The sequence below is a fragment of the Durio zibethinus genome, chromosome 11 (genome assembly GCF_047325235.1).
Source record: "Durio zibethinus cultivar Kanyao isolate XHJ-2024 chromosome 11, ASM4732523v1, whole genome shotgun sequence".
Taxonomy (NCBI): Eukaryota; Viridiplantae; Streptophyta; class Magnoliopsida; order Malvales; family Malvaceae; genus Durio; species Durio zibethinus.
In genome coordinates, this window is record NC_143172.1 from 21,036,121 (window position 1) to 21,180,299 (window position 144,179).

General features: G+C 30.4%; 3 protein-coding genes across 9 annotated transcripts; all 3 read right to left on the reverse strand.

Moving 5' to 3' along the window:
- Window positions 1-20,865: 20,865 nt before the first annotated feature.
- Window positions 20,866-24,288, reverse strand: LOC111289623 (calmodulin). 2 transcript variants are annotated; one of them, XM_022880822.2, is made up of 4 exons: window positions 24,093-24,288; window positions 22,298-22,455; window positions 21,393-21,473; window positions 20,866-21,193 (listed from the first exon to the last, which is right to left on the reverse strand). In XM_022880822.2, the coding sequence occupies exons 1-4, from the start codon at window positions 24,166-24,168 to the stop codon at window positions 21,059-21,061; spliced, it is 450 nt and encodes a 149-aa protein (XP_022736557.1). In that variant the 5' UTR covers window positions 24,169-24,288; the 3' UTR covers window positions 20,866-21,058. The 2 variants fall into 2 exon arrangements, with proteins under 2 accessions (XP_022736557.1, XP_089624407.1); XM_089768281.1 differs by lacking the exon at window positions 24,093-24,288 and adding an exon at window positions 23,493-23,639.
- A 4,289-nt stretch (window positions 24,289-28,577) lies between these two features.
- On the reverse strand, window positions 28,578-33,291 carry LOC111291077 (proteasome subunit beta type-1-like). 5 transcript variants are annotated; one of them, XR_016346487.1, is made up of 6 exons: window positions 31,661-33,283; window positions 30,495-30,816; window positions 30,097-30,168; window positions 29,734-29,823; window positions 29,189-29,636; window positions 28,578-28,932 (listed from the first exon to the last, which is right to left on the reverse strand). XR_016346487.1 is itself a non-coding variant. In XM_089768284.1 (6 exons), exons 2-5 carry the CDS (start codon window positions 30,728-30,730, stop codon window positions 29,622-29,624), a joined length of 249 nt encoding a protein of 82 aa, XP_089624410.1. In that variant the 5' UTR covers window positions 30,731-30,816; window positions 31,661-33,291; the 3' UTR covers window positions 28,578-28,932; window positions 29,189-29,621. The 5 variants fall into 5 exon arrangements, 3 of the variants coding, with proteins under 3 accessions (XP_089624410.1, XP_089624409.1, XP_089624408.1); XM_089768284.1 differs by lacking the exon at window positions 30,097-30,168 and having other exon boundaries at window positions 30,495-30,581; window positions 30,674-30,816; window positions 31,661-33,291; XM_089768283.1 differs by lacking the exon at window positions 30,097-30,168 and having other exon boundaries at window positions 31,661-31,859; window positions 32,937-33,286.
- A 10,366-nt stretch (window positions 33,292-43,657) lies between these two features.
- LOC111289750 (putative 3,4-dihydroxy-2-butanone kinase) lies at window positions 43,658-80,214 on the reverse strand. 2 transcript variants are annotated; one of them, XM_022881029.2, is made up of 20 exons: window positions 80,025-80,214; window positions 79,715-79,788; window positions 79,568-79,631; window positions 78,857-78,969; window positions 78,701-78,748; window positions 78,284-78,355; window positions 78,078-78,167; window positions 77,680-77,853; window positions 77,402-77,485; window positions 76,255-76,310; window positions 49,649-49,779; window positions 49,481-49,573; window positions 49,149-49,213; window positions 48,205-48,348; window positions 48,071-48,114; window positions 47,221-47,304; window positions 47,060-47,133; window positions 46,877-46,989; window positions 46,701-46,796; window positions 43,658-44,128 (listed from the first exon to the last, which is right to left on the reverse strand). In XM_022881029.2, exons 1-20 carry the CDS (start codon window positions 80,062-80,064, stop codon window positions 44,003-44,005), a joined length of 1,785 nt encoding a protein of 594 aa, XP_022736764.2. In that variant the 5' UTR covers window positions 80,065-80,214; the 3' UTR covers window positions 43,658-44,002. The 2 variants fall into 2 exon arrangements, with proteins under 2 accessions (XP_022736764.2, XP_022736765.2); XM_022881030.2 differs by lacking the exon at window positions 77,402-77,485.
- Window positions 80,215-144,179: the final 63,965 nt, after the last annotated feature.

Here is a 144,179-nt window from a genome sequence, read left to right on the forward strand (position 1 = left end):
CTTTACATTAAAAGTACATGACCCAATCTGTAAGGGCATCTCGATATCTTCTAACACTTCACGCCTAGTCTAATTAAAAGTTCGAACAATCATGTGGTTGCTCTTTATGTGAAACATATCAATGGGTAACCTTGCTAGGGTAAACATAGGCATGATGTTGATGGTATAGCTATTGCCAATAAGGCCTTTGGCTATGGTGTGACTCTTATATTTGATAGTGATATGTGGAGCCTTTATACTCCATTTTCTTTCGAAAGGGATTTCATCATTGCTAATGGCTATATAGTGTGGCACCATCAAATTGTGCACCATATAAACCTGGTTTAACACATTTAATAAGGCGTTGCGACATGATTTAGAATTTAATAACAATGATAACAAAGATATTCTAGCTGGCATTTTATTTAACTACTTTCCAATAGAATACTCACTGTGCTTTAGCAATTTCAAAAATTCACATGCTTTTTTCTTAGACACTGACTTTTGACTATCTTTTTCAGGAATTAATCTTAGCCCACCTTATTTTTCCATAACTATTGCTTTCTCTCTTTTTGCTCTCTCTAGCATCTTTGAAGTATAATATCTTTCACTTTGTGTTATACATCCCACACCCGCTATATTGGTAGCATCTGACTTAGGTGTGGTTTCCTTTTGTCCTTGGACTATGACTTCACAAACATATCTCTATGGCACAGCTTTCTCATCTTTATAAGGTTAAGGGCTAAAGACCTTAAAAGTTATTGATTTGAGGATGAGCTTGTTCATGATCGACTTCAGTTTCTCACCACAATAGATTATTACTAGCTTTAGCACCCATTTTTATGGTTTATCAATCGTCGACACCTCAACACCTTTTAAAGTTTTTCTCTTTTTACAAAGTTTAATATGATAAGAATCCATGAACTTTTGTACTTTTTTATGGAACTACTTGTAAGTTTTAATAAAATGGCTCAAAGCCCCATTATGGTACTTATACCTTTGATTTGGGACACATCTCTTACAATAAGTACGTAGGTCCATTAGTTGTACCATACCAACCTTATATAGGTATCAAATAGTTGATTGAACGAAACCTTGATCTCCTTTACCCTTTTCTTCACATGACGTTCCCTATTTTTTTCATATGACATTCCCTGTCCTCATTCAAAATATTTATTATATGATTGAGTAACAAATTGCCATTAACATTAAGTGTTGTTCTCCCATTAGTATCAAAATTAACCAACCCATCTTTTATCAAACCTTACAACTTATGTTTCAAGGTGGTGTGGTACTCAATGGAATGGTCAACAATTTTGAAATGATAATCATAATGAATAATAAGGTCGTATCACTTGGGATAATGAGGCTTAAGTGGCTCTATACGAATAGAAGCTTTTAGATGATTTTTGTAGAGTTTTTAGTATAGCTAAGTATAGGTCATGAGAATAGGATTGAAAGTGGATTTTTCTCAATTGTTTCATGTTTTTCGTAGACCACTTGTTAGGTTAATTGGGCATATAGGGGGTTTTGTAGTAGGTGGATTATTAGGATGGTACATGTTGGTGGGTGGTCTAAATGTTGGTTGATAAATGTATGGGTAAGATGGTTGGGGAGTTGGTTGATAAAGAAGAGATGTGGTAATATTTATAGTGGGTTAGTATATAGAGTAGTTGGGTTATGGATAAAGAGTATAGTTCTTAAATTGTTACACTTTAAAACTCACAACTTGAGTTTCAATGTCCTTCTTATTAGGCATTCTATTAGCAGCGAAGAATCTCTTTCCTCAAGTTTGATATTTTTTATGGTGCTTTTAATAATCTTGCTTGAAATCACCATATCAGTAAAATTTTTAGTCACATTTCCTATTATCTTCTCATAATAGGGTGACTTTAGAATATTCACAATTAAAATAGTTGTTTCCTTTTCAATCAAGAGTGGTTAGACTTGAGCAACTTGATTGTTCGACCTTTGGGCATAATCTTTAAATGATTTTGTTGCCTTTTTCTTCATACTTTACAAAGAAAGGCACTCAAAAGCCAGATTTATGATATGGCAATACTAATTGATAAAAGTTTTCTATGAATGGATGCGGGTTCTGTCTAATTAAATATACCACCTTACAACAAATCCAATCAAGCTACCTTGAAACACATGAATGAGCAGTTTTCATTACTGGCATAAACTGCCATCTTTCGACATGTCATTGTAACATGTGTGATGTGACATTTCATACCACATAATTTTCAAACTTTAGCACATTAAATTTTGATGGTATAATCACATCTAGAACTAAACAAAGCCCAACTATATTTATGCAACCATAGAAGTCAATTTCTTCTACAATTTATATTCTCTTTTTAAGCATATTCATCTTTTGATTAGCTTTTGAGTATTCCAACTATTCAACCACTTTCAATTTCAACTTCTCTTTTGGATCATCTAAATTATGAACTTGGACTAGTTATACTACCTTTTCAATAAAGACATGGTTGATATAGCTTTGGATATTCTTTTGGCTTGGTGTAAATGGCATCATGAGTTATTATACCCTACAAGAAATGTGAACTATTGTGGTGGAATATTTTGAAAGGACTGGGCTTGAAATGGGCCATAATCAAAAGTATATAAAGGGTCAACAACTTCTTATAAATGATGGTTTTTAAAGCCAACATCTTCTTCTACTAACTTCCATTTGTTCAATTTGCCCAATGCTTCAAGGATTTTGTTCAACTCCCCTTTTCTAATTTCTTAATGTAGCTTGCATTATCTTGCTTCATTCTTCTGGCTTGAGCTCAAGTATTATACTAATGTTGTGTTGGTCTAGCTATCCTTGAATCTTGTATACCACAATCTCAAATTAATGAACTTATTTATGAACTAACATGATCAAAAATTAATTATGAATGCAATGCATGAAGAAAGAAAATAAAATATTTGCCCTTAAAGATTCTCAACAAAAATGAACTTTCATTTATTCCACAAAAGTCTATTTGGCATTAAGTTTAATATTTTCCACTTGTAAAAATGTTTAATCTACGCATACTGATCTTTAGCTTCCTCAATGAAGTTTAACAGCTGCTGCCTATGCTCCCCTGTTGGTATGACCAACATTCTCAGCACCTAAGTTGCTTTAACCATTTCTCCTGCTTTGATCACTACCTTACTTATCTAAGTCATAAATTACTCTATGTGCCTTTGCCTTCCCTAATTTTCTCTTTTGCCAAACTATGCTTGGTAGGATAGCTCCCTATGTTCTCTTATAAGTGTGACAATGTGATCCCCTTATTCATTCAACTTTTACTTCAACGTTTGAATATACTCTCTAAGCATTTGTTCTCCATTTAGGTTTCAACACATTCATCCTCCATCTAGGAATATTCTCTCTTTAACTTTTCATTCTCACAAGTCAAATCAATGATATTTATTTCTTTGGCCTATACTTGGATACATACCCTCTTATGCTTTTGACATAGCTCCATCAACTTATTATGGACAATGACACATTTTTTAGCAATCTTTTAGGCCTTGCTCTTAGTTTCTAACTTTTTGTAGTGTTGATGTAGTCTAGCTAAATCATTAACCACTACATCACGTTCCTTAGAAATCTTATGAATTTTAACTTCTAACTTTTTTGCTTTGTCTTGCTATTATTCTCTCTCTTCTTAAAGTCTTTGAATCTCTTGCTTCATCTGATCTTTCTTAGCTTTAAATTCTTTCCTTGAAAATTCTAACTTTGAGGGTATTTCATTCAACTCTTGGTTCACTGACTAGCAATGGTCTCTAAGAGTAAACATAACCTTTTTTTCCTTTTTTACTTTCCACACCAAATATCCATTAGTGACTTTGTTAGTAAACAATCCATGACTCACTCTCTTAGGCTTCTTCCATGCCTTGATTGCATTATCCATCTTTAGCAGCATTTTTGGCTAAATATATAAAAAATTTGATTGAGTGAACTTGTGTGTCATAAGAAGAATTGCTCAACCCCAAATTCTCTTCTTACCAAAAGTGTTTGCATAAGTTGTTGCTTCTCATAAACCTAGAAGTGGGACCCCAATCTCATCTTTATATTGATATAACATCGGTTCATATTTATCCATGAAACTAACCATTTTACTTGGGTGTAAGTAAGACCTTGTAGCAAGACCATCCATTCCTCCTTAGATTTGGGCTTTGACCATTCACTCTCATAAAACTCCTTAATTGGGACTTAACTACAAGAGTAAAGTTTTAAAAATGCATTCTTCTTGACCTCAAAGTAACTCTTAATTCATAAATATAGCAAGGGCACACATCCAAAAAAATGCCTTTTCCTGTTCTTATAACAATAGTTCAGGGATCTAATTATTTTAGCTAAGATTGTAGGCAAGAGATTGCAACCTTTTCTTCACATGCCAGAAAAAGTCAATCATTTCTATCTCAATATGACCCAAGATTCTATGAAAGACCATTATGCCATATATATAGCCAAAGCAAATATATCCAACATTTGGTCATCATTCAAGTGTTTTACAATAAAATTATGAAAAAATTCCCAAAGTAGACAAATATGATCATTTCTTTCTTAAACTTGTACATTCACGTCTTCCTTTTATACTCCCATGAGATTGGCTAATTTTTTATGAAATACTGGTTTCTGCCTTTTAACATATATCTTATCTGGCTATTAGAGATGCAAACCCATCAATGTAGGTACTCCTCTATAGTTGGTGTTATGTCAACCTCATTGAAGATGAAGCATCTTTATAAAGGATCTTAGAATTGCACAGCAGCTTTGATGAGAGAATTTTCAACTACTACAGAAAAGAGATGCACAATATGGCTATATTTTTAACAAAAGGCTGACTATCTGGATTGACCCATATTCTTCCATATATCTGACAAGTCTTTCAAATCATTTTATTTAAAAAGCACACGAACTTCTTTAGGCAGGTAGAGACATAGCTAGGTGGTAGACAATCCAACTTTTCTTATTGCCTTTTTTCTTGCTCCACCTTTATATCATTAGGTGACTCACACTTAAAGAACAGAGATAAAGTGCAAACTAGACATTTAATGGATTCCATAAAAGCTTTTGTTAAAAATATCTTTGGGTAGGTATGCTATGCAATTTGTATATATGTTTTATGAATATGCAAGACAAGAAAAAAATAAACAAAGAAATTGGTTAATTATTTCAATATAAAAATAAGTATATTAGCAAAACAAATAAAATACAATAACAACATGATTCCAAACTCAAGGTCAATTCTAAAAAGGTAAAGGGAACATGGCTCTACCTTTAGGTTAGGCCCATAAGGCTAACTATATATGGTTCGAGTTATTTATAAAGATTCCCAAATTGTTCATCGCATCATTGTCCATCACAAACTAGTAAGGCATGTCAATCCTTGCTTATGATAGGCTATATACGAAATGGATTTAATGTGAGTAGGAGTTTTTTGCTAGCCTATTCAGAGATATGAAATCTCATGAAGGCATAGATACTTGACTCGCTCCTAAGGGACGAAACTCAGTTCTAGAACTTATGTTATTCATATGCAAATGAATGACAACTATGATTTAAAAATATAAATAAGTAAACCACAAACAAAGGAGAAAATTTCTTAAATTTATTAAGTTAAACTTGGATAACAAGAAATCATTTACTAGCTTGAATCTCAATTGTCCCCAATGGAGTCACCAAACTGTAATAAAGTACAGATCTGTAAAACTATTACTAAACATAGATTTAAGAAGTTGCCATTAATCTTTTTTATATAAATACGATTGGCCATCTAATTGAATCTTTCGTATTTTAAAAAGAAGTCTCAAGTGTAACTTAGGTATCTTTAAATAGTAGATTCTAGTCTATAAAATCAGATTTTAGGTTCAAAAGTGTGGTTACATATGCAAAAAGGTTATAGCACCCGCATAGTGTCCATACAGAGGATGGTACCAATTTCATTTCAAGTTATTCAAGACTTAAAACATATTTGTAATTTACTAAATAATTTAATATTGAAAAATTTTCTTAAATTACTCCAATATGTTGGTAATAATTTAAGAATATTTTTTCATCTCAAAAATATTCAAGGAGACTATTTATCATGCTTTGAAGAAGCTCTGTCGTTGGATTTATTTAACTTTTGTGAAAAAGCTTTTATTTGTAATAACGAGATTTAAAACCTTGGTATCGAAAAATCTTATCTAAATTCTCCAATATGTTAGTAAAATTTAGAAAAGATTTTCTCACATAAGAATTTTCATAGAGATTATTATTTGCAACGCTTTTAGTAATTCCATCGTTGGTGATTCAAAATCTAATAAAACTATTTATCTTTATAAATATCTTCTAATATGTTGGTAAGATTTTCTATCAAAAATTATCATCTAGTATATTTGTAGGATTTTATGAAAACTATTTTTCTTTTTCTTTTTAAACTTGATTTTTATTATAAATCATATGATTCCCCATATGTTAGTAAAATCTTATTTTTCTAAAACCACAAGCTCTCCTATATGTTGGTGGTAAAGCCTTTTGAAAATTATTTTTTTCTTAAAATTTAATTTTTAAAAATTCAGAAGGTTTTCCAATATGTTGGTAAAGCCTTTTCAAAACTATTTTTTTCTTAAAACCTAATTTTCAAAAATTCATAAGGTTTTCCAATATATTGGTAAAAACTTAATTTCAAAAATAAAATTATAAGCCTTCCAATATGTTGGTAAGGCTGTTTATATTTAAAAATATTTTTTTATAAAATATATATACTTACAAATGAAAAATAAATAAATAAACAAATAAAAACATAAAAATACACATGAATAAATAAAGAAATAATCAAATAAATGAATAAAATAAAAAAAAAACTAAAATTTGACTAGGCTTGGAGGCTTTGGAGGTGCAATTGTAGGCATAAAGAAGCAACTTGAATGGCTGGAGATCAGCTCAACTCAACTCACCAACAATTAAAGAAAAACGGGTTGAAAGCTAGGTTGTACAATAGATTGAGTTGGAAAATGGTAAAACATGCGGACTTTGGATATTTTATGAAGTTCAAAACAACACCGTTTTCTTAGACCATAAAAGCTCCAAATCCCTTTTTTCCCTTCTTAGATTTCTCTTCTCCCTTTCTTTCCTCTTTCCCTTTTCTCCACTTCTCTCTCTAGTCAATAAGAACATCGATTACATCTTTGTCAATTTCTAGAAAAACACGTCGAAAATTGGCCGAAATTGGGAATTAGTGTAAGATTCTAGAAAATTTCACCATTAACTAGGTTTTTCACAGGAAAGGTTGCAAGAAAGTTTGAATTTTTTACCGAAAAATTCGACAAAATCTAAAAATTTCAAAAAAAAATTCAAAAAAAATCACAAAAAAAGACCAAATCAATCTTTTTGGGCTCGTGGAATCTTTCAAAAACTCTATTTAAACTAGAACAAATTCCAACAACTCTCAAATTCCCAAAAAATTCTTTAAGAACCTTATTGCCAAAAACAATTTCTCTCAATTATTGCAAGATTTTTTTTTTTACTTTTGCCTATTCTTTATTTTTTTTTTTGTGGCTTAACCAATTGAAGTTTATATGAGAATTCAATTCCCTATAATTTTGGAAGAATTAATTCAATCGAATCACTAATTTGATCTTTTGTGATTGATTTGATTTGTGACTTTCCTCTTTTCATTAAAATCCATAAAATCATTCAATTTTCCATTAATTTCTCTTTGTTAAAATCTCATGATTTAATCTAAGATTAATGCCTAGATTTTCATGATTTTCCAAATTTCAAACACAATTTTTCTTTTCTTTTTTTTTTTTTAAATAGAATAAGATAAAAATGATATACTTGGACTGAAAGCCTAATCAATAATTGAATTGATCAATTCAAAGCCTAATAGGCAAAAATCAAATTTAAAGATCCAATAATCGACCCTGAAACAATTTAATCGAAACACTCGAATGAAATTGGGTGCTATAATTAATATCAATTGCCATGCTTATAATATATTTTTGAGAATTGAAAAAAAAAAGTAAAAATATTATTTTATATTTAAAAAAAATTTACTCTTTTCTTTTCCTAAACTTTTGCCCCTAATTTAGGGTAATTAAAAAAGCTTTTAAATTTTGAGAGAAAAAGAGAGGGGCTCAATCTCTTTTCCTTTTCTTTATTTTAAATTACACTATGTTTGAATAAATATTAATAAAAAAAAAAAGAAAGGAAAGTTTTTTAGAGTAAAGGAAAAGATAAATATATATATTTGTTTTGGATAACTAAAATTAATTAAAAAAAACTGTAAATACCCTATTTTATTTGAGAATTTTTTGAGAATTGAAAATAGGCTTCAACTATATATTAGACTCAATTGAAAAAATATATTTTTTTTAATTTAATTTTTTATTTAATTTCACTTTTGTCTAAAAAAAAAAAAGGAAAGGTTTTAACGAAATTTGGAGAAAATGATGTTGACAGATTCAATTCCAGAATCAATTCACATTAAAATTAAATCAAATAAAATTATAGATTTAAGGAGAATTGATTTTATCATGAATTTCTTTATAAATCTAGAGGCCAAGCAGAGAAGAAAGGGGTAAATAAGCAAAATTGAAGAAGCAATCAAGAACAATTTAACGCAAGGAGATTTTTGGCATTCAAGCTTAATTCTCTACAGCAGTGGCAATTCTATAGGCAACAATTAAGAAAGAGCCTGCAATTAGGCAATTAGAAAAAAAAGCAGAGAAACAATTGTGGAATCAATTCGATAGAATAGGGGATCATTTAGCAGCAAAATTTTTTTTGGGTAGTAAGCTTTCAAGCAATTCGGCAATGCAATGATTCAACACCCATTTAACCGTGCAAATTAAAAAGAGTATCAAGCAGCTACAACAAATCGAAATAGAAAAATCGCATTCGCCCCTAAGTTCATCAATCAAATTCAACAAGAAGAAAATCCAGAACCTAGCAATTCATCACCATCCCAGCCAACCTGCAAATAAAAGCGAGATCAGACAACCTCAAATAGGGGCAAAAAATGAAAGCAACAAGCAATCGGATAAACCATACATGGAACATCAGCAATTATATGAAACATTAGGAATTATGCAAGAAAAAGGAAAGTTCCAAAAGGTTCTTCACTAAGGCTTGAGGAAAAAAAAAAGGAAAGGTGACAGGAAGTGGAGAACAATGGCGAATGGTGATGGCAGTAAACAGGATCTCGCTGGTTGTTAGGTTGTTCTGCGAATGTTTTAGCTTTTAGGTTTCTTGAGAAAATTTAAAGAGGGGATTGCAAGGAGTTTAAAAAATGATTTTGCTTTGGACTATCATCACTGCTAACCGACGATGAATAGTAGAAGAGGTTGGTCCTCTAGTTAGTAGAAAAAAAAGAAAGAGAGCAAGAACTTGATATCAGTTTTGGGTTTTAACTAAGGCAAGCAAGCTGAATATTTGGCTTCAACAATTTTAAGTGCTGAAGAGGGTGAAGATAGTCAAAACGGTAACGTTTTGAACTCCAGCCAAAAAGGACCCACGTGAGACGCATAGTGACCCAACCCGATTAGATTTTTTTTTTATGTTTTATTTTCTATGTATTATTTAATTTCTTTCTTCTTCTTTTATGATATTTTTGCATATTTTTATTATTTATTTATTTTTGCATCATTTTTATTTGCATTGTTTATTTGTATATTTTAAATTTATTTGTGTGTAATATTTATAATTTGCATGATTCATTACACATTATTGCATGATAATTTATATTAATTGTATGATATATCATTGTATGATATTTACATTATTTGCATGATATTTTTTTTTACATGATAATTTTTGTCTACTTTAATTGATTTTTTTTCTCTATCAAATTAAAAAAAAGGCTCTCAAAAAAATATTTTGAATTTTATTCTACCAAACTATTGGAGGATTTGCATTTTAAATTAAATCTTGCCAAATTATTGAAAGATTTAATACATTTTTTAAAAAATAATCTTATAATAAAATCTCACCAAAACTATTAGGAAATCTACATCAAAGTAAATCTTACGAAACTATTTGGCGATTTTATTAATGATTTCTTTAACTAAATTTTAAATGAATCTGACGATAAAACCTTTTCAAGGTAGGATACTAGTCTCTATGAATACTCTGGAGTTGAAAAAATTATCTTAAATTGCTACCAAACTATTGGAGTAATCTTAATATCAATTTCCAATAGTAAATATTTTGATAAATTACAAATATGGTTAAGGCTTGGATAATTTGAAATCAAACTGGTACCATTATTTAGACAGGTGCTGTGAGGATGCTATAACATTTTTTACGTGTAATCGTACTCCCAAATCTGAAATCTGATTTCGTGAATTAAAATCTACTATTTAAAAATACCTAAGTCAATCTTGAGATTCTTCTTTAAATAGGACAAATTCAATCAGGTGGTCAGTTATACCTAAATAAAAAAGATTTGTAGCGATTTCTTTAATCCATGTCTAGCGATAAGTCTATGGATTTATACGTTGTAATAGTTTAGCGACTCTGCTTGGGAAGTCAAGAGTCAGGTGGGTAAATGATTTCTTATTATCCAAGCCTAACCTAATAAATTTAAAGATTTTTTTTCTTCTTTCTTTCTTTTTCCTTGCTTATATTTGTTTAGTTATTCATTTATTCATTTTTATATATCTGTCATTCATTTGCATATGCATAACATGAGTTCTACATCCAAGTTCTGTCCTTTATGAGGAAGTAAAGTACCTATGCCTTCATGAAATTTCATATCTCTATATGGGCTAACGAAATACTCTCACTCAAATTGAACCTTTTCTACTTGTAGCTTATAATGGGCAAGGATCGGGTTACCTTATTAGTCTATAACGGATAATGATATAAAAAATAATTTGAGAACCCTCAGATTGTCAAACCTTTGAACCTAGCATGTAAATAAACCCTAAGGGTCTGAACCTAGGTTAAAGCCATGCCTTCCCGAAGTTGAAAAATCCCAAATAGGACATATGATGGGACATTTATTTTGCTTGTAAATTTATATATTTTCTTTGCATTTGTGTACTAACCTTTTATGTTGTTATTTGTATATATTATTCTTTGTATACATCATTTTTTACTAACCCTTTTCTTTTATTGTATATATATGCATTGATATCATTAAATTCTTCTTATTGCATTCATGAATTTTTTTTTTTTTTTTTTTGCATTCATTCTCATGCACAATCTAATGGTTCCATAAATATTGTTCTAAATTTACACCAATATTATACCCGAGCTCAAGTTAGAAGAATAGAACAAATAGTGACAGTCGTGTCGAGAAATTAAAAAAAGCTCAGGATGAAATTAAAAGAGAACTAAGCAAGATCTTTAAAGCTTTGGGAAAGCTAAATAAGGGAAAGACAGTAGAGGAAAATATTTTGTATGAAGTTATTGATCCATTTTATCCTCTAGGTTATGGCCTGTATCAAGCCCAATCTATTCAAAACTTCTTGTCACAATAACTTACATTTCCAAGCTATACTTATTCAGGGATACCACTTATGCCTAGCCAAAAGAATGTTCAAAACTGCATCAATTATGCCTTCACTAAAAAAGCAATTGAACTGATCAAAATGCCTAATTCCCAATTTGGATTATCCAAAAAAGAAATCGGTATTGAAGGCAAATGAGTCTTTAGAGGACTCTAAAATTGATCACATAATGAACATGGTCGATGAAAGATTACGGGCTATGAAAGGCATAGATTTTTACAATTCTATGGATGTCGCTGGATTTTGTTTGGTACCAGATGTAGTGATACCCTAAAAGTTTAAGGTACAAAATATCTCATCACTCATGTCACCATGTATTATCAAAAGATGGTAGTCTATGCCAGTAATAAGAAGTTACTTATGCAAGTATTTTAAGATAGTTTAATTGGTTCTACTGTAAGATAGTATGTTCAGTTGGACAGGACTCGCATCTGATCATGAAAGGTTTTGACATGTTTCTTTATCAATTAATACCATTATATTATAGACATGGCTCTTGATCGCCTTTCTTTACAAAGCATGGAAAAAAAAACAACAAAGCCCTTCAAAAAATATGCCCAATGGTAAATGGATATGGCTACCCAAGTTCAACCTCTTTTGATTGAGAAAGAAACAACAGTCTTATTCGTAAACATCTTAAAAGCATCCTATTATGAAAAAATGATAGGAAACGCATCAAAGAGCTTTGTTAATATGGTGATCTCAAGGGAGACTATTGAAAATGCTATCAAGAATGGCAAGCTTAAGGAATGAGAGGCCAGCATTGCCAAGAAAGGTGGTATGCCTAAGAAGAAAGAAGTTAAAGCCCAAGCGGTAAGTTTTAAGGGGTAACAATTCAAAAGTAATGCTCTATACCCACCATATGTTCATCATACTTACTATTCGATAGTCAATAATGTTGCACAAGTTTTTTACTGGCCTTATTTCCTAACTATGAAGAACATTGCTCGAAGTCCTCCTCAACTAGCTTTTTAAGCACCTACATATGGACCTAATCTTGTTACTGCACTAGTTCCAAGGCCTAACAATCAGGAGAGTGGTTTGGAAAGATCCAAAGGCAATCAAAAGAGAGCTCATATTGATCATATCCTCATAACTTATATAATCTATTTCCAGAATTGATCAAGAATGACCTAGTTTTTCCAGTCTTTTTGAAACTATTGAAGCCATTCTATCCTAACTGGTACAATGTTTATGCCACATATGACTACCATAATAAAAATGTGGGTTACTACATAAAAACCTTCCCTACTTTCAAACATAAAATGCAAAGTTTAATTCAAGTAGGCTCGATAAACTTCAATGAATTAGGAGAGCTGAATATCCACAAACGCTGTTTACCTAATCACCTAGGGGCATGATTTTGGGGAGGCTAATTGGAACTACTTATAATCTTAAGATATCTTGAGAATATGGATCTTTTTTATGTATTTGAATTTCATCTTATTTTTTACCATTTTAATAAAAGTGATAGATTTAATGCATTTTCATTTCATTTCCTCTTTTGTGTGAATCACTATTACATACTTTTACCTTTTCACATTTTTTTACTATATCCATTCTTTGATTCCAAATAATGAATATTCAGACAGTCATAACAATAATTCTTGATTCAATTTTGAAAACATCATTCATGATAATCTGATTAATAAGTTGAGATTATTGATTCATTGGGACTGTTGAATAAAAAGAAAATAAATCTAGTAAAGAATTTTGAAAGTGATGTAACACATGATCTTTGCAATTGTTCATTTACAAGTTTACTCTCGATTAATAAATATTCTTCATTAAGAGTATTCATGTTCAAGATGAGAAATGATCATCTTTTTTTTATCTTTTAAAAAAAGTAAAATTATCTTTTACTACCTCATATGAGCCTTTTAAAATTTTTTTTGAGGAACCCTAACCAAAGATCACCTCCACACTTGGGGTAAAGTTTGAAAAGCTTGTTTATCCTTGGGGCAAAGCACTGTGGTGTTCAAAGTTTTCTCAAAAAATGATGAAAAAAAAAGAGAAAAGAAAAAAAATGAAAAAAAAATTGATGGGGCAAAATATTAAAGTACTCTATATAAAGAAATGATTATTGGTTTAATTACCTTTCAAATACAATTTGAGCATGTTTCATCCATTTCTTTCATAACCTTTGCCCTAGCCTATGTTACGTCCCTTAAAAGTTCATTTGGATTAAATGTGAATACTCGAATTGGAGAATCATGAATTGAACTAAGGTAGATTTGACATTGAATTGTTTAAAATTTTGTTGAATTATCATTGATGGATCAAAGGAAAAAGAAATGAGAAGAAAAGATGAGAAAGAGGTATGAAAAAAATGATGAAAAATGAAAAAAAAAAAAAACAAAAAGCAAAAAAAAAAAAAAGAGAAAAACAAGAAAAAAGGAAAACTTAAACTGAAAACCTGGAAAGGCAGTTTAAGTAAAGATGAAAACTTGGAAAAAAAAACCTTATGTAAAGGTCCCAAGAATAAGGATGAGTGGCTCAAAGACTAAAGGTTTTGATGGAATATGTTTTTTAAAGAAAATTCTAAGTTGGAGTTTAAAATTATTTAAACAATCATTATTCTAGATATTGACATCTCATTTACACAGTCATAGCATTTCACTTTCATTTATCTTTGAGTTGTTCTTAACCATATCTTTTTTTTAATAATAAAGACTTATTTTTTTATTCTTTACCAAATGTACGTCCCTTGAATGAATCAAGGAAATGTATCATATTTGTCATGAATTAGAATAATGGCTAATAAATGAATGACACTATTTGTAAAAGATTTTTCCATTCTTTTGAAAAAAATCCAAGATGAAATAAATGAAAGAAGCCTAAGAAAATGGTTTAAAAATAGCAAACAAGGTGACCCAGTAATGAATACATTCATAGATAGGTTAATATGACTTGAGAGTTATGACCAGATGAAGAAAATGACATGGATCAGTTGACAGAATTTGTTTTAAGATTGTTAATATTGAGAAGCTAAAAAGGAATAGTTGAGTCTTAAGAACCTTATTACTATGATTAAAATTTTATGATATTGATTTAGTGACATTTGCATTACATACATTGTGATAATTGCACTTGCATCATTGTTGGGGCATGCATTTGCATCATGTAGAGAGCATTTGAATTATAGTAGAATATTGGCATTTGCAACATTTAGTGAGAATCTAGATTGTGACATTTGCATCATTTAGAAAGTATTTGCATGACATTTATCACACAAGAATTTGACTGCAATTGAGGAAATTTTTTTCTTTTTTACTTTTGAATCCTCAAATGAGGAATATCTTTCATAATAAGATATATTGTTGACAAACTTTCCAAATTTTTACAGTTATAAAGCCTTTGTTTAAAAGAGCTTTTTAAATGAGATTCTTTAAATTTTGGATTCGAAACCCCAAAATTTTTTGAATGTGAATCTTTGTAATTTCAAATGTGAATCCTAAAATTTTTGAATGAAAATCTTTAATTATTGGATGTGAGACCCCGAAATTTTTCAACCTAGAATCTTTGAACCTCGAAATTTTTTATGTGAATCCCTAAAATTTTCAAACATAAAGCTTTAGATTTTGGATCTTTTGAATACGAATCTTTGAATTTTTTGTGAACCTGAATCTCTTACAAAATTTTGAATTGCTTGCAAATCTTTGAAGTCTTTACGAACCTAAAACTTTTACGAATCTAGAATCTCTGTGAAATTTGAAATATTGTGAATCTTTCATTCTTACAAATCTGAAAGTCCTTGCGAACCTAAAACCTTTGCAAATCTAGAACCTTTGCAAAACCTGGAATATTGTGAATCTTCCATTCTTGTAAATCTGAAAATCTTTACAAATTTTTTGCGAAATTTAGAGTATTGGAATCTTTCAACTTTTGTATGGAACATTGCAAATCTTTGAATTTTTAAATTGTGAATATTTAAATTTCAGGCAAAAATTTTGAATTTTATTTTCAGACCTACAATTTGATCCTAGCCACTCATTTCGATCTCAGCTTAGTCTAAATCATTTTATTTTCAGACATGTGGTTTAATCTCAATCATATGTTCCAATCTCCGTTCAGTCAAGATCATTTTATTTTTTTGACTCATGGCTCAATTCCAACTACCTGTTTTAATCTTGACTCAATCTAAATAATTTTATTTCTTATTTCGCAATTCAGTCTCAATCATTTTTCTATTTTGGTATACTTCGATCACTTTTTAAATATCAGCTTTTAGACCCGAAGAAAATAAATATCTTTTGTCTTTACGTAATTCATGTTGCTCAAAAATGCACAAAGAAAGGTAACTCTAAATATCCCATTTTGTCTAAAAATTTTTTTGAAATTGAAAACAAACTTTAACCATAAATTGGCCCAATTGAAAAAAAAAATATATTTTTTAACTTAATTTTTGGTTTAATTTTACTTTTATCTAAAAAAATGTTTTAGTGAAATCTTGCGAAAATGATGTTGAGAGATTTTTAGGATTCAATTCTAGAATCAATTCACGTTAAAATTAAATCAAATAAAACTATAAATTTTAAGAGAATTGATTTAGCATGAATTTCTTTATAAATTTGAAGGCAAACTAGAGAAGAAGGGGGGCAAATCAACAAAATTAGAGAAGCAATCCATAGTAATTCAACGTAAGGAGATTTTTGGCATTCAAGCTTAATTCTTTAGAGTAGCAGCAATTCTACAGGCAGCAATTGATAGAGAGCCTGCAATCAAGCAATTAAAAAAAAAAGCAGCGAAACAATTGTGGAATCATTCGGCAGAACAGGGAATCATTCAGCAGCAGTAAAATTTTTTTGGGAAGTAAGCTTTCAAACAATTTGGCAACGCAATGATTCAACACCCATTCAGCTGTGCAAATTAAAGGGAGTATCAAGCAACCGCAACAAACCGAAATAGACAAATCCCATTCACCCCTAAGTTCATCAATCAAATTCAACAAGAAGAAAATCCAAAACCCAGCAATTCATCACCATCCCAGCCAACCTGCAAATAAAAACAAGATCAGACAACCTCAAACAGAGGTAGAAAACGAAAGCAACAAGCAATTGGATAACCATACACAAAACATCAGCAATTACACAGGAAAAAAAAAGTTCCAAAAAGTTCTTGGCTGAGGTTTGAGACAAAAAAATAGGAATGGTGACAGAAAGTGGAGAATATGGTAAATGGCGATGGCAATAAACAGGCTCGCGCTGGTTGTTGGGTTGTTCTACGGATGTTTTAGTTTTTAGGTTTCTTGAGAAAATTTAAAAGGGGATTGCAAAGAGTTTAAAAAATGATTCTGTTTTGGACTTTCGTCGCTATTAAGCAACGACAAACAATAGAAGAGGTGGCTATTTTCAATCCGGACTTGGGCTGGGTTAGTCCTCTAGTTGGTTGAGAAAGAAGAAAGAGAGCAAAAGCTTGATATCAGTTTTGGGTTTTGACCGAAGAAAATAGGTTGAATATTTGACTTTAATGATTTAAGTGCTGAAGAGGGTGAAGATAGTCAAAATGGTAACATTTTGAACTCCAGTCAAAATGGAGACATTTTCATTTTCATTTTTGCTTCTTGTTAGGGGTTGTTTTATAACAAGACAATATCTTCTTTTTTAAATATATATTTTGTATATTAAGAGTTCATGAAATGTTAGAATTGGTAATAACTAGATTTAGAAATTAGTAAAAACTTTATATGAAATATAAAAAAATAAGGGTATAATAATTATTTCAAGTTTTAAAAATTTTATTCTTTTCTTTTCTTTTCTTTTCTTTTTCCAATTTGAGGTAATTAAAAAAAAGAACAAAGGTGAAGGAATGCAAATGGGCTAAGCACTCCTATCTTTCATTTATTTTAATTTATGTGAAATCTAAACAAAGAAAAGATTTTCTCATTTTCTTTCATTTCCTTTCCTTTCCTTTACCTTACCCCAAACCAAACATAAGCTTTGCTTGTTTTTCTTGGCTTTCTGCAAAGTAACTCTTGTATGGAAAGGTATTGCAATGTACAGACCTATGAACTCGACCACAGGATGTAAAATTTTGAAAAAAAAAAAAATTGTCATCAATCTTTTTTATTAATTGTGATTAACCACTTAAAATGTTTTTTTTCTAATAAAACCAAAATTGAATTTAAAGTTTATCAAAAAATATTTTAGTCTTTAAAAACAGAACTAGGTTCAGGAGTATGATTATGCATTGAGAAATATTAGCATCGCTATAGCATTCATTTAAAAGCAATACCAATTAAGCATGTGCATGTGTTATCTTTTGGTATTTGATGAAAATGGTTTCAACTTAATGTTTAATGATAATTCTTTTCACTTTTTGAAAAACAAATCAATTCTATTTAATAAAAAAATCTGATTTAGGAATATTGTGAAAATCTTTAGGTTAAATAATTATCTTAAAATTTTTCAACATCTAGACAGAATTTAAAGATAACTCATTCCACTTAAGATGTACCACAATGTTCCTTTAAAATGAAAATAATATTTTTTTTAGATGATAATTACAGGTGATTTTTTAACCTTCAAGCAGAGTACCAAAAATTATTTTCATCGAAATGTTATTTTAGTTTTATTTCAAAATCTATATTTTTTAATAACATTTTCCATGAAAAAATATTTTTATGCAAAAAATTTAATGATGCTCAATTAACAAATAAATAGTAATAATTAAAGGACATAAACATGTGAAATGAATACAAACAACAATCTAAAAATAAATATATGCAAATGGATATTATGTATAATGATGAGATCGGGTCTTTAAATATAAAAAGATCACATAGACTTCCCTACCTCTAAACAAAGTTTAGATGCGACTATTTATATTTAAGCTCTCATTTTATTTCTTGTTTTTTGTTTAATCTTATCATTATTTTTTGTTGATGAATCATATGAAAATCTTAATGAAATAAAATTTCTTAAATACCCTATCTTTTAAGTGGCATTCAATAACATATTATTTCATAGGAGACTTTCATACAAATATTTTGAACTTTAGGATGGCTTAGGGTGTTGACATAGGTTCAAGGTTTTTAAGATTTAACTTGTTTGAGGGTTTGGATAATTTAAGGTTTTGGGTCAGATTTATGGCTTCGATCACATTTAGGGTTTAGGGGCAAAGTTTAGAGTTTAGGGTTTGGTTTAGGACTTAAGGTAAGGTTTAGGGCTTGGTTTAAGTTAAGTTTGGGTTTAAGGTAAGTTTATGGTTTTGATTAGGGTTAAGAGGTTGACTTTAGGTTTTACGATTTGACTTTGGGGTTTTGGATTTGACTTTAAGGTTTAGGGTTTGAATTTGGGTTTATGGTTAGATTTTAGGGTTTGGAGTTTGAGTTTGGCGTTTAGGGGTTAACTTTGGATTTTAGTGTTTGACTTTAGGGTTTAGGGTTTGACTTGGGTTTAACGTTAAGTTTTGGGGTTTGGATTATGGTTAAATTTTAAGGTTTGTGTTTGGGTTAGGTTTGGCCAAGGTTTTAAGGTATAGGTTAGGGTTTGCTTTCAGGGTTTAATTTTGGAGTTTAAGGTTTACTATGATTTTTGTGAATCTTTTCAAAAATCTCCAACATCTAGGTGAATTTTCGAAGTAAATAAAAAAACCATGGTTTTGAATCTTATTTAGGGCTTGATGATTATATGATCAATACAATTTCACAAACACTTGGAAACTATGATAAAAGACCACATTTTTACTTCATCAAACACTTAGAAAGCATATTCAAAAAACCATTTTTATTATGAAGAACATTTATCAAACATATAGCAAACTATCAAAATAACTAGTCAAAGAAAACCATTTTTTAAAATCACAAAACATGTAGCAAACAAATCACGAGGTAAGGAAACACATAATCATAAGATTGCATCACAAAAAACAAATTAAAACACATAATGGCAACAATAAACCATCAAGGAATGAAGAGAACTACATGGATAAAGATGAAAAATGTAAGAAAAGTAAAAAAACTACCTAAGAAAGCTTTCTTCAATAAAATTTTTTTTTCAAGAATTTTTTTAATGGTGAATTTTTGGTTGCTGGAAAAGAAACTCCCTACAGCCTTATATTTATTTATTTAAAAAGTCAAAACCTCTCTCACAACCATTGGATCAAAATGCATCCAAAGGTAATAATTTTTTCATCTTTTTCTTCAATCTTAGTGCCCAAGGCTTGCAATATAAGCCATAAGATTATTGTATATTTAAATCTAATGGCTCTAAAAAATTACAGCACACACCTTAATTGCTCATGTAGCTATCCAATGCAAAAAGATAATTTTACCTTTATTAGTATATTTCAACTTTTTCATAATTTTTTAAAAATCTTATGATTCAATATTTAGTTTCATGATTTTAATGCACCAAAATTCATAAAATAATATTTAATTATGATCTCAAACCTTCATGAAAAATCGACCCCAAAAAAGTTAAATTACAAAAATGCCCTTAAAAGGTATTTTTGTAATTTAACTCCTTGAGATGCAATCAAGATTTTAATGTATCAAAACTCATTAAATATTTTTAAATATGACCTTGAGTTTTTAACAAAAAATCAAATTCAAAAAAGTTAAATTATGAAAATAACCTAAAAAGTGTCTTTTGTAATTTTACCTTTTAAAGTCTAACCTAATTTCTAAAAGTCTAAATCATAATATTATTAATCCTAAGCCTTAATAATACTAATCAATTCTGAATTTCAAAGGGTTGATCAAAGTTGGACTAAATTTGAGCATGAGATATTTAGATCACTTTAACTCAAAATTCAATTATTCCAAGGACTTCCTCTCTAAACATAAGGACCTTAAAAAATTTTATCAATTCCGAGTAATTTTGACCATTCTTAACCATCTGACTTGTGTCTTCATCAAGAGTATTTTGATCATTTTAATTTTTTTTACTCAAAACTTAAATTTTGTTTTAAAATCTTCAAGAACCCAATGTGTTGGTTCTATTTTTTCAAAATACCCCAAATTTTATCTTGTTTCGACCACATGTAAGTTTAACAATGTTGATTTTAAGTTGACTTCTGATTTTTTTCTTAAACTTTTTATTGTTTTCTTGCATCTCCTTAAAAATCAACTTATTCAAAAATACTAAGAAAATGTTGGACAACAACTTAATTTTAATTTTTAAAGTATTATGATTGACTAAAATATATCTAGACAAAATTAAGTGTCTACAAAATATAAAGAAAAAGAGGGATGGGCATCTTAGCTTCACATGCAATGGAACCATTCAATCAAGGAAAAACCAGATAATTCATAATTACGTGATCCCATTTCTTAAATGGGAGGTCATTAAAGTGCTAATACCTTCTATTTGCATACTGTACTCCGAAAACTTTACTTGTTTTAAACATCATCAGCTCACGCACATTTTGACACAATAATAATAGCAACACTTTAAAAGAAAATTCCTGAACTGAAATCAAGTAATAACAAATTTGAAACAGTGCAACATACTGCTTAAACAGAAAGTAAAGAACCTATCCTTGTTCAGAAACTATGAACAAAGTGATAGTAAATTTATGTGATCAATTCGGCCTACTTATCTGTACCTACTGCAAAACAAAGCAACTGCTATCACTTTGCTAGCATCATCGTTACAAACTCTTCATAGTTCACCTGTCCGTCACCATCTATATCTGCTTCTCGAATCATTTCATCCACTTCTTCATCTGTCAACTTTTCCCCAAGATTTGTCATCACATGCCGGAGCTTGATGGTGAAAAAGCACAAACCATTATCAGTAGCAAATGAATCTTGCAAGCAATTGACATTAAAAAGTAGAAAAGAAACTCAATCTATATAATTATAGAGAGATCTTATAATATATATGTCCAAATCTTTTAACAATGTTTTGAGAAGAGAAGAGATTTTGGAGCAAATAGGACTTGGGAAAGCACATAATCTATACCTCAGCAGCAGAAATAAAGCCATTCTGATCCTTATCAAAAACCTTAAAAGCTTCCTTAAGTTCCTCCTCTGAATCAGTATCCTTCACAATAAATTAAAAAAGAAACAAGTATATTAATACTTCAAATGGTATGATTACAATGTTATGATATTCAGCAGAACTTTTGCAATGGCCAACTTAATGTAAGTTCAAGTGCAGAGAATCTGGTGATGCCTCAATCATTGTAGAGGTATGCATCTTGTTGTGCAATTAACAATAAAACCCATGAAATAAACCCAATTCAAATGTTGAATTTCAAATGCAGAGAAGTCATGGTTATAGCAATATTCATCATATGAGCTACAGAGTCAAAAATAAGGAAGCAACGTACAAAATAGCACATCCAACTATATTAATTGCAATTATGACTACAGAAAAAAATGCTATAGAGCAAAACATGAATAGGTGGGCATATTTATTGTAATAATCACATTAGGCTTTTCAGATACAAATGTAAACCAAATGAGACTAGGTTTCCAGGAAATCAAACTCAAGAAAAGATGAAGCGTGAATACACAACTAAAAATGCAGAGGCTAATAGTTACCAAAAGCAGAGATGACCAAACAGAATGAACTAGTTGCTATAAAGTTCCAACAACACAAATATACAACTGCAAGACAACAGTTTTTAGTTTACAGGGTATAGGCCTCAGGAAGTGAGCACAAAAGGTTACCATATTTCAAAACTGTATTAGAAACAAGGAATGCCATTAAATAAAAATTGGCTCACCAACCTTCAAAACTAAAATAAATAAAACAACATAGACAATAGCAAATGCACAAAATCATAGTCTGAAATAGAACATTCCACAGTTGGAGAGCATGTTCCATGAAGTATGCACATCAAAATGCAATGTTTTAGTCACCTTCATTTTCCTTGCCATCAAATTCAAGAACTCAGGGAAGTCTATGGTGCCATTTTGATCAGCATCAACCTCATTGATCATATCCTGCAGTTCAGCTTCAGTTGGATTTTGTCCAAGAGATCTCATCACTGTTCCCAACTCTTTTGTAGTGATGCAGCCTATACATTCGAGGCACAATGCAAATAAAAGTTTAGTTGCTGAGCAAACTTTTAATTTTAAACATAGCCATCCTAATGTTGGGATTAGTGACTCAAATCTCATAACAAATTTGTTCGAAATTGGCTAGATATTACTTCATGGATAAGAAAACATGCAAAAAAAGGTATTCTAAGATGAAAAGGATTTTGATAGGCAAGTTTATACACTTATAAATAGGTGGAGTCTTTATAGATGTAGGTATGAGAAAAAAATATAAGAAAGTTGTAAAGTTTTATTGGGTAGACATCCCATAGAACTGCAGAAAATTGACGTCTTTATGGGTGTGTATGCGTGAGTGGATTAGAGGAGAATGAGATGATCCATATAGGTATGGGACATGGGTGCACATGGGTATATGTTTGTATGGGTTGAAAATATTTTATAGGACTAAAAGACAATCAGATGGTATATAAGTATTGATTTTGAAGGAGATTAATTTATTGATGTGTTTGTAATTCTCTAAAGCTAGTAGATTTTTTTCTCATTCATGAACATAAGTAGGTTGTGCTGAATCACGTTAAATTGCTATCTCTTGTGTGGTTGATTGATCATTTCATTATACTTTCACTAGTTTGAATGTTTAATTGATTGGGGATTTTTTGACCTTATACCTAAGCGAAAGATGCAGTTCAAAAACAAAGGTATGGTAACACAAAAAAATTCTTCTAATATTAAACTAAACCACATCCCACCACAAGAGGCTAAAATATCCCTTGAATGAGAAGAAAACTGGAGAAGTTTTTAAAAAGCATGTAACATTAGCTTTCAACACACGGCCGTCAAAAGCATCTCTAGTAACTTTTCATAAGTCAACAAAGCGTTAACCTTAAGCTGGTTTTATCTTGACCGCTGAAAAATAATAGTTTTATCTTGTTAAAAGGAATGCCAATAAGGTAGCTGATTGGGTATCTATCCAATCAAAACACGGGATATGCCAGTCACATTTATCAGACATCTACTTCCCCTTTGGTCATGACCTTGGATATGGATCACATACCTGCATCACAATGACTTGACGTTTTGAGAACCAGACTGGTGGTCTCTTTTGTACTCGGTCTGTTTTTCTTGCTTGGTCGTTTTGTTGAAATTTTGATTCATTGGTTTTATGAAATTCCTATTACTTGTGCATAAAACAAAGAAAGAAAAAAAAATACTTAAGCTAGTTGAGGCCAGCTACATCTACAAGAATCTTTTTCTTCTATTGCTCTGCAAAAGGAGGTCGGAAACTGAATCCATCTTAATCTTGGCAGCTGTTATAAATAATACAAGATCTAAACAACAAATAGGAATAAGAGATACAACATAAGGTTCCGTTCCAAACCCAAGAGTGTTAAAGTTTTCTATGTAAAGATCGGAAATAATATGTTTTCTTTTCTTGAGAAATTCCACGCAAACAAAAGACAAATGAAATTGAAGAAAGCAAAGATGAACGGATTGCACAAACAAGAAAACATAATTAAAAAAAAAAAAAAGAAAACACAACAAGCATATAAAAAAAGTAGTCATTATCGGGCAGACATCAAAATCAAACTCTTCAAAGAACGAAAAGGAAAAGAAATAGAAATGGTGAAAGTAAGAAAAAATGAATGGAGCATACCATCACCATCCTTGTCGAAGAGGCTAAAAGCTTCCTTGAACTCAGCGATCTGCTCCTCAGTGAGTTGCTCCGCCATTTTTTCTCCTAAGACAAACGTTTTTTTTTTTTTTTGCGATTGGTGCTCTGGCAATTCACTTAAACAAATACTAGACTAGATATAGTTGGTAGTAAGCAGCTATTACTGGCTTAAATTTTGGAGAATGGGACCCACAAACATAGGTTCCCCTTCCCCAATGTAAGAATAAGAATCAGGTTCTAGCTGTCAATGGACGGTGGATAGAACGCATTGACCAAACTATCCGCAGCCAGAGCGAATCTGCCTATAGTCTTCGGATTTATTACCAACCGACTTCATTTTCCTTTATTCCTACTGCTATGGCATATGGTTAACCAATCGTCGGTACAAAATGATGACACATAAGAATAATATGATTAAAAGTTCGGTTAATGGGTAAATTCATGTTGTTTTCTACTGCTATGGCATATGGTTAACCAATCGTCGGTACGAAATGATGACACATAAGAATAATATGATTAAAAGTTGGGTTAATGGGTAAATTCATGTTGTTTTCTATGATTTGATATTTGTAAAAAATTAAGATTTATACCTTAATTTTGTTTACTTACATCAAGCATTTTGTATTATTAACTAATTATATTAAGTAAAATAATAATGTGATAGATATTGACCAATAAAAATATATCATGTGTCATAATTTTATTTGTTAATCTCTTATCATGTCAATGTATTATTAAAAGATTCGATGTTTAGGGCAAATGATATAATAAAACACTATAATAATAAAATCTTTTAGTGAGAGTTATTATTCTTACTAAAAGTTCATATAATTTTCACTTATTTTTTTAGCGAAAGTTAATGGAACTCTCATAAGCTCTCCTTTATTAATTATATATGATAAAAAATAAATAAAACACTCACTATATCTATCATTTAGTAAGGGTTAAAAGATTTTCATTTAAATGTAAATAATTAATAAAGATTAATTTTAATTATCACTAAATGTAAAACATATAGTGAAAGTTAATTTTGACTCTTACTATATCTTTTGCATTTAATGAAGATTTTTATTAACCTTTAGTTAAAAGTTTTTATTTTTAGTAAAAACTTGTATTGATTGTCATTTAAAATTACTTTTATTGAGAATTTGACCTTCACTACACCATTTTACATTATTTAATAAAAGATTTAAGACTCACGAAAATTACTTATATACATCTAATTTTATCCGGGTAATATTTGACTATTTATGAAATTCTTAAAATTCAACCCGATTCAAATCCAATATAACTTTAATTTTGACAAGTTCTTGAGAATAAAATTTGGTCCAATTTGATTTAAATGTCACAATGTCAAACTTGGTCAATCCAGTCAAATAAAGTCAAATTTGATAAAAAAAAATAGTCAAAATGGTTAAAATTAGGGTTAACCTTCACTATTCGCAAACAAGTTGGGATCAATGTAATTTTAAATTAGAATTTATGATTTTTAAAATATTAAAAAGTTTGATTGCATTTCGAAAAGTATAAATTACTAAAACATCTTTAAGGGTATTTTTGTAATTTAATTCTTTTCAAGTTAAATTTTTGTAAAACCTTTCAAATCATAATTGAATTTTTTTAATAATTTTTGATACACTAAAATCCTAGGTCAAACCTTACGAAGTGTGAAATTACAAAAATACCTTTAAAGGTTATTTGTAATTTGACCTTCCTAAGATTGAAATTTTACGAAAAATTTCAGATCATGATTTAATATTATTTGATAATTTTGAAAATATTAAAAATCTTGATTATACCTCGAAAAGTGTGAAATCACCAAAATACCTTTTAAAGGATTTTTGTAATTTAAACTTTCTCAAGTCGATTTTTCGTGAAACTTTTCAAATTATGTTTTTAAAATATTTGATGATTTTTTATGCATTCGAAATTATAGTAGTACCTTAAGAGATGTAAAATTATCAAAATACCACTTTAAGGTAATTTTGTAATTTAACTTTCCCGAAATCAGTTTTTCAAAAAAATTTTCAGATCTTAATTTCATATTATTTCATGATTTTTGGTGGTTTAAATCACAAAAATAAACAAGGAAGCATTGTTTTTTCAAGAAAATTGCTTAGAAACCAAAAACTTTTTAATAAGGGGTAAAATAGTCTTTTTATTTAGTTCTATTAGCATTAAAAATCTAATATTTGGTAGGGAAGATTCTCAACCAGAAGATTATCTTGAGGGACTAGATCCAATGATGAAAGGTGACTCATTACAAAGAAAACAAGAGAGAATTTTTAACCATTAAACAAGCTTTTAATATGAGGACATGAATGCATTAAAGGAAAAAAAAAATTTTTTTCATGAGGGTTGGGAATTCATGTTTTAAAAGGAGAAGAAAAAGGCAAGGTAGTAATGGAAAAGAGGAAAAAAAATAGAGAGAATTTTTAAAGGCTTGGAAAAGGTAAAATCCTTTCTTTGTTTTTAGCTTCAAATTTGATCTATAAATTCAATCAATTAGTTCATAACTTAATTTGGGATAAAAGATCAAAGAAATCAAAGAAACAATCCACCATTAACCATTTAGAGGTTTGGCCAAGTGTGAATCCTTCATGGCCGAACCTCATTTTGGGTCATTTTGATGATTTTTTTGCTTTCAAATATATTTATGATGTCTAAATGATTTGTTTGTTTGTAATTTGCATTAATTTTATTAGTTATTACTATATATTTGGTGTTTGGCTTGTGTTCCTATTTACATGGTTTCATTGCTATTTTAGTATACTATATGTTTGATAAAATTCTTCTTATGATCAAAATGTCTACACATGACAAATATCTTGATGTTTGATGTATGATTGAGCTAAGCAAGATGGAAATGTGCTTATGAAAGGCCATGGGAGCATTCAACCAAGCGTCCCAAGCCTCCCATGCTTGAGCTAAATCTCTTTTTTTATATTTTATGGTAACATGATGCTTGATTTTTATGTGTTTTCATGAGTTTTTGGTTTGTTTATCAAGTTTATAATATGTTTAATTTAATTTTCACAAATAAAATGTTTTGGTGGCTTGTTTTGGCTTTTTTTTTTTTTTATGTTTAGTTTACACAAGTTTTCAAAAGTAAAAAAAAAAAAATACGGTGGAACATGTTTTAAAATCTAAAAATTTAGTATTTTGATCCATTTACATTATATATTCAAATGCACATTTGGTTTTTAATTTAATTTTTAAAGTACCTTGATTTGTAATTAGTTTGCACCTTAGTCATGCATTTATATTTACAATTTTATGAATGATATTCTTGTTATTTGCCACATCATCGATATTTATATTTTTATCAATGGGATTTTTTAAATATTACCTCTATCACTTGCATTTTCTATGAAATCCTAAATCTCAAACCCTAAATTTCAAACCTACACCCTAAACCACTTTCCAAACCTTAAACTTTATGAACTCTAAACGCTAAAACCTAAACATTAGACCATAATCCATAAACCATAAATCTTAAACCCTAAACCCTACAAACCCTAAACCTTCTAAGCCCTAAACTCTAAACCCTAAACCTACATCAAATCCAAAAATCAACCTTTTAACCCCATACATGCATTTCATTTTTATTTGTTTATACATTCTTGAATCATCATGCATTCATATCATGTCATTCATGTATTCATTCATTTTTATTATGTTCATGCATACAATGCATATGTTTTTCAAAGAAAAAATGTTTTCAAATAAAATAATATTTCAACTAAATATAATCATTAAGCTTTGACCTAACTATAAAAGACTCTCAATGGTTATTATTTATATAAGGTGTTACCTTAATTTTTGTAAGGCAATTTGAAAACTTTTAAATTAGAGATATTTTTGAAGTTTTACCTAAATATAAGACAGTGAAAAAAATGTCTTGATAATTAAAGTATTTTTACTTTGATCCAAAAATAAAATATTTTGTTTTCAAAATAAAAAAAAAAATTCAAGTTTTGGAATGGAAAAAGAAATTAATTTCTAAACACTATAAGAAGACCTTGTTTACCAAAATTCAAAGATAGCATGTAGACAATTAGCACCGTCTGATGAACGCTATAGGAATGTTAATCTTTCTCCATTTATAACTAAATTTCAAACCCTAAATCTAATTTCACATATCACAAATTTGTTTTTTTATAAAACTTTTAAATCTTTTACATATTTTCTTTTACATATTTTATTTAAAAGATAATTTTTTAAATGATCAATCACATCCTAAAAAAAATTAATGATGACTCTTTATTTTGATTTTGATTGAAAGGATTTTTTTTAAGCTTATGTTTTTCTCATTCCCATTCATTCAGCACTTGGGTTCCTCCCTGGTCTTGAAACATCGTGACAATACTTATTTATATATTTTTAGTTACTTTGTTAATAGACATATTTTTTATATTTGTAATTATTACTCCAAACAAAATATAAATAAATAATATGTCCAAAAAATTATTGCATAAAACCAAATAAGCATCCAAATATATAAATCCAAACAATGTACAAATATTTATAGATATATCAATTCTTTTTAAGTACTCTATAGTTTTTTATCTAAAAAACTTACACAGATTAGTAAGACAACCAAGCAATACATATTCAAAATCAACAGGAATCCCTTCCTCATGTCATTTCCCTCTATCAGCACTTCTCAACTCCTACTCAACTCATTTTAAGGTAAAGAATCTCTTCGTGGGTTGAAATTTTTAAGGCCAAAAAAGAAACTCCACATGATGAAGCCATTGTTAGGCATCAAGTAAAATTCCAGTAAGGTTCACTTGCCTGCAGTGCTTCTTTGTATAAAATCCTACATTTGCAAATAAATCAATCACAAAAGCCCAGGTAGTGAAAACCAAGCATCTTCAACAATACACTCTCAATAAAAAAAGCACCAGAAGACAGGTACAAAAAAGGACGTAAAACATTAAACATCTAGGATAGCCAAGCTTCAAAACTTTCAAAGAGCAACAATTGCTAAATTTAAAATATGCAGAAAACTTTAGAAGGTAACAAATAAAATAAAATAAAATAAACCATAACCATGAAAAGGAATGTATCCATACCTTAGACTAAGAGAGGACAAGTTGAAACAAGCAAGATCAACTTCATTTAAATTGGCTGACAACGAAAGATTTAGAGATGACCAATGGAAACATCGTGCTACCGGAGGGATAAGCACTTTCCTAATATTTGGACAACCTTCGCAGTTAAGGTTCTACAGTAAACGGTTTGCTTGCTCGACTGGCACATGGATGTTATCAAAACAAAACATGCTAGATTCATTATGCACATAAAGCAACTCAAATCGACCACCAGGTCATGCATATTTATACATCCATTCAAACTCAAATGGGTAAGATGTGTGCAATATGCAAGAAGCTCCTCTATGGCAGATTGGCACAGGTTACCATATAATAAGTCTAAATCCCAGAGTTCTCATAAAGCACCTTCCTCGTAAAGGGGCTCCAATGATGAGTCAGCCAAATATTTGCATGCTTATAATTTTAACACCTAAAAGAAGGAAAGGAAAAGTGAGCAAAAGAACATTACAGGAAATAATGAAACATGCAGTATTGGAAAAATTGAAAGCTTAAACCAGACAATTTACCATAATGTAAAATTTTCTTAAACTTGCTTTATGCATGTATTCACGACGAATACCATCAGCGTTAAGGATGACAATTTCAAGCTTGTCTCCCTGTTAAACATACATCACATGTAGAACCAGTCACATATGAACAGAATTTGTAAGAAGATGCAAATCTAGTGGAAGTTTTAACTACTTTATCTAAGGTAAATAATACACTTTTATGGTTTCACATAAATCAATGCTTGATATTTAATGATTTGAAATTAAATATGAAAATAAATAAAAATTAATTAAAATAGTAAAAATAGTTTAAACGAATATCAACCATAGAATTAGATGAAAGTACATTATTCATTCTTATATAAAGTAGTGGAAACTTACGTTATTTTTTTTTTTTTAAGCAATGGAGAGGATCCGATGAAACATAGTTCGAAGTAATACACATGATAGTATCTACATTAAAATGAAAAACTATAGGTAAGACTTGAACAAGCAACTGAGCTAAAGTGCTAGACAAAGGAACTTTGTAAATGGAGGCTACTTTTAAAGGTTCTAGATTCCTGGAATTCAGAAACTCATGGACAAGAGAGATGATGCAGTAACTTCATTAGAAATCAACTAAAAAAAGTAGAATAAATTAAAAGCAACATTAAAAAACCAAGAGAGACTTCTATAATAGAGACACGAAATTCGTCAATACTTGGTTTCCAAAACATTGAAATAGTTTTTCTAAGTTCATCTAAATCTATGAGGGTGGTGGGCAAGAAAAAGAAACTTACAATGTATATATCCCTCTCAGTTGCTGATGCAAAAACAGTTTTGACTAAATCAACTGCTTCATATTTCACAAGTGGAGTTACAGCATCCTGGACAGGAAATGGGTTGCCAAACAGAAATATAAGAAGTAGAGTGCTCTGATGCATATATGTCACAGGATAATAAAATTTTAACAACACACCTGGGCAGGCAACAAAAGAGGGCTAGGAGACTTCAGTTGGCTATCCAGAAAAGGCATAATAAGTGTAGAACCGGTACGCTGGTTGCCATATCCAACCCTCTCATAGGAACCAACAGCATCATATGTGAACACGCAGCCCTTGCCTGAAGATTTAGATGTAGAATATTATATAATATATAACACAAAACCTCAAACCTCAAACTAGTAATGAAAGCTCAAAATAGAATACCTTCATTAGCAAGGCCCTAAAACATTAAACAAATAGTATGGAAAGAAACAACTATAGTCAAGGGTGTTGGAAAGCAATTAAACCATTGCAAGGTAGCTCATTTGCTTCTTGTGCTAGTGCTAATAAATCTGGTTTACAGAGCACTATAAGAAAGTAACATGATGCAGCCACAATAGATGTTTCTAAGATGGGAACCGAACAAAATAATGATCATTCAATGAAAACCAAGCTTGTGCTTTGATATACGGCTTAAACAGAACATCTTACATAACAATAAGTTTGATCATTTACCTGAAAAATGCAACACAAGTCATATATTTTCCTTTTGAAAGGAAGGGATTAGAGGCTTTATGTTTTAAGTGGCTCTTCAAAACAAAATTCAAGCACTCCTTACTTTTAACCATCATTTTATTTTTGTGGTGTTAAGCTACAATCAATTGTCTTTGGCTTGTGAAGTTTTTATATAGTTTTCCAAACCCGATAATTAAAATATAGCCCGTCAGCCACATTAGTTATGAGATTGATGCATGTATTCACGTGGTTTAAGCTTAAACTATGGGTGTTATGCGATAAATTTCTCCACGTAAGGGACTAAACTAGTATTAGCATTATATCAAAATACAGAATTATTAGGAGTAAAAATAAATGCAACATCATGCATTCATCAAGTACATGCAATAGAATCAACTGAACATGAAATAACACAAATATGCCACGTATGGCTAATCATGCTTATTTATCAAGGATTTCAAACTTACCTTCAGCTGCAAACAAGACACAAAAGCTAGCTGAAAATTCGTCAAAAAGGTATATGACAAATCAAGTGTTATTAAATTTGGAAGCTAGCGCAAAGAGTAAAGACCGTCAGAACCAACAGATGGGCATGACATCAATATTAATGACACGATCCGAGAGCAAGAAGCAGTGGTTGCAGATAAGCAATAATCCTTAAATTGGCTGTATGTAAAATTAAATAAAAACATCAGCCATAGACCAGAGGAAAGTATCATAAAAGAAAGGTGCAGAAATTGCACCAAACTTGCATAAGGAAGCATCCGGAGACGTCAATAGTGGACAATTTATGGATGCTTCAGATAAGACACCACATCATTTTAACTTAAGTGACACCATATATGAAGCAACAATTCTGAGTGTGTTCAATCTGGGGCAAATTCCGAGATTAAGTGATGCGTTCAGAAAAACTACTGGAACTCCCTCAAATTCATGTCCTTAGTTCTAGGCTTCTAACAGCGCAGACGGTGGACTCCACATTCCATCGGACCTTACATGAGTTTGTATATCTATCATGAAAGAGGTGGAAAAGAAGGTGGGGAGTCCAAATAGCAACGTCATTTAGGGAAAAAAAGTGATATCTTTTTCATAACTAAATGAAGTTAAATTATTGCATATGGTGAGTTGGATGAACTAAAATCCCATGAACCAAGTTTCTGAGTACTTATTATTAGGTAAATCATACATTTATGGCTATTAGAAATAATAACGTGTACTAACATCAAAACTATCAACATAAGAAGGAAATTTTAGCATCCCTAAGATTCCAAATAGAGATCCCTTTGGTTGTTACTCTACTACTTTGTTTATTTGCTCCTGCTTCCTAAGAAATTGAAAATAATCAAAAGCAAATGATAGAAACCAAAATTAATTGATTAAAAATGCACAAATAACTAAAACACAAAATGATTCTAACATAATTGTTCCATATAAAAGTAAAATCACTGCCTTGTATTCTTCAATTTGTTTCTTATATTGAAACCAGTAAAAGTAACAATCAAATTGTACCTAATCAATTTAAAATTGAATTCTTTGGTTTCTTTTTGCTATTAACAAAATGTATCTTTTTTCGTGAAAATTTTCAAAATTTAAGAATTTATTAAATCCTTACGAACAATTTCTAGAGCATAAAAAATATGAAGAGAGAAGTAAAAAAAAAATGAACTTCGATGCTGAGAAAGAGGGCAGCGACTTAGAGAGCCAGTGCTGCGAGAATGAGAGGAAAAGAATAAGGATCTAAACCGAGAGCAAGAGTGAGAGCTAAACGGAGAAACAGATATGGACTGAGAGCCCAATGATCACTAGGCTTATTGAGAAGAGAAAGGGACGACGGTGATAGTGGCGACAGCATCGACGGTGATGACAAAGGCAGTGCCGGTGACAATGCTAAATTGGAGGCAAGGAAGAAACCCTAATTCTTGGTTCAGTGAAAGAATTTTTTTTCCTACTGAAAAAATTGTTATGGATGGCTGGCAATTTTGCAAACCTTAAAAACAAATGAAAGGGTCAACATCGAAAAGGTTCTTTTTTTAGCGTTCATGCCTAACCAGGAACCTGCCCCTCTTTAAATTGATAAAGATATTATGTCACAAAAAATGGATGCGAACTATCTTACAAGGTCAACAATCTCATGCTTTTCTTTAAATAAAATAAAATAAAAATTCAAGCTCTCCTTCATCAAAAGTCGTCCGCCTTAAGCAATATTTTTATGTTATATATTTCATCCATTTAGCTACATTAATATCCAAAAAAAAAGATACTATATGATTTAGAATGCGTTTGGTAGGTCGATCAGTATGGCTACCCTCATATTGATGCTAAGATTATTAGTTTTGTATTAGTACTAGTCATATCAACAATATGCATCAATTTTTTTTTGTCATTCGAGGGAGACAGAATCTTACATTACAGGAAAAAAGATTTTTTTTAAGATTATATTGACCACTAAATCAAGTGGCTGAAGATGCAATATGTATCAATTTTGCACTAATTAGGTATGCTTTCAATTGTTTTGGATTGTTTGGACCAAAAATGATGTTTTAGGCTTTTTTTCAAATAAAAATCTTTGTTATGTTCAATTTTTTATATTCACAGTAAAAAAGATGTGACAAGGGTCAACTTTGAATATTCACTTTCACTAAAATTATGAATAATGATTATATATATATATATATATATATATATTACCTTTAAATATTAACTTTCAATAAAATTTTTTATTTACTAGTTTTTTAGAATTTTTTGTACTAAATACTTTTTAAAATTTTTTTTTCGATTATTATTGAAAATATATATTTTTATGAAATTACAATGACTTTCACAAAATTTACAAAAATTCTTATTTAAATTATTTAATTTTTTAAATATATATAAATTAATAAATTTTATTTAGTGAGATTTGAAGTGACCTTCACTAAATCTATTTATATTAATTTTCAACTCTCATCTCAACTACATGTATAAAATTTTGCACTTGTGAAACAAATTTGTACGGGTCAATTTTAGATCTTCACAAAAGATATTAAATTAGTGAAAATTATTTATGATTCTCATAACAAAATGACTTTTAGTGAGGGTAAAAATACATTATTCGCTAAAATTATTCACAATGAAAGTTATGGATGGCCCTCATTGCAAAAAGAGTTATTAATAAGAGTCAACATTTGACCCACATTACTATTCTCACTAAAACACACTTTTTCTTATAGTGAAATAAAAGTTAAGGTAATAATTTTTTTTATAAATATCAAATTGTAAAAAGTAATATAGTTTAAGGGCCAAATTACATACTAGCTCTTAAATGCTATTATCTTTTTACATAATTACAATTGTGAGTAGCTATACAATGTTCATTATGTCATATTAATATCTCTTGCTTCCTATATATGTATTTAGTTTTTTTTTTTATTTGTATTTATGGACGTTAGAGGTATTTCTCAATAGCTTGTCTTTGAGGTCCTTTGAATTCTGTTGAACAAGGTGAGTGAGTGCTAAAGGGGCTTCAGCATTTACACTCATAGACCTAGGTTATAAAAGGTCTTTTAAGAAGATGAAGAATTTAAAGGAAAAGAATCAAAATAGTTAACTTGCGTTTCCAATTTGTTTAATAGTATTTATAGGATTATGATGGGATCATAATAGAGGTACTATCGATGTTAGCACAAAATAGTGGGATGATAGACTATAGGTTAGCAAACAATTTAATAAATACACATTAAAGTCTTTATATTTATTGTTTTTAACTAAATGGTGGAAAAAATATAGGTTTGTCTTGAAGCTATGAAGTTTCATAAAAGTGGATTAGAGCATATTGGACTAATGGAAACTATGTTCTCTACGACCATGGCTAAGGGTTAAACAGCATCGAATTTAGATCTTGACAATGATTCAAAAGAAAACATTGAAATTAACTTTAATACTACAAATTTGATAATGAAACTCCCCTAACAAGTACTCAAGAAAGAAAGAAAAAAATAAAATAATGTCTAGATGATCAAGTAATGGAACAACTGAAAAAAATAAAAAAATAAAAAGAACTGGAAATAAGATAGTGAAATAATAAGATGTGAAGCAATTGAGAGTTTTAATTCAACAACTACAATGGCACTTAAAAAGAGTGTTTCAATGGAAGTAGCAATTTTGATTGTTTAGATGTATTGGAAACGAGCCTTAAGATTGAGCTTGATACTGAATTATACATGTCATTCACTTATTTGTTTATTGATTTATTTGTTAAAAGAATAAGGGTACTTCACATCATTAAGATCTATTTTTTTCATCGTTGTTAGTTTATTGACTTATTTGTTAAAAGAATTAGTTTGGATTATATGCTGACAATGGATAATTTTTATTGTTTTTCTATTTTACGTACATGTTATTGTTATTTGATTCAAGGATGCGTCAAGATATTTCAATTTTATGCAATTAATTGTTAAATAAGACTATATCATAATTATTTTTTTAATTTATTAGATGCGTTAAAGGTATCATGGATCAAGTGATATCAACTCAATTAAAAATATTTAAAAATTAAATATAATAATAATTTTAAATAATTAAATAAGGATATTCATATCTTTTAATTTTTTATATAATACATTTTTTTTAAATAGTTACTATTTTTTTCTTTAAAACCACCCACTTCTCTCTCAAAAAACTACCTATTTTCTTCTCTCCCCAAACATTTTATCTCTCATTATTTTCTTTTACCCACAAAATTGGTGTACATGTTTTTAATATTTTTACAATTTATCTTTTTTTGTTACCAATTCCTACCTATTTGCTTCTCTCCACTATAGGAGATAAGGCTTTTAGTGGCTTTTTTTTTCACATTTAGTGGCATTTATAATATGGCACTAAAGGATTAACAGCGTTTGCCAAAAACGTCGCTAAGAGTATTGCCTATACTTGTGTCGAAAAAATAGCAGCATTTTTAAAAAAACATCGCTAACTTAACGACGTTTTTACATAAAACGTCATTAAATTTAGAGGCATTTATAGTAGAAAACGTCACTAAATTTAACGACGTTTATAGTAGAAAGCATTGTTATATTTTGATATTTAAATGTATTTTTAGGTACAAACGCTGCTAAATTAAAAAATTTATTTTTTTAATTTTGATTATTATCATTAAATAAAGAATATTAAAAGAAATAAAAATGAATTTAAATTCATAAATTGAATATTATGAATACATAATTTGTTCTAATATGGAACACAAAGTTTAATACATACAATAACATTCAAATTATTTTAGTACATTAACCAAAAATTTAAAATATATGAAATTGATGACTGTATAGATTTGAAATACTACCATTTGATGAAAGATTTTTTTCACTTTGGTCATTACCATCTTCTGTTGTTGATGGTCTTCATGCACAGCGAATCCTTTCAAGCAAGATTAAGTCATTTTATCAAACATCATGATCTGAAAAAATAAACAAAACAAATACTAAGATGAGATGAAAAAAAATATAATAGACTATTTTAAAATGGTTTTCTAAGAATATTTTGAATGAATTAACAAATTCATGTTAACAAGTAACAATTTTTTAATAATTTAAAAAATATTCTGTTGAAAAAAAAAAGCTAAATCTAAAATTTCATTCATGTTTGTAGCTAAATTTAATGTTAAATTTCAAGTTTTTCATAGAAAAATCCTATTTCTTTTACTTTCAGTTCTATCTTGAATTTTTCTCACTAACCAAACAAAATTAAACTTAGAAATGCAATAACGAAATAAATTGGCAAAAAAAGAAAAAGAATGGCCAAATATTGAAAATTGCCAATGTTGAAATGAAGCTTACCAATGGAACTTGAACGGTGGTAGAAATGCAACAAATCAGACAGGAAGTTTAGAGATTTGACCTAACAAATCAAACTGAAAGTTTAAGGATTTGACTTAAAATATAAAAAAACTAATTTGAAATTTGCAAAAACAAAAGGAAAGAAAATGAAAAATGATCATAAAATGATAGAAACTTAAGTAAAAAATGAGAAGAAAGCAACTCAAAATGAGCATAAATAGAAGAAATGAATAGAGGAAAGAAAAAAAAAAAAGGTGGTCTTGCAAGTTTGAAATTTAAGAAAAATTTAGCAGTGGGAAAGTGTGATTATTAAAGGCATTTTTAGCTAAAAATGCATTCAATAATTATTTTTAATTTTTTTAAAGATTATTTAAGGCATTTCTAGCTAAAAATACCTTAAATAATCCTTTCCAATTTTTGAAATAAAAATGAAAAAGGTATTGTAACACACTAAAAAAGAGCTATAACAATTTTAAATATAATTAAAAGTAAGAACAATCATAAAAACAAATTATTGTAACCTAAAGAATTAAGTTGCCAATATAAAATTCTAATTAATATTTTTTTGAACATACAAGAAAAATAGTTAAAAATTAAAAAATATATTGATAAGGTAAATAGGTAAGAAGAATTATAAAATTAGCATCATTTAGCATAAAATGGGTATAAATTGTCATAAAACACTAAAAACCATTATAATAAGTCTAAATATAATAGAAAGTAAAAACAACCATAATAATATATTATTGTAAGATAAATAATTATATTGGCCATGTAAAATTTTAATTAATTATTATTTTGTAAATATTTAAACACACAACCAAAAACTTTATTTTTATTAGCACTTATAAGTGCCAGTAAAAGATTAAAAAAGTATTGCTATTATTATTATCGGTAATTTTTTAATCGTTGGTTGACCATCAGCTAGGTAAGTGTCAGTAAAACCTTTTCAATAGTCAAGCTACCAGTGCCAGAGTTACACATTTATTTGATGATTTTTTTTGAAATTTTAAACTATTGTTATAAGTAAAAAAAAAAAAACCTTTAAAGGCATTTTAAAGTACTGGTAAAAGTCACATTTTGTTTACTTTTTTTGTATATATTAAGTGAATTATATTGACACTTAAAACTGCCCTTAAAAGTCTTACTTTATTTTTTTAATAATTTCCATATTTATAATCTTTGTACTTAATAAAATTAAAAAAAATAATTCATTCTTGTTTACTTTCAGTGTCTCTAAAACTTTTTTATGAGAAAATCTACTCATTTTAAGGTGTTTGCTATTCATTATTCTTTTTTCTCTGCTTAAAGTCATAATACATTGCTTTGGTATGAATGTAACTATTTCACCCCTATTCTTGAATTCCCAACTATTAAAAAGGCCAATGCCAAGGTATGCCTCCAACTCTTTAATTTCTAACTATCAATAACACGTTTCAAAATAAAGTTGGTCAATAACACAAACAAATATTCCAACATTTTCTGTTACTGGACAAGTTTTGTTTCCTTGATTAAACCATTCCTTATTAGCCACTCTCTCAAAGGTTTGACCAATCTCTAGGGTCACTAGATCTTCAAACAATTTTCCTATTAGAGGGCAAATAAAATCCTTGGGTATGCTTGAAAAAAAGGATCTTTCATCAATATATTTATCACTTTTTAGCAACTATGCACGAGGACAAGACCAATATGAGCAATCATTTCAAAATCTTAAATATAAAGCACAAGCATTTATAATATTTTCCCTTCAACTTACTTTCAAAGGAAAGCTTGAATTTACTCAGCTTTTCCATGAAAAAATAAAATAAAATAAAACTTATTAATAAATAACAACATATCACACCATAGATAAAAAGGAAACACGATGCTTAAAAGGAGAATATTTGACGAATTCAACATTTTCAAGAGAACTTTGCATCGACTCCTCACTAGGATTTTGAAGACTAAAGAGAGTAAGATCACTTGTGCCCTCAGTTTGTTGTGGCTCAAATGAAGAGTTTGGTAGCCACTTGAGCATGAGTTCATTAACAATTAAAAGAACAGGTGCATGTAGCATATTAGAATCCCGTGCGGTTGTTTGCCATGTATTATTAGCTTTAGTACTATGATACTTAAAAAATTGAATATCAATCATGTGAAGATAATGATGTTAGGATTAGTTCTTCATTAGTTATAATGATTCTATAAGGATAAAAATTATTAATTTTATTTTTTAAAACTATATTTAAAGAATTTATTTTTAATATTTTTAAAGTTGATATTTTAACATATAAAAAAGCATTTCCAAAATAATTTTTTCTTAGCCAAAAAATAAGAGAGAAAGAGGAAACAAAATAGTTACCTATGAGACTACCTTTCTAGTATATCCACCACGATTTTAATCATTCAGAGCTTGTTCCTCCTTAAACTTCTTTATTAGCTTTTTTATCTGTCTTTTATAAATAAGCATGAAATGATCACTAATCATGGTCTGAGAAAGCCATAATTTAGCATACAGAGATCTCGGTGTTAGCAAATTAAATACACACTATCCAGAACAATATTTCAATAAAATTAGTTGTGCCAAGCTCCTAAAACTTGTCAACAACCAAAAGCCACATACCATGTTAGCCAAGTTAAAGTAAATGTTCAATACAAATGTTAATGTTGTTTGTTTGATTTTCTAAAGGGGATCATCAAACAATTTCGTCGAGGAGAAAAACAATTAAACCACAATACAAAAGGGATAAGGGAGTAAGAAACATGGGAGAGGTAACCAACTAACAGTGACTTGGTGAGGCCAGAAAAAGTTAAAAAGCTAATTACTAATTTGCTATAAAAAGCTCTAAAATCATTCTGCTATCTTTATCTATACACAAACTTATAATCATTCCATTACAAATTATTATTCTTCTTTGAAAGAAAGGTAACAAAAGCTTAAGGAAAATAGATATATTAACTTAACTATCTCTAGAAGCATATCAAATAAGGTAAAAATGAATTTTGCTAACAGTTAAAATATTTTGTCATCCATGACTTTTTAAAATGAAGGAGTAATATAATACCTAAATAACACGTATCAAGAATGTTACCTTAGCATGCAAATCATCCACAAATGCAACCAAGAATGTGAGAAATAAATCTACTCTATTTATAACAAAAGTAATAAAATCAGTTATTGATTTTGCTAACTCCCACGTCATACAAGCAGCTACATACAGTATATAAATATATATAGTTAGTTTTATAATTGCATTCAAGGAATAAAGGTATCACTTTAACTATAACTCCTAAAGGTATCATACCACGTTGTAGTAATGATGTTCTATATATGGCTATATAAAGAGGCATCTATTCTAGAAGGCTAACAGTGGATACAAAGCACAAACCTAGAGCAAATGTGACATAGGTAGTTGTTGATTACTCATTTTGCTCTCACAACATAAAAGTTGTGGCTTATGAATCTGCCATGAATTCTTCATATGTAGACAACCTAGCCATTAGCTACAATCTTATGAATGAAATCAGTAACAATGATCTAACAACAAGTTCATTGTTACATCTATTGGACCGTCAATTTTAAAAGATATTCAAAACTAAGGATTATTTTGGCTAAAATACGTAAACAATTAAAATTAGGAATTTTCAAAATACGTAACCAATTAATTTTGGTGAAAGTATGTACGCAATCCTTTAGACAATTAGCCATTTGGTTCATTACAAAGCCAAAATAAAAAGAGGAGTGAGATTGATTTTGGCAAAAGTACATGGCTAGGAAATAATGCTAATGGAGAAGACAACAAGGATCGAGTTGAAACTAAAGAGGAAAAAATTAGAGATTTTAAAAAATTAAAGAAAATGACAAGATCTAATTTGAGAAAGATTGCTTAGATTTTGGTAACAAATTTGATTTGAAAACAAGATTGATTAAAAAATGTAAAAAGGATAAAGGATTAGAAAAAGTCAACTTGAAAAGAGATAAGGATTAGTAATTATAGATAATTTGTAGCTTTGGAAAAATAAAAAAAAAAAGAGTCAAAAGTTCTTTTAGTGAAAAAATAAACCCATTTAGCTGTAGAAAGACGTGATATTCTCAGCGGCTTGGGCTTTGACGAGAAAAGTCCATTAAATTTGAAATAATGTAAGCGGTTTATTAAACTCTCACAAATATATTCCCTTAAGAGTAAGGTTTTTTTTTTTTTTTAGTGAGAAAATAGATAGAAATTTAAAAAAATTAATTGATAAAGTAAATAAGTAAGAACAAATATAAATCAATATCATTTGGCTCATATAGGTGAGAAGTGTTGTAACATATTAAAAAAGAGTTATGATAACTTTAAACGTAATGAAAAAAATAACCATAAGAAGATATTATTGTGAAGTATATAATTATGTTGATAAATTTTAATTAATTATTATTCTTATAAATATATAAGAAAAAAAGCTAAAAATAAAAAAATAAATTGATAATGTAAATAAGTAAAAAACATAAAATTAGTATTATTTGGTATGTAATGGGTAAGAAATGTCATAAAGCACTAAAAAAGAGTTATGACAATTCTAAATGTAATTGCAATGTAAGAACAATCATAAAGATATATTATTATAATATAAATAACTATGATAGTAATGTAAATTTTTAATTAATTATTGTTTATATATATATATAAAAGAAAAATAGATAAAAATTAAAAAATAAATTAGTAGTGTAAACAAATGAGATGAAACATAAAATTAATATTATTTGACGTAAAATGGGTAAAAAGTGTTGTAATACACTAAAAAAATAGCTATAACAATTCTAAACGTAATGGAGGGTAAAAACAGCTGTAAGAAGATATTATTATACCATAAATAATTATACTGATAATTTAAAATTTTAACTAATTATTATTCTTTAAATATATAAGGAATATAACTAAATATTGAAAAACAAATAGGTAACGTAAAAAATGAAAAAACGTAAAATTAGCATAATTCAAAATAAAATGAGTAAAAAATATCATAACATACTAAGAAAAAGTAATGACAATTCTAAACATAATTAAAGGTATAACAATTATAATAATATTTTAGCATAAAATGGATAAAAAGTGTTGTAATATATTAAGAAAGAGTTAAAACAATTGTAAACATATGAAAAGTAAAAACAATTGTAAAAAAATATTATTATAAAAGTAATAGTTATGTTGACAACGTAAAATTTTAATTATTTATTATTCTTGTAAATATAAAAAAATAGCTAAAATTTAAAAAAAAAATTGATAATGTAAACAAGTAAGAAGTAACTTAAAATTATTATTAATTAAAATAAAATGTGTTAGAAGTGTCATAACACATTAAGAAAAATTTATCATAATTCTAAACATGATGAAAAGTAAGAAAAATAGTAAAAATATATTATTATAACATAAATAATTATGATGACAATATAAAATTTTAATTAATTATTGTTATTGTATATATAAATAAAATAACTAGAAATTAAAAAAAATGATAATGTAAAACAAGTGAGAAGAAATGTAAAATTAATACCATTAAACATAAAATGGATAATAAGTGTTGTAATACATTACAAAAAATTATGATAATTCTAAACGTAATGGATGATAAGAACAACCGTAAAAAAATATTATTATAATATAAATATTTAAATATACAACATAAAAATTTTTTGATAAAAAGATACCAAAATTTGCAATCAAAGAATCTATATATATAAAAAAAAAACCATACAAATAAAATGGTACAATGATAGCTTTTATTTTTATGATTTATGTTAATAAATTTCTAAAATTATAAAGAAAAATCATACAAATAAAATTGTAAAAGATATAACATAAATAACTAAAAAATAATTTTAAGATTAAAAAGATAACATAAAATAATTTATGTTTTAAAGTTAAAAAAATTATTAAGATGAATACTAAAATTTATATTAATTATTGTTATAATATTGTTTTTTTAATAATAAAAAAATAACAAAAATATTATTTATTAAAATAATATATGACATAACTATAATTGAATTTTTATTTTACTGTTGTTATTTATAAGAATAAATGAAAATAAGTATAAAATATATAATTTTTTTTATTTGTCAAATAAATAAAATAAATATAATTATTTTTATATTTTTTAATTAACTTATTAACCTTTTTTGTCATTTTTCTTTTTTTTTTAATTTTTTTAATTTCTTATAAAATATCATTATATCTCATAATCTTAAAATAAAGTCAATAAATTATAACCTTACTATAAACAAAACAAACCCGTCTCTTAGCTCGTAACACATTAATATAAATAAAAGTACAATAATCCAATTTGTCTTAAAAAGAATATATTGGCTTATTATCCATTTAAATTTGTTTATTTGTATTAAAGCTTGCATTTTATTTTCTATAAAAAAAATTTTAAATAAATTTTTTCTTTAAAGACAAAATGGATAACAAGTCAAACCTCCGACATGCAACCCCACACGAAAATCTTTGACTCGTTTATACTCGTTCATTATTAGCAAAACTATAATGTTCAAACGTCTATTAACAAATTTACTCAACACAACAAAGCCGAACACAATCGGCTCAATTAAATTATAAGTCAAGCTCAATCATAAAAAAAAAAAATTTACAAACTCCAAAACTAAACTTCTCAAACCGATTCAAATCATCCAAATGCAAACCAAATCAACCCAAATTCAAACTTTGAGAATATGATAGCTTAATTACACTTCTAGTCGAGGAAAGGCCATCCAAAGTCAATATTTGACCCATCCAAATTTCAACATGAATATTGTTTTCAATAACTCTTGCTGCATTTACATTTTTAAGAACTTTCAATATTCGTGGACATATATGAAATTCGCTCTCTCAGCTTTGTGCACCCAAAAAAAATATAGAAAATGCATAAGCGGAAAGCCAATTAGTAGCATTAACCATTAAAAAATATTTTTGCTTTGTCAACTTGAAGAAAAAGAAGACATGAACTGTAAGACGAGGATATAATTTTTGATAGATCAGTTCATGAAGCTTGATATTTATCCTTCACAGCCAAAGCTGCTGCATTATACCACACAGCTGCCGCCATAGCACCAGGATCTGGAACTGTTGCAAGTATATTCGCAGAGACATAGCTTGACCACCCCGCCTGCAACAGCTACCATCAGATCCCAAACACACACACATGCATTTAAACAGAATATAGATATTTTGCTAAGGCATCAAAAAGGCATAAAAGAGCAGTATCCTTTGACAGCTTGCATCTCAAAATATTTATATTGGAAGCAGAACTATAAATAGATGACCAAGTGCCTTCTATAGCGGAGCAGACTCAATCTTAAAATGTTCTTCCATCCTCTTTCTGTGTTTCAGTGTAGAAGTGTAGTCAAGTCGAAGACGAGACAATATAGGAGAAACTCGAATTTTACTCAAAACTTATTGCTAGAAACTTAATTTAAGTTTAATCGAATTTTAATTTTCAAACTTAATTCGAAATAAAAATCAAACTCGCTTTATTAGACTCATTTATCGAATAAAAATCAAGTTCAACTTTAAATTCAATTATTTGAACTCTCGATTATATATATATATATATATATATATATATATATAATACTAGTTTCCTATTTAACATAATAAAAATATATATTAAAATATAAAAATTAAATTAAATTTACGAGTTATTTGTGTAAGGTATTAAAACACTCAAATTCGGTTCATTCAATAAGTCGAAATATTCAAATTCAACCTCAATTCAATAATAATCGATCCAAATTCAATTGTCTTAATCGAATTTGAATAATTTACAAATTCAAATGTATCATTTATACCTCTACTTCAGTCATATTTAAGGTGTTGTTTGATGTTATTTTTGTTTTCTGTTTTGTTTTGCATTTCAAATTATTTGGAACAGCAATAAAAACTAATTACCTATTATAGCTAAAATCAAAACAAAAATAGTTACCACTAAATAGAAACAAGTTCTTTTGTGGTGTCCATTGTTTCAAAAGCAATTGCTCCGTATAGATATTGTTCTTTTGAACTTTTTACATTAAAAGCCATTTATAATAATATTTAATTTATTATCAACTTATAAAACTAAAAAAATGTACAGTTAAATAATAAATGACAAAATAACATATATTTACATTAGAAATATATAAAAATTGATATAAAGAATCAAATAAAAAAATAATAAAACCATAAAAAACACATTATTCGATGAAACATAAACATATAATAATGCAACAATTTATAAACATATTGCAAATAAAACAAAATATATTGATATTTTTCTATAATTATATAATTCAATTATATTTAAATTATATTTTATCAATATCTTTTAAAAAACTACATTATCTTATAACTATATTGATATATCCTATATTTAAATATAAGTACTATGTAATACCTAAAAATATATATAGCACAAAGTAATATTTAATATTTTAAAATTAAAGGTTATATTTTCATATTTTATTAGTATAATGTTTAATATATAATATATCATTTTAACATTAAAACATTATAAAACCTATTATTTAATATTTAAGTTTAACTATTACTACTACACCACACATGTTACTGCTGCTATTATTATTTAAAAGAAACATATGAAAGATTTTTAATATAATAAATAATAACATGGTATAACATATACACAAATTTATAATATTATTAGAATATATAATATAAATCATATATTAATATTATAAAAATATATAATATAAATCATATATTAACATTCTATATTAATTTTTTTACAATCAAACTTTATCAACTTTGACTGTTGATACTTTAAATATTTTATTAAATTTTTTTTTTTTTTTATGAAATCATATTTGAAAACTCTCATTCAAAGATTTTAGAAAGTATTTTCTCATATTTTAATATGCAATATATTTAAAATAAAATCAAATAATAGTTAAAAAGGTTTGACACATAAAAAGTCAAACTAAAACATTATTTATAAGAAAAAAGGGAGCACTAATTTGTTAAACTCTGCTTCTATTTGAATTATTCTGTTTGCAATAACTCTGTTTTTTTATTATTATTAATTTTTAACATGCAGCAACACTACTTACCAAACATTTTTATTGCTTTCAATCTATTGAAAATAAAACAAACAACAAAATGAAAAGCAGGAAACTTTAACCAAACAGATCTCAATCAATTAAAGAAATTATCCTATATAAAGTTTTGTTACCATTCAGTCCTGTCCTTTTATTCGCCATTATAGATTATAGAGTTTCCACGGATGCACAAATTTACAATCAAGGATTGTGATTTTAAATTGAAGTTTAGGGACTAATTCAAACATTGAAAGAGTGCGGAGACTAAATATAAACTTAAACCCTCAATTTAGTTGCAGTAATCCTGACACTTACTCTACCGGTAAAACCTGCCTAGAACTCAACAAAAGCAATAGTATATACCTCAATAGGACACAATAAACTCTCCCAAAAGGAATAAGGAAAAAAAAACCTGCAAAAGAATAGTTATCACGTCTATCCTGTTTCTAGTAATATATTTTAGTGTCTTATTTGCAGCTCATAGAATATGAAAAAAGCTTCCTACTTTAGCATGTCTTCTGAGATGTAGCACGTAATATCACAGAATTTTAATTTTATACCAAAGAACAGCCAACCAAAAGGAAAATCCCAATGCAATCAATATCCTAAAATACTATATAAGCAAAGGCAGGATGATATAGTAACCTGTGCCTGCATGTGTTTAGTTGATTCAGCTCCCGCCAATGCAGCTTCAGATGAGAGAACAAAAGCAGTAGAAGAATCATCACCAGCAGTTAATCTCTGCTTGCAAAACAAAATATTACTATGAAATCTTAGACCACATCAATAAAAGGAGAAAAAAGGCAGTTGTTCTATATAACCTCCTTAAGAACTGCTAATGCAGGAATAAGGGCATCCAATAATGTACGATAACCAGCACTAGCCCCACCATATTTACTGACTGCAGCAATGGCAGCTTCAAGTGCTTCAGCCCCTGAAATAAAGAGTCATTAAGTCAAGTTGTTTAAATCAGAAAATGTTTCACATGAAGAGCATCATCTCACATTGCTTTGCTGTGACAATTGAATCTGAGTTAGCTTTCAACCGTGCATATGCTGCCTTACAAAATATATTGTATCTGTTTAAAGAGAAAAGTCAAGAGTTATATATTTCTAGCTATATCTGTAAGTACAAATCACGCACAGAGAACAAGCAAGCAAATTACAAGACTCCACTTGTTCCTCCCATAGCTCTTCTAACAGATGATCCAATTTCATTCACTGTTTCGGCAGCATCATTCAGAGGATAACTGGGAAGAGATGAAGACAATTTATCAAGTAAGATCATCAAGAATATAATGAAAATATTTGTTTGGAATGATAATCACTGAGGTACAAAAGCATTCTTACACAAAAAATTTTAAAACTATAGACCTAAAGCTGACAGCCATCAATCAAAGCATAAAACTTTCAAATCGAACTATTGTGCAAATAATAATTGAGGTTAAACAACTAATTATGACAGAGCTAACAAACAACGCAATAACACAACAATGCTCGAAACTCCAGCAACCTGTTTAACTACAACAGTTTTTACACATTAACATATCCCCTATGAGAAATATCCTCTTGTAGAATCATGAGCATCCAAGTTTTTGAAGCATCTCAACCAACAATATCTCTGGGATTCTTCTTGACATTGCAATGACACTAATACAAAGTGTACGATAAGTGAAATCAAATATAAGGGCCATGACAGCCCACATTGGAGGAAGTCTTAAAATATATATAATACTCAGTACTACTGGAAAACATCATAAATAAGCTAAATATACCCCCCCCCCCCCCCCCCATACATGTTTAAGATAATGACCCATCAAAATCTCTGACACTTCATCGAAAGGCTATAAATGTCCAGCAACCTTAAGACCAATTACTATGGTGGGCAGACAGCTTGCATAAGTACATATATGTCCTAGCATTCAGGCCTAGGTTTGCCACAACTAATACGCTAGAACAATTTACCATAATTAAGCAACAAAAGGAAACATAAAAAATGATGAAGAAAGGGCATACTATTTTTTCATATCATCAAGGATTGCTGTTGCACCTCTGTACATCTGCAAAAGCAAGTTAATCATGCATATCATGCAATAAATTGTGAATCAATAACAAAATGATAATTAGGACAGCTAGAATGCACAACTTACTGTTGACCCACAGTCACCATCACCTACTTTGCTATCCCAATCATTCAAACTGTCCCGCATACCAATTACTGCATTTACTGCTGCCTCAATAGCCACTTCAAGAATACGGCCACGTTCACTAAGCTGCACCGGCCGACATAATGACTACCAGAAACAAACAAAAATTTAGTAAGATACTGGTCAAAAACAAGAAGAAACTGTTTTTTAAACCCAACAGGTCTTAACAACCCCCATCAACCACCCACATGTAATACACCGCTGAGGTACAAAAAAGACATAACCACCGGATTTAGTTCCAAAGGAATTGAATTTCATCTAAGTAATGTATGTTTTTGTTATTTTCTTTCTTTTTTTCTTTTTTCTTTTTTTTTTATTGATGTTTTCACTCTTTGGACAATAAAACACCTGCAGTCTATTTGTGAAACTATTTTATTTTTCAAGTCAAAAAAGCCTAACATCTGCCATTGGAGTTTCTTAGGCTATTCCACTTGATCCAAAGGATTATCAGTGTAATCCATATTACTTTTTGTTATTCTTGGACTTGGGGGATAAGAATGCACCTTTGGCCAATTTATATTCATCAACAGAACATAAAACAGTAATTAAATATTTTATTTTCAGTACATATGAGTTCTTAAATATGATGCCATTACATACTCTTCAATTGATAGTATGCTATTATATTTTCATAGCCTACCTAGCAAGTATAAGAATGTACATTTCTCATTCAGTGTTGTCTATATCCATCGATGGTAAAATCAAAGACTTGAAATGAAGCTAACATGTTTAGTGATAGCAACTAAAAACATAATATCCGCATTCTGCATGGAACAGAAGTTAAATAACTGTAAATGTAGCCTTCAATTAGAAAAGTTATCTATAATATATGACCTGTCCATTCCTAATATACCCTTCTATAGTAATCATTAATTCCAGGAACCCACCTCCTCACTCTTTGTTACACGAGATGGTGGCAATGGAACAGGAATCTTGGCTGGGGGACGATTACCTACAAGAAAACAGGGAACCTGAGCTCAATGAACCCAAAACCACCTTTTAACTTTATTTTAAATTTTCAATCTACTATTGTTAACTGTTGTAACAATTATACTGAAAGGTTGATATTGTATTCTTAAAAGTGCAATTTAGATCATCAATATGTGATGCAATATAAGATGTTAAATTCCAAACCAAATTTCTTCCTAAAGCATCTTACAGACAAGTGAAAAGAGGAAACATAAACAAGAAGTATCAATATTCTAACACATTGACAGACCAGCAGAACCAACAGGCCAATGAGGAGCCGCAGTGAGAGCATCCAGGCGTTGCAAAATAGTTTGATCTGCCTTCATTATAGAGATTGAAAATCCTGAAAGAAACATTGTACTGATAATGAACAATGCATGCAACAAAAAAGAAGAATTTTCTTTTATTAACAACAAACCTGCCATATCAAGAGAGGTCATAAATGACCCTGTATACACTCTTTCAACAGCAAGTCCAAATTCCAGCTGCAATTTAGGGACAGTCTTTCCAGCTGCAATCATAAGTTCCATCATAGGAGTGGCACCTAAGCTGCAAGTCAAAAGATCTTTAAAATAATGACAACAGTCTAAAAATATTGAATAGATTTGGACAAAAAATACCACAGGCCATAAATGCAAAGGGGTGTATAAATGAGCCAAACCAAGCTCGATTAGGGAGATAATTTATGTTAGTGTATGAGTGTGCGAGTTGGAATATTATGGGAATATTCCATGGGAGATAGTTTAGGAGGGATTAATTGGGAGCACTAATGTGTAATTTGTAATTGATTCTCTTTCCTTATTATTGTCCATATAATGAAAGGCTAATCCAAGGGATTAGCAAGTTGTTCTCTAAAGTCTTAATTTTAACATGGTATCAAAGCCAACAACGCAACCCTAGCCACTGCCGCCCCTCTCTCTCTCTTTCCCCAAACCCATTTGCTATAGCTCTTGCGTCATCACCTAAACCATTGCTACTACAGAGTTTGATCTCACAGCCCTAAAGCAGCACACTGAAAACTTTTCCTTTCTCTTTAACAATTCCTCATTAGTTGAAAAGGGGCCACCCCTTATTCTCAAAGGTGACAAGAAGAAGGGGTTGCAACCTCTTTGTGAATGATAGATTAAGGGAGACAAGCTCTTCTCGGTGTAGAGCATGGCAACAGAACTAGGGACAGAGTTCCTGGTTGTTAATTTGGGATTGTGTTACCCAATTGAAGGATTACCAATTGTGTTTTAGAGGAAGAAGGTTCTGTAGCCATGGCTAAGGACGAGGCAACCACATCGAAGGTGATAATTCAAGAGATTATCACGGGCTCACAATTTTCGGATGAAAAACTTGATGGCTCCAACTACTTGTCATGGAGCAAGACTATGTTGGTAACTTTTTGAGGTCTTGGAAAGGCTCAGTTTCTGACAAGTGAGCCGCTAGCAAAGCAAAGCTCAGAGTATGCAACATGGGAGCAGGAGAACAATCAAGTGCTTGGACAATTGTTCAACTCGATGGAACAATGAGTCAAGATGATATTCAATCAATATTTCACAAGGAACTTTGGGATGCTTTAAAAACTGTTTATGCAAATTCTGAGAATTGCAGAGGATCTCAGATGCTCCGAAAGCATGGACTAGAATGGAAGAATCTGATAAGAGCCTAGGGAATATTTTGTTGCGTTCAAGGAGGTATATGACGAGTTCAATAAACTGATACCCTTGTCTACCGATCTGAAGACAAATCAGGAGCAACGAGAGGTTCTAGCTGTAGTGTTTTTCTTAGCATATTTGAGGGAGTACGCCAATACTAGTATTTAGATGTTAGTAGGCAAAGATCCATTTTCTGTACTAGATGCTTATAAGTGCCTGGGTAGGGTCACCCAACATGATCCTCCACAGAAAGACAAGACAATATTTGTGGCCCCATAACGTAAAGGACGAGCACCATGCAGAGGATGTGGTGGAAGAGGTAAAAGACGTGGAAGTGGTAGAGGAGACCCATGGTCTTGCTATCATTGTAGACAAAAGGACACTTACGGAATGTTTGTCTGCATCTTTGAGCCAACACTGGCCCACCAGCGGTATATGTGACTAATGCTGAGGTTCAACCCCAGCAGCAAGACGAAAAAGGGGTTCAGTTATCCCAAGATAAGTATGACAGGCTCATTCAAATGCTTCAAAATAAGACTTCAATCTCCTCTCCAACAGCAACTTTTATACAAAGTAAATCTACTGCATGTCTAGCTTTCCCCTCAAGACTTGGGTGATTTATTCAAGAGCTTCGAATCACATGACGGGTACTACAGGTACTCTTTATTCATATACTCCTATGATGAGGAAATGGTCTATTTTGGTTGCTGATGGAAACTCTATAGATATTGTGGGAAGAGGCAAGACTCGACCTATATTCACATTACCTTTACATTCTGTGCTACATGTCCCTTGTTCTCTTTTTAACTTACTTTTAGTTAGTCAGATTACAAGGAATTTGAATTTTAGTGTCTTTTTCTTTCCTACTTATTGTGCTTTTCACCATCTATTGACAAAGCAAACTATTGGTAAGGGAAGGATAGAAAGAGGTCTTTACGTACTTGATGACATGCAGAAGATACAGTCTGAATTAATGACATACTCAAAAGAATTGTCATCAGCTTATGAATCTCATTGTCGTTTTGATCATCCATCTATGTCAACTTTACAAGTTATGTGTCCTCATTTATCATCTTTTAGTTTTGATTGTGAATCATGTAAGTTTGCCAAACTGCACAGAGTATCCTATCAACCTCAATTTAATAAAAGAGAAAAGTTTCCTTTTGTTGTAATTCATTCTGATGTATAGGGGCCTTATCCTATTATTTCGAAATTAGGTTATAGATACTTTGTGACATTTGTTAATGATTACTCATGAGTTTGTTTGTTGTATTTGTTGCAAAGCCTTTCCGAATTATTCTCTATCTTCACTACCTTTCACGTAGAACTAGAAAATCAATTCAATAAGTCTATCAAAATTTTACGAAGTGATAATGAGGGAGAGTATTTTTCTACAAAGCTTGTTCAATTCCTAAATGCAAAAGGTATTGTTCATCAATCCTCGATTACAAATACCCCACAGCAAAATAGGGTTGCTAAAAGGAAGAATTGTCATTGGTAGGAAGTGACTAGAGCTCTTTTGTTTCAAATGAAGGTCCCTATGGTGTTCTAAAGTGAAGCTGTCCTCATAGCATGCTATCTCATAAATCATTTGCCATCCTCGGTTCTTGAAGGAAAAGTTCATCTTCAAGTATTGTGTCTTGATCGTCCCTTATTTCCAATCTCCTTTAAGGTGTTTGCGTGCACATGTTTTGTTCGTGACACTCGTCCAGGTCAAACTATATTAGACCCACGTTCTTTTAAGTGTATCTTCCTAGGTTATTCACATGTCTAGAAAGGGTATTGATGCTACTCTCCAAACTTGGGTCACTTTATTATTTTGGCAGAGGTCACATTTCATGAGTTGGTTCCTTTTCCTTCAGTGCTACAATCTCATCCATCCCCTATCATATCAAAATAAGATTTTCTCATCTATCAGATACATTGTACACCTATCAATGCATCTCCTTTTAAGGCATGCCCAAATACTCAATTTGGTTGTACGTACACTAGAAAGACCTACGTAGATCTGCCTACGAAAAATTCCCCCATCAAGACAATCCCTCCATTTATGGATCCACCTCGAGACACTACAACTAAAGATGTACCAATTGCTCTACAGAAAGGTACGCAAACTTGTAGAAATCTCCTTTATACATGCCCTCGTACAAAAGACCTTTTGCTCAACTTTAGACTTGTATTGCCCTAATTGATGATATTATTATGCCGCATACTCTTCATGATGCTTTTGCAAATTTAGGATGGTGTAAGGCTATGGAGTATGAGATGACAGCCCTAGAGGCCAACCATACATAGGGCTTGGTTTCCCTGCCATAAGGGAAATAAGCAATTGGGTGCAAGTGGGTTTACACCACAAAGTTGAATACTGATGGTTCATTGGCTAGATTGAAGGCAAGACTAGTAGCAAAAAGATATTCACAAACATATGGAGTAGATTATTTTGATACCTTTTCACGAGTAGCAAAGATGGCATCTATTCACCTATTTCTCAGTTTTGTTGCTACACATAAATAGGCATTACATCAATTGCATGTGCAGAATGCTTTCCTACTTGGTGACTTGACTAAAAAGGTATATATGGAGCAGCCACTAGGGTTTGTTGCTCAGGAGGAGTGTAAGGTGTGCCGTTTGCATAGTTCTTTGTATGGTCTAAAGCAATCTCACACGTGTGGTTCAGCAAATTTACTGTAGCCCTTGTTCAGTATGGCATGCGGTAGAGTTAGAGGGATCATTCAATAATTTATATGCGGCAGAGTTCTGGCCTTACATTGATGGGAGTGTATGTAGATGATATCATCATCACTGGCAGTGATAGTGCAAAGATTGACAAACTTAAGATGTATCCTAAGTCCCAGTTTGAGACCAAAGATCTTAGTCAATTGAAATATTTTTTGGGTATTGAAGTGGCAAGGTGTAAAAAGGCAATCTTTGTATCTCAGACGAGGTATGTGCTGGATATTTTGAATGATGCAGGCTTATTCCATGCCAAGCCAAGTGACACACCGATGGATCCAGGTATCAAGCTTTCTCTAAAAAATGACACTTTACTTGATAATCCCACACCTTAAAAGAGACTAGTGAGAAAACTAAATTACCTGACCATGACGAAACCTGATATATCTTTTCCAATGAGTGGTTAGTCAATTCATGGTAGCCCCTCTTTTCCAGTGTGTGGTTAGTTAATTCATGGTAGCTCCCAAGATACTCACTAGAGAGCAACAATACGCATCCTCTGATATTTGTTGAAAAATCCTGAAAAGGGAATACTCCATAGTTCTACTAGTGATGGGGATATTCTAGCTTATGCAGATGCAGATTAGGCAAGATCTCTTATAAATAGGAAGTGCACATCTGGTTATGCTATCTTCCTTGGGAGTAATCTAGTGTCCTAGAAAAGCAAGAAGCAGCAAGTAGTTGCTAGGTCTAGTGCAAAAGCAAGGTATAGAGCCATGGCTTTGGCTACAGCACAGGTATTATAGATGGTTCAATTCTTAGATGAAAATTTCAGTTCAAACCCCTACAAAGTTATGGTGTGATAATTAGGCAGCGATTCATATTGCTTCCAATTCAGTATTTCATGAAAGAACCAAGCATAAAGAAGTTTATTGTCATTTTATTAGGGAAAAGTTGCAGAGTGGAACAACATTATTAAAGCATGTGCACACCGGGGAACAACTAGCAAATATTCTTACGAAATCACTTCTAAGAGTTCGAGTTGAATATATATGTAATAAGCTAAGCATGACTAATATATATGCTCCAGCTTGAAAAGGAGTGTTAGTTTATGCGTGTGTGTGATTTGGAATATTATAGGAATATTCCATGGGAGACAATTTAGGAGGGATTAATTGGGAGCATTAATGTGTAATCTATAATTGATTCTCTTTCCTTATTATTGTCTATATAATGAAAAGCTAATCCAAGGGATTAGCAAGTTGTTCTCTAAAGTCTTAATTTTAACAATTTAACATTCATCGAGCTCAAGCTTTTATGAAGCTTAAAATTTGGTGATTGAGCCCTTTGTTCAAGTTCTTATTGAGTTGGAACTCATTTTTTTAAAACAATTGACACTAATTTGAGCTCTTAAACAAGTTCAACAAGGAGGTTTTTTAAATAAGCTAATTTATTTACTCAAACACATTTAAAATAATAATACTAAATCAATCAACATAAATACAATTAAAGATCACAATAAAAATATTTCAAATGGGAAAAGAAAGGACAATGCAAACAAAAGCTAGTAAACTAACAGAATTAAAACATATCAAGAATCAAACTTCTAAAAGAGCTTTATTCACAAACATAAAGAAATAAGAAAACCTATGAAACTTGTTTATTACTAAAAAAGCTCCATTTTCAAGCTTGAGCTAATCAAATAAACAAGTTTAAATCAAGCCAATCCACATTCTTCCCTATGCAAGCAACAGTTCCATCATTGCCATGGCACAAATGCTGGAGGTTGCAAGGTTTTAAGAGATGACAATAACAAAAAAATAGAAGACACACATCAACTACAGTACACCAAAGAAATAACATAATTGGCAATTATAACAACATGAGGCAATCAAAGTATAGATTTTAGAAGCTTAGAAATTCTCAAAACTAACTGGCATCACCAAAAAACACACTAAGCACATGATTTGGTGCAAATGTATTAACTGCAACAATGGCAACTATTGCCATTGAATTTTTAATTTAAAATAAGTCTCAATCACCATTAATGTAAATTGTTGGAAAACACTTAATTACAGTTGATTGTAATTTTTAAATTTTTGTATCCCTAGAATTTAATATTTGCATCTCTAGAATTAAGGACAAAAAATTTAGGTAGACAATCCATCAATTATAGGGATCAGCTTTAGGAAGATTTAGTTTCCTAGCTCATCCTCTAGTTAGCTGTATATAAACCTAGGGTACTTGTATAATTCTACAGTGAAGTTTTCAATACACTTTCATTTTCCACATGGTATCAAAGCTTTTAGGACTCTTCTTGCGAAGCAAATTTTTTTAAATCTTCATCGTTAAATTCTGTTTCAGGCCTTCCTAGCCAAACCTAGTTAAGTCTTTTATAGTCGGTTTTTTTTTTTTTCCAGCCTTCATTACTGATTTCTATTTCAGGGTTTCATAGCTGAACCTATTAAGTCTTCCATAGCTGTTTTATGTTTCTCTTCTTTGGCTATCATTGCCCAAACTCATTTCTAGTTATATCTTCACTACAAAGACTTGTTTCAATCTTGAGAAAAATAATCATGTCAGAGATAATTGAATCTGTCGCAAGCCACTCATGTAAGGCCATTAGTTCAAGTAAAATCTATAGTTCTCACGGATTAAATGTCTTAGATAAGTCAATTACAAGTTCTCGAGTCATTATCTCAGGAGCTATAAACCACATGACACATTACTCACAGAAATTTAGTACATATACCCTATGTCTGGTAATAAGAAAATTGTTATTGCAGATGGTCCACTTGCTACATTGGTAGGATTAAGAGATGCTCAAATTAATCCCTAATTTATTCTTAAAATAGTTTTTCATGTTCCAAAATTGTCAACTAATCTGATATACATACAAAAACTAAATAAAGACATGAACTGCAAAGTGACTTTTTATCCCTCCTGTTGTGACTTTTTAAGGAGAAGGATGGACTATACTATCTTGAGATTTCAAACAAGTAATATCAAGAACAGTTTACCTTTGTCACTTCTTTCTCCCAATAAAGACAAAATCTGGCTTTATTATTTTTGTCTTGGACATCCTTCTTTGGGAACTTTTTAAAAACATGTTTTCCTTTCTTGTTCAAAGGATTAAATGTCAAAAATTTTCATTGTTATGTTTGTGAGCTTGCAAAGCATAAACATGTGTCTTTAGCAATAAAATAAGTTCTACTTCATTTTACTTTATTCACAATGACATGGGATCTCTCTACAATTTGTAATATTTCTGATGCAAGGTGATTTGTTTCATTCATAAATAATTGTAACATGGTCTCTTTGATTTTTCTACTTAAATCCAAATTAGATGTGAGCAATGTGTTCTTAAGCTTCCAAAACATGACCCAAAATCAATTTGGAGTCAAAATCAAGAAGTTTTAGTATGATAATGCAAGAGATAATTTCAATCAAAGCATATCTACCTATTTCCAAAAAGATGAGATTATCCTTGAGTCATCCTGCGTTAAGACTCCACAACAGAATAAAGAGGCAAAAAGGAAAAACAACCATTTAATAGCCACAACCCGAGCCTTACTTTTTCAAGTAAACGTACCCGAATCCTACTGAAGGAAAGCTATTCTAACAACCACATATGTTATAAATAGGTTACCTTCAAAGGTTTTGGGATTTAAAACTCCTATAAAAATACCCTCACAATTCTATCCCAACTTTAATACCACAAACAATCTCCACACCTATCATATTTGATTGTACCTCATTTGTTCATGTTCACAATCATAATAGGAGAAAATGGGATCTAAGAGCAATTAAGTGTATTTGTGTAAGGTATTCATCAACTCAAAAAATGTATAAGAAATATCATCTTCATACAAAAAAATTGTTTATAGATGCCACTTTTAAAGAAAGTAAACCATATTTTACTCAACCTTATCTTCAAAGGGAGACTTCATTCATAGAAAATAAGGATAAAAACTTTTTTTTTGCTTGATTTATCCTTCCCTCCAACATTTCCACCAATTTATTCTTCTAAATCTGAACTTGTTTCCTCTTATTCCAAGTCAAATATTGAATTTAAGTCTAAACCCTTTCCAAACACAGAACCTGTGACTAAGGATAATATTGTTCTTGATTTTATGAAAGAATTATAAGTGTACACAAGAAGGCAAGTTCCAGCTCCTAAACCCGTGCAAGTCCAAGAACCTGATCTTAACTCTGGATATGAGGTAACTATAGTCTCTGACTCTATTTCTCAAAATGAGCATGAATCTCCTAAAACTAAAACTGGTAACTTTGATTTGCCTATTGCCATTAGGAAAGGAACCAGAGAATGTATAAAGCATCCACTACACCCAATCTCTAATTTTGTCATTTAAAAAATTCTCACCACCCTACAAAATTTTCCTTCTAAGCCTAAACACTTTTCATTCTATCTACATTATTCAAGGCACTATCCAATGAAAAATGGAGGCAGGCCATGAAAAAAGAAAATGGAGGCCTTAGAGAAAAATAAGACATGAGAACTGGTAGAGTCACCTAAAGGAAAAAATTGGGTTGGGTGTAAATAGATTTTCACCATAAAATACAAAGCGGATGATACTGTTGAAAGCATAAGGCTAGGTTGGTGGCTAAAGGCTACACTTAAACTTATGGAGTGGCTTATCAAGAAACTTTGCTCCAGTTGCCAAGATGAATATAGTTTGGATTTTGTATCCTTAGCTATAAATTAGAATTGGCCACTTCAACAATTTGATGAAGCATGCTTTTCTACATGGTGATTTGGAAGAAGAAATATATATAAAGGTTCCACTAGGATTTGGAGGTCATCTAGAAGCAAACAAAGTATGCAAGCTTAAAAATGCTTTATATGGTCTTAAACAATCTCCTAGGGCCTAGTTCTGGAGATCTATCAAAGTAATGCTAGCAATAGGATACAAGCAAAGTCAAGGAGACCGCACACTATTCATCAAGCACTCGAATTCAAGGAGAGTCATAGTTCTTTTAGTGTATGTTGATGATATAATTGTAATAAAAAAATAATGAAAAAGAGAGAATTTCTAAAATAGAGTTTGCCAGAGAATTTAAGATAAAGGAAATAGGGAGATTGAAATACTTCCTAGGTATTGAAATGGCTTACTCACAACATGATATTTTCATCTCACAACAAAAATATGTGATGAATCCTTTGAAAGAAACTATGAAGATGGCATGTAAACCTACAAATACCCCTATAGATTCTAATCATAAACTTGGATAAGCTAATAAAGGTAATGTTGTAGATAGAGAGATGTACCAAATATTAATTGGAAAACTCATTTATCTCTCACAAACTAGACTTGATATAGCAAGCGCTATGAGTGTGATAAGCCAGTTTATGCATAGTCATAAAGAATTGCACCAACAAGCTGTCTACTATGTACTACACTACTTGAAGGCCAATCCTAGGAAAGGAATCTTGTTCAAAAGAAATTTGGGGTTGATACCAGAGGCATATACAAATGTTGATTCTGCAAGTTTGATAATTGATAAAATATCCACCTCAGGCTACTGCACTTTCTTAAGTGGTAACCTTGTGATTTGGAGGAATAAAAGACAGAATGTGATGGCAAGATCAAGTGGTAAAGCAAAGTTTATAACAATGGCTCAAGGAATTTGCGAACTATTACGGTTAAAAATCATCCTAGAAGACTTGAAGATCAAGCCGGATGGACCAATGAGACTCTACTCTGATAACAAGTTTGCAATAAGCATTGCACACAACCCTGTGCAACATGACAGAACAAAACACATTGACGAAGATCGACACTTCATAAAGGAAAAACTAAACAGTGGGTTGATTTGCACACCGTATGAATCTCAAGGGTCAACTTGCAAATGTTTTAACTAAAGGTCTTAACAGTGCAAAATTTCAAGAAATTATTTCCAAGCTGGAAATGAAAAACACCTATTCACCAACTTGAAAGGGAGTGTTGGAAAGCACTTAATTACAACTAGTTGTTTTATAAATATTTGTATCCCTCAAATTAAGAAAAAAAATTAACGACAAACAATCCCTCAATTATAGGAATCAATTTTCGGAAGATTTATTTTCCAGTTTATCATATAGTTAGCTGTATATAGACTTAAGGTACTTATATAATTATATAGTGAAGTTTTCAATATACTTTCATTTTCCACACAAATTTATTTAAATAGCCGAAAAAGCACAAGTTTAATAGAAAAGAAGCAGCAAGGTCAATTTGGGTATGACAATATCTACTTTAACAACCAATGTAAAAATTCACAAGAATATAATCTATGCTAATAGGTTTGAATCATGTTAATTACCTTTATCCAGCATTTAAAAAAAATGTTGCCACATTTAAAGGAATAATTTGGAGCACATGAGTAAACAGTAAGTTTAAAGAGAGAGAGTTACTCCATCACATAACGTCATAAAACATCTGGCTCACCTTTTGTATATATTATATTCACATAAGGTTGGTCTTGGATACACAAAGTATAATGGGAAAAAAATTATGAAGACTCTAATTGATAAAACCATATGTTCCTTGAGCATGTAGATATAATCTGGGAAGCACGAACACAACTAATCCCCCTGTGCACTGAAGTTGTACTAGTGTCTAACACGAACATGCCTCTAACACATTAGAATACGTATGAGAGACATCTAGACATGGCAAAAAAAATAAAATCCAACTTGGACATGGTCGGATATGGTCAAGACTCATTGGACACAAGGAGAGACAAGATGAAGAATTTGACTCTAAAAATCAAAAGACGCATTAGAGGGTTTGGATGCACCAAGGTTTGTGGAGGAAAGGACGGTTGGACGGGTTGGCGTGTGAGGAAGGTGAGTTGAGTGAAGTCGACAACTTGGCTAAGCTTTTCTAAAAGGGAGAAAGGGGTGCAAAGAATATGGAGAAAATAGGTGCTGGTAGTGGTTGGTGTGGTTGGTGTGGTGGCAATGGTGGAGTAGGTGGACCCTAGCCATCCAAGTTAGACGTAACTACACTTGCTTCAAAAACTCCTATCATTGATGGATCTTTGGATTTTGATTGCAACAGGATAAGAAAAGAGGATAGTAATAGAGGGAGGAGGGTAGGGAAAGAGTAAAGGAAAGAAAACATAGGTCTGTGTTAAATGATAGGTTTTACCTCTTAGGCTTTTGTATATATTAGGTTGAGGTCTTGGGTCCCAAATTTAACCTTTGTCATTTTACTTCTTAGTGTATGAAATGATGGAATTGACATAATTTAACAATAAGCATATTATAATTTCTTTTATTTCTTTTTTTTTATTGGAACATCTCATACATTTGTTAGTGAAATTTTTGATTATATATTAATAAAAGTATCAATATTTATATTTATACTTAATATTTTTACATTTAAATATATAAAAATATTTTCTATTGTCGTGTCTTGCCGTTCTCATGTCCTTATTTTTCAAAAATTGCCGTGTAGCAATGTCCATGTCAGGTAAGTACCCGTATTGCATGTCCGCATTCGTGCTTCGTAAGATATTATGTTCAGAATGGAAACCAATATAAAATGGAAAGCAACTATTTGAAGGATTAAACTAGTTTAGATTTTCTTTCATTACCTTGTTGTATTTATGAGGTAAATTTAATAGATTTAGGACTTTTCGGCTAATCAAACTATTTTATGTTAATCAGGCCATTTTAGGGAGAGAGAGATAATGGAGGGGGCACTAAGTATTTTGTTTATTATTGAAGTATAAAGGACTTAGAATGTGTTTGGTACACAAGACTATGATAAAATAAGATAAAAGCATATTATGAATAGGATTAAGATAGAATAATTTAATGTGTTTAATCTCATCCTATCTTGTGTTTAATGTGTGCAAGAATTAAGATAAAATAATTTATTTATTGGTCAAAATTATCCTTTCTCAAAATTTATACAATTTAAATTATTGATGTAATTTTTAAGGATATAATAGGACATATAAGTTCAATCCGATGGATTAAAAATAATCTTTTCCACTTTGGGAGGACTAAATCATCCTATTCCAAAAGTATGATTAATCCTCTTTGTAATCCTATTCATTTCTTTAGATACAAACCAAACATAATATAATCATCCTATTTGAAGGAAAACACTTAGTTATAGCTAGTTGTAATTTGTATCCCTAGAACTAAGAATGTTGTAATATGTATCCCTAAAATTAAGTATTTGTAGAATTAAGGACAAAAAATTAAGATAGACAATACCTCAATTATAGGGATCAGTTTAGGAAAATTTAATTGGCTAGTTTATCCTCTAGTTAGCTATATATAAACCTAAAGTGCTTGTATAATTTGACAAACAAGTTTTTCTATGTACTCAGTTTTTTCCACATAGTATCAACGCATTAGGCTCTTTTTGGGAAGCAAAATTTCCAACCTTCATTGCTGACTTCTATCTTAAATGTTCATTGCTGAACCCTATTAAGTTCTTTAGCCTTCTTTGCTAAGATTCATTTCTAGTTATATCTTAATCGTTAAGACTTGTTTCAGTCCAAAGAAAGATAACAATGTTAAAGAAAACAAAATCTGCTACTGCTAACACCCGATTTAAGGATGTAACAACTGGTAAAACTATTGGAGTACTACAGAAGTCTCGAAAACAAGAAGAATTATATAAAGAAGAGATTGAGAAGTTAAGACGCCTATTGAAAACTCTTGAAAAGCCTACTAAGGTATGTTCCTTAGGTAAGGTCTCTAGTGTAGGTAATGCTTCTAGTTCTCATGAATTAAACGTCTAGGTTAAGTCTATTACAAGTTCTTGGGTCATTAACTCAGGAGCCACAAACCACATGATACACTCCTCACAAAAGTTTAGTACATATACCCTGTGTCCTAGTAATAAGAAAATTGTTGCAGATGATTCACTTACTATAATGGTAGGATTAGAAGATATTCAAATTAATCCCTCGTTTGTTCTTAAAAATGTTCATGTTCCTCAATTGTCTACTAATATGATATTTATAAAAAAAACAACTAGACATGAACTGCAAATTGACTTTTTGTCCCTCTTATTGTGAATTTCAAGACCAGAATTCGGGGAAGAGGATTGGACTTGCTAAGGAGAAGGATGGATTATATTATCTTAAAACATCAAACAACACAAGTAATATCAAGAATAGTTTACCTTTGACATTTCTTTCTAAAAAATCTCCCAATAAAGACAATCTAGCTTTATCATTTTCGTCTTTGGCATCCTTCTTTTGGAACTTTCAAAAGCATGTTTCCTTCTTTGTTCAAAGGATTAAATGTCGAAAATTATCATTGCGATGTTTGTGAACTTGCAAAGTATTGACGTGTGTCTTTTCCAATTAGTAATAAAAGAAGTTCTACCCATTTTTACTTGATTCATAGTGACATATAGGGTCCTTCTACAACTCCTAATATTCCTGGTGTAAGGTGGTTTGTTTCATTCATAGATAATTTTATCAAGGTCTCTTAAACTTTTTTACTTAAATCAAAATCATATGAGAATAGTGTTTTTTTTAGCTTCCAAAACATGATCCAAAATCAAATTGTAGTGAAAATCAAGAGATTTAAGTCTAATAATGCAAGAGACTATTTTAACCAAAGTCTACCTACCTATTTCCAAAAAGAGGGGATTATCCTTGACTCATCTTATGTTAATACACCACAACAAATGGAATGAGAGAGAAAAAATAGCCATTTACTAGCCATAACTAAAGCCTTACTTTTTCAAGCAAACTTACCCAAATCCTACTGGGGAGGAAACTGCTCTCACTGCCACACACATTATAAATAGGTTACCTTCAAGGGTTTTGGGATTTAAAACTCCTATGGAACAACTCTCAAAATTCTATCCCAACTTTAATACCACAAACAACCTCACACCTAGGATATTTGGTTGTACATCATTTGTTCATGTTCACAATCATAATAAGGTAAGTTGGATCCAAAAGCAGTTAAGTGTATTTTTTCGGGGTATTCATCAACTCAGAAAGAGTAAGTGCTATCATCCTCCTACCAAAAAATTCTATGAGTTTGCTGATGTTACTTTTGAATAAAGCAAACCATTTTTTACTCAATCGTATCTTCAAAGGGAGACTTCATTCATGGAAGATAAGGATAAAGACTTTTTTTTGTTTGACTTGTCCACCTCTTCACATTTTCACCCATTAATTCTTTTGAGTCTAAACCTGTTTCTTTTAAGCCCAAGTCAAACACTGAATCTGAGTGTGAGCCTATTTCAAACACAAAAGCTACAACTAAAGATAATATTGTTCTTGATTCTATAAAGGTATTACAAGTTGAGGGAAAACACTTATTTACAGTTGGTTGTAATCTTGTAATCTGTATATTTATATTTGCATCTCTAGAATTAAGTATTTGTATCCCTAGAATTAAGGAAGATTTAGTTTCCTAGTTTAAACCCTAGTTAGTTGTATATAAACCTAAGATTCTTGTATAATTCTAAAGAAGCAGTTTTTCAATATACATTCAGTTTCCACATGGTATCAGAGCTTTAGGCTCTTCTTGGGAAGCAAAATTTTCAACCTTCATTGTTGACTTTTTTAGGCCTTCATTGCCGAATCCTGTTTAGGCCTTCATTGCCGAACCCTTTCAAAGAAAGATATCACTATCACCCAATTTGAGGAAAGTTAACTGGGAAAATCACTGGAGTACTACAGATGTCTCAGAAACAAGGAGAGTTCAACAAGAAAGAGATTGAAAAGCTGAGAAACTTATTGAAAATCCTTGAAAAGCCTATTATGGTATGTTCTTTGGGTAAAGTTTCTAGTTCAGGTAAAGCTTCCGGTTCTCATGGATTAAATGTCTCGGCTAAGCCTATTACGAGTTCTTGGCTCATTGACTCAGGAGCCACAGACCACATGACACATTCCCCACAAAAGTTTAGTACATATAACCTATGTCTTAGTAATAAGAAAATTGTTGTTGTTGATGGTTCACTTACCACAATGGCAGGATTAGGAGATGTTCAAGTTAATTCCTCGTTTGTTCTCAAAAATGTTCTTCATGTTCCTGGATTGTCTACTAATCTGATATCTATACAAAAACTTACCAGAGATATGAATTGCAAAGTAACTTTTTATCCCTCTTATTGTGAATTTTAGGACCAGAGTTCGGGGAAGATGATTGGACTTGCTAAGGAGAAGGATGGACTATACTATCTTGAGACATCAAATAACACAAGTAGTATCAAAAATAGTTTACCTTTGTCATTTCTTTCTGAAAAATCTTCCAATAAAGATAAAATCTGGCTTTATCATTTTCGTCTTGCACATCTTTCTTTTGGAACCTTGAGAAACATGTTTCCTTCTTTGTTCAAAGAATTAAATGTTGAGGATTTTCATTGTGATATTTGCGAATTTGCAAAACATAGACGTGTGTCTTTTCCAATCAGTAACAAATGAAGTTTTACTCCCTTTTACTTGATTCATAGTGACATTTGGGATCCCTTTACAATTCCTAATATTTCTGGTGCGAGATGGTTTGTTTCATTCATAGATGATTGTATTAGGGTTTCTTGGGTTTTTTTACTTAAATCCAAATCAGATGTGAATAATGTGTTTTTAAGCTTCCAAAACATGATCCAAAATCAATTTGGAGTAGGAATCAAGAGATTTAGGTCTGATAATGCAAGAGACTACTTCAACCAGAGTCTATCCACCTATTTCCAAAAAGAGAGGATTATCCATAAGTCATCTTGTGTTAATACTCCACAGCAGAATGGAATGACAGAGAGGAAAAACAGCCATTTACTAGCCACAACCCGAGCCTTTCTTTTTCAAGCAAATGTACCTAAATCTTATTGGTGGGAAGCTGTTCTCACTGCCACACACATTATAAATAGGTTACCTTCAAGAGTTTTGGGATTTAAAACTCCTATGGAACTACTCTCACAATTTTATCCCAACCTCAATACCACAAACAATCTCACACCTAGGATATTTGGTTGTACATCATTTGTTCATGTTCACAGTCATAACAGGGGAAAGTTGGATCCAAGAGCGATTAAGTGTATTTTTGTGGGGTATTCTTCAACTCAAAAAGGATATAAGTGCTATCATCCTCCTACCAAAAAAATTTTTGTGTCTGTAGATGTCACTTTTGAAAAAAATAAACTATTTTTTACTCAACCTCATCTTCAGGGGGAGACTTCATTCATGGAAGATAAGGATAAAGACTTCTTTTTGCTTGATTTGCCCCCTTCTTCAACATTTACATCCATTAATTCTTCTGAGTCGAAACCTGTTTCTGCTGAGCCCAAGTCAAACACTGAATTTGAGTCTGAACCCATTCCAAATACGGAAGATGTGACAAAGGATAATATTGTTCTTAATTCTATGAAGGAATTACAGGTGTACTCAAGAAGGAAAGTTCCAGATCCTGAACCAATGCTAGTCCAAGAACCTAATCCTAACTCTGAAAATGAGGTAACTACAGTTTTTGACTCTGTTTCTCAAAATGAGCATGAATCTCCTAAAACTATAACTAGTGATTATAATTTGCCTATTGCCATTAGGAAAGGAACCAGAGAATGTACCAAGCATCCACTATACCCAATATCTAATTTTGTGTCATTTGAAAAATTCTCACCATCCCACAAAAATTTTCTTGTGAGCCTAAACATTATTTTTGTTCCAACTACATTATCTGAGGCATTATCCAGTGAGAAATGGAGGCAAGCCATGAAAATAGAAATAGAGGCCTTGGAGAAAAATCAGACATGGGAACTGGTAGAGTTGCCTAAAGGAAAAAATCCAGTGGGGTGTAAATGGATTTTCACTGTAAAATACAAGGCAGATGGTACTATTGAAAGGTATAAAGCCAGGTTAGTGGCTAAGGACTACACTCAAACCTATGAAGTGGATTACCAGGAAACCTTTGCTCCAGTTGCCAAGATGAATACAATTAGGATTTTGTTATCATTGGCTGCAAATTACAATTGGCAGCTTCAACAATTTGATGTAAAGAATGCTTTTTCACATGGTGATTTGGAAGAAGAAATATATATGAAGGTTCCACCGGGATTTGGAGGTCATCTAGAAGCAAACAAAGCATGCAGGCTAAAAAAGGCTTTATATGGCCTTAAACAGTCTCCTAAAGCTTGGTTCGGGAGATTTGCCAAAGTAATGCTAGCAATAGGATATAAACAGAGTCAAGGAGATCACACATTGTTTATCAAGCACTCTGATTCAGGGAGAGTCACAGTTCTATTAGTGTATGTTGATGATATAATTGTAACTGGAGATGATGAAAAAGAGAGAGAATCTCTAAAACAGTGTTCAGCTGGAGAATTTGAGATAAAAAAGCTAGGGAGATTGAAGTACTTCCTAGGAATTGAAGTAGCTCACTCACGGCATGGTATTTTTATCTCACAAAAAAATATGTGATGGATCTTCTGAAGGAAACTGGGAAGCTTGCATGTAAACCTGCAAATACCCCTGTAGATCCTAATCATAAAATTGGAGAAGCTAATGAAGATGCTGCTATAAATAGAGAGATGTACTAAAGATTAGTTGGAAGACTCATTTATCTCTCACATACTAGACCTGATATAGCATATGCTATGAGTGTGGTAAGTCAATTTATGCATAGTCCTAAAGAAGTGCACCTACAGGCTGTCTACCGTATATTACACTATTTGAAGGCCAATCCTGGGAGAGGTATCTTATTCAAAAGAAATTTGGGGTTAATTCTAGAAGCATATACAGATGCTGATTATGCAGGTTCAGTAACTGATAGAAGATCCACCTCAGGCTACTGCACTTTCTTGGGTGGTAATCTTGTGACTTGGAGGAGCAAAAAACAGAATGTGGTGGCAAGATCAAGTGCTAAAGCAGAGTTCAGAGCAATGGCTCAAGGAATTTGTGAACTACTATGGTTAAAGATTATCCTAGAAGACTTGAAGATCAAGTGGGATGGACCAATGAGACTCTACTGTGATAACAAGTCTGCAATAAGCATTGCACAATCCTGTGCAACATGACAGAACAAAACACATTGAAGTAGACCGGCATTTCATAAAGGAGAAACTAGAGAGTGGGTTGATTTATACACCTTATGTATCAACCAATGGTCAACTTGCAGATGTGTTGACTAAAGGTCTCAGCAGTGCAACATTTCAAGAAATTATTTCCAAGCTGAGAATGGAAAACAACTATTCACCAGCTTGAGGGGGAGTGTGGGAAAACACTTATTTACAGCTGGTTGTAATCTTGTAATCTGTATATTTATATTTGTATCTCTAGAATTAAGTATTTGTATCCCTAGAATTAAGGAAGATTTAGTTTCCTAGTTTAACCCTAATTAGTTGTATATAAACCTAAGATTCTTGTATAATTCTAAAGAAGCAGTTTTTCAATATACATTCAGTTTCCACACAAGTGTTCTCAAGAAAGAAAGTTCCAGCTCCTAAACTGGTGCAAGTCCAAGAACCTAATCCTAACTCTGGAAATGAAGTAATTACAATCTCTGACTCTAATTCTCAAAATGAGCATGAATCTCCTAAAGCTAGCGACTATGATCTGCCTATTGACATTAGGAAAGGAACCAGAAAATATACTAAGCACCCACTATAACCAATTTAAAATTTTGTATCATATGAAAAATTCTCATCATCCCACAAAAATTTCCTTGTGAGCCTAAATACTATTTCTATTCCAAATACATTATCTGAGACATTATCCAATGAGAAATGAAGACAAGCCATGAAAATAGAAATGGAGGCCTTAGAGAAAAATAAGACATGGGAACTAGTAAAGTTGCGTAAAAGAAATAATCCAATTGGGTGTAAATGGGTTTCACTGTAAAATACAAGGCAGATAGTATTGTTGAAAGGTATAAGGCCAGGTTCATGGCTAAGGGCTACACTCAAACTTATGAAATGGATTATCAGGAAACTTTTGCTCTAGTTGCCAAGATGAATATAGTTAGGATTTTGTTACCCTTGGTTGCAAATTACAATTGGCAGCTTCAACAAAGTATGTAAAGAATGCTTTTCTACATGATCATTTGTAAGAAGAAATATATATTTATATATATGAAGGTTCCACCCAAATTTGATGGTCATCTAGAAACAAAGTATGCAAGCTGAAAAAGGCTTTACATGGCTTTAAACAGTCTCCTAAGGCTTGGTTCAGGAGATTTTCCAAAGTAATGCTAGCAATGGGATAAAGTAGAGTCAAAGAGATCACAAATTGTCTATCAAGCACTTGAATTCAAGGAGAGTCACAATTCTATTAGTGTATGTTGATGATATAATTGTAACAGGAGATGACGAAAAAGAGAGAGAATCTCTAAAACAATGTTTGGCTAGAGAATTTGAGATAAAAGAGCTAGGGAGATTGAAGTACTTCCTAGGAATTGAAGTAGCTCACTCACAACATGGTATTTTCATCTCAAAACAAAAATACATGATAGATCTTTTGAAAGAAATCGGGAAGCTCGCATGTAAACCTGCAAATACCCCAATAGATCTTAATTATAAACTTGGAGAAACCAATGAAGATGCTTATGTAGATAAAAAGATGTACTAGAGATTAGTTGGAAGAGTCATTTATCTCACATGCTAGACCTAATATAGCACATGCTGTGAGTGTGATAAGGCAATTTATGCATAATCCTAAAGTACACCTAAAAGCTGTCTACCGTGTACTACACTATTTGAAGGCCAATCCTAGAAGAGATATCTTGTTCAAAAGAAATTTGGGGTTGGTTCTAAAGGCATATACAAATGCTGATTATGCAGGGTCGGTAACTGATAAAAGATCCACCTCATGCTACTGCACTTTCCTAGGTGGTAATCTTATGACTTGGAGGAGTAAAAAACAAAATACGATAACAAGATCAAGTGCTGAAGCATAGTTTAAAACAATGGCTCAACGAATTTGTGAATTACTATGGTTAAAGATTATCTTAGAAAACCTAAAGATCAAATGGGATAGACCAATGAGACTCTACTGTGAAAACAAGTTTGCAATAAGCATTGCATACAATCCTATGGACAGAAAAAAACACATTGAAGTAGATCGGCACTTCATAAAGGAGAAACAGACAATGGGTTAATTTGCACATAGTATGTATCAACCAAGGGTCAACTTGCAAATGTGTAAACTAAAAGTCTCAACAATGCAACATTTAAGGAAATTATTTCCAAGCTGGGAATGGAAAACATCTATTCATCAGCTTGAGGGGGAGTGTAGGAAAACACTTAGTTACAACCAGTTGTAATTAAGTATTTGTATCCTTAGAATTAAAGATAAAAAATTAGGATAAACAATCCCTCAATTATATGAATCAATTTTAGGAAGATTTAATTACCTAGTTTACCCTCTAGTTAGCTGTATATAAACCCAAGGTGCTTGTAGAATTTGACAGACAAGTTTTTCTACATACTCTCAATTTTTTCCACACTATCATATCCATCATTCTATACATCAAACATGACCTTAGGATCTTAGTTTGTATTTTCCTTATCCTATTGGGTTTTATTTTAAGTTAAGCTCATTCGTTTTCTATTTACAATCTTTAGCATTTCTTAAAGTGCTATTTGAAGTAAGAAAGCTAGTTCTAAAGGGATTAGGAATACCATGAGTCTTCAAAATGAATCTACCCTTCTCAAAAATAAAATAAAATAGCAATGTATTCTTTCTTTTGAGATATAGTGTGTGGATACAAAAGCAACAAATTTAAAGGATTCTATACAAAATATGTAACTCTTTTTAGATGAAAAAAAATGCATGATTCTACTTGTATATAGACTAATTATATTACTTTTAGTGTCAGATTTTACTTATTTCTCCATTTTAATTATATCGCTTTTTACTTTTTGCTTTATAGCAATTCTACAAAAAGCAAAAAGAAAATAGTAAAAGCATCCAGCAAATGGAGCCTCCAAGAATCGTTATTTAAAGCTTAGGAACTTTAACAAATAGAGTAAAGAACATAATTACATAGTAGGCACCAAAGCTAGTATACATTTTTTGCCTTTCCTAAAATTTATTAGGAATCGTGATTGATTGTAAAACACTACTTTGTCAATTCATGCATTACACATTATAATTTATTAAATTATAATTGAAGTATTTATTTATCCATAAGTTTTGTAATAATTTGTTGTTAATAACGTATGTAGATAAAGCCCATGGAACATAAAAGCCTTGCAAACGAATTATAAAGGGTTGTAATTATGAGATCCTTATACATTAAAGTAATATTCCTAAAATTATTCCTAGTCATTGTATAGTCAAGACAAGGCATCGATAATGTTCAAAGACCAATACATGTTAAACCTTTTTACTTATGAAGTAAACAATCGATCTCGTAGGTTGAAGTATATGGATACTTGAGAATAAAATGTGGGTGTTTGTTAGATGAACAAGTTTATTAAACAAGACCCATTATAAGAGTTCTAATTGGTATCTTACTCAAGTGTCTATGGAATAACTCTCATATGTCAATAGTGTAAGTAATCATTTGACTTATGATATTAGCTCATCTTGTGTGTGAATTCTCACACCTTGATTTCATCTCTACAAGTTCCCATAAAAGATGCCTAAAAAAGAATGATTTTGGGTGTTGCATGAGACACACGAAGATGAATGAGTAGTCTGAAACGGATCTATCATCCCAAGTGATATGAGGGGACATATCTTGTCTGTTTTTAGTTTATATTAACTCAAACAAAATCCTTGGCCAAGGCGATTTTAAGGATTTAATATAGAATCTGTAAAATAAATATAGAAAGGAATTGAGAGTAGACATTGCATCATGCTCTCTCTTTTTAAAATATATGATGAAGGGATCGAATTATACTAAAATACTGTACACTAAAAGGTTACTTAAACCATGTTGACTTTCTTAACATTGGGTGGCCATAATGCATTGCCAAGTGTGGTTCATGGTCGATGAATATAAATGAATTCTTAGTAAGATTAATTTATATTCATTGTCAACGTATTTAGATCATAATGACACATACACAGATGACATTATGGAATCGAAATAGGATTGAGAATTATTTGACTTAATTGAGGAAATTATGAATTTCCAATAGCTTCATTAAAGAGTTTAATCAAGTGATAGGTCAAAAGTGCAAATAATGCAAAAGTTGTATAAAGCTTAACTAGGTATAAAAGTTAATATTCAGCCACCACTCATGTAACATAGCCCTAGTCTTCTTCTTCCTTGCACTTAGCCACCCCTAGAGAAGAAAAATCAATTTTCTTGCTAGGAGGTTTTTGGCCTAAAAGGAAAAAATAAGGAGGGTGAGGTTTTAGTGAAAACCTAGACTACTAGCACAATCTTCAACCTAAATATAATCACAACCTTGGTGAATGTCTCCATCGCTAGTTACGTGGATCCCCGTTAAAGGCCGATAGGCTTTGGTTTGCAACAACTAAACCTAGTGTACAAGAACAAAGCAGAGGAATTTAGTGCTTTGGGATTTTCCACAATCCATTGCAAGAGGTATACAATTCGATTCCTTTGTGTGTTCTTATATCATTTTCAGATTGGAGGGTTCAATTCTCTCTGTTTAGCTTCTGTTGCATTTTATATTTGTTAATCAAGAATGGCTTAATCCAACAATATTTGCTGTGGAAATCTAATCTTCATTATTACTTGATTAATTGACTTTGTCTATTTTAGTTAAGTCTCTTATTTTTAGAATAAGAAGCTGTTTTTAATGCATGAAAATATTGAGTTTTAAGGCCGAGAATATTTAGTCTTTAGCCCATATATTTTCATGCAATTCTAGCATTGTAATAAGAAAAATATAAAAGAATAAAATAGTTTTATTCTAGAGATTTTTTCATGGTATTAGAGCACGATCTGAACCTTTATAAATTTTCACTCGGAGTCCAACATGGCTAGCAAAAGGGAAAGCCTAACGTCAGAGGTTACCTCTAACCCCGAAGCTAACGTTTCCCAATCACTGCAAAACATTACCACTCCTTATTCTTGTATATCCTTGCCAATCCCATCTCAGTTCTTATCCTCACCTTCAAATCATCTTGTCTATTCCCATTAAAGTGTTTGGATGCACTGCATTTGTTCTTACCAACCAACAAAACCAAAGCAAATTAGATCCCAAATCCATCAAATGCATATTTCTCGGATACTCTTCGAATAAAAAAGGATACAAGTGTTACTCACCAATAACAAAGAAATTCTACCATTCAATGAATGTTACCTTTTTTGAAAATCAACCTTACTTTCCCAAAACTACCATACAGGGGAAGAATCCAATCACACGGGAATATTAGCTTTAGGAAAATCCTATTACCGAACCACCAAACACTTCTCAAACTCCCTTTCAAGTCCAAAACATCCAACCAGATCCTCCAACTCCCTTTCAAGTCCAAAACATCCAACCAAATCCTCCAAGCCCAAAGTCCACACAAGGTAAATCAAACAAAGAATTGATTATCTATTCAAAAAGACATAAAACTCAAAAGGATAGGAGAATGTACACCTTTAAAGCAAAACCAAGAATCTAAACCGATTCCAAAGATGCTTGAAACCAACATAGGTAACACTCTTACTGAGTCTGATTCAATTGAATCTTTTGATAATCTTGATCAATCGATTGCTCTAAGGAAAGGTGTGAAATCATATACTCAACACCAATCTATAATGTGGTTTCTTATAAAGGTTCATCACCCAATTATCAGGCTTTTGTTACCACACTAAACAATATGCAGATTCCTAATAATATTCATGAAGCACTCGTGCAACCAAAATGGAAAATGGTTGTTTTAGAAGAAATCAGGGCCTAGTAAAGAACAAAACATGGGAGATTTTAGAACTACCTAAAGGGAAAAATCCAATTTGGTGTAAATGGATTTTTACTGTCAAACACAATGCAGATGGAAGTATTAACAAATTCAACACTCGCCTTGGTGCAAAAGGATTTGCTGAATCTTATGCTGTTGACTATAAGGAGGCATTTGCTCTGGTTGCTAAGCTTAATTCAATCTGAGTGTTATTATCATTGGCAGCAAATCTAGATTGGCAAATCCTCCAACTAGATGTCAAAAATGTATTTCTTAATGGTGACTTAGAAAAAGTTTACATGGAAATCCCTCCATGACTCAAAAACCAAGACAATTCTGGCAAGGTATGTAAACTTCAAAAGTCTTTATATGTTCTCAAACAATCCTCACGTGCATGGATTGATAGACTAACAAAAGTGGTAAAGAAGCATGGTTTGCCACAATGCCAAAGTGATCACACCATGTTTGTCAAACATTCAACTAAAGGAAAAATAGCCATTCTTATTGAATATGTGGATGACATTATTCTTACTGGAGACTATGTAGAAGAAATTAGCAACTCAAAGAACCTCCTAGCCAAAGAATTTGAAATCAAAGATTTGGGACACCTCAAATATTTTCTTGGCATGGAGGTAGCTCGCTTAAGGAATGGCAACTCTGTTTCACAGCATAAGCATGTCCTAGACTTAATAAAAAAAACTCAAATGCTTGAATGCAAACTTGCTAACACCCTTATAGAGACAATGAATAACGTAGGAATGGAAGAAAGAAGTCCACCAACATAAGGGTAGACATCAAAGACTTGTAGGGAAACTCATCTACCTCTCTCATACAAGACCAGATATCAGTTTTTGGGTTAGCATAATAAGCAGATTCATTTGGGTTAGCATAATAAGCAGATTCATGAACAACCCAACCAAGGAACACTTGAGGGCTATGTATCGAATCTTACAATACCTAAAGAAAAGTCCTAACAAAGAGTTATTTTTTAAGAAGATATCACGCCGAAATGTTGAACTTTACACTAATGCTAATTGGACTAGATCTGTTACTAACCAAAGATCAACTATTGGTTATTGTACCTATTGTGGGGAAATTTGGTTACTTGGCGAATCAAGAAGCAATCTATGGTGGCTAGAAGTAGCGCGGAAGCTAAGTTTAAAGCTATGTCTAATGGCATATGTGAGGGAATTTGGCTGAAAAGATTGCTAGAGGAGTTAAAGGTCTCTGCAAAAGAATCCATGAAGATATTCTGCGACAACAAAGCTGCCATAAATGTAGAGCAAAGAATCATGTTCATCACGATAGGACTAAACATGTGAAGATTAATCATTGCTTCATCAAAGAAAAGATGAAAAAAGGAATTCTTAGATTAGTTTATACCCCCACATGCTTCCAAACTACAAACATACTCACTAAAGCTCTCTCTTGGAACAACTTCGAGAATCTGAAGTCTAAGTTAGGCATGATTGACATCTATCACCTAGCTTGAGGGGGAGTGTGAAAATCTAATATTCATTATTACTTGATTAATTGACTTTGTCTATTTTAGTTAAGTCTCTTATTTTTAAAATAAGGAGCGATTGGGGTGATTAAACCAAATCCATTAGATATTTTCCCATTGTGTGTAAAGAGTAAATTACTCCTTCGATTAGCTATTTTTAATGCATGAAAATCTTGAGTTTTAAGGCTAAGAATATTTAAGTCTTTAGACTATATATTTTCACCCAATTCTAGCATTATAATAAGAAAAATATAGAAGAATAAAATAGTTTTATTCTAGAGATTTCTTCATCTCCCAACCTATAAAACAAGACACAACAAGCCCCCCACCCTCCTTGTCCATGTCGAACACAAACACACATGTTAAACATGATGAAACACAACAGAGAAAATAAAATATATTTGGACTCCAGACATGGTAAGAATATGGGCAATACATGAGGACATAGCATCAAACAATCCCTAAGGATTACAAATGTAACTCCCAATCCACACAACATTGATCACACACCATTATCAGCTAATACAATCTGCAACTTTGGTGACCAAAGGAAATTGATGAATCTCTAAGGATATCTAGGGAAATTGGGAACATGAAGAACAAAAATTGAGTGAGAGAAAGTGAAAAAAAAAAAAAAAAAAAAAAAGAGCTACTGGCAGGAACTGAAGCAACAAAGAGCGGAAGACAAAATGATGAAGAGATTGTCTTTTTGAAGGTATTTATATTTGGGCTCTATATGCCTTTATAGGCCTGATAGATATGGTTATTATGAGGTAAAATTTGGTTCAAGGACAGATTTATTTTGACCTGCAACCTCTGATAGCAGCCCACCACTGAAAATTTAAAATCAAGCTACAATACATTGGTTTTAGGCCATTAGAGCCAAAATTAACTACAATTTAACCAAATAATAAAGCCTGTTTCCAAAATCAAATAACCATATCAATATTTGCATTCATGATATGAAATATGTAGGAAAAAAATAGTATTTATTGTTGTCTGTATCATGCCATGCCCATTTCTAGTGTGTATCTAGCTGACAGTTCATATATTCAGTTATATGAATTCATTTTACCTGATATCCATTTTAGGATGCTTAAACAATAATATAAGATCAGAAATTTTTAAAGCCCAAGCAACATACCAAGCAAAAGCCCAAACCTACAACATATATTCTGAACGCATCGTGGTTGATAATTTATTATTATTTCTAGCTTAAGGCCATACTCCTCATTCCTCATCTTTTCTCACCTCATCTTGTCTAACAATATAGTTAGTTCCTATGCAATGCTAATTTATTTCCTAGCCCTGAATTCAAATTCAAGCCACAAAACCACACTGATCAGAAGACACTCTCTGGCCCTCAAAAGGAAAGTAGAGAAAAATTCAACAGCGTAAAAGAAAATTAATATATATACATACCCATTAATCATGAGCACCACTCTATTGCCTCGTGTAATTGGAACATAGTTAGTTTCCTGAAAAGATTACATAATTAAAAAATAATGTGTCTAAATAATTAAGTTGCAAGATGAAATAATACACTCCAGAAGAAGGAAAAAGAGGTAGCAGTGGTGGGATTGATACAAAGTGCAAAAAATAGAGGAGTGACCCTTGGCAGGTAATTGTGTTAATGGGATCAAATATTTAATGGCAATATCTTGATCTGATCTGCTATGCTTTTTTATCAATGTCTAGGAGGCAATTTCTGGGCCAACCACAATAGAAAAGGCAAAGAGATGATGTGTTGCTGAAACCAACCTTGAATAAGTAATAATAGTAACAGCTTTGAATCTTGAGAAGACACATATGGTGTTTTTGGAAATAAATGAAATACAGCCCAGTGGCCCGACATAAGCCAGTACATGACATGATTTCAACATTTGAACCTAACGTAATCCCAAAATTGAAGAGTTTTTGAAGTCTAATATCATCAGTTAAAAATGCCATCACTGCTATAGTGAACAGAATCAAAGAAATAGGCTAGAGAGAGAAATCTGAATTTATCTTTCTTTTTAATTTCTAATAAGGTTTTAATTTTTGGTTTACATCAGGAGATACATAGCAACTTATTTCATTCAATTTGGAATAAGTTGTCTTGAATGGTTCTTTAATAGTCTTTTATGGTGATCTAAGCCACATTTATCTTACCACATCAGCATGATTGAACAGCAAGCCTTCAGCACCACTAATAATTGGATTTAATTGAACCAAATTGGAAGAGGAAAGGCTCAATTTGTCCAAATAAAAGTAAAATATATATATGTATCAATTCAATCCAAAGTGAAACTTAAATAGCTTCTAGCAAAATTAAGTGCATTATGTCTGTAACTCCAAAGCAGAAGCAAAAATAACAAAACATAGACAACCAAACGAGATATAAAAGTACAACAGTAAACTACTTTGAGAAAAAATTCAAGGCTATTTTCTTCACAAAAGTTAGACATTATCATACCATAACCATTAGTGGTATGAGATTATTGTAGCACAAATTATGTTTTCCTTAGAGATAATGAAAGAGGGCAGGGGTTTCAAAAAGTTAAGCTGGTGCTCCACTATTGGAACATACCGGTGATAATATTTGCTTGAGAACATGGGAAACCACCACATCCACAGGCTGGAGGTCTGCCACAGCAGCACCAGGTTCCCCATGCTGGACGAACAACACTTGTTAGCTCAACATGATTAGTATAGAAGAAGAAATCAAATCAGAAAACAAAGAGAAGCATAGCACAGACAACAGTTAAGGGCTAAGCATATAGAGCTAAAGTCTAAAAGTGATCAACTCAAAACAATAAAAATAAAAATCCCTTGGTTCTGCAGAAATACAAGTATAAAGTAACTCACAATTCCCAGACCAAGTTCCATCTTTCCTGGGCCTAAGCGATCAGAAGTAACCTGACCAGGCAATGTGCAAACAGATAATGCAACACCCATAGTTCCAACCATCTCAGATGCACGTTTTGCCTCTGAAGTAACATCAGCAAGAGAAAGGCCAGCTGCAGCTGCAGCTCCAGCAACCTGCATTCCACAAAGAGGAAGAGGAACAATGCAAAATTTCAATGCAAATAATTTGTTTTAAGAAAAAGCCACTTTGCTAAAATTAGATTTTCAAAGAGAACAACTTTACAAAAACAAAAGAAAGTGAACACAGTCAATGGAAAATATCTTTAACAATTTGTAAGTATAAAGTTTAGCTTCTGTCAAACAGCCAAGAGAGAGAGAGAGAGACAGAGAGAGAGAACCTTATTAACAAGAATAGTTCCTGCCAAACCTCTTCGTCCAGCAATGCCTCGAGGTGGAGGTAATGCACAATCATCTCCGACAATTACAGTCTGCAAAGGGAAGGAATTGTATCCATATTTTGATTTTATTCTCCTGACAATGCTTTGGACATTAAAAAAATATATATATATTCCTTTAAAAGATGACATCTAGCATGAAAACATACTTCTATTTTATAACCTTCAGATCTTGCTTGCTCAGCAGCCAAACCAAAATTCAAACGATCACCGGTATAGTTCTGTCCACATCCAGATTATACTATGAATTAGGAACAAAGAAAATATTAGTTGTAATATGCTCCCGGCTTCAAACCTAAACATGCTTCTAACCTTTACATTAAAGGGTCTAACAATGGTTTTTCATTTGACTTACCTCTTTCAACCACCACCACCACCACCCCCGACACCCCTGCACCTTTTTTTCTTATTGAGGGTGGGTTGGTGGGGTTGAGGATAATTAAAAAGAGACATCTTCTAAAGTGAAAACAAAAATTAGAGCACATATCATGATAGCACTAAATACCCATATACAGCAATAGATATCATATAAACCTATAACCTGATTTATTAGGAAAGAAAAATACCGTAACTATCAGAAGACATCCCATAGGACCAGTCACAGCTCGAATGCCCTGATGAAATAATTTCAGTCACAAATGCAAAGACATTTAAGATAATTAGAAGGAAGATACATCTCCTTTTAAACCACAAAAAAAAAAAAAAGGAAATAGAAAGCATACAGCTAAAATTGAATCAACTGGAGGAGAAGCGAAAACATCTCCACAAATGGAAGCTGTCAGCATCCCTTCTCCCACAAATCCAGCATGTGCAGGTTCATGCCCACTTCCACCTCCTGCATCACAAATTATATCAAATAGAAAAATATCTCAATAATGCTTTCACAATTTATTTTTGTCAAAAAAGGGTTCCTAAGAAAGCCAATATCGCATGGCATAACCATTATTTCCTGAGGCCAGAAAATTCAAGAGATTTTTTTTCCATTTCTTTTACATATTTTCTTTTTAAATACAAACTGTAAGAAAAGTAAACAAGATGTAACGTGTTCAGACAGGAATATTAATGGACATAAATAAAACCCATACAGTTAAAACATAACTGGCTACATGGAAGAAAATAAAATTTCAATGGAAATAACTAGAGAACAATAAGGACAGAATCATGCAAGCTCAAAAGTTTTTGCCCAATGATGAAAACCAGCTAATACATATGGATCCTGGACGTTAAGAATAGTTACCAATATATTTTGTTAAGATCTAGGGAAACTTTTTGAGCATATATTTCAAAGGAAACAACAATTTTGACCCGCAAAATTGTCTTGAAATCATCATAGCTTAAGAAGATACCAAAAGTAACAAATTATAGAAATTAAACTTCATTTTCGAGTACAAGAAAACAGATATGAAGTGTTAGCAGCTTTGCAGGGTCTAAACCTGATATGACAGCAACCTTGTCATATGTTGCACCTGAAACATCAGCACGAATTACAACCTTCACCTGCAAACGAACAAGTTACCATTTTGTGCATATAAAGCCTAATTGCAATAACTGAACATAAGCAAAGAGGAAAACCAAATCACCTCCGGAAAACCATCTAAGTACTGGAGTCCAGGATATGTTTCCACAAGACCCTCAATAAATTCAGTCACCACATCTAACGACACCATAACAAAAGAGCTTCAAAATGGTTTTCCATGAAACAGAAAACTAAAACTAGGCAATTCGTTTTTCCCACAGTTAAAATAAATAAAGAGATAGAGACAAAGAAAAGAAAACTCTATTATTTTTCCTAGTTTTTTTCCTCAGAAAACAAAATTCAGAAAATCTGAGGCGATTTTTAAGTAATAGAACGAAGAAATAGTGAGAAATAAATAGACGGAGTAAGCGAACCGTTGGGGTTGTTGATGAGTTTCTTCCCTTGAAAAGCCATAATCGAAGACTTTCTTTTCTTTTGTCTGCGAAAGTTTGCAATTCAGATTTGAGATGCGAGAGACAGAGGGAGGACGTTTTGATTTTCCTCGGTGTTTGGACTTTGGGACTTTTTGTTGGATAGTCACTCTAGATTTACAGAGTCTCACCCGAAATACAACACCCATTTTGCTCTTGCTTAAGACTGGGGAGTAGCTTTTTCGGACAAGAAATTTCACCGTCAGCAATAAAATTGTCCTCGTCCGTATTGCTCTCCCGTTCTTTTTTTTTCAAAATCATTTTAAACGCATTTTTTTTTCTCTTTACGTCCTTTTTACCTTTAAGTTTTAAGATTTATAAAAGCTTTTGAATTTGTGTTTTTATGATTGAGAATTTGAAATTGCATATAATCAAAATAAGTAATTCAGAATGAGTAAACTATCATTTTCACGAAAATTAAAATATATAAAAAAAAATTAAATATTAAAATTATTCACCCGTTAATTATATCTAAAGATTGAAAATTAAAATACAAATAATTAAATAATTATTTAAATTAACTAATTAAATCACAATATGATCAAGCATGCAAGATAAATTAAGTTTGAATTTAACAACTTAAATTAAATAAAACAGAATGTAAGTTTACGTAGTAAACTTAAAAACATGTAAATCGAGTCAAAACAAGCATATAAGATCCTAAAACATGCAAAAACTATTAAACTTAAACCAAACAATCTTAAACATACAAAAACTATATTAAATAGAATCTGAATTAAACTAAATTGAATGTTTCAAACTTAAATTTAATGAATTAAACTTCAAATCTCAAATAATTAATAAAAAAAACTTAAAGAACATGGATTGCGTGAATTAAAAACACTTAAAGAGAAGATGCAAATTGAATTTAATTGAAAGCAAAGATAAAAATTTAGGAAAACTTCAATTAAATTGAAAACAAAACAAAACTTAAATTTAAAATAAAACTAAAATTGAACTTTGTATAAATTTAAAATAATTTAAAGAAAGTATTAAAACATGAAAAGTAAAGAGGAAGAAAATTTAAAGGAGCTAACTACTACAAATTAGGCTATTAACCTGAACTCTACTTCAATTTTTTCTTTAAATAAAGGATAGTTATTTAGAGAATAAAAATACAAGAAACCCTAAACAAATGAGTAGAAGTGGTGGTTGGCTTTTATCAAATCTCTTTCTAGTTCAGCTAAGTTTGAATACTTAAATGAAAAAGTCTTCTTGAAAATAAAAAATCGAAAGTCTTCTGGAAAATGTTGTTCAAGTTGGAATAAATCTTATTTCTTCTTAGAGACTTCTTGAAGTTTGACTTCAAGTAAGACTTTTCTTGAAGAGAAGAAAATCAATTCTAAATTTAAATATATTGTGAATGCATGCCCCTCTTTAGAAGTTTTTATGTATGCATGAAAATCCTACTTTAAATAAAGATAAATGCAATCCAAGTGAAGATAGGATTTCCAAATCAATGTAGGAAAACAAGTAGCTGTTTGGACTTTTTCAATTTAAGCAAAATTGCCAAGTCATTATGCCACATAAGCCTCCAAGTCCTCTCTTTTTACCAATGAGAAAAAATTTGTTGCCATCTCATCCATTAGTAATTCTATACATATGCGCCTACATAAAACACCATAAACTTGCATTTAATTTAAAATTACAAATTTGACCTTAATTATAGTCGAACATGCCTTTCTTGATTTTTACATGAATTTTCTAAATTTCTTACCAAAATTGAATATTCTAACTCCCATAGGTTTGGCAAAGCAAATCTTGCACAATTTTCACACTTTCATTCTAAGATTTCTAAGAACTCTAAGAATTATTAAGAATATATCAAAAATAGTCCAAAATTCATTCCAATGTATTAAGAATCATTCAAGATTGATTAAAAACTTTCAAGATTCTCTAGAATTCATCAAGATTTAATTTTTTCTTTAAGATTTCCTACAAAATAGCAAATTAAGCACTTTAGAAGTAAAAAGATCATTATTTAGCTAAAAACTAAGCAAAAATCACTTATTTAAGCACAAAAAATAAGTTTAAATAACTCTGTATTATAGAGTTATCAAACTTCTAAGCTTGAACTTTTGCTTGTCCTTAAGCAAAATAAAACTTTATTATATCAAATACACATGCTTGAAATTCTATAAACTTTTAGTGATCAGATTTTCATAAGGTCCTAAAAAATTACATAAAGTATATAACTTAGAGAAAATCATAAGCATAGATTAAACACTAGATTCATTCAAGAGTAAGCTCTATTTTAATTACAAATTTTTGTATGTGTATGTGTATAATCTATCTCATATCAATGTAAGATATTTAATTAAAGTTATGCAAATAATGAAATTAACACAGAATCTTTAAGTATGCATAGATTTCATAAGTTTCCTTTCACATACTCTTTCCACTAATGTAGCCACATTTAACTAAAGATCAATATGTCTTTATTAAGCTTGTAATGTAAGGCTAGGATTAAGGTATAATAAGGGAAAATTTAGGCTTATAAACCCTGAACATGCAATACTTAGGATCTTTTACTTTGATGAAAGAGCTTTCAAGAGAATTATACACCCCAAAACTTTGATTCTTTTTCATTTTTTTCTTTCTTTTCTTTTCAAAAAACAACTTTTTAATGATTTGCATATGTACCTTGTTGTTTTCATGTTTTCACCCTTGTTTTTTCTCTTTTTGAATTTTGTTTTTCTTTATTTGAAAGCTATTTTAGCTTTTCTTTTCTTTATTTGTAAAAAAATTTACACACTGCTTTTTTTTCAAGCTCCACCCTTCAATCCCAATGAAACATAACTCTTATGTTGATTTGATTGATCCATATACACATAAGGTAAGGTAGAAAGATAAAAATAATAAATCAAAATATGGTTATTTCATATAGGTTAAAAACAAAGAGATGATATATAATAGGCTAAAAAGAGGTGACTAAGGATAAACATAAAATTACCTTGAAATGTTCAAATGAGTCAATGATTGTCTAAAACATCTTTACAGTTAAGTGTTGTCTAGAATTTCCCTTTAAGAAATGCTCCAACAAATTCTAAAATTAGAACACAACTTTCAAGATCAATGAAATTCCATATCTTCATAAGCCTTAATTAAATATGCATACATCTTAATGATCAAGACTAAGTGCTCACAAAGTTAAAAATATCACAATTAAAAAAATAAATTCTAAAAATCATCTCATGTTATCACTACATTCTTTCATTTCTAATAAGTTATAATCAATGTTAATCAAAGTTTTATCATTGGATTATGAGAAAATTAAAAAAAAAAAAGTAATATAATGATTCTAAACATGGCAATTTAAGCTAAAAAATAGAAAATTTGAAAGTTTTAAAAAATTTTCACACAAATTTTCCCTTTTTCTAACTTAAATAACACATTGTCCTCAATGTGTAAAAATATAACAATAAAGCACAAAAGGGAAAAGAATACTCTCCTAATTCACCAAGATTGAATCTAAACTTGTAAGATCACTCTTACATCAATAGCCTGTTATTTTTTTTCCTTATTCCAAGCTCTTCAAGTTTCTCTTTTTTCCTATGATAACAAAATAAAACAAATCAAAGCATACATGTTCCTAAAAAAGGAAAAACAACAAATAATGTTTACCAATAATTTAAAAGTAAAACTTAGGTTACCTCTCAAGCAGCGTTTTATCTATAGTCTATAGCTAGACTACTTTCCATTGGGATTAAATGATTATCCCACACTTGATACCAGCATCCACTCACTTGTTTCTCTTTATTTTAACCACATTTGTCATTTGTAAAAATTAAGTGGTGTTGATGCTTTATAGTAGTTAATTTATTCCCAACCTTTATAAATATATTTTTACGTATGCTAAGATAGGTTGCCATTGGCTTTAGTATAGTGAAAAAGATACCATTATGGAAAGTATAGGTTTATGCTTTAAAGCTAAAAACTCCCTCATAGGTAGTATAGTCAGAGTGAATGCAATGCATGAAGTATTATAATCCTTTTCACTAAGCTTAACAAGGGCTATTTCTAGAGGCTCAAGCTTATTTTCAAATAGATAACCCTTACAATATGCTTATCCACCTTGTGTAATTCCACTTCATATATTTGATTTTCATAAGGTTGGGGAATAGGTAACGGTGTGCTATAAGGCTTAAAAATTGGTTAACCAGGACTAATGCTAACCATTTTTTTAAATTCAAGTTTCTTACTTGATCTATCATCCTTCTAAGTTTTTGTGTACCCATATTGCCTAAAATCATTACACAGCTCCATACCATACATAGGATCAACACCCTCTTCACTATGATCAATACCATACGTAGGATCAACACCCTCTTTCTCTGTTGGTTGCTTCCTATAATACTTTTCATATTCTCATGAAGTGTTAGATTCGATATCTCTAAGTAAGTTTTCTTAAAGGTTTATGCTAAAGGCATTTACTAGCTGTTCAATTTGTACCTTAAGGTTCTTATGGGAGGCTTGGTTTTGAAAAATGGACATAGATAGATTTTGAAAGATTTGATTTAACATTGTTTCTAAGAAAGTTTTTTTTTTTTTTGAGTTGGGGAAGATATTAGGATGGTAGTGGGTGATATTGTGTAGGATAAGAATACTATGGTGGTGGAAATTATGAAAGCTTAGTAGGATAAGTTAGATTATACATAAGTGTTGAACTAAAAGACTACCTCTGACTATTGCCCCATAAGTAATTAGCCTCCTAACCTCAATTATAGGTGTTTTAAAAAGAATGTGATTGTTAACTATAAAAACATTATCACTATTGTAATCCCCACAACAAACATATATTGGTTCTGAAATGAATGGATTGGATTAGGATCATAGTTATCATTGATGGCATTAATCTTATTAGCTATAATAGCAACTGCAAAGCTAGAGCATTAAGGGAATCTATGTTCGACCCATTAGTAGCTCGCTTAGACTTTAAGCAATTAGATGACCATTGAGCTTGGGAATTCTCCAAAAAGGATATGGCATACTTTTTATGGTTTTGGGTCTTATATGAATAGTATCTTGACATAAAAGAAAAAATATATATTAATACAAGAAAATAAATTTTAAATTATAAAAAAGGTGTGCTGGTACCAATATTAATTCTTTTTCTTTAATCCTCAGTAATGATGTCAAAAACTTGATTGAGAATCTATAAGTGCATAGAATCAGAATAAGTAATATAGAATGAGTAGAATATCGTTTCTACAGAGATTAAAATATATGGAAAAGAACTAAATATTGCAATTGTTCAACCTTAATTATATCTAGAATATCAAAAACTAAATAGCTGTTTAAATTAACTAACTAAACCACAACCTAACTAAGCATGCAAAATAAACTAAATCTGAACTTAACAACTTAAATTAAACCAAATAGAATGTAAATTTACTTAGCAAACTTAAAAACATGTAAATAAAACTTGAACTAACATGTAAGATCCTAAAACATGCAAAAATTATTAAACCTAAACCAAACAACCTTAAACGTGCAAAAACTAGTCTAAATAGAATCTGAATTAAACTTAGTTAAATGTAACCAACCTAAATTTAATGATTAAACTTCAAACCTCAAATTAAATTAAGAACAGAACTTAAAGAACATGAATTGCATAAATTAAAAACACTTAAAGAAAATATGCAAATTGAATTTAATTGAAAGTAAAAACAAAAATTTTAGAAAGCTTGAATTAAATTGAAAACAAAAAAGAAATTTAATTTAAAAGAAAACTAAAATTGAACTTTGGATAAACTTAAAATAACTCAAAGAAAGCTTAAAAATATGAAAAGTAAAGAACAAGAAAACTTAAAGAAGCTAACTACTTTAGGTTGTGCTATCACCCTAAACCTTACTTTAATTTTTTTGTAAACAATGGATAGCTATTGATAGAATAAGAATACAATAAACCCTAAACAAAAAAGTAAAAGTGGTGGCCAGCTTTGATTAGATCTCTTTTTAGTTCAACAAAGCTTGAATTCTTGAATGATGAAGTTTTCTTGAAAATCATAAGTTAAAAGTTTTCTAAAAAACGCTCTTCAAGTTAGAATAGATCTTGTTCCTTCTTGGAGTTTTCCTTTAAGTGGGACTCTTTTTAAAGAGAAAAAATCAATTCTGAATTTAAATATCTTGTGAATGCCAGCCTTTCTTTAAAAGTTTTATATATCCATGAAAATCCTACCCTAAATAGGAATAAATGCAATCCAAATAAAGATAAGATTTCCAAGTCAATATAAGGAAACCAAATGTTATTTGGACTTTTTCAATTTGAATAGAATTGTCAAGTTATCATGCCACATAAGCCTCCAAATCATCTCTCTTGGCCAGTGAGAAAAGACTTGCTACCATGTCATCCATTAGTAATCTCAAACATGTGCGTCTACATAAAATATCATGGACTTGCATTTAACTTGAAATTATAAATTTGACCTTAATTGTAGCCAAACATGCCTTTCTTGATTCTCACATAAATTTTTTGACTTTTTCATCAAGATTGAATAATTCTAACTCCCATAGGTTTGGCAAAGAAATTTCACACTTTGCACAATTTTAACACTTTCACTTAAAAATTTTCAAGAACTCTAATCAAGAATATATAAAAAAAATAGTCAAAAATTCATTCAAATGTATCAAGAATCATCCAAAATTGATCAAGAACTTTCAAGATTCTTCAAAATTCATCAAGATTCAATCTTTTTTGTAAAATTTCCCATAAAACAACAAATTAAGCACTTTTGGAGTAAAAAGATCATTATTTAGCTAAGAACTAAGCAAAAATCACTCATTTAAGCACAGAAAACAAGTTTTAATAACTCTATTTTAGCAAGTCTAAACAATTTAATAATTTTCATACTTTCACTCAAAGATTTTCAAGAACTCCAAAAATAATTAAGAACATATCAAAAACAGTCCAAGTTTCATTTTAATGTATCAAGAATCATCCAAAATTGATCAATAACTTTCAAGATTCTTCAAAATTCATCAAGATTCAATCTTTGCTTTAGTATTTCCTACAAAATAGCAAATTAAGCACTTTATGAGTAAAAATATCATTATTTACCTAAGAACTAAGCAAAAACCACTCATTTAAACACATAAAACAAGTCTAAATAACTGTACTTTATAGAGTTATCATTTTAAGAGTTTCTAAATTTGCAATTTGGAACGTTCTTACAAGCCCTAAAATTACATATCCAAAATTTTTTAAAAAGTTTTGGATTTGTATGTTCAAAAGCTTAAAAATTTTTGTAAGATATTTTCGTTTAACTATTTTTTCCACACGTAAATTTAACTTTTTTACTTATCAAATATGAAAATCCAATAAGTTATATAACTTACAGGAAATGCATATTCGGTAAGTTATATAACTTATAGGAAATGCATTTCTAAAAACTTTAAAATTAAGAAGAAAAAGGCAAATAAGTAATTTCATCTAAAAAAATTTGAGGTAATGAGAAAAAAATTGAAGTGTATTTAGAATCATCGTATTTCTTTTCTTTTAATTATTTTAATGTAAATTACAAATATATCATAAGAAATCATGTGTGGATCTTAATAATAGTAGTATTAAAGATAAATTCATGTTGAATTTGAAAATCCATTTAAATCGACTTAAATGGAATTCAAATCAAATTAATTTAAAAAAAAAACTTGAATACTAAAAAAAATTTCTAACTTTAGATAATTTGAACTCAAAATTGTTTAAACCCAAAATAATTCAATACTAAAGCAAAAATAAATATAAAACAATCTGAACTCAAAATCATTATAGTTTGAAACACTTAAAAATCCTAATTTTAACCTAAACACATTTGAACTATAATTGATCCAAGACTGAATTAATCTGAAACAAGATAGATCAAACCTAGAATTTCCTAAATTTGAAATGATTCAAACACAAAATAATTTGAATTGAAATAGTCAAAATTTAGAATTATCAAAATCAGAGTTTGAATGGTGCAGTGTCACCCAATTTCATTTTGATTGGGGTCATTAGTTGATAAATTTATATAACAAAATCAATACGAATTTTTAAGGCATCAAGTCTCATATTTATCAAAAAACTTAGTTTGAATATTTAGGTACATGATTAGGAGGAATTAGAACACATAACCATTCATGGGATAAATTTAACATTTATTTATTTGCATATTTGATTTGTATTATATTATATCACCATCTTAAATCTTAATGTATGCACACATTTTTTAACAATTTAAACATCTCATGATATCACACATACATAAAAAATATATGCATACTAACTTTCAACCTTGTATGACCTATTGACAATTAAATTATGCATGACACAAGTATATAATTATAAAATCCATAGCAATTAAGCAACATAAATAATATAATTTAATAAAATATAAATAAAGTATGGAAAAGGTAAAATATAACATAAATAAATAACATAATTGAAATAAAACATAAGATATGAAAATAAAGCAAGAAATTAATAAGTAAATAACATAAATCGAATAGCATATATGCTTTACATGCTGAATTACTTTAACTATTTACTTGATGATAAGTATAAAGGTCTCAAATCTAAATGAATTTTATAATGCAATGCCTGGCAAATCAAATAATAATAGAATTATATATGGTATGCATAGTTATTGAATATAAAATACCACTAATTTTATGAAAAAACGTACCTAAATCTAAATGACATAACATTACAAGAAATAACAATATTAGGGATGGAATTTTTTGTCCATAATACCACTATTGGCAATGGAAAATTTTTTAGCAATAGAAAATCTATCACTAAAGGTCTAACGGAAAGTTTGTAGTTAGTGATAGTATTTCATCATTAAATCTCATTTGTCATTAATACAATTATTTTTAGCGACAAAATTTTTAATCGCCAATCCTAAAAAATTCATCGCTAAAACTAATTTCCAACAAAATTATCTTTTTTAATTTTTGAAAAATATTGAAAAAAAACTTTCCAGCCGTAATGGGTTTAGGGATGAAAAATCTATCGTTAATAGTTTTCTAAATTCCATTGGTAAAACTAATTAGCAACAGATTTTCCATCATTAATTCTTTTTTTATTTTGATATATTTCTAAATTCTATTGCTTAAGGTCTTTAATGACAGAATTTTTTGTTGCTAATTGTTTTTGTAATAAATTTTTTAAAGAAAATCCAGATAAAATTTTATGGCTAAAGCTTTTTAGCAACAAAAATTTCAACCCTAATAAGCAAAAAAATTAATAATTTCCAGTCGAGCCCTTTTTTACGGACAAAGCCTATCACAGAGGATCAATCATTCTCTCTAAATGTTCAATCCTTTGAGGTTTTAGGTCAATTTACATTTCAAAATCTGTTGAAATCATCCATATAGATCAAAATACACCATATTATACCATAATTCAACATTTTAGATAATTTTGATAAAATCTACCAATAGTGCCTATACACACAAATAAGAAATTCATAGTTCCTATCAATTCATTATAATTCTCCACAAATATCTATGAAATTCACAAACCTCTAACAATGAATCCAAGCCATCCAAATAAATCCATCATTCTTAAACAATAACATCTAACAATAAAAAGTTAACATCATTGAGCACTACCTCCCTATGTCACGAGCTCCGATCTTATACTCAGAATTCCTACGATCTTAGGCTTGAAATCTCCTCCTTTATGCCTAAGTCAGCCTAAAATACAAGCGTGCGGGTACTAGAACAATGGAAAGGGCTGATTACGCAAGTTAAAGAGAAACAGGATAATAAGGTAGAATGCTAGAATATGCTCTGTATTCACTGAAACAGAAGTGTTTGATGGTGTACAATAAGGGTGAAGCTGCCCTTTATTTATAGTTGAGGCTCTAGCTACACTTAATGGCAATATCCTTAGAATAAAGGCTAAAATCATGGGATTACACAGATTACAATCAATTAGGATTCTAACTCCTGATTTCTAGGGTCAAACAAATCTGCCATGAGGCTCCTACTGATCCTGTAAGCTTTCAGAAGCTTTCCTTGCATGTCCAGCACCTTGAGCCATTTTGAATATGGTACGGGCAGCCTGCATGCCAGGCTTTGGTTTCACGAGCTGGCCTGCAAGCTGGGTGGGTGTTTTGACCTCGTCTCCTAGGCCTTGGGTGTAAATACCCGTCAGCACTTCTGATTTGCGGGCTTCAACCTCTGGCTCACGTGTTGGTGCACCTGATGTGCCTGGTGCACCCGTCCAATGCGTGACATTCTCTTCCACCTGATTGCGTAACGCCCTCGTTACGTCTTCTGTATGGTATTGCCTAATCTAATCCCTGAACTTCTATAAATCATCTGTTGGTTCCCAACTCACCTCACTGTTTGAAAGTCCCTTCTAGCACACCAAGTACTCTTATCTTGGTTGATAGTTCTTTCGTTTCACCTCTCGATCAGCTATGATGCTGTGGACCTCCTTCTCATATGAGGCCCTTACTTTTAATGGCATACACTTTGACTCTGTCCATCCTGGATCTCTCTCATCTTTATAAAACGGCTTGAGCATGCTCACATGAAACATCGGATGTACCATCAACTTGGGTGGCATATTCAGTTTATAGGCAACCTTACCTATCATCTTGACTACTCGAAAAGGTCCCTCATACCTTCAGACTTGGCTCTTGTGTAGCCCCCTATGGCACACAATAAGATGTAGCTTTATCAACACTAAGTCTCCAACTCGAAACTACACTTTCTGCCTATTCTGGTCCACCCACTTCTTTGATATTTTGGCCACTTTGTGTAGACAGACTCTGGCCAAGTCAGTTTACTCCTGTCATACCTTGGCAAACTTGTATGCTGTTAGATTCAATCCTGTATAACCTACAGTAATCAAATCGAGTGCTAGTGGTTGTTGACCTATCACAACTTTGAATGGGCTCTGGTTCGTTACCTCGTTCTTTTACAAGTTGTAGAAAAACTACGTAACATCTAGCAGCTTTGGCCAGTCCCTTTCTGTGGCACTCACATAGTGCCTAAGGTAGACCTTCAATAGTCCATTCACATGTTCTATCTACCCATCAGTCTACGAATGCATGCTGGTGGAAAAGTTTAAGTCTGACCCCAATAGCTTGAACAACTTAGTCCAGAACCTACTAGTGAAACGCCCGTCCTAATCACTAACAATGGTCCTCGATACTCTCCAGTACTTAACCATGTTCTTTAGGAACAATTGAGCTGCCTCTTTGGCTGGGCACTCACTGGTTGCTGGAATGAAAATTCCATATTTGGAAAACCTATCCATCATTACCATGATGCTTTCAAACCCTTCTATTTTGGGTAGACCGATTATAAAGTCCAGAAAAATACTCTCTCATTGTCACTCTGGCATTGGCAATGGCTCTAAGAGACCACCTGGTTTCTTGAGCTCTACCTTGTCCTATTGGCACAGAAGATAAGTCTTCACATAAGCCTTCACATCTTCTTTCATGTACAGCCAGTAGTACTGGTCTTTGATCAGCGTCAAGGTACAGCTCACTTCTGGGTGTCCAGCCCACCTTGAATCATGACACTTTTGTAAAATTTTCTTACGAAACTTTTTGTGCTGCGGCATAAATAGTTTACTCCCTTGGTGTACAATAAACCATCTTACATCCAAAGTCGCATAGTTTTACCTTACTGGGTGTAATCCATAAGAGCCTTGACTGTAGGATCATACGCAAGTCTCTCCTTGATGCGCGACACTAGTGACCTCTATAGTTGGCTAATGGCAGCAAGGTTAGCCTTCCTACTCAGGGCGTCTGCCATTAGGTTCATTCGTCTCGATTTATATTCCATCTGGAAATCAAATTTTATAAGAAAATCTTACCATCTTGTCTGTTTGAAGGACAATTTCTTCTGTATCTGAAAGTAGTTAATCACCACATTGTCTGCCCTAATCACGAACCTTGACCCCAGCAGGTAATAGCACTAAGTATGCAAGCAGTGCACCATTACAGTTATCTCTTTCTCTTAGATCATGTACTTACGCTCAATCTCGTTCAGCTTCGTACTCTTAAATGCGACTGGATGTCCCTCTTGCATTAACACGCTCTTTATGGTAAAGTTTGATGCATCCGTATGCATCTTATACGGCTTGGCATGGTCTGGTAAGGCCAAGACTGGCTCCTCAGTCATAACCTGCTTCAAATTATCGAAGGCTTTCTGGCACCCTACGCTTCACTCTCATGCTCTCTCTTTCTTGAGCAAGTCAGTCAATGGCATGACTATTACTGAGTGACCTTTGATGAAATACCTGTATTAGTTAACCAACCTAAAGAATGATCTTAACTTAGTGACCCTAGCTGGCGGTTACCATTCCAGGATGGTATGTACCTTATTTTCATCATGCGTATCCTGCCATCTCCCACTATGTGGCCTAGGAACGAGATCTCTTACTAGGTGAATGAGTACTTCTCCCACTTGACAAATAGCTTGTGCATGTAATAGCTTGAACACCTGTCTCAAGTGGTCTACATGCTTTTCCAAAGTTTGGCTATAGATCACAATGTCATCCAAATAAACTATAATAACCCAATCAAAGAATGACTGAAATACCTTGTTCATAAGGGTGCAAAATGTTGTTGGGGCATTCGTGAGTCTGAATGGCATCACCAAGAACTCATACGAACCATACCGAATGACACATGCTATCTTTGGCTTATCTTCCTTCGTGATCTTGACTTGGTAGTAGCCCGACCTCAAATCTAACTTGGTGAACCACTTTATGCTCTAAGTTGATCAAACAAATCTATAATGAGTGAGATGGGATACTTGTTCCTGATGGTCAGCTTGTTCAAAGCCCGATAGTCTATGCACAGCCATAACAACCCATCATACTTACGTTGGAATAGTACACCATAAGGTATCTTCGATGGCCTGATGAAGCTAGAATTAACTACCTCATTGAGCTACTTTTTTAACTCCTCTAACTCTGGTAGGAACCTTCGATAAGAGGCTCTAGTTGGTGGCTTGGCTTCTAACACTAGCTCGATCTTGTAGTCTACCTCTCTTTTAGGTGGTAGTCGATTAAGCAACTTTGCAGACATCATATCACTAAAGGTTTTCAGCACCTTTAACACTTCCAAAGGTGACTCGATCTCCTTCTTTCTTGGCTCATCATATTTCAGGGCTGCCAATAAGGTGTCTTCTTCCCTGTTTACCGCATTGGTAAATTAAATGGCTAACACTACCTATGACCCAACTCTAGACCCTCTCCTTAATGGCCTTAAGCATTCGCATCGTGTATCCAAGATGGAAACATAATTGACAAAAGGCATAATGAAGGTGTTAATTCAAACAAAAAAATTCAACTCAATCACAAACTCATAGTCGTCAAGGGGTATTACCTCTATGGTCTCTTTACTTTTCCAGTCTCTAAGCTACAACTCCACTCTCTGTGCTACTCCAATGGTTGAAACCTCTTTAGAGTTCACCATTTTAATGGTACCAATCTTTTTTTACACTTTTAGTCTGAGCTTTTAGGCTCTATCACTTGAAATAAAAAGATGTGAGGTACCTGTGTCCACTAGTGCGCTCATCTTCTGACTCGTAACTATCAGATCCATAAACATCAAGCCTTTTGACTTATGATTCCCCTTACTCTGGATAGTATTGAGCACTAACGACCCAAGCTTTACTACCCCTGACTCTGGCTCCTCGTTAGACTCTTTGTCTATAGTAGCCAGTTTACCCTTTTACGGGTAATTATACGCTATGTGACTCCTTCTACATAGGTAACATGCTAGTGGCTCTCGATCGCTCTTTACTTTTCACTTACCTGTTGATGGCTTCCTTTCGTCATCTTTGGTTGAACGGTTTCGATCCCTATCCTTGGACTTCCAGTCACGGTCTTTTTCCTTAGACTATTTTTTTCGATCCCTATCATCCCCTTATCCTTGGACTTGGAAGATTCAAACTTGTTTAAAGGTTTGAACTCTATCAAGGCCTCAGCAGTAGTCATGGTTTTAGCCAAGTCATGAACTCTCCTCTGTTGTAGCTCATGCTTCACCATGACATCAGCCCATTCATAAAAGTAAATAAGACATCCTTCTCGCATAGATCTGAGATTTATAGCATCAGTTTAGAGAATTTCTAGACATACTCTTTTATGTCCCCTTATTGGCTCAGCCTACGTAACTTTGCTCGCACCTCATCATCCACATACTTCGGATAAAATTACTATCTAAACTCTTTTTAAAATTTTGCCCAGGTTTCAATCTTGGCGCTTCCACGTCTGACATCATCACACATGTATTTCTACCACAATAAGGCTTCATTAGTGAGATACATAGTAACGATGCTTATTTTTATCATCTCATCTTGCATGTCTATGGTCTGAAAGTACTACTTTATACCCCAAAAATAGTTTTCTATTTCCTTAGCTGCCTAATCCCTTTGAACTCCTTAGGCTTGGGGACATCCATTCTGGATTTGAACACTTCAGTAAACATGCCATTCTTAATGGCAATCTTGCAAGAAATGAGCTCACTGGCAAGCTCCTCTATCGACTGGTGCATGGCTTCCATGCCATCGTGCAAGGTTAGCACTTCAGCCTCTAAGGCCTCATTTCTTTGGGTGATCACATCCATACCTTTGTTTAGAGTAGCTTGTAGCTCACCTTGGATCTTTTCTTCCATGAAATCTAGTGATGTAATGTAAGTCTCCACTTCTTTAAGCTTTTCCCCTATGTCACCCATGGTCACTTCTACTTTGGCCAACCTACCATCCATGATAGATCAGATATCTCTTGAACTGGCTTTCCTACCTCTTTCACACCCCTACTCCTAGGCCTCTGGTTGTTGGTTAGTAACGTCGCTTTGGGATGCTATCTCTTTAATCATGATCTAAGCTATATAACATAAATACGTAGAATCAAACTTGCTATGATACCAACTATCACGGGCTCTAACCTTAAACTCAGAATCTGTGCTATCTTAGGCTTAAAATCTTTTTTTTATGCCTAAGTCAGCCTAAAACATAAGCGTGTAGGTACTAAAATAATGAGAATGGCTGATACGTAAGTTAAAGAGAAAATGATAATAAGGTAGAATGCTGGAATATGCTCTGTATTCACTAAAATAAAAATGTTTGATGGTGTACAAATGAGGGTGGAGCAACCTTGTATTTATAGTTGAGGCTCCAGCTATACTTAATGGTAATATCCATAAAATAAAGGCTAAAATCATGGGATTACACAGATTACAATCAATCAGGATTCTAACTCTTGATTTCTAGGGTCAACTAAATCTATCAGGATGCTTCTACTAATCTGTAAGCTTTCAAAAGCTTTCCTTGTATGTCCAGTACCTTGAGCCCTTTTGGATATGGTACGGGTAGCCTGCATGCCAGTCCTTGGTCTCACAGGCTGGCCTGTAAGCTGGACGGGCGTTCTGGCCTCATCTCCTAGGCTTTACGTGTAAATACCCGCCAGCGTACCTGGTCTACGGGCCTCAACCTCTGGCTTACGTGCTGGTGCACCTGATGTGCCTAGTGCACCCGTCCAGGGTATGATATTCTCCTTCACCTGATTATGTAACACCCTCATTGTGTATTCTGTATGGTACTACCTGATCTAGTCCTCGAACTACCATAAGTCCTCTACTAGTTCCCAGCTCACCTCACTGTATGAAAGTCCCTTTCAGCATATCAAGTACTCTTATCTTAGTTGATAATTCTTCCATCTTATCTCTCGATCAACTATGATGCTATGGACCTTCTTTTCATATAAGGCCCTTGCTCTTAATGGCACACGTTTTGACTCTGCCCATCTTAGATCTCTTTCATTTTTATGAAACAGCTTAAGCATGCTCACATGGAACACCGGGTTTTCTTTCGACTTGGGTGGCATATCGAGTTTGTAGGTAACCTTGCCTACCCTCTTGACTACTCAAAAAAGTCTCACATACCTCTGGACTAGGCTTTTGTGCAGCCCCTTGTGACGCACAATAGGATGCAGCTTCACCAACACTAAGTCTCTAACTTGGAACTGCATATTTCGTCTATTCTGGTCCACCCACTTTTTCGACCTCTTTGCCGTCTTGTGTAGACAGATTCTAGCTAAGTCAGTTTGCTCTTGCAATGCCTTGGCAAACTTGTATGCTACTAGATTCGACCTAATATAACTTGCAGTAATCGAATCGGGTGTTAGTGGTTGTTGACCTGTCACAACCTCGAATGAGCTCTAGTCCGTTACCTCGCTCATTTGCAAGTTGTAGGAGAACTGTGCAACATCTAGTAACTTTGGCCAGTCCTTTTGTATGGCACTCACATAGTGCCTGAGGTAGACCTCCAATAGTCCATTCACATGTTCTGTCTGCCCATCGATCTACGGATACATGCTGGTAGAAAAGTTTAAGTCTGACTCCAACAGCTTGAACAACTCAATCCAGAACCTGCCTGTGAAACGCCCATCCCGATCACTAACAATAGTCATCGACACTCCCTAGTACTTAACCATGTTTTTCAGGAACAATCAAGCTGCCTCCTCGATTGGGCACTTATTGGTTGCTGGAATGAAAATTCCATACTTGAAAAATCTGTCCACCACTACCATGATGCTTTCAAACCCTTCTGCTTTGGGTAGACCGATTATAAAGCCTAAAAAAACACTTTTTTAAGGTTGTTCTAGCACTAGCAATAGCTCCAAAAGATCGTCTAGTTTCTTGAGCTCCACTTTATCCTATTGGCACACAAGACAAGTCTTCACATAAGCTTCTACATCTTTTCTTATATGCGACCAGTAGTATCGATCCTCGATCAGCGTCAAGGTACAACTCACTCTTAGGTGTCTAGCCCACCTTGAATCATGACACTCTTGCCAAACTTCCTTACGAAGCTTTTCGTGCTGTGACACAAACAGTCTACTGCCTCTGATGTACAACAAACTATCCTACATCTAAAACTACCTAGTCTTACCTTGCTAGGAATACTCTATAAGAGCCTTGGCTGTAGGATCATGCGTAAGTCCCTCCTTGATATGCGGCACCAGTGACCCCTCTAGTTAGTTAATGGCAGTAAAGTTAGCCTTATTGCTCAGGGCGTCTGCCACTAGGTTTGCTCGTCTCGACTTGTATGCCATCTCACTTGCTTAGAGGATAACTTCTTTTGCATCTAAAAGTAGCTGGTCGCCACATTGTCCGTCCTATCCACGACCCTTGACCCTAATAGGTAATGACGCTAAGTGCGTAAGTAGTGTACTACTGTAGTCATCTCTTTCTCTTGGTCCGTGTACTTGCACTTATCTCGTTCAGCTTTCTACTTTTGAACGTGATTAGATGTCCTTCCTATATCAACACGCTCTCTATGGCAAAGTTTGATGCATCCGTATGCCCCTCATACGACTTGGCATGGTCTGGCAAAGCCAAGACTGGCTTTTCGGTCATAGCTTACTTCAACCTGTCGAAGGCTTCTTGGCTCCTTGCGCTCCACTCTCATGTTTTCTCTTTCTTGAACAAGTCAATCAATGGCATGGCTATTACTGAGTGACCTTTGATGAAACGCATGTAGTAGTTAACTAGCCCAAAGAATGATCTCAACTCAGTGACCTTGGCGAGCGGTTGCCATTCCAGAATGGCGTGCACCTTACCTTCATTAATGCTTATCCTACCACCTCCCACTATGTGGCCTAGAAATGGGATCTCTTGCTAGACGAATGAACACTTCTCCCACTTGACAAACAGCTTGTGCATCGTAATACCTCAAACACCTGTCTCAAGTGGTCTACATGCTCTCTCAAAGTTTGGCTATGATCATAATGTCATCCAAATAAATCACAACAAATCGATCAAAGAATGATTGAAGTACCTTATTCATATGGGTACAAAATGTTGTTGGGGCATTTGTGAGTTCGAATGGTATCACCAAAAACTCATACGAACCATATCGAGTGACACATGTTATCTTTAGCTCATCCTCCTTCGTGATCCTGACTTGATAGTAGCCCGACCTCAAATCTAACTTGGTGAACCATCTTACGCTCTTAAGTTGATCGAACAAGTCTGTAATGAGTGAGATAGGATACTTGTTCTTGATGGTCAGCTTGTTTAAAGCCCGATAGTCTATACACAGTCTCAATGACCTATCATGCTTGCATTGGAATAGAATCGATGCACCATAAGGTACCTTCGATAGCCTGATAAAGTAGCATCAACTAACTCTTTGAGCTACTTCTTTAACTCTTCCAACTCTGGTGAGGACATTTGATAAGGGGCTCTAGCTAGTGGCTTAGCCTCGGACACCAGCTCGATCTTTTGGTTCACCTCTCTTTTAGATGGTAACCGACTAGATAGCTTTATGAACATCACATCACTAAAGGTTTTCAGCACCTTTAGCACTTTCAAGGGTGACACAGTCTCTTTTTCCCTTGGTTGATCATATTTCAGGGCTATCAAGAAGGTGTCTTCTTCTCTGCTTATCGCCTTGGCAAATTGGATGGCTGACACCACCCGTGACCTAACTCCAGACCCTCTCCTTAATGGCACTAGACATTAGCACCGTACATCCAAGATACAAACATAATTGGTAAAAGGCACAAGAAGGGCATTAATCCGAACAAAAAAATCTAATCCAATCATAAACTCATAGTCATTAATGGGTATTAGCTCTATGGTCTCTTTACCTTTCCAGTCTCCAAGCTGTAACTTCACTCTCCGTGCTACTTCAATGGTTGAAACCTCTTTGAAATTCATCGTTTTAATGGTACCAGTCTCTTTTTGTAGCTTTAGTCTGAGCTTCTGGGTTTCATCACCTGAAATAAAAAGATGTGAGGCACTTGTGTCTACCAGTGCACTCATCTTCTAACCTGTAACCATCAGATCCGTAGACATCAAGCCCTTTGGCTTACGACTCTCTTTACTTTGGACAACATTAAGCATCAACGACCCAAGCTTTACTACTCCTGACTCTGGCTCATCGTCAAACTTCTTGTCTACAGTAGCCAGTTTACCCTTTTGTGGGTAATTACACGCTATGTGACTTTCTCCACATAAGTAGCATGCTAGTGGCTCTCAATCCCCCTTTACTTTTCACTTGTCTTCTGCTGGCTTCCTTTCGCCATCCTTAGTTAAACGGTCTCGATCCCTATCCTTAAAATTTTGATCACGGTCTTTCCTCTTGGACTATTTCTTTCGGTCCCTATCGTCTCTGCCCTTACCCTTGGGCTTGGAAGACTCGAACTTATTCAGAGGCTTGAACTCTATCAAGGCCTCAGCAATAGTCATGGCTTTAGCGAAGTCGTGAACTCCCCTTCATTGTAGCTCATATTTTACCCATGGCTTCAACCCATCCATGAAAGAAAATAAGGTATCATTCTTACCTAGATCTGAAATCTGTAACATCAGTTTAGAGAATTTTTAGACATACTCCCTTATGTCTTCTTGTTGGCTTAGCTTATGTAACTTTGCCCATGCCTCATCATCGGTATACTTAGGGTAAAATTACTCTTCAAACTTTTTTTGGAACTCTACTCAGGTTCCAATCTTGGCGTTCTTACGCCTGACATCATCACACTTGCGTCTTTACCATAATAAGGCTATATCAGTGAGATATATAGCAGCGGTGCTTACCTTTATCACCTTGTCTTACATACCTATGGCCTAAAAGTACTACTTCATACCCCAAATGTAGTTGTTTGCTTTTTGGTCGCCCTAGTCCCTTTAAACTTCTTAGGTTTGGAGACATCCATTCTGGATTTGGACACTCCAACAAACATGCCATTCCTAATGGCAGTCTTGTAAGAAATGAACTCACTGGTAAGCTCTTCTATCTGCTGGCGCATGGCCTCCATGCCATCACACAAGGTCAGCACTTCAGCCTCCAAGGCCTCATTCTTTTGGGTGATCACGTCCATACCTTTATTGAGAGTAGCTTACAGCTCACATTGGATCTTCTCCCCCATAGAGTCTAGCGATGCAATGTGAGTCTCCACTTCTTCAAGCTTTTCTTCAATGTCGTTCATGGTCACCTCCACCTTGGTCAGCCTATCATCCATAGTAGACCAGATATCTCTTGAACTGGCTTTCCTACCTCTTCTATGCCCCTGCTCTTGGGCCTTTGGTTGTTGGTTAGCAACATCGCTTTGGAATGCCATCTCTTCAATCACGATCTAACCTGCACAACACAAATACGTAGAATCAAACTTGCTCTGATAACAATTGTCACAAGCTCTGATCTTAGACTTAGAATCCATACGGCCTTAGGCTTGGAATCTCTTTATTTATGCCTAAGTCAGCCTAAAACACAAGCGTGCGGGCACTAGAACAATGGAAAAGATTGATTATGCAAGTTAAAGAGAAACATGATAACAAGACAGAATGCTAAACTATGCTCTGTATTCACTGAAATAGAAGTGTTTGATGGTGTACAAATGAGGTTAGAGCAACCCTCTATTTGTAGTTGAGGCTCTAGCTACACTTAATGGTAATATCCATAGAATAAAGGCTAAACTCATGGGATTACATAGATTACAATCAATCAGGATTCTAAGTCCTGATTTCTAGGGTCAACCAAATTTGCCAGGAGGCTCCTGTTGATCCTGTAAGCTTTCAAAAGCTTTCCTTACGTGTCTAGCACCTTAGGCCCTTTTAGATGTGGTACGGACAGCCTACATGCCAGGCCTTGGTCTCACGGGCTGGCCTGCAAGCTGGACGGACGTTCTGGCCTCGTCTCCTAAGCCTTGTGCGTAAAAACCCACCAGGGCATCTGGTTTACGACCCTCAACCTCTCGCTCACGTGTTGGTGCTCTTGATGTGCCTTGTGTGCCCGCCCAGGGCGTGACACCTATCCATGCTATCCATAAGGTTCGGTTATAGAAAATAAATCACTACCGAACATATAGGTGAACCTTAATAAGACTATTTTCATTTTCGTTTGCAATTGAATTATTGAGGCTTGTAATTACCTCATTTCCTTGATTTCATTCTACGCATCAAAACATCTTCCCTTTAAGATCATCGACTTCACTCAATAAACTAAAAGTGAAATTAAAGGTTATAGAATTACAAGCTAGGTAGGAAGAGTTACCACAAAAAAAGGATGGGGATACACCAAATATATTTACTGCACGTGGCTTAGTCCAAAATCCATACACATAGGTAAGAATGTTTACAACCCATTAATAATATGACACCGAGCTTGCTGGATGAACAAATGTGTCATCACCATACTTCTGATTCAATGAAAAAGTATAGTTTTCTTACAAGTGCATGTTTCACATTAGTTAAAGTCAAAAAGATATATTATAATAATGAAAATATTAAAAAGATGCATACATAAAGTTATTTTTACTTACACTAATAGCTTTGAACTTATTATCCATAAATCACCCTATCTTCTAAAACATTTGTGGGTGTGATAAAAAAGTTTCTTTTATGTAAATTGTTGATGATTATGAAAAACATAATTTTTCTTAGGTGATCTTTGCTATATAATTCTAAAAATTTTTATGAATTAAAGTCATTTTATGCCTTAATGTATTAAAATCTTGATTTTTAGGTTTACCTGAAGAAATTAGAAAAATTGGATGAAAATGGCAAAAATCATGCAAACCATGCAAAAGTGAAAATTAAAGTAGCCATTTATGCAAACCATGCAATGGATGCAAAGGTGATGAGCAATGCATTCGGCCAAAACTTGAAGATCCATTCAGCCATGCATACAAAAAGATGACTTAAATTCATGCAAAGTTGACAACATGCAACCCATGTTGTAGTCGAACCAAAAAGCCCAATGGTGCAAGTATCATGTTTGCCCAGTAAGAAGTTTAATGCATAAGAACTCTTTTAAATTTAAAAGAGTTTCAAGTTGAGTGAAAGATTCAAGAAAGTTATGCATTCAAATTCAAATATAATCAGATCTCCTATAATCTTTATTCAAAATTCAAAATGTGGTTGACATGGCATGGACACATAAGTATGGTTGCCACAAGTGGACTAATCCAAGAGTGACATTCGGCCATACAAGCTCCACCTTATACAAAAAGCTTAATCCATTCCACCGGCATAATTCAAATTCAAGATTACATTTTAAAATTTAAAAGAGTTTTGGCTTAAGTGAAAATGTCTAGGTCCATCTCATCTAGCCTAAGCTGTGTATTATAAATAGCATAATCTGATTTACTTGTAAAGCATCCCTTATTCCATTTTTTTCTTTTTCTTTTAGTTTCAATTTCTTTGATAACTCTATAAAATAGAGTTATTTTTAGTGCTTAATTGAGTATTTTTGCTTAGTTTTTAGCATAATAAAAATATTTTTACTCTTAATAAGTTTAATTTTCTGTTTTGTAAGAAATCTTGAATGAAAGAATGAATCTTGTTAAATTTTGAATATTTTTTATAAATCTTAGATGATTTTTGATACATAATATGGATTCTTGGAATGTTCTTGTTATGTTCTTGTAAGTTTTTAGTTTTCTTAAAAATTTTAGAGTAAAGAATGGGAAAAATGTTCAAGATTAGTTTTGCGGGGTTTAATGAAGTTGGAATTATACAATCTTGAAAAAAAATAAAAAAAAAATTCATGCAAGAATCAAGTTAGGTAATTTCAACAATGAATGGGAGCAAAATTATAATTTCAAGTGAATGCAAGTCCATGGTAGCTTATGTATGTGTATATGCATAGATTACAAATAGATGATGTGGCATGATGAAGTGGTAATTTTATTATGTTTTCCTACTTAGATTTGGATTTTTGACTTATACTAGGATTTGTTATTCCTATTTCTATTTAGAGTAGGATTCGCATGAGTTATAAATACTAGTCATTATAGACAGCAAAAGAAGAGTTTTTGTTGAAGTAAAATTTTGATTTTTTTTTCAAAATTTAAGATGAAGTTGTGATGTAATTTAAAAGTCAAAATCAAAGCATTTGAAATTCATTTTTAGAAGGTGATTGCACCTTGGCCGAATATACATTCTTGGTATGCAAGAATTGGTTTTTAGTTTATATTATGTGTTATTTAAATTGCTACATGATAGCTATGATCTAGAAGACAAGAATGATTTATAAGAGTTTTTCTTAAAGAGTTTTACTTGTATTTAACTGTAAGAAACTTTTTGGGTTAAAGAAGTTCAATCCAACTAAAAATGTGTGCGATCAATTGAAGTCCAAGCTTTGGTCGAATGCTTCTAGGCTTTTTGTGCTTATAAATACCTTGTTAAATCTTAGAAAAAATATGTACAAGGGTTGAGATGATAGAGCAATATTTAGGTTTTATTGTTTTAAGTTTTCTTTAACTTTTCTTTAGTCTTGAAACTCTTAATTTTAAAAGTTTATTGTTCTTTTCATTTTTTGCCCTTTTAATTTTGTTTTTGCACATTCTTTTCCAATTTTAATTCAATCAAATTCTATTTTAAGGTTTTTTTAAATTTGATTTTTATTGCCATTGATTTAAATCTTGAATCTTTAAATTTGATTTTGGATATTGATGAATGTAAGTTGCTATTTTTGCTTGTTTATTGTTCAATTCATTCAATTTTAGCTACTGATTTGTGTTTACTTGTTTTAAGTTTCGATTTACATTGTTATTGTTCAATTCATTCAATTTTAGCTACCGATTTATGTTTACTTATTTTAAGTTTCGGTTTGCATTGTTACAAATAGATTTAAATTATGTTGTTTATGTTTGTATCTTTGCATGTTTAGGGTTTGATTAGAGTTGATTAACATAAGTTCTTACATGATTCATTCAGTTTTTATACTTAATTATTTAAATCAATTTCTATTTTCATTCTTAGGTCAGTATTTAGTTAAATTATCATATTTTTAATCTTATATGCAATTCGATTTAGGGTTTTTACATTAGGGTTTGCATGTTTACATGAAATTAGGGTTCATTAGGTTTAGTTTACCAATATAAGTTTGATAAATTCTATTTTGTTTTCTTTAGATTAAATTATAGGTGATTAGGTTCATTTAAGTTTATTGCATGATTTAAAAGTGAATTAAGGTTTCTATTTTGTTGATTTGCATGATTTGCATGTTAATTACATTAGTTCATATTCGGTTTTGCATAATTGTTTCATAATTGCTTCCAATTTTAGTTGATTAGTTTAGTATTGCATGTTTATTTGTTTAATTCTTTTTGGTTTATGCTTATTAGGGTTTATCTAGTTTTGGTTTGTTATTTGCATGCTAATTTGTGTTCAATTTGACTATATAATTTTGATTTGATTTTGGTTTTAGTTAGTTATGGTTATTTGAATCTTGTTTAGTTTAATTTGATAGTGGTTATAGTAGTATTGTATGTTTTAGATTTGATTGGCTTAATTCTATGCTAGTTTGAATTGATTTATCAAGTATAAGTTTGGGTGAAACAATTTTGGTATTTGCGTCTCTCAAATATATAATTCTCGTTGGAACAATTCTTTTCTCATCATTATATTACTTGTATGATTTTGTATGCTTATAGATTCTTAATCATTTTCAAACTTTTGTAATTTTTTTTCTTTCCATTTGGTTAGGATGACAGACTAGCCTAAATTCTTGTTTTCAAAGCTTTTTCAATACAAGTTATTTAAAGTTTTCTTCAAGCTTTCTTTTTTCACATTCCAAGCATTCAGTTTACTTTTAAGTTCTTTTAAGCTTTGGTTTTGCTCTTTACATACTTGCAATTGTTCTTTACATTTGGCCAACCCTAATTCTTTTACAAGTATTTGGTTTCTTTACTTTCCAAGTCCATTTACATTTCTAACTTGCTTTTACTTTTCTTGCTTTATTCGACCATCACCTTTGCTAACAAATTCTTATCTTGTTTAGCTATGTAATTGATCTTTACATTTTCAAGCATTCTTGTTTTGCTTTCAATACAATGTTCAAACTCTTTTGACTTGTCTAAATATATAGTTCAAAAGATTCATTTTGGCATTTGATCTTATCACCTATTTTATAGTCCTTGAGGGAATGATAACTTTACTCACATACTTTATTGCTTGGATGCGACTTATGCACTTGCAAGTTAACAAAAAGCACTAATCAGTTGTCGCTTAAGCCCTTATGACTACATCCAATACCAAACAAGTTAGAGTTTGTAAACTATAAACGATAAATAACATAGAATTAAACACTACCAGATATAACAATTGAAGTATGCAAGCATTGAAAAAAGGCACGAGTCACTGTATGCTTTGTGATGCTTCATTCTTTCTTTGTTAGCCAATTATCTCTTACTTTGCTGAACTTTTACTACCATGCATCGGTACCCAATTTTTTTCAAAGTCTGATTGATGTTAACCTTTACACTTAGTTATTTTGTTCGTGCAAAAAAATCTCAATGCCTTTTTTCTTTTGATTTGTAGCATGTCTTTAAAACATGCTTTATATGTATCTTCCTATATTTTATACACCATAAGTGTATATTCTTTAGACCAGAAGAAATTTTTTCTAATTGATAATAAAAAATTTATCATTATCATCTTGAAATAAGTAAATTTAAATAAAATGAAAATTTATTTATAATGTTTGATGTCTCAAATCACCTAGAGTTTCTACCATAAACTCATATTCACAAGTAGAGGAACTTTCTTCCATGATGGTCATGCACCATTGTAGTTATCCTTAATCAATCCTGTAATTGTTTAGACAATTACAGTTCCAAAAAAGTGCTGTATACAAGTTATTAATTCCAACAATATTAGTTATTCAATTGAAATAAACAAATAAAATAAACAATTCATAAAGACCTTACTTGTTTTATATACAAGTAATCAACATCATTTCATTTGGGTTTGCTAATGTAGGTATATATTGATTGGCCCTCTAGTTCGATTTCGTAAGGGTTGGGGTGCATTAGTCTCAATACCATCAACGATGCCGAATGATTGCTACTCTATAGTTGGTGTATCTTGTGTTGGATAATTTATGAATGGAGCATTACTCATTGAAAGCTCATAGGAAAGGTGCTCTGATGTTAGAAAGTTTATGAGTGGAGATTAGACCACTTAAGGCTATCTAAATTGACTGTGTGCTGGTGGAGTATTTGGATAGGTAGCACCTTCAAATAATGTTTTCCATCCATATGTAGATCCAAATTAACCAACCTTTGATTTATTAAAAGCTTTTCCTTTAGGCATTATAACTACAACATATAACATATATGGTTAATAATTTAATTAGATTAAACAAAATATAATATATATCAAAAATAATGTAAATATATTTAACAATATATTTAAGAACATATATCAATAACATAAATGAACATATGAAAAGAATAATTTATAATAGCATATTGTGTTTTATGTCGAAGAATGTCACAAATAATACAGTTAAATACATATTAATATATATATATATCATCAAATGTCATCGTAATTATCTTTTTTATCATAATCTACCTCATTTTCTTTATCATCTTCTTCGTCAACTTTTTTACCATTTTGTCCTCATCATTTTCATTTTCGTCTTTTTCATTTTCTTCTTCTTCATCTTTTTTTTTTTTTTTCATTTTCATTTTCTACTTGTTCTTTTTCATCAAGTTATTCTCATACATTAATCTTTTTATAGTAACCCCAAACAAGAACTTTTGAATTGTTAAGTTCCTTTGAACATGTAACAACTTTCTTATTAGAAACTCTCATTTCTTGGTAAACCCCTTCATTAAGGTTAATTATATTTGCATCATGCTTATATAAGTTAAATCTACTCTTAGTCTTTATTTCGAACACAGCCCACCAATCTTATTGAGCTATCTTTTTAAATGCATAGGTACTATAATACAATTGTTGAACTTGCTTAGCTAATACAAATGGTTCATTACTTATAAGTACTAAATTATATTTAACTTCAATAAAGCCATGATGGGATTTACAAGAACACTTTTTTTTGTATCGAATCATTGACATTTAAGTAGTATAAAGCTTATTGCCAATCTCAAAATATTCTAACTTAATGATATTTACTAAGATGCCATAAAAATCAAGTTTAAAATCATTGTAACAACTTTTTTTAACTCATATATCGCTATTCATTATTTTCAGGTTTGTTCACAATCATTGAAACTTGTAACCATTGACATAATATCCTTGATAACACCTTGCCATATGTTATGGTTCATAAGAGAGCCTAATGGTACAACTATCAGTTTCATTAGCATGTCTTGAACCTAAAAAAAAATTCATAATAAATTGGTATTATTTCTTTCATAGAAATATAGAGTAATAATTAGTAGTTTTAAATTAAACCTTAAAGTTACAAATTGTTTAAACCATTTCTAAAATCTTGCTTCACGCAGTTTCTTTAATTTTTTTATCCTTCATTAATGGTGCATCCCTTTTTATAATCTTATCAAATATCCTATCATTAGAGTATAAATGATTGCTACTTTTTATGCCTATAACTACATAGATTGTATCAAGTAATAAAGTAGTGAGTAAGATCATTGATTGTTGCTTTTTAAGCTTATAAGTACAAATCGCTATCAAGGAATAAAGTGATGAAGTGGAGTATCGTTCCTTTGAAGATTATGTTTAGGGTGTAAAACCAAATACCAAAGGAAAATTCTTCCTAGCTTTATATTTAAACAAATAAAAACGAGTAATTAATTGAAAGCAAAAGTAAAGGTGTTGAAAATGTAAAGGCTAAATGCCTAGCTAACCAACTATCAATAGGTAACTATAAAGGCTAACTGATTATACATGAACAAAAAATAAAGTAAGATCAAAATGTAAATGAAAATTGAATACTTGTAAAATAAGGCTGGTTGAATGTAAAGAGCAAAGTGAATAACAATTGCAAATATATAAAGAACAAAACCTACAATTAAAAATGTACTTGAAAATAAAAAGAAATGATTGAAAGTAAATGAAAAAAAAACTTTGAGTAAAACATAAACTGAATCTTGTACTAAAAGAAAGCTTTTAAAACCAAAGCTTTGGCTAGTTTGTCACCCTAGCCGAATAAACTAAAAGAAATTACAAAAAAAAAACTAAAAAAATCAAAACTAGAAAGAAAGAAAAAAAATGAGGATGGACTGCTCTACAAGTTAAATGGCCTAGCTTATTTATAATACAATGGGCGATCTAAGAAGAATAAATCTAGATATTCTCACTTTAGCTTAAACGCTTTCGAGATTAGATAATGATCTTGAATTTTTGAAGAAGTTTGGCCAAGTATGGGAAACTCTTAAAAGATAAGGATTTTGTGTTGGCCTAATGAGATGCCTTTATTAGTCTATTTGTTCTTTCATGCTTAAGTGTCTTGCCAAGTTAGCAACCTTTTTCAATTCAAATGAAATGCTCGGCTAAGAAAAGTTTCAAAATCATATCTTCTTGATTTGTTTAACTTGAAAAGAAACTCTTTTTTATAAGAATCATTTGTGCGTAACAACTCTTACCTTAGCTTAATTTGTTTTACTTGGCCTAAAACTCTTTTCAAATTTAAAAGAGTCTTCACGTAAATAAACTTCTTCTTTGGCTGAACATAAAATAATCTATTGACTTTTTGGTTGACTATATCATTGGTTGTATATTGCCAACTTTGCATGGGTTTTAGCTTGTCTTATGTGCATAGTCAAATTGGGCTTGCTAATAGGCTCATTATGTCTTCGCTGAATATTATCCATCAATGAAGTGCATTAGCTACCTTATTGCATAGTTTTCATAGATTATCCAAGTTGACCAAAATCTTAATGCAAATATGAAAATTAAGATTTCAACACATAAAAGCACCAAATTCATGAAATTTTTCAAAATTTTAAAGCTAAATGGATTTATAAAAAGCTAAAAATTCTATAGTCATTAATTATTCCTACAAGAATTATATAAGGGATGCTTAAAGAACCAAGTAGCAAAATTGATCCTTTTAGCCTTATATTTAGATATTACAAAAGCTTGGTTGATAGGTGGTTGAAAGAAGACTTGAAAATTAGAAGAATGCAAGGGTAGTAAACAAGATGAAAGTAATTATCTATTCTAAGAATATATGAATATAGCAATTATAGTACTTGCATAAAGTAAATAAAGTATAGGCTAAAAGTGGTAAGCAAAATGGTAAGACTAAAGCTAAAAGTTACCAAAGGCCAAATGGTGCTATGATGTATTTAGAAGAAGTAAATCGAAGAGAATGATGCTTTAAAGGCTGATTGGAGTGCTTCACTAGATGATCTAAGCTAGTACTTAAGTTAGTTGAATGTAGAAAGAAGGTTAAATGAAAACTTTGCAAAGAAATTGAAAAGATATTAAGAGTAAGCAACTCAAAAATTGAATAAGCTTTAAGATAGTAAATCAGTAATAGAAAGAAAAAGCTTGAAGATTAAAACTTAAAACAAGAACTTTAAAGAAACTTGAAAATAACTTGAATTTAAATTGAACAAAGCTTAAAAATACAGAATTTTCGCTAGTTTGTCACCCTAGTTAAACCTAAACTAAGAAAGAAAATTCGCTAAGTAGCATTTTGAAAAGAAGAAGAAAGAAAAGGTACAGATGTAAATACCTAATTTCGTCCAAACAAATTCTAGCTAGTTTGAGGCTTTTTAAAGCTAGGCCTAGTTCAATTCCAACTTATTTTTTTTTAACATTGACAAATTTTTAAAATCGAATAGTGCATCAAATTGGCCCAAATCCCTCAAGGTCAAACTTAGTCAAACAAAGTCAAGTTTGGTTAAACTTGGGTCAACCCTTAGACATCATAACCAAATGGGATTCTTAAGGCTTTAGGATTAAAAACTTGTGATTTTAATGCACTAAAAGTCATAGTTGCACCTTGAAAAGTGTAAAATTACCAAAATACTTTTAGGGGTATTTTGTAATTTGATCTTTTTTATGTCAATGTTTTGCGAAAAGCTCTAGATCATATTTTAACATTATTTCATGATTTTTGGTGCATAAAAGACCTTGATCGCACTCAGAATGTGTAAAATTTTCAAAATACCTTTTATGAGTATTTTTATAAATTAAACTTCCTGAGGTTGATTTTTTGCAAAAGGTTTTAGATTATGTGTTGATATTATTTCATGATTTTTTATGCATTAAAAACCTTGATTACACTTTAAAATGTGTAAAATTACCAAAATGCTCTTAAAGGATATTTTTGTAATTTGATATTCCTGAGTCAATTTTTTGCAAAAAGCTTTAAATCATCTTTTAATATTATTTCATGATTTTTGATACATTAAAAACTTTGATTGCACATTGGATGGTGTGAAATTATCAAAATACCTTTTAATGGTAATTTTATAATTTGACCTTTCTAATGTCATTTTTTATGAAAAGCTCCAAATCATGATCAAATATTATTTCATCATTTTTGGTGCATTAAAATCACAAAAACAAAGATGAGATCCTAAGTTTCCAAGAAAATCATGCAAAAAAGGCTAAATTTCTAATAGAGACAAAATTATCTTTTCCCATTATTACAATTACACTAAAAGTCAAATTTTGTACTATGTTCATTTTGAGCCTTTGATCTTTCAAAAAGTTAGATCTTATTGTAAAAATATGGTTATTTGATGAATAAACTTAAGGAATAGTTAAACCCATTAGATGTGGAAATGATCAAGGACTAATGGATCATTGCTTAGCCTTTATATTCATCATAAAGGGCTGAAAATAAGGAGAAGAAGGTTGTAGCAATTGTGGTGTGAAAAAGGAGAAAAAAAAAAGAAAAAGGAAAAATTGGAATGAAGTTTTCAAGCTATAATCCTACCCTTACTTCCCTACATTTTCATGCTACTCTTTCGTATAGTTTTCTTTGATTTTTGTGATTTTTCAAGAGGGAACAACTTTTTCCATAGTTTTTTTCCTCCATAACTCTCTGTTTGATATAATGAATTCAACCAACTAAATCAATAGTATGGTTTGAAGTGATAATGATCAATAAATACTAAAAAGGTCCACCATTAGAGGTTTGGCCAAGCCCTCCCATGGCATCATTGAACTTCTTGTTGGTTTATTCATAAATCTTGCTTGCTTGGTGATAGATTGATAACTTTATAAAATAGAGTTATTTAGACTTGTTTTTAGTGCTTAATTGATTGATGTTTTACTTAATTCTTGGTGAAATAAGAATTTTTTTACTCATAATAGGTTCAATTTTCTATTATGTAGAAAATCTTGAAGAAATAATAAATCTTGAAGAATCTTGCTAATTCTTGACCAATCTTGGATGATTCTTGATGCATAAGAATGATCTTGAAATGTTTTTGATATGTTCTTAGTGATTCTTAGTTTTTTTAAAATTCTTGAAAATCTTGAAATGGAAAGATGTTCAAGATTTGCTTTGCCAAATTTAGAAAAATTGAATTATCGAATCTCAAAGAAAAATGGAAAAAATTCATGCAAGAATCAAAGTAGGTAATTTAGGCTATAATGAAAGGTAGAATTGTAATTTTGAGTGAATGCAAGTCCATGGTATCTTATGTAGCTATACATGTATGGGATTACAAATGAATGATGTGGTATGATGAGGTGTCAATTCTATTTAAATTTTCTTACTTCGATTTGGATTTCCTATTCTCATTATGATTTAGTATTCCAATTTCTACTTGGAGTAAGATTTACAAGATATATAAAAGCCATTTTTTATAAGCAACAAAAACAAGTGTTTTGTTGAAGAAAAATTCTAATTTTTCTTCAAGACTCAAGACCAAGCTGTGTACACAATTAAAGAGTTTAAGAGCAAGCAATTTGAATATGATTTTTAGAAGGATAGTACACTATAGTCAAATGTATATGGCCAATATGATTTTTGTGCCTATAAATACATCTTTTAGGTCTTAGAAAAGCAAGAAGGTCAGGGTGATAAACCAATCTTATTAGCAATCTTGTTAGGGTTTATTTTAAGTTTTCTTGCTTTCAAACTTTTAGTTTTGATCTTTCTTTACTCTTTAATTTTTTGTTTTATTCAATTTTAGTTTATCCACACTTATTTCACATTCTTGGGTTAATTAAATTCTATTTAAGCTTTCTCTCCATTTAGTTCTCATTAAAGTTTATTGCAATTGATTTAATTTTTTATTTTTGTAATTTGGTTTTGGTTCTTGTTCATTCTAGTTGTGGTTTTGTTTTGTTTTAGTTCTATTAGTTGTGATTTTACATTATTGTTTGTGTTTAAAAATTTAATTAAAAGTTTAAGCATTATTAAAGCAATCAATTTGTGTTTTTAGGGTTGGATTTGGTTTCAATTGTTAATTAATTGATTTATTGTGTGATCTAGTCGGTTTGTATGTTTAAGATTTAAGCCAATTTCTATTTTGATTATTAGGTTGTTTTTAAGTTTAATTATTGCATATATACTTCTTGATTATAATCGATTTAGGGTTATTTGATTAGGTTTGCATGTTTTGCTTAAGTTTAGGGTTATAGTATTCGATTTTATTCAATTGAGTTGATTTAGGTTCTGTTTTGGTTTAATTAGATTCTATTGCATGTTCTTAGATTAATTTAGGTTAGTTTATCACATGTTTTAAAAGTTAATTAGGTTTGTTTAAAGTTTAATCACTTGCATAAGTCTAATTCGTTTTAGGGTTGGTGAGTTTAATTTTTATTCTTTGCATGCAACTTGGTTAATTCATTTTTGGTTTTGGTACAATTGATTTCTATAGGTTTTGGTTTTGAGTTTATATTTCATTGTTGTATGTTTATTGGTTAATTGGTTGTGGTTTAGGTTAATTATGGTGTATATTGCTTTCGGTTTTGATATTTAAGGTTTATTTGATTTTGGATTTATCTTATTTTTATTATGTATTTCAGTTTTGGTTGATTTCATCTTGCTTACTTTAGTTCTTATTAAATTTGCATTAGTTTAGATTGATTTATATAAGTTGCATGTTTTGGGTTTAATTTGCTTAGTTTATATTCTATTTTTGCATCTCTTTATTGAATTGTCTAAGTATAATTTTAAGTGAAACAATTTTGGTATTTGTTTCTTTTATATACAATCTCCATGAGAATGAATCTTACTTATCATTATATTACTTGTATGATTCTATGTGCTTACAGATTCTTAATCAAGTTTTTGGCGCCATTGTTGGAGATTTGAAAAAGTAGTTCAATATCTATACTAATCACTTTACTTGTAGCTTGGATTTTATTTTTCTTGTTTTAATATGTTTGAACTTTTTTTGTTTTGTATGCTAAGAACTAAGAGTTTTAGTTTAGTGCTCTTAGATAAGAAAATAAAGAAACACTTAAAAAGAAAAAAAAGGTAAAAAGCAAACAACTTTTGTTTCATCTATAGTTGAACTACAAAAAAATCATAAAACACTTAGGGGCTATGCTATCCCTCAATTAGCTGAGTTTCAACTTAATATTAGTAGGCCGACCATTCAAGCCAATGATTTTGAATTGAAACCATCTATCATTAATATGATTTAGAATTTTGTGTAATTTTATAGGTTACCCAGTGATGACCCAAATCTACACTTGACTAATTTCCTTAAAACTTATGATACTTTTAAGCAAAATGGTGTGACTAATGATGTTATTAAACTAAAATCATTTCTTTCTTCTCTTAGGGATAAAGCAAAGAGCTAGCTTGTGTCACTTCTTCTTGGTTCAATTACTACATGGGATGGCCTTATTCATAAATTCTTGGCTAGATTGTTTCCTCATCTAAAATAGCCAAGATGCGTAATGACATTACTTTTTTTAAGCAATTTGATGCTAAATCCCTATTTAATACATGAGAGAGGTATAAGTGAAGGGAATAAGTATCATTATCATAGCTAAAGCATGGGAATTTTAAAAAATTTTAATTCCTTAAAGCAAAGATCAATCAATAAGGTTATGCAAACAAATAACTTCACAAGTATGCATAGGCTTTTACTTTCAATTTGGTGATCTTTCAAATAGATTCCAAGTAAAGAAGCTGCCTAAGTTTTCAACCTTTGAAGAAGATTCACATGAACTCTTGTGAAAGAACATTCTCTAAAGTTTAGTGAATTCACAGCCATACTATAACTAGTAAGTGTATTCAAGACCTTGGGTATTTTTTTAAGTGAAACTTTTTCTCTTAGGTTTGTTCTTATTTTTCTCTATATTTTTCCTCCCCTATAAGAGGAGGCAGCTTGATGTTCCTTATATAGGGGAACCATTCGGTTATATTAAGTTTAATACTTAAGCCTATGCTAGTCGAATGTACCAAACAAGGGAAACTCTTATCTTGTTTTTATTTCCTCCATTTTTAGTTATACCAAAATCAAATTAAGTTTAACTTAATTTGTCCCAATTTTAATATTTCACAATTATCTTATTATGTGTGACCCACTAGGTTATTTAGCATGTTGGCAATAAACATAAGCATTGTAGCCTTAGTATTCATCTATAGATGAAACAAAATTTTTGTCTTTATCACCAATTCTCCAATTAGCCAATCTTATGTTTATAGATGATTATCAATGCTAGCTTTATTGCCATGACCTCCAATTACTAAGAAAAAGTTAATATGGCTTGAAAACTTATCCGTGAATGATCTTAGTGTATAGTTAATATCCTTTCATCACATAGTATCTCAATTTAAACATTGAATATGGTTTAGTGTTTACTTAATCTTGTTTAACCATGTTAAGTCTTGTCTTTTATATTAACTCACAAATAAGTTTTAGAATAATTTTAAAATCTTATTTCACTTTGACCAAAGATTTCTCAAGTTAACTCAATCAAGACAAGTTGAGATACTTTCTTGATCACACAAGATGATGAATCACATCTTAATTACTTAATGCATCTTCATATGCCTTATGATATACCCAACAATACTTGAACTGGAGCATTCTTGGTTAGAACCATAAATAAAGTCAAAGTATGATATTCATCATATAAGATCGTAAGTAATATCAAGTCAAAAGATCACTTATACAACTATCACATGAGAATATAGTTATAGACATTATGTGAATTACCATATAGCATTATCATATTGGGTCATATTCAATGAACTTGTTCTTGCAACAAGCACTTACATGTTAGCTCAAGTTTATCTAAACTTTAACCTATGAGATCGATTGCTTATCTCATAAGCAAGAGTTTAACCATGTGCTAATCTTAACAGTTTTTATCAATGTCCTCTTATTGATAAAGTATTGATTAGAAACAATTTTAGAATATATAGCTTTTATGCAATGATGATCTCATAATTATAATTTCATTGTAATTCCATTGCAAAACTTTATTTATATTTTGAGGACTTTATCATATAAATATCACCATTGAAATATATGCATAAAAGCTCAATGATAAAGAAATAAGACTTTTATAATATATCAAATATAAAAATACTACAAATATGATATTATCTTAGCCAAAATATGATTTGACTTAAAAGGCAAATAACAACAATCTCCTACTTGCACTAAAACTAATCATTCATGTATCTAATACCATATTTGACTACATGCTTATTATGTTTCTTCCAAGACTAGCTTTAGTAAAAGGATTAGCAATGTTATCATTAGTGGTTAATCATTTAATTTTAACATCACTTCTAGAAACAAAGTCTCTAATAAGATGATATTGCCTTATTACATGTTTGGATCTTTGATGAGACCTTAATTCCTTGGCTTGAGCAATAGCTCTATTGTTGTCACAATAAACTATTATCGGATCAATAATGCTAAAATCAATGTTTAGTTTAGTTGCGAACTTCTTGATCTAAGAGGCCTATTTTGCAACCTTAGATACAAAGATGTATTTGGCTTCAATTACAAAGTTTGTAGTTGTACTCTATTTAAAACTTCCACCATTCAAAGTAAAAATATAGCAAGTTTGAGACTTATTATCATCTTTATCAAATTGAAAGCTTGCATCACAATAACCCTCAATAAAGAGTTCGGCTCCATCATAGATATGAAACATATCCTTAGTTTTTTTCAAGTACTTAAGGATTATTTTCACTGCCTTCCAGTGACATTCACCTAGATTTATTTGATATCTACTTGTTATTGTTAAAGTATACGAGATATCAGACTTTATACATAAGATTGCATACACAATGGATCCAATTGCCAAAGCATATAAAACTTTATTCATGCTATCTTTATCAATTTGTGTCTCAAGACACATGTTCTTGGAAAGATTTATACCATATGACACTGGCAAGAATCCTTTTTTGGATTCTTTTAAGGTAAATGCTTTTAGCACTTTGTCTATATATTTGGATTGTGAGAAACCAAGTGACATTTTTTATCTATCTCTATAAATCCTAATGCTCAGCACATATGTTGCTTCTCTTAAATCCTTCATGGAGAATTTCTTTGATAATCAAATCTTGGTAGATTGTAACATGGGTATATCGTTTCCTATAAGCTATATGTCACCCACATATAGCATTATAATTCAAGCTTGGTAGATTATAGCATGGGTGTATCATTTCTTATAAACAATATGTCATCCACAAGATTCATCTACATTTTTTATTAATCTAAATTCTATAATTGTTTCATCAAAATGTATATTTTAACTCTTTGATGCCTGTTTAAATCTATAGATAGACCTTTAAAGCATACACATGTTGACATTCTTTTCGAATTCAAAACTTTCGAGTTGTGTTATGTACATATCTTCTTACAAATTCTCATTAAGGGATGTTGTTTTGATATCCATTTGTCATATCTCAAAGTCATGATATGAAGCAATAGCAAGTAAAATCCTAATGGATTTTAACATAGCTACTTATAAAAAAGTTTCATTGTTTTTTATTATAACCTTTTGTAACTAGCCTGGCTTTGTACATTTGTACATTGCCATCCATGTTGATTTTCTTCTTAAAAACCTATTTGCACCCTATGGGTTTTATTCTTTCGGGTGGTTTCACCAAAATCCATACTTCTTTTGTGTACATAGATTTCATTTCAAATTTGATAGCTTCATGCCATTTCTCAAAATCAATGTCCAACATTGATTCTTGATAGGTAGTAGGATCATTATCTACAATCAACTCATCTTTATCCATGAAAAATCTATATCGCTTAAGAGTTTAGTGAGTTTTACTTGACCTTTTAGTTGAGCATCTGATGCCTTAGCCATTAGCTCAAGTTCCATCCTTGTGTCAATTTGTGTTTCTTAAACTTCTTCAAATTCTACTTTACTCTTACTATTCTCTTCAAGGATAATTTTTTTTTTCAAGAAGACAACATATTTAGAAACAAACACCTTTTGTTCTTAAGAGTTACAGAAATAATATCTAATAGTTTCCTTTGGATATCCTACAAATTTATACTAACCGATCTAGCTCCAAGCTTGTAGGCTTGTGCATGCTTTATCTAAGCATTACATCCATAAATCTTTATATGTGATAAATTAGATCTTTTACTTTTCCATATCCCAAATGTTATCTTGTCAATAGATTTAGATAGAACTATATTTAGAAGATAAGTGGTTGTATCAAGTGCATAACCCAAAAGGCTATAGATAGATCTGAATTGCTTATCATGGATCGAACCATATCCAATAAGGTTCTCTTTTTCTTTTCGAAAACTTCATTTTGTTGTGGTGTTCCAAGTGGAGTCTATTGTGAGAGAATCCCATTCTATTTTAGATAACCTAGAAAATCATAGCTTAAGTATTCACCACCTTAATTAGATCTAAGTGTCATGATACTTTTACTAGTTTTCATTTCAATCCCTATTCTAAATTCTTTGAATTTTTCAAAAAATTCAAATTTGTGTTTTATTAAATACACATAACCATATTTTGTATAATCATCAACGAATGTAATAAAATAGGAGTATCCTCTTCTAACATTTATGTTCATTGGGCCATATACATCCAAATATATTAGTCCAAAAACCACACTACTCTTTCTTCTTTTCCAGTAAAAGGTGATTTGGTCATCTTTCCAAGCAAATATGATTCATAAGTTCCATATGATTCATAATTAAAAGGATTAAAGTATCCTTGTTTATGTAACTTTGTGATTCTTGTTTCATTGATGTGACTAAGCGTATAATGCTACAAGTAAGATTGATTTGGTTTATCTAGTTTAGCCTTCTTGACATTTATATTGAGAACATCATTATTTGATTTATGAACATATAAGCCATTATCATACATTTTCATGCCATAAGGCACATTATTTAAATAAAAGGAACAATAATTGCTCTTAATATTAAATTAGTATTCATCATTCATACTTAAATAAGAAACTAAAATAATGTTTCAAGTTATGACATGAACATAATAATAATCCTTTATTAATATATTATTTGCATAGTTATTTATTTATCTATTATTATTGCATGATTTTATATTTATTGCATGATATGATATTATATGATATTACATCATTAATATTTTATTTGAATGATATTTAATTGCATGTTTCTATATTTATTTTGTGTATAATTGCATCATTATACATCATTACATAATATATCTGTGCGATTATATTTGATTTTATGATTATATATTTGCATGAATTGTTATTAATATATTTGCATGGTAATATATTTATATGATACTATATATTTACATGATTATTATTATTGCATGATAATTAATATATTTGCATGACATTCTTACATGAATATTTCAGCATGATCTAGACATGATATTATTACATGATATTTAGTACAATTTACCATATATTTGTATGATAATTTTTGCATTGTATGATTTAATATTTATTGCATAATTGCTTGATATTTTGATAGAATTTTTGTACCACCTTGTTTTGTAAATAAATAAAATGTTTGGAATTGATTTATTTGCATGATAAAACTATATTCGATAAGGCTTAGGTAAGATAACACATAATTAACTTGGTACTAATGTTGAGCGTAAAGGGGTGCTAATACTTTATCTGCACATAACCAACTCCCGAACCTTAGTCCTATTGATGTAAACCAGAACCTATTCTTTTTTGGGACCCTCAATTTAGGCTTAGGCTTAGGATAACCTTTAAAAGGATATATATACATAGGTGACCTATCACACCTAGCTAAAAAAAATTAGTGGCGACTTCATGATTTTTGTGTCTAATGGGTAGGTTCTCCCAACCTAAACATTATGACAATTTGGCAATTCCACTAGGGACTATAGAGAGTCAAGCCATTAGTTATTTATGTGTTATCTTAAGCCTTATTTTGATAGTTTTTATTATGTAATTACATATGATTTTCATGTGGACTAACCTATTTGTTTGTTTTGCTAAGATTATTTTCACCTATTTATTTGATTATTTGGTATGTCCCTTTACACACATTACACTTGAATTCATGCATAAGCTCTAAACCCTGGCTTTATCCTTTATTAGAAGGGAGCAAGTGCCTACACTATCGTGAGGTGATAAGCTCCGTGTGAGCTAACAAAAATTCTCACTCGAATCGAACTCTTTCTATTTAAGCCTATAATGGTGGACGAGGATTAGAGTGCCCTACTAGTCTATAACGGACAATGATGTAGGGAATAGTTTAGAAGCCTTTCAATTGTCAAGCTTTTGAACCTAACATGTACATGAACCATAAGGATCCAAACCTAAGTAGGACACATGATAGGATAATTACTATTCTTGTAAATTTATGTTATTCCTTGTATATATTTTTGCATACTAAAATTTTATATTTTGTTATTCCTTGTATCTATTATATTATGTTAACTAACCTTTTTTTTTTCTCTTTACTTTATTGTGGATCCACACATTATTAAGATTTACATAATGAGTGATTGCCATAAAATAATCTTAACAAAAAGAATCTTAATTACATCCATGAAGAGCCTATCAAAGTTCCTTACATGCTTGAGAATGATGTCCGAGGAAGCTCAGCTTAAAGGAAGTGATTGTTTCTAGCCAATTATATAACTATTCTACCTGCCAAAATCCATCTCAATCTTAAACGAAATGATCTTAGCGATTTGGCTTGTATTTGAAACCAATGGATTGTCAATTCCAAGGAAACTTTCCAAAAAAAGTTTGGGAACCTTTTGTTACTTCTTTCAATCCCCATTGAAAATCAGTTTATTAAGGCCATGGTTCAGTTTTGGGATCCTTTATATTGCTACTTTGTGTTCAATAAGATTAACACGGTGCTAACTATTGAAGAATATTAAACTTTTTTTTGCTTGAATCTCCCCAATCGTAATAAGGTATATTGGAAAAATAAAGACTAGTTACCAAAAAAAAAGCTTGCCCAAATGATGGCTATAGATGTCCAAACTATTGATAATTGGGTAATAGAAAAAATGTGAAAAGTGTTGGTATTCCTTGGTCCATTATTTGTGATTTTATATACAACTATTTTGGCACTAAAAGAGGAATGGTTTGATAACATTGGCTTTATTTGGGATGATGGTATTTCTAAAAGTAATTGGCTATATTGATGTTACAGTGGTGGATTTCTTTAATCAACTTGATTACCAAATCAATCATATTCCTATAATTTTAGTTGAAACTATTAGATCTTTAAATCATTGTCGTTGAAATGGTGAATCATTTTGCTAGATGTACCCAATTGTTAACCATTTGGATGAAAAGTCATATAAAAAATAATGGTGGTAAATGTCACAAGCCATATTTTACTATAAGCACTCCCATTAAGGAATTCTATGAAAATGAATGACCTACACAAAAATCCAAGGAAGCATGGATCTTATTTCTACGCAAGCTTACTAGCTAAGATGTGATATGGAGAGCTCTTTGGATGCCTTATAGACTAGTATTGTATGGTTGTAAAAATAAGCTTTGGGTCTTTCTATTAGGCCTATGGGATGCAGTGAGTTATTCTTCTATTATGGTGTAAAGACAATATAGCTATGAACAGTTTATCATAACCACTTTGAACTTAGTAAAATGGAGTTCTCATATGTTAAAATTGATGCCTCCATAAAGATAACCAAAGCCCTAAAAACTTCGAATTAGCCTCAAAAGGAATATAGGAGGAGATGCTCAAATAAAGTTACCCCTAAGTACTTTATATGGCACATTAGGCAAGGTAAAGATAACAAAATCTTTAAAAAAGCAACTCTAAATGGCCTAATAAAATCATCACATTTCGATCCCCTATTGGTAGTGGAAACTGCTAAAAAAAATTTCCAAGTTGAAAAAAATGAATTGGTGCTTAAAAATAAAAGAATAAAAAGGGAGTTAGAGGAAAAAATGAACAAAATGGTTCAAGCACTCATATAAGAAAGGAATGAATGGAAAAAAAAATTTTATCTTAACATCACATAGTGATCTACCAATCATAAATTAGCTCAACTTTTGAAAGAAAATTGACAATTACAAACAAAGATGCAAGAAAAAGATGAAGCACTCACCGAAACACAAAAGCACATCCAAATGCTCAATAGGGTAGTGGTTGAAATTGGAACACAATTAGGTGTTGTAAATGAAGTATATGAATAAGCCAATGAAGCATATGTGAAAAAACATAACCAATTAGAATGCCTACTTGACCAAATCACTATGGCTACCTATAAAGCCAAAGACATAGTAGAAAAGGTTTAAGAATGAAAGATAAAGGTACCATTAGTGATAATACATGGCCAATAGCTACTAGCTTTCCTTAATGAAATGCAAGGCCAATATCGATAAATTAGGGATTTCTTTCCAAAATAAACCTTAGACTTTTAATGAATGTAATATTGGATTTGATTAGAAATAACTCTCAATTCAACAAAGATTTTCTTTGTTAACAATTGTTATGTGGTAAATCCTCCTTATTGCATTTATGAATTTATGTATTCATACATAAACATCTCTCTAATGTACATGATAACAAGTCATTTTAATTTTTAAAAATTGTAAAAAATCAAAGTTTAAGGATAACTCAATCTTCAAACAATCTAAAGTGCTACAACACTAGATATCAAGTAAAAATCATGGAAGAAAAAAACACTTTTTGCCTCCAAAAGCTAAGAAAAAAAATAACAAGAAAAACTAAAAGGGTAATTGGAAACTATTATTAAATTATTAAAAAACATGAGCAAAGGAAAAAAAGTAGTGGAAGAAGTACTGATACAAATGAGATTGATCCACTATACCCTTTTGGCTTTAACTTATATTCAGTACATGCATCTCAACAAGCCCAGCACTAAATGCCATTCATTGCAAGTTATCCCTATGTGTAGACTAATATACCGATAATTACTACTTATGCTCCCATTTCCCTTATTCTTGACATCAAGACATTTGATTTTACATAAGTTTTAAAATTTGATAATTTCAACAAATAAGAAAAGCTGAAGATAAGCCCTATTGAAACTAAAGAAAGCTCTGGTTCTTAAAAGGTATATCTTATAAAAGAGAAGCTTAGAGCCATTGAAGGAATAAACTTTAATGGGTCAGTGGATGTTATTGGATTATGCCTGATTCCTGATGTTGTGATTCCATCAAAGTTTAAAGTGCTTGAATTTGAAAAGCATGATAGGACTAAATGTGCAATTACACATATTATGATAAATTATCACAAGATGGCTACATACACTCATAATGAAAAATTGTTTATCCATATTTTCTAAGATATTCTTATTGGTTTAGCTGCTAAGTTGTATGTGTAATTGGATAGATCTCACATTCATACATGGAGAGAACTTGTAACGGCCTTCATTACATAATACAAACACATTACATATTTGGCACCAGATCCCATGTCTTTACAAAGCATGTAAAAAAAGAATATTGAAAGTTTCAAAGAATATGCCTAGAGATAGAGGGATATTGTTATCTAAGTTTAACCATTGCTCACAGAAAAGGAAACTATAATCTTATTTGTCAATACTCTCAAGGCTTTTTACTATGAAAGGATGATAAAAAATACCATTAAAAATTTTAATGATATCGTAATCCTGTTTGTCAATACTCTCAAGGCTCTTTACTATGAAATGATGATTGAAAATGCCACTAAAAATTTTTAATAATATGGTAATTTCTAAAAAGATCATTGAAAATGCCATCAAAAATGGAAAGCTTGAAGGTGGTAATGTAAAAAAAAAAAAAAAAGCTATGCTAAAAGAGAAAGAAGGAAATGCTTAAGCTATAATTCATTAAGGGCAACAAGTTAAAGGCTTCACCCCATATTTTTTTTACTTAATGTACCAACCTTACTATCCAACTATCAACAATGTTTTTTCAAGTCTTTATACTCATCAACCAGTCACATAGTTACCCAACTCTTGGCTAGGTGCTCAACCTAAGAAATGGGTGAAAAAAGAAAGAGCTCTTATAGATCTAATTCTTATGACATACATTAAGCTACTCCTTCAACTCATTAAGAACTATTTGGTAGCATCGATTTATTCATAACCTATGAAGCCTTCATACTTCAAGTGATATAATACTAAGCTACTTGTGACTATCATCTTAAGATTGTTGGCCAGTCTATAAAAAACTATACAATATTAAAGTATAAAGTACAAAATTGGGTAAAAAATGGATTGATGAATTTTGATCAAGAAGCAAGGACATGTATCATTAAGAACCTTTTGCTTAACCACACTAAGGTATAATTTTGAAAGAGTTTTTATAAATGTTTATCACCTTAGAAACTTTAAGAAATAATGCAAGTTTAAAATATTCGAGTATTTTATGTTAGCATTTTATTTATCTTTCATCATTTCAATAAGTGACAGATGCATTTTCACTATCTTTCCTTATTTGTTCCATTGCTTTTATATACATGCCTTTCATATTTCACTCTCTCTTATGTTTTAAATAATGAATGTTCAGACAATCATGATAATAATTTAGAATTTAATTTTGAAAGCTTCATATTGATGAAATTGATAAGTTGAGACTTTTAATTTATTAGGATCATTGAAGTAAAAGAGGACAAGTTTTATGAAATGAAACTAGCATAAGATTTCAATCATTCATAAATAGAAATGATGTAATGTGTAATTTTTTTATGATGGTTTACTCACAAGTTTGCTTTTAATCAACAAATATTTTTTATTGAGAGTATTCATATTTGAAATAAAAAATGACCATCTTTTTTATATCCTTTACACAATGAGTAAAATTATCCATTTGTTATCCCATTTGAGCTTATTAAATTTTCTTTTAAAAAATTTTAACCAAGAATCACCCTCCACACTAGGCACAAAATTTGAAAAAAGCTTGATCACATAGGGAAAATAAAAGAAAAAAGAAAATAAAGATCCCTAATGATTTCGGAGGTAAAAAAAAACCTCTTTAGTGCTTAGATCTTTCTTGAAAAAGGATGAAAAATGCAAATAAAAAAAATCTAAAGAAAAAAAAGAAAAAAATTGATAAAGAATGGGACAAAAACCAAGCTACTCCTTATGATAATAAATTATCCTTTAGTTTATAACCTTTTGAATTAATTGTGGGCCTACTTTATCTATTTCTTTCATAACCCTTTACCCTAGCTATGTTATGTCCCTTAAAAGTTCATTTTGATTGAATATGAATGCCTATAGTGGAGAATCATGAATTAAACTAAGACAAACTTGTAATGGGAATGTTAAAAATTTTGATCAAAATGTCACTAATGGATTAAGGGAAAAAGGAAAATAAGAAAGAAATGATGTGCCAAAAAAAACAAAAAAAGCAAAAAAAAAAAGAGAAAAAAAGAATACTTAAACTAAAAACCCAAAATGATGGTTTAAGTAACAAAAAGGAAATTTAGAAAAATAATCTTGATGAAGATCACCAAGAAATAAGGAAAATACTAGAATTGATGAAAGATCAAGAATATCAATAGAATGAGCTTTTGAAAAAAAATTCAAAATTAATTTGTTTAAAATTGTCTGAATATTTATTATCTTATATGTTGTGCACCTTTTTAGCATTTATCTTGATAATTCATCATGAAATAATTTCTTTGCCTATTTATTCTTTACCAAACTTGTTCTTATAATAAATACCCTTTCTTTGATTTTTCTTATTCTTTACCATTTATTTCTTCTTATGATGGATTAAAGAAATATGATGGATTAGATTTGGCATTGAATTAAAATGATAATGAATGAATAAATTACTGTTATGAAATATTCTTCTATTATTTCGAAGTGACTGGGCATATTGAAAATGAAATATGAAAGATAAAAAAAAAGTTTTAAAATGATGTTGATCCTTGAGACTTACAAATGAAAAGAAACATTCCAAATATTGAGATCAAATGATGAAGCTAAATTTTGGGTCACAAATTAGTTGATACATTTACTGGCCAATTCTAAAAAAGTTAAAGAAAAACATGATAAGAAGCAACAGAAAAGACATAAAGAAGAGTTTTAAGATCCCATTGAGAGAAAGAAACTTTGGATTCAGATGATATAATGGATGCGACTACTTAATGGTATATGATATTTCATGTTGAAATCTACAAGTGTCATAAGTTAAAAGAAGTGAGTTTTGAAAATCCTCTAATTTATCACAATTGGAAAGATAAATTAATTGCATAGCATATATTGCATTCATCACATGTAGTACATGCATGCATTATACTGAGAATATTGCACTCATTCATGGTATTCATCATGTAAATTTAAAAAGAAAAAAAAGTTTAAAGTTTGACAATGGGTAGGAATTTTGCATTCATACATTGTATTCACTGCATTCATTACATATTTTATATATTATCGCATTTATTGGCCTCGAGCACTTCATGTTTGGAAAAGAAAGATCAAAGTTTAAGTTGTGAAGTTATGATGAAATTTTGAAAAATCTTTGGCTCATGCATTCATTGTATGCATAAATTATGTTTATCTTATTTATCCCATGCATAATGCATGTTTGAAAAGAAGAAAATTTAAAGTTTGAATCTTGAAATTGAATTTAAGAATTATGGAGAATCTTTTCATTCATTGCATACACTTATTGCATATGTTTAGAAAGCAGGTAGGAAAAACTATATGAGAAAGTAATTTTGAGAAGAGACATTGGAAAAAAATAATGATTCAGATGAGATACAAAAACTCAACTTAAGGTAAGATTTTTTAAAGTTTTAATGCCTCTATTAGGGAAGAGATTTTCGAAGGTAAGAATGATCTCATTTTATTTTTTAAAATTTTCAAAGCCTCAGTTATGGGGGAGCATTTTACTTTTTCAAAGTTCTAAAACCTCAGTTGTAGGGGAGCATTTTACTTTTTCAAAGTTCTAAAGCCTCAGTTGTGGGGGAACATTTTACTTTTCCAAAGTTCCAAAGCCACAATTATGAAGGAGTATTTTATTTTTTCAAAGTTTCATAGCCTCAGTTGTGAGTGAGCATTTTATTTTCAAAAGTTTCAAAGCCTAAGTTGTGGGGGAACGTTTTATTTTCAAAAGTTCCAAAGCCTCAGTCATAGGAGAGCTTTTTTTTTTTTTCAAAAATTTATTTTCCAAAAGTTCCAAAGCCTCAATTGTGGGAGAACATTTTATTTTCAAAAGTTTTAAAGCCTCAGTTGTGGGGGAGCATTTTATTTTTCAAAAATTTTAAAGCTTTAGTTCTGGGAGAGCATTTTTTAAAAAAAGTTTCAAATCCCTGAGGAGAAGCCTTTGCAATTTTTTTTTTATTTTTCTTGACCTAGACAAAATGGATATATTTTGTTATTATACAATTCCTATTTCATAGAAAATGCACAAAGAGGGGTAACTATAGATAATCTATTTTATCCAAGGATTTTTCAAAATTCATTGGGCTTTGAATTTTAATTTTGATTGCGCAATTGAGCCTTAACTGGAAAAGTGAATTTTGGGCTCAAAGATTAAGTCCTAAATTTTATTTATATTTTAATTTTTTGGTTTAATTTTTATTTTTTTAGTCAAAAGAGTCAAAGTCAATTGATAAAAAAAATTTAAAAAAATATAAATAAAAAAGAAAAAAAGTGGGATTTTGCATGAAAAATCTTGGATTCAATTCAACTATTGGATTCTCTCTCAGATTTTAACTTTAATAGTTGAATAATTTTTGAAAGATTTTGGGCTCAATCTATTGGAAAAAGGGAAGATTATTAAGATAATAAAATTATGAGAGAAATGCTAGGTTTGGTTGAATTAATTCTTTCCAAATCAAAAGGGATTCAATCCCTATATAAGGATCTTAAATCTATGATCAAATGAGAGGTTGCACAGTAATTCACTTCAACATCAAACAGAGATTGTTGAAAAGAGAGAAAATTTAGGTAAAGTTTTAAATCAACAAGGAAAAAGTAATCAAGTAAAAAAATTTTGCAAGAAGATCTAGTTGAAGTTTTTAGAAAAAAAGGCTAAGATTTATAGTATGAAGCATCAATTTTTGAAAAGTGAAAATTTGCTGGAATTCGTGATCCATTGAAGTAATGTTTGCTTTTTTTGTGATTTTTGTGTAACTTTTATATATTTAATTGCATGTCTAATTGCATGATTATTAATTTATTTATTTGTGTAATTGCATGATTATATATTTAATTGTATATTTATTTGCATGATTTATATATTTAATTGTATGTTTATTTGCATGATTTACATTGTTAATTGCATGATATTATATATTTGCATGATTATTATTGCATGATAATTAATATCTTTGCACGACTTTCTTGCATATAGCATGATCTAGGTATGATATTATTACATGATATTTAGTATGATTTATAATATATTTGCATGATAGTTTTTGCGTTGTATGATTTAATATTTATTGCATAATGCATGATTGCTTAATATTTTGATAAAATTTTTGTACCACTATGCTTTGTAAATAAATAAAATGATTGAAATTTATTTATTTGCATGATAAAACTATCTTTGATAAGGCTTAGATAATTTAACACATAATTAATTTGGTACCAATTTTGGGCGTAAAGGGATCCTAATAACTTTCCTACACATAACTGACTCTCAATCCTTAGTTTTGTTGATGTAGACCAGAATCTATTTTTTTTAGAGATCCTAAGGTTAAGCTTAGGATAACATTAAAAATGATAGATTCACATAAGTGACAAATCACACTTAGCTAAAAAAAATTAGTGGCGACTCCATGATTTTTGTGTCTAATTGGTAGGTTCTCCCAACCTAAACATTATGACATGGAACATATAGCTTTTATGCAATGATGGTCTCATAATTACAATCTTATTGTAATTCTCTTACAAAGCTTTATTTATATTTCGAGGATTTATCATATAAGCATCAACATTGAAATATATGCATACAAGTTCATTGATAAAGAAATAAGATTTTTATAAGATATAAAATATCAAAATACTATAAATACAACAATATCTTAACCAAAATATGATTCGGCTTGAAAGGCAAATACCTACAATAAGTAGTTGTTTAGGAGTTGTCCTTGTAGACACCTAATTTTGTTTGGGCAAAATTTTGACTATTTGTGAAGTACTTAAAATAAAACTCAATTCAAATCTAACATATCTCTAATTTTGACAAGGTTCAAAAATTGAAATTCGAATCAATTTGACCCAAATGCCCAAAGTTAACTCTGGCAAATTTAGTCAAGTTTGGTCAACAAAATAAAAATTACTTAAACAAAGTTAAAATTGGTCAAACTTGATAAAAACAAATAGAATCTGAGACAATCCTTAAAATTCACAACCCAATTAGAATCAATCCGGTTTAAAAATGGAATTCGTGATTTTTAAAGTACTAAAAATTTTGATTGTAATTCGAGAATTGTAAAATTATCGAAACGCCCTTAACGATACTTTTGTAATTTAGCTTTCTCGAAATTAAATTTTCATGAAAACTTTTATATCATAATTGAATTTTTTTATTGATTTTTTATACATTGAAAACCTACATCACACATTAAGAGGTGATGAAATTACTAAAATATCTTTTAGAGATATTTTCGTAATTTGACCTTTCGAGATCAAAATTTCTCAAAAAGCTCCAAATCATGATTTTATAATATTTGATGATTTTTAGATTTTTGAAAACTTTGACTGTACCTTGAAAGCTTTGAAATTACCAAAATACCTTTTGGGGGTATCTTTGTAATTTGATCTTCTCAATGTCGATTTTCATAAAACTTTTTCAGATCATGATTTTATAATATTTGATAATTTTTGATGCATTAGAAATCACGACAGTACCCGAAGAGGTGTGTAATTATCAAAATACCTTTTTAGGGGTATTTTCATAATTTGACCTTCCTAAGGTTGAATTTTCATGAAAATTTTCAGATCCTAATTTCCTAACATTTTAAGATTTTTTGTGCTTTTTAAAATCCAAAAAATAAGTATGAGAATATTGATTTTTAAGAAAATGACCTAAATACTGAAACCTTTGTACTAAGGTAAAATAGTCTTTTCACTTGGTTTAGAGGTTGTAAAAATTCAACATTTGCAATGAATAATATAGATCGTTAAATCTCATAAGGAATCTTGATCCAATGGCTAAAGATTACTTCTTGGATAGAAAACAAGGAAAAAAATTTCACGTGTGCATGAGATTTGATCCTAAGACATTAGTTCAATCTTGAAAAGATATTTTAGTGGCTTTCTTCTTCACAAGAGGGAGCTCTTTTTGCATGAAAAAACCAAAAGAGGAAACGTGAAAAACAAAGGAGCTTATGGAAAGGAAAATAGGGAGGAAAAAATTGTGAAAAAAAGGGGAGAAAAATTCTTTGTACTTGGTTTTAAAGGTATACTTTTATAACACAATTTTTCCAATTTTCATGCATTATCCATCACATTTCATAAAATTTTCATGCTAGTTTAATCCATTTTCTTTGTTTTTCTTGAAGCTTTTTTGGTTCATTTTTATTTACTTAAAACTTGAAACAACTTCATCCAATTTACTAATAGTTGGATTAAAGCCAAAATTCAAGTGAGAAAAACCACAAATCCACCATAGACAACAAGTTGAAGGTTCGCCCATAGTGTCTTTGGATTTGGCCAAACCTCTTTTTAGCTTTCTTTTATCTTTTTGTTGCTCCTAAAGGTATTGTATGATGTTTAAATGATGATGATATGCTTGTTTAGCATGTTTTGTAGTTGATTGAATCTATATATTATTGTTTGGTTAATGTTTTTGTTCATATGAATTTCTTGCCATTTTTGGATCATTACATGTTCTTGAAGTTGTTTTAAGGTTATAAATCCCTTTATGAGGTAAGTTGCAAGTGGCTAATACTTATGTGAATGAAATGGGATGAAAGAATGCTTAGGGATTAGACTAGAAAGGTTCGGCCATGGTGTGCATCTGTTTGGCCGAACCATGTTTCATGCTTTGATATTTTTTGGTTCTTTAATTCATGCTATACATTATATTTTTATAATGTTTGGCAATTTTTCAACATACTTAAACAAAAAGTTTCATTTTAAAAAAAATAATTTGATGGTTGTTTTTTATGGATTTTTGAAGTTGTTTGGTTATGTTGAATGATGAACAATGGTTGAACATTCAAACCAAAATTCAAAGTTTTTTATGTTTGATTCATTTTAGTCTTGAAATTTAATGTATTACATGTTTGTGATATTAAGTTTAATAATAACTTAGATTGTAATTATGTTTCTAAGTCATGCATTTGGTACTTGCATTCATTAATAACATTTTTTTAATTTGCATTCATTTCATGTCCATTTCCATAAAACCCAAAAAAAAAAATTAAAAACCCAAACCATAACCCTAAAATTGAAACCCTAAATCCTAAACCCATAACTTTAAAACGTAAACCCAATCCTAAACCTAACCTCTAACTCTAAACTCTAAAGCATTAAACCTAAACCTTAACCCTAACCCAAAACCTCAAACCAGGCCTAAACCCTAAATTAATCATGCATTTGCATTTTATTTTATCTTGTCATTACATGCATTTTCATATTATCATACATTCATACTTTGTCATTTATATGATATTGCCATGCATTCATCACATGTTATTATGTTCATGCGCCTCATGCACTTATTTTCAAAAATTAGTTTTCAAAGTAAAATGTTTTAAAATAAAATAATATCTCAAGTAAATATAATTATCGAGATCTTGCTTAATTATAAAAGAACTCTAGGTGATTATTATTTATGAGAAATGTTATCATAATTTTCATGGGGTAATTTGAAAATCTTTAAATTAGGAATATTTTTTAAGCTCTACCTAATTATAAAAAATTGAAAGAAGTGTTTCGATATATAAAATATTTTCACTTTAATCCAAAAATTAAACAAAAAAGAGAAAAATATACAAAAATTAGAAAAAAAAAAGAGTTTTATTTTAAATTTGATTTGTTTTTGTCTCAAAAAAAGAAAAAAGAAGAAAGAGAATTAATTTTAAACATTGGGCACAATATGACCATTTTAATCAAAATTAAGAGATAATATGCAATCAATTGATACCATCTTCGATAAACGCTGTAGGAATGTTAATCCTTCTCCACGAACAATCGATTCTTGAACTCAACTTTGATTTCGCAGACCACAAATTTATTTTTTTCTAAAACTTTTGAAACCCATTTTAAAATGTTTTAATAAAAGGATAAAAATTTTTTGAGTGATCAATCATACCCTAAAAAAAATTGGTGGCGACTCCTTTGATTTTCTTTTAATCGAAAATATTTTTAATCCCCCCGCTTTTTAAAATTTTCCCATTCATCCAACTTTTAGGTCAACTCGTCTCTAAGTTTCAAGACATCACGACAGCATGGCAATTCCATTAAGAACACATTTAGAGACTCAAGCCAAATATTAATTGCATGTTATATTTTATTTTGGTTTAACGGTCTTAATTAGTGTTTAATCTTAATTCATTGATTTTGATTTTCTTGTTTTTTTAAAAAGTGATAATTTGAAAGAATAAAAAATTAAAAATTGGAAAAAAATGTTTTGATTTTAATTTCTTTATTTTAAAAAATTAAAAAAATTTAAAAAAGGGTGTGTTTGCTTTACATTTCATGCATATTTTAATTATGTCATTCAATGCATACTTTAATAATGTCATTTCATGCATATTGTAACTACGTTATTTCATGTTTTTAATTTTGTCATTTCATACATATCTTAATTATGTCATTTACTATATATTGTTCTTTATTTTGTTCTTAATATTTGTCGAATATTTAAGATATGGGTAGCTTAGGAGAATGTTATAGGTTTGATTGTTTCTTCATACACACTCACATTTGTATTTTATGCATAAGCTTTAACCTGAGTTTTAACCCTAATTAGGAGGAAGTAAAGTAACTACCCTTTATGAGGTGTAAACCTCTGCAATGGCTAGTGAAACACTCCTATTTCAATTGAACAATTTTTGTTTGTAACTTTTAATGGGTGAGGATCGAGGTGTCACACTAGTCTGTAATAAACAATGATGTAAGGAGTAATTTGGGAACCTTAAATACATCAATCCTCGACTTAGCATATAATGAACTTTAGAAAGCCAACCTTAAATAGAGCCATGTAGCACCCTTTCCATAAAAATTACTCAAAATATGTCACATAAAAGAACACACCATACCTTTCTCATTTTCGTGTTGATGTTAATTTGATAATTTTACGTTCACTACTCTTGATAAAATGACATAGGGAAACATTAGAAATGGGAAAAAATAAAAAAAATGAAAAAAAACAAAAAAAAAATCTTTAAGTCACTTAAAATTAGAATAAAAGAAATTGTTTGTTAATTTATATTTTGCTTTGCTTTTTTTAATTTCAATACTAATTTTTTTTATGTTTTTTGTGTTTTCTTTCTTTGTTTGTTTGCTGCATGCATCATTCTTTAAAAATAAAGACATCAGAGATATACATTCTAGATAATTTGTCGATAGAAACTCTCATAGCATCTCAAGAGTTTCAAGTAGAGTTTTTGACAAGTAAGACATTCTGGGAAATAAAGAATTAGTTGCAAAATAAGCAACAGATAAAAAGGGATTGTTTGACAAATGGGTATGTTTTCAAATTGTCAAAATTGGCTTATTTGGATTTAAGAAGAAATGATATGATGGATTTAAAGGGTATTTGGAATCAGTGGGTCAAGAAGCCTACATAGTAAAGTATAGAAATATTACTCTATTAGTACAATTGAAACCCAATGATCAAATGTTGAAAGTCGTTATAAGGTTTTGGAATCCAACATATTGGTGTTCACATTCAATAAAAAAGACTTGACACCTACAATAGAAGAATATTTTGCTTTATTACACTTGGAGCTCCCCAAGCCTGTCATAATATATTGGAAAGCATAGAAGTGGATCGAGTATAAAAAAAAGATAGTAAAAATAACAAAGGTCGAGGTTCAGGTGATTGAAAAGAAAAAGGGATCCAGCGAAGAAGTACTTTGGACTTTTTTTTGGGACGTCATGTTTCAGAGTTCGAATGAAAATCAAGCTATAGATATGTTTGCTTTGGCAATTTATGGTTTGGTGATCTTTTCAAGAGTTTTAGGATATATAGATGCCTTTGTAGTAGACTTCTTCATGCAGTTAGAAGAAAAGATTAACGCTTTGCCAACAATTTTGGCAGAGATCATTAGATCGTTAAATTATTACTAGAGAAAAAGATAAGGAAGATTGATTTGTTATATTTAGCAATTATATATGTTGATTCAAAGCCATCTTTGGAATACTAATTGAGCTTTATTATTGACTATGGCATAGAAGGTTGCATGGCTAGAGTATGTGTCAACACTAAAGCTTTGAGGCATATGGTAAAGTCAGAATTAAGGAGAAATACAAATGAAGTGTCTTTGGGATACCTAGTTTTGAAAGCCAAGCGAGTCAATAATTTGGCGCTGCTGTCAGATCAGGAAATGGTATAGCTAATAGACCCATGGGCTAAGCCACCATCATCGAAATTGGAGATTGCTAGGATGGAGTTTGAGGTCGAGACAAAAAAATTGAAGAAAACCAAAAGCTATAAAAGGAAATGGGTTAGCTCAAGTATGAAGAAGGTGTGCAAGAAAACATGTTAGAAATTAGAGAATTTAATCATTAAGCATTTTGATAATTCTATAAAATTAGAGAATTATCAATATTTATGTAAAAACACACATTCATGATATGATATTCTCCATATGTATGAACACATAATGTTTCAATACCTATCCAAATCTTTTCTCTTACTTTTATGTGGATCAATAAACCTAAAATGTTATCATCCAAATTATTATAATTGAATAGGTTGTAGGAATGATTTGTCAAAATAGTGAGTTTTTGGCCCATGTAATAATAAAATAGATTATTATTCTTAATTAAACTTCCTAAAGACAATGTTTTTGTCTTAAGAAACACAATATTTATTCATTCTTTTTAGGGAACACAACATTTACTTAAAAACACACAATATTTATTATTGTGAATAATAAAATAACTTATTATCCAAAATTAAACTTAACAAAAATGATGTTTTTTGTCTTAAGAAACATAGTAGTTATCAATTTTTTTAAACATAGTAGTTATTAATTTTTTTAAAGGAACTTAACGTTTTACTTGAAAAAAACATAATATTTATTACTATAAATAATAAAATAATTTATTATTCTAAATTAAACTTAACAAAGACAATATCTTTGTCTTAAGAAACACATTATTCATTAATTTTTTAAGGAACACAATGTTTTACTTGAAAAAAGGCAATATTATAATAAAATAGCTTATTATTCTAAACTAAACTTTATAAAGACAACATTTTTATCTTCAGAAATGCAATATTTGTTTAATTTTTTATCAGATTTGAAATTTTTACTACTTTCATTTATTAAGTTTAGGCTTCAAATCATCTAAATAATAAGCAACAAATTATTTGAACAATTAGCTACATATGTGAACGATCATTAATTTTACACAACATTTGGTAACATATTCCAACATACATGAAACAAGAAATAAAGTTTTCAATATTATAAATTATGATATAATGTTAGCAATATAAAAAAACTACATAATTCATTGAAGAGGGAAGTTAAATAATGGTTGGTAGGGATTACATTCATTCAATTATTTTACTATATAATCACTTTTATATTCATTTAGCATAGCAAAGAAGAAATTAACTTTTTATGCATCTCCAGAGATGTATTCCCCAATAGATAGCATTTTATCTCAGGAGAATCTATATAGTTGTATGATTTCACTAAAGAGCAATATTCTTTTATCACTCATTTCAGCCTCTTTTTTGATGAAAAAAGCTATGTCTTTAATTTTTTACATTGCTTTTTAATATGTAGCCCCAAAATTGTCTATTTGCTTTACCAATTCAGTAAGCCATCTAAGCTTCTAGATCATTTCTTGTCAGACTGAGTTCAACTTGGGATAAAAGTTTTGGCTCAAGTTAAACCCTCAACGTCCTTATATTCTTTTCTCCCTCTATCAAGTTTACTTTCAGGATCATTCTCACTACACTCAACATCAGGATCATCATTATCACCATTATCACCATTATCACCATTATTGGTTTCAACAACATTAGCTACGATTTCAGCTCTAACTGCAATTCCTTTTTCTTTAACAATTATAATGACAAAGTCATCAAAGTGAGAAAAAGGTTTGCTTCTCAAACTTTTAGCATGTGGGTGAGTCTACACAAATGTTAAATTAAAGAGATTTCTTAATAACTATAAAATATTTTGATAAAAAATAAGCAATCAAAGTAAATTCTACTTACATGTTAATTACTTACCTAAACCTATTGATCACAGACATTTTTGGATGCAGTTAAATACTTTTCCTAATCATTCCAACCAAAGCCACTTCCTATGATTATCATATCATAAATTGCATTATAATGCCTCTTCGATAACTTGAATTTTGATTTTATATATGGGTTTGCCTTCACTTGTGAATCACAAAGTTTTGCTTATAATTTCTTTTCTTGTTGACCTAGGTACCCTACTCTAAAGGTATCATTGTCTCATTTTCATTTAGATCATATGCCAATACATATAGATGATGACATTTTAATAACCTAATAATATAGTTAGACATCATGCAACAAATACATCTCACATCACATACTAAAATTTAGCATAACCAATAATTAAAGAGAGAAAAAAACTAATAGACATAGAAAAAAAAACAAATATTAAATGCAATACAATAATTAAATACATCAAATAAAATAAGAAATACATCAAATAATAGAAAAAATATATAAAATAATAGAAAAAAATAAAACAAATGTAGAAAATAAATAGTACATGTTATTATTGACTTTATACTTAATATTGTCAATAATCAAACATAAAAAAACATATAAATTGTCCTTAACCATTAGATTGCAATCAACTGGTGAACATCTCCTTAGCTAGCTTATCTCTAAACTTAGCTTAAGCATCACTTGACTCAACATGCCTAAACAACTTTTGTTCATTTACACTTTCTTGTTGGTTACTACTCTCTTTACCAACTTCACTTTTAATAAGGTCAATGCTATCTCAAACCTAATAAAATTATGAAAAAGGCAACAAGAAATGATTTTACACTATGTTTTGATTGGATAAACTTAAAATTGCTCATCTTGCTTTTATTATACAGAAAAACCTTTCAATACAATTTCTTACTAGAGAGTATTTCATATTATAGTATTACTAAGGTGTCGTAGGTTGGTGTCATGGCCTTCAATAATTCAAGTGGCATCTTTGACCTTGATAAGGTGTAAAAAAATTTGCCAATTTGTGTATACAATATCACACAAATAGTAAAAACCTAATCTAATTAGCCAATGCATTAATATGCATTTAAATGTGTTCGATGCCATAACTAAAACCAAAATATGAACATTAATATTTTGTAGGATCCTTACACTATAAGAAAAAATATTTTTAGTGAAGAAAAAAATGGTCACTAAAAGTATAAAATTTAGTCACTACAATTTATAGTAACCAATTTTTAAGTCATCACTTGTTGTTACAAATACTTACGTCACTATTGTATTAATGACAATTTTTATTAGGTCGTCACAATAGCTTAATTTTTTTGTGATAATTTTTCTTAACTTTAAAAGCAATTAAAATAGTGACAAAAATATTTTGCCATAATAAGTTGAATTCTTGTGACAATAATATCAACTCTAAAAATATTGACAATAGTTATAAAAAATTATTGTCACTCATATAGTTTTTTATTAGTGACAAATGTCTCCTCACTAATATTTGTTGAAATAGTATCTCATGAATTGTGTCATAAATATTAAAATTATTTTTATAATAATTCTCGTTACCAATAAATTAATTATTGTCACAACTAAATTTATCAATTTATAAAAAATATCATTAGTGACTAAAAATGGACATTATTATTCAAATATAAATAAAATGACCAAAATATATAACATGTTTTATATTTTAAAATTCAAAAAATCTCAAAACTAATATCCAAAATATAATTATTAATTAAAACCATACTAATATCTTTCCACCAAAAACTAAATTACTTTAGAAGAAAAGTAAATTCAGGTGGAAATCTAAGGTAAAAAAGTCTATAGATGATCCCAATAAAGTCACTTTTCATATTTTCCTACAAAATAAACAAAAATACAAAAAAAATTAATAAGTCAATAAATAGTTTTAAAAAATTATCTTATACAATTGCTAATTTGTTTTGAACTTAAATATGGTTAAATGTAATAAAAGAAATGGGCATGACATATATAATAATTATTAAATGTATAAAACTATTAGACTATATAAATTCTTAATTTGAGAATCCAAATAAAATAGTAAAAAATCAGTTTCTCACTGGAATGATAAGTTTGTTTTAAAGTTATACTAGAGAAAACTAAAGTAGCATTTAACTAATAAGGCCTAACTTAAAGTCATATAGTCATTTAGACTTTCTACTGTTTGGATGAAGAAAAGAAACTCAATTATTTTTTTCTTTACCAATCCCATCACTTGGCTTTATAATTAGATAATAAAACCAAAAGGCTAAATGAAAATAAAATAATCCAACAATAAATCATTATAATAATAAATAATTAATAGAAGTAAGCATAGATCTAAAATTAATAATATTGACCCAAAAAAATATTGCAAGCTAATAAAGAAGTAATATGAGCATGCTTTACATCCAAATGTTATATGTTGATCTAGATAGAACCAAATGATTCTTCGACGTGATAAGGCTATTTGTGTGTGGAGGAAAACAAACTTTGTTGACCTAAAAATAAAACATCATTAAATAATTTGTTATTAACATGTAAGAGGAAAACTTTGTTAACTTATAAAAGAGAATAGTTATACCAATGTCAACCTTCTTAAAAATAGAAGCATAATTAATTTCATCACCGATCATGCCACAAATGTGTTTCTTGGCTTGCAAGTGTTTTACTATTTCATGTTTGTATTCTTAACCAATACACCAGTTAAGGAAATTAAAGAAACCAAAGAAAATTAAGAATGATTAGCTTAGGAAATGTAGGAAACAATTTATAATGTCATCAAGAAAACATCAAATCTTAAGCAATAAATACTTAGGAAACATCAGCTTTTTCTATTAGTTCAACAACTGACAAGGCAGCTATAGATTCATCCTTACCTTTTCTTAATAAAGTAGATAAAGTATAAATGTTGGTTTCCATACCCAAATAGCATCCAGTCTCTTTTTTTATTACCAATTTATCTCCTGAAATAAGTTAAAAAGCTCAGCAACATTAAGTACTAAGAAAAGATTCAATACCTAAGAATAAGAAACCTAAAAGTTTAAAACACTAAAAAACAACCATATGATCCCAAAAAAGGAGGAGAATGAATAACACATACTTAAGTAATTAACAACAGTAAGATAAGTACAAAAACAATATATGAAATAATCAAAAATATTCTAAAAATCATTCTCAAAGTGTCAAAGAACTATCTTCCTATATTAAAAACTTCTAACAAACTAAGAATCAAAAGTAAAGAGAGAACATTTCATATTTGCTTACTAAATTAGCTAATATCATAAATTCCTTTTTCCTACCACTTATTTTGTCAAATATCCAAATATTGTATTTCGTAAATCCATAAAATTAATATGCTTTTACTACATTGAATGCACAAATAAAATTAGATCAACAAACATTAAAACTAATGTTTAGTGAGTGAATCGTTATTCATTCTAAAAAATTAGATAGCAAAACAACACATTTTAAAATTAAACAAAAAATGCCTAATTTCTCTTTGCCAAAATTTAAAATTTCCTCATATTAAAGCAAAACAAAAAATGCCTAAACCACTAATTTTTCCTAATAGAACAAGTACAATTCAACCTTAAACATTAAATTACCTAAAAATACTTTAAAAGAAAGAAAAAAGAATTACCGTAAGAAGTGTTGGTGGTATAAAAAATCAGCAAACAAGCAGGGTTGCTAGAAGAGGTGACTACTCCTATTGAGATAGGATTGGGAAAGAGAGAGAGAGAGAAAATAAGTGCCTTTGGGTTTAGGTACTTGAAATTTGAGAGCTAGTGTTTTATCGAAGATAAAGATTGAATGGATTTAATCAATAGAAAAAGAATAATTGCAAAAAGATTGAAGAACATAAATGAAATTAGACAAATATCTAAAATCAAAAAGTAAAGAATGTTGCTATGAAACGGCTAATTGTTTGTCTCAAAACTCAAATAAGTTTTTTTTTCACTGCACTTTGGATCCAACAACTAAGAATACAATCTATTTTGGATATCTGTTGGCTAATAAAATTTTGTATGAAATGTGATCTAAATTCATCTATACACCCAATATCAGAGATCACTTACAATGTAAAATTAATTAAATTTAATGTTATTTATATTTTATTAATTTAAATGCTGAATTTTATTATTTAGATTAAGCAATCAAATTTTAAATAAATTTAAATTATTTAATTATTTATTTAATAATAATAAATTTTTAATTTTTAATATATATTAAAAATATTATTTTTGATCAAAATGATAAAAATACTAAATTAATTTAAATTTTACATGCATGATCAATACAAATAAATTTAGTTACTTGTTTGAAAAATTATAAAAATTTTAACTATATTTATTAGAATTAGATTGGATAATGACTCAAAAGTTAATGGTTTAGCTGTTGAGTTTTTTAGGTGAATGCTGGACCAATTAAAATATTTTTAAATATTATATAAACTAAAAATTATGATATAAAAATTGAAAATATCCATTATCATTGAAAAACATAAAAAAAAATACTTAGCTTACAAAGTTTTTTTTTTTTTTTTACTTTTTAGTTTTTATAATTATATGTTTTTACTTTTAACTTCTTTTAAGAAAATAATCCTTTTTAGTGAAAATTATAAAAAAAATAATTACTATATGAAAATTAAACTAAAAATGATTTGAAAAATCATAAGATTTAATTGACTTGGATTAATAAATAACTCGATAGATCATCAATTTTTTCATACACTATGAATAAAAAAAAATTTCTCAAATCAATTGCACAAATGATCCATATTACTTAGATTTGATAACTATGATCATAATAACTATTTTGATTGTTGTATAAGGTAAGAGATTGAGACGAGGACTAATGCTGTATTTTGTAAATATTTATTGATATGCAAATATTGGTGATAAACTTTTAATATTAGCAGTTTCAAATATTTTTATTAAAAAACCTTTTACAATTGTTATTGTAATAAAAAAAATTGTTGATATACAAATTGGTTTTGTAATAAAAAATAATTTCTTAAATTTGTCAATATAAATTATGACAAACTAGATTCTTGTTACTAAAATTTTCACAATAGTGACAATTTTAATTGTCACAATAGTAAAATTGTTATTGTGATGACAAATAGTTAATGCTAATTTGTTATGTTTAATTGTGACAAAAATTTTCACAACAACAACTAATTATAAAGTGACAAACAATTTTTGTCATCACAACAATGTTCAAAAGTAGTGACAACTTTATATGTGGTCACTAATATATTATTCCCCACCAAATATCAATTGGTGCCAATTTAAGAATTTTATTAGTGACAACTCTTTATTGACAAACTATTTTATGTCACAATAATTCTATTATAGTGACAATTTAATTTGACAAAACTTACACCATCACAATTACTATTATAATAGTGACCAAATAATTATACATCATAATTACTTATGACAATAGTGTCACACACAAATTTTGTCACAATAAACCTAATATTTGTGACGAAATTACTCATGGTCACATGAAAATTGTCACTAAAAACTTTAATTGTTGTAGTGTTAAACCATTTCTACATGTAATATCATCTTTGAGTACTTTGTCATCTACTGCAGAACCTTTCCATCTTGGTAGAACATAAATAAATTGCATGTTGGTGTCCAAACACCAAGAATATTTGTAAGAATTTCATTTTTTCTAGACTTGTACCTAGGTCTATCAACTAAGTTTATATTCACCCTTATGTAAGTTTCATCTAAAGCACCCAAACAACTTTAAATCCAAAAGCAATGATTAATGCATCCATTTACATTATGCAAAATTTAGATTTAATATTTATTGTCATTATAAGCAATGATTAAGGCATTACCTTGAACCATTTTCTTCTATTATCTGTTGAATACTTTAGTATCATTTATGGTTTCTTAAATAATAAGGAATGCAGTTTTAAAATAAATGTCAACATAGTATGAATTACCTATTAGTTGTCTCTCTAGATTTGGCTATTTAACATTTAATATCCTATTTTTTGTATGGTGGGTAATAATGTAAAATAATCTAATAACCATTTCTTTTAGCATTTTTTAATTTTATTGAGTTTGAAGCAACTAACATAATTTTGCAAAAACTTTTATCTGCATCTACAATCATCCACATTTTATCTATAACTCTCGAAGACCATTTTGTTTAAATTCAATAACTTAATACGATGCATATCAAGAATTTCATAAGCATAACATATTCTATCTTTATTTTTAAGTTTCATAGCAATTAATGTCACAGCAATAAACAAAAACAGTTGAAACATACTTTTCATTTTGTTTCATTTGCCAAATAGGCATAGTTATTAATTGCATTTCCTTTTTTATTGATAAACGAGACAAAACCATTTGTAAAAAAGATTTTTGTTATTGTTGCATGCTTGATTTGTAAGCAATATTATACATTTGATAGATTAAGATCTAAATCATATCTAACAAATAATAAATAACAAGAACACATTTGATAAATTAAGAACATTTAATAGATCAACATTTAAGCCACATTTAGCAAATAGTAAGAACACACACGAAGAAAACACATAAAACAAAAAATAAAAAAACCTAAACCCAAAATAAGAAAATAAAAGTAAACTAACCAAAAAAAGATACAGATATGCTAAATTAAAGCGAATGAAAATGAAATCCACTAAACGTGAATGTGATGTTGTGTGAAATAAAAAATGTGCGATTTAGGGTTTAACTTAAGTTCTTAATTTGTTTAAAAGAGTGATAATACAATATTAAAACATGAGAACACTATATATTAATTTATCAATTACAACAATTCTAAAATAAAATACCACTGTCGATATGGAAAAAATAGAACTTATTTTGCTAGTATTTTCTAAGATTAACTGTGTTTTATATATACAAAATGCAATGCTTTAGAAACTATAGAAATTTTAAAAATAAATTTTTTTAATCTATATTTTCAATAATTACTACATTTTCCTCTTAAAAACATTATTTTTGTTATAATTAATTATTTTTATAATATATTATAGAAAATAACTATGTTTCTAATATAACTAATATTGTGTATATAGAAAAATTTTGAATTTATTTGATATTATTTTATATAAGATAGACTACATTTTAATTTTTATGACACGTTGTCTTTTTTAAACTTTAAAAATTTTTATTATTTGAAAATAAAACTTTAATTATAAAAAATCAATTACGCATGGTCATTGCCAGTATTGAAACATGGAACTTGGCATACATTTTCGCGTGTCACAATAAATTTAAATTTAGTATACAATTACGTTGATATTAAAGGATATAATAAATCGTAAAAAAATTAATTTAGGGTAAAAGTGAGATAAATTTTATATTATACCAAAAATCTGATAAAATCTAAAAGAGAGAGAGGTTTTCGATTTATGGCTATTATTCCTTTTCTTAACACTACTAAAAATCTTAAAATACCTCAAAAAATTATATTACGAAAATCAAACTTAGGAATCACAAGAATTCTAAAATCTAGAAATCAAACATCCTTTGCAAACTATCCTTACATATATTCTTCTCTTTGAAAAAACATTTTTTCACAAATTTTTTTCTCTTCAAGCCACATAGTGAATGCATATTTTTAGTAATAATAATGCTAATTTATCTATTTATACTACTTAAACGTTTTTAATTTAATTTGATATCACGAATAAAATGAAACTAACTTAATTAAAAAAAATAAAATCATAATATCAAAGATAAATTAAAATTTTTATGTTTTCAAATTTTCTATATAATATAGTTTTTTTAAAATGATTACATTTAAAAAAAATCGTATGTAACTTTTTCTCAAATTTCAAATATTTTTTTCACCTAATTTTTTTTTCTTTCACCCACGGTGCATATTTTTAGGAATAATAAAAAGAAAACAACTCAATAGATACTATTGTATAAGGATAGAAACGAGCCAAAATGGATACTCGACCTCACTCTTAAAATTTTTCACTCAATTTTGCCTCTATATGATATTAAGTTATTATTTTTAATATCTAATCTTAATTTGACACATATATAATTTACATTTGAATTGATTTAATCATAAACTAGTTTAATGATTTTAATTGAATATAATATTTTTATTTGTTTGGTTCAAGAAAATATTGTTTTATTTTTATTTTTGGTTTTTTAAAATGTATTTAATAAATAAAAATAAAATTATTTTTTTAAAAATGTGAAAATAAAAAAATAAAAAAATATCTAATGATATTACTATTAATGTCATTTAATTATAAATATAATATATATTTATTAATTAATGATATTAAAAAATTCAAATATGATAAGTTACAAAATATAAGAAAAAATATTTTTTATTTTTACAATTGAAAATAGTTTTTTATTTTTTTATTCTAATATATTTTTATTTTTATTTTTTTAAAATTTTATTTTTATTTTCAATTCTCAAACATATTTACACTCATATTTTTTATTTTTTTAAAAAATAAAAATAAAAAAATTCAATTTTTTAAAGCAAAAACTATCTTGTTTTTTAATATAAATTTAGGGAATGGAGCACTCTGAAAGTACGGAATGACACGTGGCAAAAGAGTATGGGAGCGAAGCTGTGCAAAGAAGAGTCAGAAAGAGGGACGGAGTAGTCATTTTCGGGCACCTAATGCTGCTTTCCTTGTTATCTTTTTTTTTCCAACGAAAAGCATTGTTGATTGTTATTTAATTAATA

Bases quoted from the DNA above. Each gene is read 5' to 3' on its own strand.
- LOC111289623 (XM_022880822.2), bottom strand. From the start codon at position 24,168: ATGGCGGAGCAACTCACTGAGGAGCAGATCGCTGAGTTCAAGGAAGCT. The intron at 22,456-24,092 runs GTATGCTCCATT...TCGAATGTATAG, and splicing joins CTTCGACAAGGATGGTGATG to GCTGCATCACTACAAAAGAG. The intron at 21,474-22,297 runs GTGACTAAAACA...TTTATTGTGAAG, and splicing joins TGATGGCAAGGAAAATGAAG to GATACTGATTCAGAGGAGGA.
- LOC111291077 (XM_089768284.1), bottom strand. From the start codon at position 30,730: ATGCCTTTTCTGGATAGCCAACTGAAGTCTCCTAGCCCTCTTTTGTTG. The intron at 30,582-30,673 runs GTGTGTTGTTAA...TTTCCTGTCCAG, and splicing joins CTCTTTTGTTGCCTGCCCAG to GATGCTGTAACTCCACTTGT. The intron at 29,824-30,494 runs GTAAGTTTCTTT...TATGTTTAACAG, and splicing joins CTGAGAGGGATATATACATT to GGAGACAAGCTTGAAATTGT.
- LOC111289750 (XM_022881029.2), bottom strand. From the start codon at position 80,064: ATGGCTTTTCAAGGGAAGAAACTCATCAACAACCCCAACG. The intron at 78,970-79,567 runs GTTTAGACCCTG...TTTGTGATGCAG, and splicing joins CAAGGTTGCTGTCATATCAG to GAGGTGGAAGTGGGCATGAA. The intron at 77,486-77,679 runs GTGAGTTACTTT...TTGTTCGTCCAG, and splicing joins TGGAACTTGGTCTGGGAATT to CATGGGGAACCTGGTGCTGC.